Genomic DNA, 124,772 nt, shown 5'->3' with positions numbered 1-124,772 from the left:
CGGAAAGACGAACAATCCCCGGGGGGAAACGTGCGGGGAAAAAAATTGTACTTTTCGCGCACCGAACCCGAATGTTTGCCGGACGGTTTCCCCAGTCCGCCGCGCTCTCGGCCCGACTCATCAAGCGCTTTTCGGTACGTCCGCGCGCGCCCGTTCGGATCCGTTTCCGGAAATACCGTGTATCACCCCGACCCGGTGACGGAAAACACGTGTGTCGCACTCGACGGAGAAAACGAGCGCGCCGCGTTCCGCCGGTAATATCACATCCGCGAACGCGTTGCGGTCCGCGTGCTATTACGTGGGCGGTGGCCGCGTCGAGCGCAATACGTAGTAACACGTTACACCGTCGGCGTTTACACGCGAACGCGCGCGCGCGATAATTACTATTATAAACGCGAGACACGTTACACGCGCGCTGTACAACGTGTAATATAGCGTCCGGTATGTCCGGAGGGATTTAGAAAATACCTGGACGCACGTACCGTCCCCGTTCGGCTGTACGCAACCCTCCGCGGTTCTACGCGCGCCGCGTACGTACGACGTTTACCCGCCGCCGCCGCCGCCGCCGCCGCTGCTGCTGCTGCGGACCTCGTCCTAAGCCGCCGGCCGTACGATATAATTTACGATCCCGCCGAATGACGTTGATCGCCGCCGTAGCGCTCAATTAATGCGTCGGCTACCGAAAACGTACGTTATTACAGTATTCTTACTCTCGGGCAGTTCTCACGGTTATAGATTACTAGACTTGTGGTACCCGTCCACGCGTATGCGTTCGTCGGCTGTACAACCGTGCGTACGATTTGAACTGCACGCGCACTCGCGATGATTTGAGCAAACGTACGCGCGCGCGTTTGAAGAACGATTTGATTTCAACCGTTCAGGCGTTCAAGCGTTTAGGGACAGGGAGCGGGAGGAATAAACGCGGCTATTTCGTCCCAGGACCCGTCCTAGGACGATTTGAAATTGACGCTCTCAAAGCCCGGATTGATTAGAAGTACTCGGCGTTACACCCGCTAGAGATCATCTACATTTTCAGTTATTCTGATTTCTAAATAGTTATAACTGTAATTCGTTATGGTCATAAACCGGAATGTGAAGTGTGACATAATTTTATCCAAGTTTACGGAGAAATTCCTCAACTCAAGTATCGACGTCACAACATTCAAGTTCTTATTTCCAATGGCTGTTTATGAATTATCTAGGAATAAATTTAATTTTTATTAAATTTGATAACTGCTAACACATCGTTGAGAACAAATTAAAAATGTAATTCAGTTTATCGATGAATTTAAATGACCTTGATTGGTTAAACTATATTCACCAACATTTTGTGAACTTGGTGTTTTTTTTTTTTTATCTTACTCATGTATTATTATGATGATTGAGGAGCCCGAAATTAATTTGCCCCAAGCTCTAAAAATCCTTAGAACGACTTTGCGTGTGTTATGATTTGAAAAATAAACGTCAAAAACAATCGAATCGACTACGAGTTTTTTAGTTTTATTAATATTAGGTATACGATGTATTCAAACGAGTAAAATAGTAATATACATATTTGTTGCATAAAATAATATGTATTTATTATTCTTAATTAACGTTAAATATATTGCTAAACCTAACCGGTACTTACATTTTATTATTTTCAAATTTAATTTCATATATATGGTCTACTGAAAAGTTAGTAAATCATAAATAAGCGTTTAACGATCATAAAATTCATAAATATAAGTAATGATCTTCCGTTCGAAGACGTTTAAGGCCAAAAAAATTTCGTAAAATATGTCTTAGTAATCATCATATTTAAATGCATACAGACATTATTATACGATATTAGTGTATTATATACATATTTTTATAGCGAAACTGTACTTAGAAAACCTGTATTTTCTTAGAAGTTTCATTTATGATACACATGACCACTACAAATATCGATCATTATCACTCTATTGTAGTCTATATTACAATTTATTGTTATAAACAATAGGAATATACCATATATGCAGAACACGCATAAGAGCGGAACAAGTCAAATGAACGGTTTATTCTCTTCACATAATACGTGTTCACTGTATAAAATTTAACAACTTCATGTGGTTTTTGTGTATGTGTTTGTCTATGTAATTTTATTTCGATGATGTATTATTTCTGGATAATACGAAACAGACTGTGTAAATAATGAAAAACACACCTCTATTCGTCCCTAATTCGATGGATAATATTATTAATGTATTGCATTGTTATTTTTTCACAGGGTTAGCTACGTTCAAATCGTGCTGTATTGTCGTATTAGAATTAAAACGAAAATTCACTGATTAAAAAAAATCTTATCGAATGACTTTTAAATATCTTGTTTTAAGATGAATTTATTGAATAGGATTTGTATTACAGTGTAGGGTAGCTATATTTATACAGTATTCTTAGAATTTATCGAACGAAACTCGATTTTAAATGTTTTACTTGTCTGTATTTCGTGCGTATAAAACGTAAAAAAAATTGTACGTTCGGTGTTAAAATCGAATTACCGGGTATTCCCTTTGTTTTTTAATTACGCGCCGAAGGAATGTAACGAATTAATTAAATATCAAGTATGACAATGTACCTATATCGTCTGATCAGGTGGCATATAAATTATTTTCCCCGGAGCGGTGTTATTTTTCCTTCCCGTCCATTTAACGTAACACAATTATAATAATAATTCGTTCGAGCGATAAGGCAATGTGCGCACACAAACAAGGGAACGTCCCGTTACAGGCAATCTACATATCCCCCCCCCCGAGCTTGGAACTTTCACCCGCGACAGGTCGACATCGAACAACCGCAGGTCCGTACTCGGAAAGAATTCCAAAACGGAAGAAAAATTACAACGTGAGCCTAGCAATTAAGCGCGTCCACGACGGACGTCGATATGGTGGTTAACGATCGATAGCAGCCGCTTGAACAACGAGACGAGCGGACGATTTGTTTACGTGTTTTCAATCCGCCGCCCCCTCTAAACCGGAAAATATATTGTGCGTATCAAACTCAATGAGTTCACGCGTATTTACATGTATAGTAGACACACACACACACACACACACACATGCACAAGAATAATGATAGTATACGAATTACACCTGTACGGTGGTTTTTCGACATCCGCATCTGCCCGGGAGTGCCAAATGGTGTGCGCACCTGCATCAAGCCGCACTAAAGGACTACGACGATGCAATTAGCGAGGGAACGAAGGTACACGGACGTGTGGACGCTCAGGAATAAAAACACCCCGACGTCTTGTAAACGATTTCCCGGGTTGATTAGACAACGCGCACGCGTATCAAAACGATCGGAAATAACACGGTAAACGAAATAAAATAAAAACCGATCTTCGCGCGACAACCCTCCGAATTGGATACCACGACGGTTGCTTGCAGCAACGCAAACGCGAAACACGTATACTCGCCACGCGTTTTTGGACGCGAAAACACGTCTTAAACACGTGTACAACGTAAATGCAACGCATCGCAATCGATAAGCCGACCGTACGCCGATTTCCACGGTTTACCGTTTTTCATTTGTTTTTTTATTTTTTCACCCGTGGCGGTCGGGGGCGGTGACGGATCATGCGGGCCATGAGGGTTTGTTCTACGCGTTCAAGGATGTCAACGATTACGGGAAGGATGTAGAAACTCGTGTAAGAGGAAATTCGGTACACGCATTCGTCCAGGTGTACGCACCTGAAGAGCGAAAAAAAAAAAAAAAAAAAAAAAAAAAAAAACCGAAAAAAAAGAAAATAGGGGAAACGAGGCACGTGTCGTCCCGGTGTTACGCACCTGGATAGTAAGTACATACATGTATACGCGTATGCGCGCGCGTACTCGACGTGTAAATGTCTGTTGCGCGTACGTAGTGATCACAATCAGCTGCGAGACGACACACATACAGCCTATATAATTTGTAACGTAATTTTACATTGTATCGGTGCACAAACGGCGCTTGCATACGGGTTAGCGTCGCTCGGGCCGGCACCGTGCACCGTGGCGGCACCCCCCCCCCCTCCCCCGATTAACCGTCCGGTTACAGAATGAACTCTCCCGAAGGACGAAACTGATACGACACCCGGTCCACCCCGGCGTTTAACATCGCGTAACGATCGGTAAGACCCATTGTAATATTATAATACGCGTACGTTACGCATGTATCGTCCGTACGTGCGACGGCCGCGGCGGTTACAAAACAATAACGATTATTGTGTTACGTAGTGCGTTGTCGTTGCGGTAACGTTTTCACGTTTGAAAACGGAAACGCGGTAACCGTCCCACCCAGGGACGCCCACAGAAATGTAGCTCGGGGGGGGGGGGGGCAAAAAAATTGTAAGTACCTAAATACTTATAGGAAGATTTACTGCTACATATTTCATCTACTCATATTTTGTATTACTATCATTGATAATTTTTTAAAAATCAAAACTCATTTAAGTTTATATAAAATTACATTATTAGTTATTAGTTTTAATATTTATAAGAAAAAATATAATAAAGTTTAAACAAAAAACAACTTTATTTGATTGAATTCGCATCATATTTTATTATTTTATTCAAAAAGTAATGACGATCTCCTTTTGTTTGAAGCAAATAAATTAATTGAATCATCATTTGTTGATTAAAAAAAATGTTAGATACTTGTTAGATACAAGGATTGTCGAATAGTCACTGAATACCCAAGATCAGCTTTATGTAAAATAACTTCCAATTTTATAAGTGACGCGAAAATCTCAGGGGGGGCAATGGCCCCCACTGGCCCCCCCGTCATGGCGTCCCTGGTCCCACCGATGTCTTGTAGTGCGCACAACGCGATAACAGATACTCGTACAGCGTACCCCGACGGTCGACGCGCGATTATATTCCTTTCGCGGTCAATTCGTCCACGCAAGTTCGTTGCACACACACACACACACACACACACACACACTTCTCTTTCGGGCGCGCACTCGCGTGTGTTCAGTCGTCCCGCATCCGCCCTGCTAACAGTGGTCACCTTCTCCCGTTCGTACAACCGTCGTAAGGACTTGAACGCGTCCAGGCATAGCTCCATCATGTGCAATGCGTGTTAGGGCCATGGGTTACAATGTTCACTCGTCGTGTAACATGATGATAGCAACGGCGGGCAGGGTGGGATAGAGGTGCCCACGCACCGGACACTATTCCCGGCAGGGCGCGAAAATGAAATATTTGCAATTTTATTGTTACTAATTATTAAGTTAGTTAAGTTGTTGTTAGTAAAAGCAGTATTATGTATTTATGTAATTACTTACATAGCTTATAAATATTATTATGTTATACCTATGTATCTGCTTATAATTATTATGTATATATTTTTTTTAATAAGTTATTGATTTCAATAAAATTATTTAACGCTTAAATAATTATAAGGAAAAATCATTATTTATATTACATCTATAAATATATTCAGTCTTTTGTGAGTTTTTTATTAATGAAAATACTTTAAGGTGTATTTTGAAGTTTCGCCCAGGTCGCAATATTTGGTTCCTACGGCTCTGACGTCGAGTACCGAGCACGGTACACGGATGCCAGAGTAGCAGCACCATTTTTTAAGAAGACCACGGGAAACATTTTCTCAAGACACCCTTCGTATACTTTGCCTTGTCGTTACGAACGAATTTGTACAAAAAATAATCTAACCTCAAGGAACGTCAAATGATGTTCTCTTACCAAATCCACATTGTAAATGCAATTTGTATATTTTATCAACTTTATTGCTAATTAATAGTTTTTGAAATCTATGCTTATACACGAGTATTATTAAAAAAATATAAATATCCATGGTATAAATGAAAATACTTTATACATTTTAAAACATACCCAGTACATATCGATAAAAGTTTAAAAGTCAAAAAATTCGATCTAAGATACTATTTTGCATGTATTAGTATTCCGTTTAAGTTTAATGGTAATTATCTATTTTTGGTCATTGGTGGTATAGACTGTATATGGATATATCAAACGAATAAAATACAGATGGATGTTAGCTCCAGAACCCGAAAGAGTACCGTTTTTTTTACACCAAATAAAAACGCTATGTAAGGAACACGGTGTTGACAGACACTTGCAACACACATACGTAAAGCCTTCACAAATTTTATTCCGAAAAACTTGGGTCTTAAGTAGGTGCGTAGCTATTTCAAAAGGGGGGTGTTATTCAAAATTATACACAACAAAATAAATACTTTACGTATACTTTATTGTACAAGAATACAAACATATTAGTACTAGTGGTCTCGTTTTTGTACGTGAGTATGAATGTACGTGTCCACGTATACCGTGATCACATGGATGAAACAAAATAAATCACGTATGGTTAATACACGTGAATTAACCAAAGCTTAATCACGTGAACACGTATCGGAATCATATTTACGAGAAAACGTGAATTAGTATATTCACGTGAACAGGCATTTATCGAAAACTTGATTGTAAAAGAAAATAGTCATTTATAGAACAAAAAGATTTTGTTAACTTTGTTAATAATGCCTACATGGTGGTCATATATTGCATTACAAAAACCGATTTTAGGTACTGTTTATTTAGTTGTATTTTATTTGAAAATGTATTTATAATTTTACTGATAAACTTCGCGCTTATTTATCTTTATTGAACTTATTGAACTCGTAGTGCCCGTTGCGTGTGTTTTATCTGGTAGTTGGATAAGTAGTATCTATATCGATATCTTGACGATAATATGATATTAAACACTTTAGTGTACGACGCTTTTAGTTTGCGTGCAATCATTAAGTGACCGTATTCATTAAAAAATTTAAGTTTTCTTGCAAAATGGTGAAAAGAAAAAGTTGGGTATGGGATTATGCCAAACGTGAAGGTGATCGCGCCTTTTGTGATTTATGTGACAGTGAAAATAATAATGAATATTCATGTGTAGACGGCACGACAGGTTCTTTAATAAGACATTTACAAAATTGTCATGGTATTAAAGCACCAGAAGAATCTATACGAAAGAGGTAATTAATAAATTATATTTTTAATTAGTTATTCAAATAAAATAGGTAATTGTTAATTTTCTTAAATACTCGATGTTCTAAATATTAATCTCGATTTATACAAATATAAAATAATCAAATTCTGTCGAGACATTGTATATACAATATAATAATATTATTTAGGCCTGATAAAATCACACCAAATCGCACTATTGCCGTATAACAATTTATTAATAAACGATTTTCACATTCAACGATCACAGCGCGCGCGCACACACACACACACACACACACACACACACTATGCTATGTATACAGGGTGATTCTTTTATCATAAAACACTCATTATTTCAAAAAGTATTCATGATTTTGAAAATATTTTTTTACATAGTTTCAAGTTGTTAAAAAATCAACGTCTTTATTAAAAAATTATATTTTTAAATATTTTTTATCCTTATACTTTTTTAAGTTTTTTACTTTTTTGAATGACAACAGAGTTTTAATTTCATATTCCAAAGCAGAATAGTTTTCTGAGTATTTTTTTAAATAAAATTCGAATTTAGGGCGAGTAGTTACGTAGTCACGTAAGTATAATAATTCACAGATTCACGTGAATATAATAATTCATAAATTCACGTGAATAAAATAATTCACGAATTCACGTGAATAAAATTATAAATACACGTGAAATTTTAAGCAACGGGTTATACAAATTGAATCTTTATTTCACGTGAACACGTGAAATAAGGAGCTCTAATTAGTACATTATATATGAATATCTATTCATGTGTAATGTACTATTGTATGGGAAAGTATTTAAATATTTTATTAAAATTTCAAATGTATATTTTTGTCATATGCACCTATTTTAAATCACGTATGATACGACATAAAACCAAGGCTTTGGTTTATTAGACAAACGATATAATGAAAAGCCGGATATCGGCTATACATTATTGTTATGTATATATTTCGTGATGATAAATATGTTTTCATCATGGTTATGATTAGTTTTTACCTTTATTAGACTTCAGTATACTGTTAACGTGGTTACCGGGGGGGGGGGGGTACTACACCTGTAATACCCCCCTGGCTACGCGCCTAGTCTCCTGAGCAGGGACAGCCCGAGAGGGTGGACAATAGGGGCAATTGCCCAGGGCCTCGTGCCTTAAATTATAATTAAGGCCCCGTGGTTCTGATATAACTGAACTTAAAATATTTTATTAATATAAACGCTAAGACCCAACATTTATTTTGCTCAGGGCCTCGCAAACTTTAGCACCGTCGCTGGTCCTGAGCGATCGTAATAGGAGGTAGTTGTGTTTGGAGAAAAATTAATGTCGCCAAATTTTAGCGTGTTAGTGCACGGTGTACTTAAAAAACATTTGATAACAAATTGCTCAGGATACGAAAGTTTCTCTCCGCTCGGTACACTATCGTTATAAAGGGTATTTAACACGCTTACATGTGCACCGGAAAAAGATTACTGTGTACACACGCCCATGTACAACGCGTAAGTATACACACGCGAGCGCGCGGATGCTCAGGCGCACGCGTTCGTTAAACACTGTAACGAACAAAGTGTAGGCACTTCGTTATTGTGTGTACGTATACACGTGTAAAAGTATGGGTGTGAATTTTATGTAATATGAATGCGTGTTATTAATACTCCGGGCGGCCGTGTTTGTGCAGTCCATTATAACGTACGTGACCCCGAAACCATCTGGGCCACCCCCGACCCACGTGCTCTTCGTTTCGGTATGGTCTTGAAAAACAAAATAAAAAAAAAAAAAATAATAAAAACCACCAAGATAATAAATATCCACGTCCTTAATTAGAGTCCGTTTGTCAAATGTCCGGTGACCCGTGTGTGTGTGTGTGTGTGTGTGTGCAAAGAGCAAACACGTTTAAACGTTTTTCTTTTTTTTTTTGCAATGCCTTATTGGTCGCGATGCCGCCAGCAGGAGATGACCCGCTGTCGCGAAACCGGAAACGACCCTCTCACGTCTTTTCTCTCTTTCACCCTACAAATTATGAAAGACATGTGCATATACACACACACACACACACACTTATATATATAAATATATATATATATATATGTATACAAGATATACGTGTTGTGTAAGTCAATATTTTTTCACAAAAAATTCAAGTCCGTTTGATCAGTGCCTAATTAATACTAACTGCAGTCCAAATGACTATTTGTGTTATAATTACGATTAATAATATAATAGCAAATAAGTAGTAACTATGATTCATATAATTTGTTTTTAATTGCGGCATCGTAAACAGTGGTGTAGGAAGACTGGATAGCGTCCCTGGCAAACTTAGAAAAAGTTAAAATTCTAACCAATTAAAATTTGATTAGTCATGATAATTTTTTTAACTTTGATTTTGCTAATATTTTTAAGTATACAATTTATATTTATAAGTTATTACTACAGTATTAATTTTAAACTTTGAAAATCTACATTTCTCGCTTTATGACTGGCAAATTCATCGATCATTTTTTCATATGAAATGTTTTATTTAAATACCCTATTTTCATAATTATATCTCTAAATTCACATGTAGTGTGTACAAATAAACAACGTCTACGTATTTCAAAAACTATAATGGAAAAATGTCGATTTAATTGTAGAATAAAAATACGACTCGTACAATTTTGCATCCCTTTGCAATATTCGCCCCTGGCGTAGGCGTAGTTCGTCATACCCTTGCTACGCCACTGATTGTATACGGTGAAATTTAACGAAAATAATATTTACAATTCTATAGTATAACTTATCAATAATATTTTTAATTAATATCCTGCAATAAGGTATATGATTGTAATTTATATAACTATTACAATGCGATGTTGTAGTTCAATTTTATTAAAAAAATAAATAATTAATAATCACTAAACTATAGGTTATATGGTAAATTATTACTTATTTTTCAACTAAAGTTTAATTATATTTTTATAAATAGATAACATTTTATTTACTTTTTATGATTTCAATAAGTTTCCCCAGATATCAACTGTGATATGGGTGTAATACTATTGTAGTATTACAATTACTCAAATCATTGTTAATTAAATTTACCTTAGCAATATTTTCATTGATTATACTGATATTACAATGGTGTTTTTTACCAGGAAACTTTTTTAGTAGTAAAAAAATCCACTCAGCTCGCACCATGCAAAATTACTTGTCTATAACATGTGGGCATATAACTAACTAATAAAATAACTAACCCTAACTATAAAATAATTATTTTAAAATAGTATCAAATGGCAAGTAATAGTATTAATTTTATATTCCATAAGTGATTATTTTTCTGAAAATGTTGATGTAAGTTCATAAATCTAATACTCATCTAATGATTTATTACTTATAAATATTTAAAGTTTGATCGGAAAAAATAGAGAAAACTATGTAATATTTTTTATAACTGATAATTTAGCTTTCTTTATATTATCATGAAAAAACTTAACCTGTATGTTATATTCAACTTAATATCGTGAAAATACTTATGGACTCAAATGGCTATTAAAAATGTGTACCGACATTTATATATGTAACATATAGAAAACTAATTATTGTATAATTATGGTCATAACTCATAATACCCATAACACATAGATATTAAAATTTATGATTCTATAATTCAATATTTTGTGTTAAATTTAGAAATAAATATGGACTCTTTACTCTATAAATTTACAATATTAAATGAAAATTTCGCAACTTTTAAAACTGAAAGGACTATTTGCGTTTTCTTATTTACATTTTTGTAAAATAATTCCATTATTGTAAAAACAATGCTACAGTATGCCAACTGACAAAATGTATTTTAGACTTATATTGTTTTTACAACTAAAATTCATATTTTGACAATGTGTTAAGACAAAAATAGCTTAAGATTTACAAGTTAGACCCTGTCATTTTTATAAATATGTCACTATATTTTGTTTTTTATATGTAATATGAAAAATGAATAACATTTTGTTTAAAATAATTTTCATAGCGCATTATAGGACATTTTTAAATGTAGAAACTGATGGTATTAACTTGAAGAACACTTCATAAAATAAAATATCTAAAAAAATGGTTATTGGTTTTGATAAAATTTAGTTAAGATAAAGCTGAATTTTTTTTTGAAATTACATGTTTTCTCGAATAAAAATTTAGCAGACTAATGTATCACACAAGCACTTTGTGCTCTTAGTGAAAAAATGTAATCGTTTTACACAAAACATTTAGTTGAGAACTCAAGTTTTCGATATAAATGAAAGATAATCATCACGACACTGTGCAGAAATCAGCATCAAACTTATAATTACATGTCTTACAAATCGTACGGCGAAATATAAGTAATTTTAGTTACTTCTTTAAAGAACAATTTTCGATGAATAATTACATGAATTAATTACCTGCAATGTTAACGTATCTTATATTATAATTATAATCAAATATTATCCATATAATGATAATAGTAATAATAATTTGTACTCGTATATTAATTGTTCGTATTGATTTTCCACGTTTTAGAATATTAAAACCACTATGAACTAATAGAGATATTATAGTTAATACCACTGAGATATTTTTCAAGACACATTTTCATTACTCATCAACAGAGTTAGGGACTTATAGCACTTAAAAACATAATAATAAGCGCTAAAATATGCACTTAAAAGCCCTAGAATATGCATAACAATTTTAAAAATATGCATTTAATATATTTATTAATTTATTATTATTTAATATTTTATTAATAACTATTAATTGTCAGTTAATGTAAAAAAAAAAAAATCAACTGATTCTTAAATTGTTTTATGAATTTCCGAATTTTTTGAATTTTATTCGTCAACTATATAATAATGGGAAAAATTTTAAATTACATTTTTCATTTAAATAATATAAATAAATAATTTTACATTTACATTTCTTACCTTCATTGTTACATTGAATAATTAAATGTTTCCGCAAGTTTTCAAATGTAAATTTTCTTCGATTGCCAGATAACAGAGTTTTGTACGATGAAAATGACCTCTAACCACTGCAGTGGTCGGTGTATATTTGAAGTACACAAAGTCGTTGCATGAATAATCTTCAGGAAATTGACTCATATCCGAAATTTTATCTTCTCCTTTTAAAATGTTTGATATTTTTTCCAGAATTTTAAGGCCTTCATTCTTTTCTAAAACTTTTTATAGTTTTAAAAGTACTTAAAGTACTACTTTTCCTTGAGTTCCTTTTAATGATTGAAATTTCGACTTTATTTCTTGAATTATAATAATTCAATTAGCCAATGAAAGGTTTTGCATTTGCAATTTTACAATGGCCTTTGGAAGAACTTAACAATTTTTTTACATAAAAGCCAAGTTGTTTTCTAATCCTGATTTCAGTAAGCATAATTTGATTTTTTTAATACTATGTACATCATTTCCGTTTTAGGTATTTATTACGCTACATATTATTTGGAAACGTACACAATAATAAAATGCAACTTCAAGACATGTCCCCCAATACGTTAAGATAGGTTCTGGTGGTAATCTAATTGCTGGAGACATGGTATGGGGCTTCGCGAACATTTTTTTCATGTTTGATATCAACTCGTTAATAGTATTGAACTGTTCACGAATTTCTTCAGCTATCGACGAAGTTCGTGTATACTGCGTATACTGCAAGTGGTGTATATCATTTTGGTATATATTTTTGAGAACTGAATCGGCTTTAACCGTGTAAGAAGCTGCGTCGGAAAAGAATAGTAAGACGTTGTTGTACATAATATCTCCGGGCCATAAAATGGTCATGGTTTTATTAAAGATTTTACAAATAGTATTATGATTTATTTTTTCTAATTCTTCTGAGTGCAGTAAAAATGAATGACCAACACAATCTGACTTAAGAATGCCAACAATAACATTTACCACACATCGTACTTGTACATCCTATGTTTCATCAACTGACACCCAAATTAGAGTGATTTCAATTTCAATTCTCATTTTATCCATTACTTGGTTGTAAATGTCGTCAATATATCCTTAGATTCGAATCACCAGCACGGCTACTTTTGAATAATAGTACCAAACCTTGACAGTATTTTATACTTTTTTTTGTTCAATTTTTTACAACCAAAATAAAATTTTGTACACTCAACCAAACCCGAGAAAACCCGATTTTTATATGGCCGTGCTGGAGATGTGTATTCCTAGCACGGCCATTAACCAATTATTATAAAAATGAAATTAAACTTATACAGTATTATTACTTTTTTTTGTACAACTTTGTACAACAAAAACAAAATTGTGTATATCCCTCCAAATCCGAGAAAAATCGATTTTTCTATGGTCATCACATTTTATACTATGTCTATTACCTATAATAGCCACATGCTGTACAGTTATACCGTATTACTAAAATAATGTGACAAGTCAATAATAAATTAACAGGTTTACCGCCATGAGACTCTTTTTGGGTGCTCACTAGCTTACTCCCTGACGCCATGGTATTTTTAATGTGATTACTCAAATTTGATTTGAAAAAAAAAATGATTGGATTTTGCTGGAAATTTAAATATAGGTTCAATATAAATTATATGACTGATATACAGTTATTTTGGACAAATTCTAGCTGAGACCCTTAATAGATTCTCATGGCAGTGGTGAGTAACATGTAAAAAATTGTTGATTGTTCCTAACAAACTGAGATACCAAATAGGTTCTCAAAATAGTAATATTGTAATAATATTTTCATTCCATTAAATTTAGGATATTCGATTGTATAATATAATTGTTTAGGAACTTGAGGTTAGAGGTTTACATGAAAAATAATAAAAATTTAAAAAGAAACATTTTCCTTAGGTGCACTACCTTTTAATAATAATAAGTAATATTATAACAATAAGATAAAACAAATTTAAGTACTTTAGTACCCAATAGTTTAACAGTCAAACAAACCAATACAATTTTTTTAAAAAAAAAACGTTATCGATTCATTTTTTTATCAAGATGAATATTATCAGTAGTTATAATATACAAATTGGAATAGTAAGATAATATCACAACCTAAAACTGAAACCACAAACATGACCAGATGACTTCATTGGTATCATCATTCATATTGTTATCGATAAATTTAATTTAAAAATTAACAAATAAAGATAAACGTTCGCTAAAAACATCAAATTATAGTGGTCAACTGTAGAATCCGTTTCTGCAATAAAAACTACGACAACTGAGACTCTATTCGGAATATCGGCGTATAAACCTATGTAGTCATTGAGATTACAAAAAGAGTCTCAATAACGGTTTTGAGTAACTTAGCTGAGACCCCAAATAGAGTCTCATGGCGGCTATGAGTAACCCGAAAGAAAACACATGGCGGTCAACCTGTTAATAATAGGTATCAATAAACCGAATTTTACTTTTCCTCCACACTATACCTGTCTATAGTATATGGTGGACTAAATGTAAATGAATAAAAATATTTAAAAATAGAAAAACCCCAATTTCTGATTTGTGCATGTAGCTTGTATTATTTGACTAGATGTTTATTTTATACATGGTCATTTCTAAAAATGTAAAGTAGTCAAACGGAGCCAGTATCAATAAAGTCAGGTTTGAGACAGAGCGACTCCATGTCACCCGTGTTATTTAATGTAGTACTAGAGAAAGTTATTAGAGCAATAAACATTGGACCCAGCGAAGGAGTGAAACTGCAGGACTCTTCATTAGGCTTATTGGTGTATGCAAATGATTTAGTACTTATGGAAGAATCACCGAATACATTGAAATTACTGTTCAACCGTCTACAAAGTATGGTGTCAAAAGTGGGACTACAGATAAACGAATCTAAAACAGAGTACTTGGTTGTTAGTAGATGAGAAACTGCGGGTATGTATTTATCCTTTAATGTAGGAAACTATGTTTTCAACAGAGTCAAGCAGTTTAAATACTTAGGGTCTGTTATATCTGAAAAGAATGAAATAGCCAAGGAAATTTCAGCAAGGATATTTTTAGGTAATAGGGCTTTCTATGGACTGGTAAAACTACTACGATCTAGAGCTTTATCAAGAGAGCTTAAGATACAGCTATATAGTACATTACTGCGTCCAGTTGCTATTTATGGAGCGGAAACGTGGCCACTACGAAAATAAGATGAAAGAAAGCTGGCAGTATGGGAGAAAAAAATTCTAAGGAAGATCTATGGACCGGTGATAGATTGAAATAGCAATGAGTGAAGAGTAAGAACAAATAATGAGCTAGAATTATTCTTCCAGAAGCCGAATATATTGGAGATAATAAGGAGTAAAAGATTAAAGTGGGCCGGACATGCTTGGCGAAGCCAGAATCCCTTACTACGTATAATATTAGAAAAAGATCCTATAGGGAAGAAGCCGCTGGGAAGACCTCGCATGAGATGGGAAGATCTGGTTAAAAAAGATGTAATCGCCTTAGGTGGAAGGTCAGATTGGAAGGAACGAGCATCCGACAGAGATGGTTGAAGAAAAGGGTGTTTGACGGGATGGTCCTAGTGGCCGGCTACCCGAAGAAGAAGAAGAAGAATTACGAAATATCATTTATTTTTTACCAAATATTTTGGAATAAATTACATTTAATTTGAGAAATCTCAGTTGGACTGCTTACTCTATTCCTTAAATTGTAGGGCCTCATTTACAAAATTCTGGATGTGCACGAACAACCCCCGCAAGCACATCTATGTCATACACTGCTATACTGTTTACCCATACGTGTTTGCGTATACGTATACGAGTACACGTACAATCTTGTTATTAGTTCGGGTATAACTGACAACACGACCCGGACAAAAATCAAAAAAAATTGATTTTGTTCATTCAAATTTTATTTTATCGGTTTCAACTATACATGATCCGTTTTACTCAAACGGGTAAACACATATGGTTAAAATTGTCATTCAAACCGGTAGTATATGGCCCGCAACACGGTCACGCAGGTTACATAATAAATATTTATAAACATTTTCTATCGAATACTATGTATATCTTTGTATAGGTTCAGTCAGCATGTTTCACGATGATACACCAATGGTGTTATGTATAATAAAATAAAATAAAAGTGATAATATAATTTTCGTCCCTCGCCCTCCCTATAAAAACAAGCTTCAGATCCGCCCTCGCTCGTGCGGCAAACACGTCGACGGTCGCGCTGCAGCCGAGCAGACTTGTGTACCGAACATGCGGCGGCAGTGCTGTCCCGATGGATATTAGGGCCCGGTGCAGAATTCTACGGGGCCCCATATATATTTATTTCAATTATTTTTATTCTCATACAGTTCTATAAACTTTAAGGTCTAGGATATAATTTTGATTTTCTTCGATAATAATAATAAACGATTCCGGCGACAATTATGAGATTATTTATAGAAGAAGCGATGATCGTGATTTATAGCAAGCGAGGCTCGGTGCTGCCGCACGGATCGATCCCCTAATCCTCCTCCTCCGATAGGGCCGGCACTGTATACCGGGGCCCCTGCATACGACGGCCGGGCTCCGCCGGAAAACGCTCGTTGCACACGGCGTTCGTCACGGACATTGTACGGTGTTGATGAACGATATCAAAATATTATTGTGTACACACATGTTTTCGTGCAACGTACGGGTTAATGTGTGTGTGTGAGCGCCATGCGCGCGTGTGCGTGTGTGTTTGAACGAGCGCGGGATGGGATGGGACGGGACCACATGTTCAAACCGAACAATGCGGCGGAGACCTGAAGACTACCGCGCGCTGCTGACCAGTCACCAGTAGTGGTCTAGAAGTCGACGCGAACGCTCGTGGTCCGCCCAGATTTTCAGTTCAATACGTATTTTTATTTTTTTGTTTTTCTTTCCTTAACAACATTAACGATTGATTTTCACTTCGAGTGCGAACGTGCGCAAATATTACGAGATCGATATTCGGTCGTGTTTCGTTGATGTTATCTCCCACCGTCTCCTCCCGTATAATGGTGACTTCTCGCATCGCTTTAGATGGGCTTTTGCAAAACAGACTGACCCCGAACATCTGCAAGGATACGCTGCACAGGATACACGGAGGCGAGACGGACTTGTTTCATTTATGTAAGTTTTGTACGATTAATATTGTATACGAAGCGTACTGTGCACACCACATATGTTAATGATTTTATAAAGATGTTTTTATTTGTATTCTGTTTCCTTTGATCAATTCAGTTCTCAGTCATTTTTCAATAATTGTTTCCTAAAGCGTTTTATTGTCATTCAATAATAGATTTGACGTTATAATTTCTTACATTTTACCTTTTCGAAATTATTATTTTATTGCGCTTAAATAGCCAAGTGCTGTGAAGTTTAATCGAAATATAATTCTAAACACGTCAAATATTATCGTAAACGATTTTAAATTTTTACTTCCATGGCATTGTTAGATCGTCTATTTCGATTTTAAATCATAATTTTGGTATTTTTTCTGAATGATGGTTTTGCACCGATAGTAAACTTTTGAAACATTTTCGAATTTAATTAGTTGTTATCAATAGTATTGTTACGATACGGCATATAATATAGCTACGTCATTAAATAATTTTAAAATTACTTATCCTTTAAACATTTGTTCTTACAAGATATTTGATTTCGATCACACCTAGCTTTAGAAAAATTCTTATTGCCCACGCAGGGATTTATAGCCCTATATAATATAACGCCTACAATACAATCCTTATGAATGAATCTTGATTCAAAATACTAAAAATTCTATTGTTATAAAAAAAAAAATAGACCAGTAATACCGACATTGTTAGACAGTAGTATTTAAAGAAATATCAATTTGCATAGTTCTTAGAATACGGGGTGACAAAATGCGTAGGTTTAATCTAAGATACAATAAGTCTAAATGATGACAAGCATTAGTTGTGTAGAATAATATAATTTTATATTTTGGTAACATGCACAGAACGTAATCCAATAATTAATTAGGCGTAGATAGATATAATACAGTCAATACTTAAATAAAATATAATAAATAGTGAAACAAAATATTTAATACACAAGCTACCTTATGAAATTTTCTCATTTAAACATATTGTTAATATTAATATTCAAATTAATTTATAAGATAATATAAAATAGCCTTTATTTTCTAATATTATACAATATTATATTATTACAACTACTTGTTTGTTCATAATATTAAAATCATTTTTATACTGTATTAATTTATAATTAAAGACCTACTCCGTGAAATAGTTTAAAAAATGGAAAACGATCCACGGAATTGTTTTAAAATTATTAAGATTAATATGAAAAAAAAATGTAAATTCTATCTTATTAAACCTGAAAATCTCTATTTTTATTGTAAATTGTATGTGTTTGAAGTGAAAATGTATAAATACAATGTTAATAAATACGTTTAGCATTTCAATCCCAACATAATATTCAACACTATCCGGACTCTTTCATATTGAAAATTTTTACTTATTTTGATTGACGGTACGAATTAAAGTTCTCATTTCTCTTAGAGAATTCTAAGTCTTAACTAAACAATAGTAATTGAACACCATGTTTAAGTTTACGTATGTATTCAGTTCAGGGAAATATAACATAAGTACTCGTTATCACTCAAAAAATGTATATATTTATCATAAAATAGTTGTTTCGACGTGTATAACAATGACATAAAAAAAAAAAATTGTATGGAAATTGTGTGTTGAAAAGCTCATAATGTCGCGATATTGAGCGGAACGCGTTGAAGGATTAAAACAAAAAAAAAAAAATTGAAACTCGGGCGTGCATGCGTCCATATTATGCTTTACGTAGGTATACAATATTTCAATAATAATCGCAATGACATGCAGAAAATCACAATGCAAAAAAAAAAAAATAAACACGTCCGAAATTTAAGTTGCGATCGACTACTAGATTCATTAACCTAATCCGGAAATGGAAATTAAATTCTACTCAGTCATACGTAAGATCAATATGGTCGAAAATCTATCAAGTATAAATTTGGTACTAACTGAAAATCGAAAAACGACTGTTTCATACTAATATGTTTAAAAAAAATTAGGGTCGAATAACCTAGTGGCTATTACACAAATCTGTTTATATTTAGGTAATAACACGCAAAAGATTCCAAACGCTTTTTGATCGAATCAATTGAATAAGAATCTAATTGTTGAAAAATCCGTATTACAATGGACGATTACCAGAAATTAAGCGTAAACTCAGTTCAATTGCTAATAAAATTAAATACGATAATCATGGTGATCAAATTTTGATAATTGAATGTTTTTTTTTTTTTATTCGTTTTTTGTGATTTCCGAATAGAAATACGTTTTTACGGAACACTACGCGAAGTATCGATCGGTAATATTAGTCGTGGACCGGTGGATTTTTTAAACTTTCAAACGTTTGAGCGTATTTTTTTAAATCTGAATGCTTGGGACGAGTTCGTGCGGTACTGGCAATAACGACGAACAGTTGATAGATACGTCCTTGTAACGCACTGTAATGTAAGAACGCGTCGTATTTCGTGCACGACTCATCAACCACTTGTTTCCGTTAAAACGATATCCCCTCCCCCATTTCCCCTCACCGAGACGTTTAAATATGTTTGCGTTAGCACGGCAATATTTGAACGGCACGCGACTTGGAACACTGTGCTTAATAACGTGTGCTTTTCGAACGTTTTGCAGACGCTGGAAAACATAACACGGACGACACGTCTTCGTCGTCGTGCGGCGCGGACACGATGACCGCAGCCGCGATCAAACGGGAAACGCACACGCCGACCACGGATCAGAGCGAGGATTCGGGCGTGGACGTTTCGGTGGCCGGCGGCGGTGGCGGTGGTGGCAACAACGGCGAACACCACGGGAGGCCGTACAAGCGGAGACGGTCGGGCGACGAATCGGACGACGGGGATGACGGGTGTCCGGCCAAGTCGAGCAGGACCAAAGCGGCGGTCGCGGCCACCACCACCACGGCCACCGAGACCGTGCTGTCGGTGAACATGGCCGCTTGTCCGCCGTTCAGGCCATGGAGCAGTGACGAGTCGTCGTCGGACGTGGGCCTGCGGCTGTTCCAAGACATACGAAACGTGGACAGGATATTGACGCTGACGCAGCGGCGCAGAGAACCACCGGCCGAACCACAACCGCTGGACCTGACCAAGGGGCGAGCGAACGTGGCGCTGCCTGTCCGGCCGGTGGACCTGGCGACCACAGCCGAGCGACAACCCGTCGAGCTGCGTGGCCGCACGGCCATTGCGAACGAGTGTTGCAGCGCAACGGGCACCACCGGTACCACCGCAATCGGCACCACCGCCGGGAATGACGCCTGCACCGCGACGACCACGGCGACCACCAGGTACAGCAAGAACATGTCCCGGGCCCGGAGGATCGAGGCCAACGCCCGCGAGCGGTCCCGGGTGCACACGATCAGCGCGGCTTTCGACACGCTCCGCGCCACCATCCCTTCATACTCCAGGAATCAGAAGTTGTCGAAACTGTCGACGATACGCATAGCGAGCGCGTACATACTCACGCTGTCCCGGTTGCTGGACATGGACTACAGCGCGGAGCAGGACCGGCCGTCCGTGGCCGAGTGCGTGGACAACGTCACCGGGATCATACACATGGAGGGCAAGGCGAGGAAGAGGAAGGACGAGCAGCAGTGAACGGGGATGGGCGAAAGACACCGGAAACGTTCACATCCGGTAGTGTAAGACCGAAGTTACGAGATTCCAATTCGCGAAATCGTGAATCGGCGAACCGACGGGAGGTTTCGAGTGTCGCAAATTGATCGCTGTCCGCCTTAAACGCCGAGTACGCTTGGAACGCGTCGTCACGCTGTGGAGTCCGATCAGCATTGAACATTCAAAAACCCCGAACGGGGATGCCCGTGGGATACGCGTTTCGACCGACCGCAATATTCAGGACGAAATCCGGGAACAGGCAGCAGCAACAGCAGTAAACGCTATCGCTGTCGGTCCCCGACACTGCAGTCGGAGCATCGAGTCACCCGTTGTTCGTACGCACCTTTTTTTTACCCCCGAGGATCACACGCAAGACTCTCGAGCTCCCGCACATGTTAAAACACATGGCCAGCACTTGTCGCTCGTCGTAAGGTCGTGTGTATGTGTGTGTGTGTGTGTGTGTGTGTGTATACGTGTGTTGACCTATAAAAATAACTATGTATACACACATAAACGCACACCTAAACATATGTAACCGTTGAGCTTGTGCGCCTGCAGTATAGGGTTAACTGCAGTTACGATAGCGACAATATTTTATACGTAGCATACATTCCAAAAATATTTTGTTAATATACGCCATAATTATTGTTATAAAATTATCGTCATACCACAGTTCGTATAATACATATGTTTTCGTTACTCTATTTTTTGTAAATTCCACGTGCGCGTAATTTATCGTCACTGTTGATACTGCCCTCCCCGTCTCTCATTACTTATCCTATTATTATTTTTATTTTTAAATTTTTTTTTCGTTCTGTTATTTACATTTAAATACGTATACTAGTCAATTATTATTTATATGTAAATTGTATACAAACGTATACGCAATTACAATATATATATTTATATATAACATATCTTATTAAGCCCATATATATCGGCTATATTTATGTATTTTTTTTTCCTTTGACGTGTTGTATCAAATAATAAAATTTTATTTAAATGACTACCTACCATCTGAGCAGAGTCTAAATATGTACAAACTTGATTTGACCTTTGCACCAATCACTGGATTTCACATCTATTGTTACGCGCGTACAGTTGTGGTTAGGACCGTAAATTACGTTACAATCGAATGGCGAATCATCGACCATAATTCATGACTATTGTTGTGATTGTGAGGAGCGGTGCTGAAGATGATAGACCGAAATTAATACCAACACACCGCTCGACGGATCATAACAACGTCGGTTCCCACAAGCTATGATATCGTATACCTTTAACACATCGCGTGGTATAAAAACCGTTTTACGTTCTTGTTAATAAAATTGACGATTTTTTTACAAATATTACTTATACCACATAAGCTATGAAACGAACCGTTCAATGTTTTGAACAGCATTAAAGTCCGATCCGATTTGATCACGAAATTATTTAATGAACACTCGTTGGGTATACAATGTACGTATATAAAGTTTTCGTCCAGAACTGAATTTATGAAAGGCCTTACCTAATCTTCGGACTAACCACTGTAGGGAATGAAGTCGAGATACTGATACTGCTCTTCAATGTCCACGAAAATTATGGGCAGAGTTTAGTGCAGTACTGTTGCAGTAGGTATTGCAGTTAACAATCGTACGTCGAAAAGTTTGACACGACCCATTCGTCATGAGAGTTGAGTGCCAAGCTGACAGGTAACTTCAATCGAAAATAATTTTTTGCGCTGAGTGCGAGTTAATATGTGGCGCACATGGTACACCACTATAGTATACTGCAATAGTAAATTATTGTATTAGTATTTATTGTATATATTATTATATTATTTATTATATTATTATAATAATATATATTATAGTATATATTATTTATTGTATATTTATTATATATACCAACATTAACCGTCAATCACGGGCAGCAGTGATTAAAGGTGCGGGAAATATTGTGCAAAACCAAAAAAGTAAATCCAACTGGTTTGACTGGGATTCACTGATCGAAACAACGTCGTGTCTTACGACCATCGGTCATAGTTCTCGTTTATGCTTTTAATAGTACACTTTAGAATTATGATTTCTTACACTGTAGCTAAATTTCTTATAATTAAAAAAAAAATTACTCGAAGGTTTTAAGGTTTTAAAATCGAATAGCTCATTCTTTCGAACCTTATGTTAACCGCAGATATTGTAAGAGGGTTGATCATAATTTGTATTCACCGAGAGAAATTAATAAGTTGTCATTGTTTTGGGAGAAACGCCGTACAGTTGTTAAATATTGAATGACAATAAAAATAGCATAACAATAGGTTTATATTTTCACTGTCTTACGATTAGATATATAAATGCCAACATTTCAATCAAATTACGTTATACCTATGCTATATAAATAGAGGACATAATACAATAACTTTAAAATTAGATTTTTTAAAAAGGTGTGCAATAAAATATAAAAATCATTCTCATTAAAGCAATTTTTTAACACATAATTGTATTCATCTGATTTTCCTCGATTATGCATTAACGTGGAATACGTTGATTACTGAATAACACAATTTATGGATCATCTTTCAATTTTATTGATCAACGATCAGTTTGAGGAAGTGGCAATCGCCAAAACATGTCCGTCTTTTTAAAATCTACATTCACCGCTATAGTATTTAAGTACAATTTGATCTTTTTAAAGTTAAGCTTTTAACCCAGGAATATATCTAGTTTTACATATGCTGGCTGTTGGTATTTACTGAATTAATAAACATATAATAATAACTAAAATTTAAAACATTTAAAATTATTTAAAATAAAAGGTTAAACATTTTAAGGTTCTTACGGTCATTTGGATGTACAACCGTTGCACAATGATCAATGTACATTATTGGTAATATTATGTAAATGAGGATTAATTGGATTTGAGCGTATATAAACACGCAAACGCACGAGTGACCAAATTACATGTAAAATAAATATTAACTCGTAATTTTACGTACCAATTTAAGTTAATTATGCGATTATAGTTTTTATACTTTTTATAATAAATATATTTAAAATTATCATGATTGTTTTATTTGAAATCATTTTTTCTCTCAATTTTTTCAGTTTTGTTTCCTTGACTACAAACGTATACAGTGTAACTAAAAATGCCAGTATTAAAAACAATGTAAGAAGCCTATGAGTCCGATTTACCATAAGAGGTCGTTTGATTTAGCCACGCTTTTTAAAAACTGTTATCTGGTATATGTGTTATTTAATATTATCACATTGCAACGCATATTTACTATTTTTTTTTTATAAAGTGTGAATATAAATAATCTTTAAAAGGGTTTTTACTTTTTGTAGGTAGCTTTTTAAGTAAAATATTATAAGTCGAAAAGTTTCTTAAAATGTTTAAATTAGTAGAATTTGATAATTAATTTCGTTCTAATATGATTTCACACACCAGCTTGTATTAATATTTTACTATGAACACTAATCCAGTTACAAATATCTTGTTCGGAAAACATATTAGAACGAAATGAATTATTATCAAATTCCATTAATTTAAACATTTTAAGATACTTTTTGATTTATAATATTTTATTTGAAAAACTAACAACTAAAAGTCAAAAGTCAGAAATCAAATTAGAAGATTATTATAATATTATATTATATTATATTCAACAAAAAGTCAAAAAATCATTTTAAGATACTTTTTGACTTAAAAAATTTTACTTAAAAAGCTACCTACAAAAAGTAAAAACCCTTTTAAAGATTGTTTATATTCATACTTTATAATAGTATCATAAATAATAAATAGGCTTTGCAATTCGATAATATTAAATAACACATAATACTAGATAACAAGGTTATAGGTAACAGTTTTTAAAAAGCGCGGCAAAACCAAACGACCAATCAGAAAGCTAAAATGATAACCGGTGCCGAGACCGACCCCAGAATGCTAATATGCTACCGGGATATTACCAATCGCCGGTGATGCATCACAGCAACGCGGCCGCGATCATCCCGTACCTGATCGACACCAACACGTTGCTCAAAAGAGGCAGGATGGCGTTCAGTACGCGGTGGAGCACGTGGTAGACGGGTGCGTATACCACGAACACCACGAGCGTGTTGATAATCAGCACGACGGCCGCGTGGACGGCGAACTCTAGCCACGCGTAGCGGACGACGGACAGATGGCCGCGACTGGGGTCGTAGGACGGATGGCAGCGCAGGGCCGCGTGCACACGTCGCACGTCGCCCAGCCGGTGCACCAGGAATGCGGTGGACCGGACGGGTATGACCAGCGCGCCGATCACGAACGCGGCCATCAGCGCAACGTGCACCAGCACCAGCCGGGCGCGTTGGGCCACGTACACTAGGACGTCCGCGAAACTGCCGCTCCGGCCGACAGACTCCTGTTCCTGTTCCTGTTCCGTGGCAGAAAATAACTCGGCCAGCAACCCGTCCGTTGGGACGTCGTACGGTGTCCACGCGCGCACCGCACTGCGGTCGCTCCAGCTGCGCACCTCGCGGCACGCGTCCCTGACCCGGCACAGAAGCGACGCGTTTTCATTTTCCTGTGGCTCGCACTCGTAGGCTTCATGGTTGCACTGGTCCATGTTCGGGTTTTCGCACAGACGTAGATGTGGTGAACACATGAATGTCGCGCAGACAAGGACTGTCGAACTACTGAATTTGTCACGTTTCGATTGCCCTTACGTTAATTTCAACTTCCCTGTGAATGTTTAACATAGCCAATTCTGCAAATATGCAAGAATTTTTGTTAATTTTTTATTTTTTGGAGAGTTTCTGGGGGGGCCCAGTACCCCTGGACCCCCCGTAAATACACCACTGCTAAAACGAATGGCTGACACACCGCGGCCGTAATCTTACATGGTCCGGTCGGCAATAATCACGTACCGCGTGCGACCGTGTTTATGAAATTAAACGCGTCGTACACGTGGTAACTGTAACGTAAACTCATTTTGGTGCACACGCGTGGGTGCCAGATGGTGGTGCTTAACGCCCTCGAACCAAAAATTAGCGCCGCCCCTAAATCGTTTTGAGCGAAAAATGATAGGTATATTTATTTGACAATATTTGCGTTCGTGGAAATGATTTGGTCCCAGATTGTATTAATAATACAACGTAATACATTCATAACTACTACCTGTGTATGTCAAAATGATACACAGGCAGTGACGTTTCCAAGGGGGGGGGAAGTTAACAGGTTATAACACCCCTCCGGCCCCGAAATATCTCTCTTATTTTGAAAAATTTACAACCAAAACCATTGGTACCATGTTATGTCATCATCATAAATAGTAACATATTTCACATTTTAACTTGTGTTCAATCAACTTATTAAAATTGAAAATTTGGTAATTATGTACGAAAAAATTTAAAACTGCCCCAAAATATTTTTCTGACCACCGTACACAGGCATGAGATAAATTTGCTAAACGATTTCAACGAAGATAGCGACCGGTTGGTTTCACACCTTCAACACTGAGTATACATATCCCTGTATTAGGTTTGTCACCTTTATGCAACACAATATCGATTTTCTTCGATATTGTCATTTATAAGTTTATTCTACAATTGAATAATTATTTTGAAGTTTTTCTTTTTTGTCGTCCAGTAATGTGTGAAGTTCGCCACGGTTGAAACCTAGACGAATCATTTTGGCACTCGAAAGTTTTGAACTGAACATGTTCAATTGCATGCATGCACGCATGCATGCGCCGGAGCGTATACTAGATATTATGCTGCAAGGTAAACGGAAAACAATGGGTGCCTCGATAGAGGTGCAAAGGGGTGCACTTTCACCCCCCAAGATTTAAAAAAATTATAATAGTATTTAAAAACATAGGATAGTGGCTACTTTTATCATTATCGGATTTTCTAGCATTGCTTTTTAGCCACCGAAAAAAATTTAAATAATTTTGTATCATCATACAATTCGAAAGCGTATTGATCGGCATATATACTATGCATGATGCACCCCCCCTCCCCTCGTCAAATGAAAATCCTGGCAACACATATGCGGACGATAATGAACAAGTAAAATACGAATTACGTTGGGCCAGTACGATGTGTAAAACTACATATAGCTACTGTAGCATGTAGATACCACTACATCGGAATACTCGTAACGCATATAACACCGAGAATACGGCTGTACGCCAACAATTGCACAAATAAAAAGTATTTTTTTTTTTTTTTTTAGTCCAACGTGTTTTACGGACGCATAAACATATCGCATCCAATAATGCGTGGTAACGATTTTTAGAGCGTGGCAAGAGACGTAATAATATTATCATCGTAGTCGGGCGAGGGCAATTTTGACGGAAACAACGGTAACGACGGCACAGCAATTAGAAAGTTTGATACTGCTTTTGTGCACGGGCAATCACGGGATTCAATCAACAACGAATCCGTTTTGATTAGTACAATGACTAATTAGCACGGTCGTAGGATTATAAATACAATATTTTTGCCCAATGATAATACTCAAATCAGGGGCGGATTTATGAGGCTGGCGATGTGGTGACCGCCTCCCCCCTAACATTAGGCTTCTTCATTCTCTTATGGTAAATGTATTTAATTTTTTTTTTTTTTGATACAGTCATAAACAGTGCCGCAACTTGGTACATATTGGTGAGTGTTCAAGCAAATATAGTGGAACCCAAGTACCATTATACCCTAAAAAAATACTGACCATTTCTCTTTTTACTAGTATAAATTAACAAACAGGGCTAGAATTTGTATGCAACAGCATGTTTCTTTTGCGACTTCTAATTATTGATTTTGTCAGTAATATCCACGAATCACCTCATGATAAGATAAATGGTGGTGTTTTTATTTTGCATGTTTTTGCATATTTTAGATAAAATGCATATTATAGCATATATTGAGTAAAATGAATATTATTGCATATTTCGATTATAAGAATGCGAAAAAATAATGTTTTATAGTATATTTTGTAATTAATATTTATAATTTAATTTTAATATTTTGTATTTAACTCTAGCCCTGCTGATTAAAGTATAAAACTTGATTATTTTTTATCAAACATACATTTTATTTTAAATTATTTTATTTTATTTCACAATTATATTATATTAAGAAGACAAACAAGAATCATTTTTGTGTTTATCTTATAAAAATTTTAATGCATATTTTTGCATATTTTGGTAAATAAAATGCATATTTTAAATTTTTTATTGCATACAAATCCTAGCCCTGTTAATAAATAATACCTACTATATAGTCAATACTATATCAACATATAATATAACACAATATAAGCGAAGGGGAAAATGGATTGCAGCCTCTTGGCATTAATTCGTTATCGGCACACTAATAATGCATAAACATCAGCCGATACAAGGAATCAAAAAATATTAATCGTCCACAAGAAAATCAGCGCCTACTATGTATATTAATCTATAATTAAAATAAAAATTAATATTTAATTTTCTATTTTTAATATTTTAGCAAAATTATATTTTAATCAAACCGTTCGCAATAGTCCATTTGTTATGATTTAACAGGGGCTCGGGCAGTGCTGCAGCCAGTGATGTTTTGGGGCTGAAGCTCCCCCGACAAAATATTTTTTACATTAAATTATACATTATTGGAATTCGTTACATGTATAGATAGTATTACAATCATATGAAAAATGATATTTATTTTCAAAGTTTTATTATTATGTTAGTTACATTTTAATATTTCAATTAGTACGTAATAAGAGTTAGGCTAACGTATTCAAAAATTGAAGATGATGCTTTTTGTAAAGTTTGCGTATTACTTTCGCTTTCTAAGAATGGTTATAGTTCCAAACAATCACTTCATGCATTTGTTAAAAAAGAACAAAAAGGTTGTTAAACCTAGCACTCCCAGAACCTACAAACGATAATTGCGGCATTGGTCATACAGTCATATTAGGCCAGAGGGGGTGTTACAGGTGTAGTAACACCCCCTTGAGTATGTTATAAGTTAGTGTTATAAATGTAAACATTCCTCGTGAACCGTGATGAACACATATTTATCACAACGAAATATATACATAATACGATAACAGTAATGTAATGCTGATACCCGGCTTCTCATTACACTGTTTTATCTAATAAACTAAGGCCGTGATTTTGTATCGTTTTATACACGATTTAAAATATATATAAGAGGCAAAATGTCCATTTGAAATTTTAATAAAATATTTAAACACTTTCTCGCACATTAATAGAATACACATGACCAGATATTCATGTATAATATACTATTGTACAATAAAGTATAAGTGAAGTCATTATTTTGTTGTATATAATTTTGTCGTTTAATTTTAAATAACATCCTCTTTTAAAATACCTAGCTACGCACCAAAGTCATAAAATTAGTCATACATTTATACACAAGGCCGGATTAAGCACCTATTGGGCCCTTTTGACAAAACATGCTTTACAAAGCTGCTCTCTATGCTCGCAGTGCGATACATTTTTTTTAACTATTTCACAAGTTGTCAATCGCATTATACAATTATAAAATTAATAGGTATATACAATTTATGTCTATAAAACTACTAATTTTAGTATGATAAAAAATGTGTATCGGCTTAAAATTGTTTGGGCCCCTTTCACTTGGGTACTCGAGAGGGCACCGGGGCTGTCACCTAGGTTAGGTTAGGTTATATCGCCCGTCTAGACCCCCCCCCTTAATCCGGACTTGATTATACATGATAAATATCTACTATTGAATATTACGTAAACCTTTGTTTAGGTAGCGTATTTTACCAGCTTCGTGTCGTATTCCTTTTTTTTTTTTTTTTTTGAGCCGATAATTAATTAGTTTTGTTACTTCGTTCTAGATCGAATTAAATTGTTTTCGAGCTCAACGATCTTTCGTTTTACGCGCTTTCGGCCGTTACGAAGTGGCGTTTCGGTCGCGTTCGTGTACCAAATTTAACTCGATCTACAATAATAGAACGTGTAATCGTAATAATAATAATAACGTCGATTCAACATCTGTAACAGTCTCACCAACGAATGCATGTGTGTGTGTGTGTTTTTGTCTGGATGACATGTGACCAGTGTTTCGGTTTGTTTTCGCCGCGCTGCGATTTATATACATATGTATATATGCACGTGTATTTATGTACCCTTTTAACCGCGCGTAATATGAAAAATATCTTCATGCTCGCGCGAAGAAACGGTCCAAACATCAACAAGCCTCGGTGTCTGGGAATGAATGTGACTTTCTCGTGCAGCGATTATAAATATACGTGTACCTTCTCAATAGGTATTTAGTACGATCTATATATACTCATTTTTGGGCTTGTGCCATTCAATATTTTTTTTTGATCTTCAGACGCTAAACACATGCTGTTTACTAGCACTTATTCGAATGAGCGTTAAATTCGCTCCCTTCGCCAACGTTCGTCCACTATACAACCGCCAGTGATCGCTGAACGCGTACGCTTAGACGTGATCTCGTGGGCTCCAATCCCTTCACCTTTCCGCATTGAAAACTGTTTAATTCAACCACAATACTTGTTGAAGTATTGTATAAGCGTTATACAACACTTACAATCCTATAGGTATAATAGATGTTATGTTTTTTTTTTTTTAATAAACCATTACTTTATACCATTTATTTTGTGTAACGAGTAAATAAATTGTTATGGACTTGTGAAAAAATTGCAGACGCAATGCTGATTTTAAAAACGCGCTTATTGTTTTATTATATAGTGTAAATTATTCCCTTCTTTGTGTACAAAATAATCTTTCAAATAGAATAAGTGCTTCGCTAGTGGGGAGAATTTCGTATCAAAAAACACTATGCAGAGACGGACTGTTATAACCAAGGGTGTATTTGAGTTGGGGCCTTGGGGGGGGGGGGGTTGAAACTAATTTTTCTTCAATTCAAACTTAAAAATAAATGTACAGTTCATTACAGGGGCATACCCAAGGGGGGTTTTTGAGTCTGGACCCCGCATTGAAATTTCTACATACTCAATTGTTTAATAGTAAATAGTATATCGGTAGTGCAATACATATAATTTAATTTACCATTATTTTCAATATACAAAGTTCATAGGTTGTATAATATACCAATAATGTATAAATCATATTTAATTTATACTGCTTTTGTAATATTATTTATTATTGTTAGTTAAATAATGTATTTTTTTATAACATTTTACTACCAAATAAAAATTGATTTCAAATTAAAGTACATACGTCATATAGTAAAATTTTGTGCAGAATATGTGTGATGTGTGTATAACTATTGTGACTATTACTATAGTTATTAACAGTAATTTGTTGGTTTTGAATTAAATTATAATTATAATTAGAGACCAGATGAAATAAAAATGTTGGACCCCCCCTAAAAAATTCCTGGGTACGGCCCTGGTTCATTATCTACAGCTCGTGTTCCTGTTGCTCATTCGAGTGAATAAATAAAAATTCAAGTACCTACCAAATTGAATTTAATATTTATTTAATAAATATATTTAAACAGTGCCGGATTAAACATTTATGGGCCCCTAGGCAATTAAAATGATGGGTCCTACAAAATTATTTTTACATACATCTTTAACATTACAATCCAATAATTAAAATAAATAGCTTTAATAATAACCAACTATTATTAATAAATAAAATCATGTTTTATTAATTTTTTTTATTTGCAAGAAAAATGAATTATTTTTAAATGAATATTATTTCTATTTTTTTCAAAATAATTTTGTTATTATTACTGCATATAATACCTACAACTTAATATATATTATATTTTATAATGACTTTTGTCCTGTAAATTCATAAATAAAATACAGGTATTATTAAATAAAAAAAAAAATATAGTTTTCCGTTTTCAGGGAGCCCCTTAAACGAGTGAGGTCCTAAGGCGGGCGCCTACTCTGCCTAATGGGTAATCCGGTACTGTATTTAAAACCAACTACATATAAAATAAGTATTAATAATAACAACACAAATAGTTCTTATATTAAAATTGTACCTTCAGTCTGAATCCTTTATAAAAAAACAACAAATAATCATAGTAGTAATAGTATCTATTATTTTTTAAAAACTTTAATAAACAATTAAGATAGGTAACTTAATTTAACAAATATCTAACTAGAAAACATAAGGTTGGTAAGTAGTCAAATGACAAACTCCAAATTTCTTTTTTTCATTTTGGCAAATTTGTTGATTGTTTCATCAATGGATAAATAATAATTTATTCAACTCAACTTAGGTAGAATACATAAATACAAATTAAGTTAAATGATCCAATAAACTGAGTTGATTGCCCCTCTCTTTAAGTAAGCTTGTGATGAGAGGGGGAGACTTCAGATATTAGTTATATAGAAAAAAAGAAAAGAATTTATTAACAAATATTAAAATTTATAGTGAAAATGAAAACAATAGTATGTACCAAATGTACCAAAACAAAATTAATAATAATAAAAAAAAAAAATACTTAGATGATAATGAATATGAAAGAAAAAAATAAAAAATATAATAACATTTACCAAAATTAATTACTGCTTCTTTCGAGCATATATTTTTTTAAACTTTTTTTAAACAAGATCTTATCATTTACTGTCTTTACATAATTTCTTAATTTATTAAATATTATTATAACTTTGTATTGATAAAAGTTTTGATAGGCCGTTGAATTACATTTGGGAATACAAAGATAATTTTGCCTTACAACTTACTTACTTTTGGATACAATGATATTTTTATACACATGCAGCAAAGCCAAACCTGTTAGTCTATGTTGGCCTATTCTTGATCTTAACCATGTTTTTAATTTACAAAAATATATTTTTGGCCAATATTTGCAAGTTAAAGAATATGGAAACAAATATTGTCAGTTATTATGATTATTATTTGGGTTAGGGACTTCTAGTTCTATAAAATACACAAATGTGCATGCATTTGTGCACAAAAAAATTACTAAATATCTATGCACAACAAAAATTACCGGATATTATGTTGTAAAAAAAAAAAAATAGGCGAGTAAAATTATTAAAGACTTACATAGCTCTAAAAAATACAAAAATATACAATATGCATAAATACACCAAAAAAACGACTAACTAATAAATATAGTAAATATGTGGTAAAAAAAAAAGTGTTATTTTAAATTACTTTATATTATCTGATAAATACCTCGGTTATGGTTGTAAATGTCTATAACCGTAGTAATATCTGTGGAAGATAATTTTACTATTCGTTCCACAACCAAAAATGTTATGATACATGAAAATAAACAAAAATTGATACCCGTGATCAAATTGACATATTATTGAATTTATTATCATACTGTAATGATAGTCTAGTAATTTATATTCTTAATTATTTATACATTACATTTTTAAATAAATCAACGTATTATATTCAAAAAAAAAATACGAGCCATGGGGGGGACAAATGCCCCCTTCGCCCCCCTCAAATATGCCCTTGGTTATAACTTTGTTAAAGACGTTTTTATAGCAAGGAAAAAAATAACTTTGAAATATTCGGCAACGATCTGTTAAAAATATATTAATTCTTAATTCATAAAAAAAAATAATTCGATCAGATTAATTTGTATCTAAATGTTAATTTTATAGGCGATAAAATAGACATTTAGTGAAATTTCCCTGAACCATCCGTCCATGCACTCCTGCGTGGTGCAACTTTTACATGCCATTGATGGATTCCAGGCAATACCTATATTTAAACACCGAATTCGAATTGTCCAATTTATGAAAATCGTTTCGCCAATCAACTATGGGCCTAAAGTCAATATTGATCGAATAACATTAATTTAAAATTTTTTTTCCCTTGTCGGAATTCAATATCTATCGAACAACATAAAACAATTATCGCTTCTTAATACGAACTGCTGCACGCAACATAATAGGCCATACATACATACTCGTATATATATTAATATTAGGGTTCTGAACTTGTTGCATTTCCATATTATTTAATAATGATTGCAGAATAGTCTATGATAAGTCTAAAATCCCGAACCTTAATTATTATAGGATAGTGTTCATACGCAGACGTAATATGAATGACTATAACACAGATAATGCATAGTTAAGATAATATAAAACATAAGTAAAAAAAAAAATTCCTTTTGTTAGGATTAATCATTGCTGTTGTCAGAGATGGACTAGTCATAGAAGCTGGGGACATTTACATCCCCGGGCCGGTGACAGTTACCAGATTACGTGTCAGCCCAGAAGTATTAGAATAATAATATCAATAATATTATATTGTATAAATGTTTCTATTTAATACATTTTAATATAATACTAGAAATAAGTACTGATGATCATGTTTATTTGCTCGGTAATACTATGATAGGCAGTGCTTGACTTGTAGGGGTACGCAGGAGGACGGAGTACCTCAACTAATTTTCAAAAATTTTAGCATACCTCTACTAATATTACGTTATAATTATAACACTTATAAATAACAATTTTATAAACATAAAAACAGAAATTTCAATGAGATTATAATCAGCTAATAAATGTTTCTATGGACTTAGTAAAATTTTTAGATCAAGAGCAATCTCTAAGAACTTAAAAGTTAGAATATACTTAACTTTGTTAAGGCCAATTGTCTTGTATGAAGCAGAAACATAGCCCCTGAGAAAAACTGAAGAACGAGGGATGGCAGTGTTTGAGAGAAAAATACTCAGGAAAATTTATGGGGCATACTTTGATGTTCTCATAAATGAATGGAGAAAATTACACAATGATGAACTACAATCCCTTTTTCAAAGACCGGATATAGTGAAAGAGATAAAAAAAAGGAGGCTAGTTTGAGCAGGACATGTCTGGAGGAAGCATGACTCATTAATAAGAAGAGTAATAGAGGAAAACCCAGTAGGGAGGAGACCTCTTGGAAAACCACGTTTAAGATGGGAGGATTGCGTTAAGAGAGACGCTGAAACAGTGGAGCCGGAGAGTCATTGGCAGGAAGTAGCAGACGATAGAGATAGGTGGCAATATGTTTATCTATAGGTATGGTCTTGAATGGCTGAAACCAAGGAAAAAGAAGAATTATAACGCTTAACAAGTCTTGGGGACGATATTTTTCTTTAAAGTAAATAGAGTCCCTCTTCTTTAATTTTGCCAAGTCAAGCATTGGTGATAGATGATAGTTAAATATACGATCAGTATTGTATAATGTTGTCCAGGACCGGATTGGTTCTACCAGCGGTTAATAAGGTATACCTAAGTAAAAATTGTTTTCAGTGTTCAAATATCGCGTCGAATCAAGGTCGCTTTATAAATAATATGTTGTTGCAAGTTCGTCTATTAAAAATTATAAAACGGATATCATATATCCCCGTTGTGTTTCTAGTCCGCCTCCGATTGTTGTAATTAACGTACGTCTTAAAGACGGTGATCTTCCTTCTTCGAATAGCGACACTTTAATTCGTGGTCTATTAGCATTCCTAATCCAGATCCACCAGATACATACATTTACAGACAGGAACACGACAATATCGACTGAAATTACGCAGCAATAGGTACCTCCTCTGCGTTAGTACTAATTTACAGCAGTACACCTACTCGCATGCAACGGCTTTGAAATGTTGGTTTTAGGCATAGTACGTCGTTCGCCACGTATGATAATTGAGGACCAGGATCTAGGATTTTCTTTTTTGGGAGGGGAGGTTTGAAAAATGTTTTCCCTTGGCATATTTTTTATAACATTGCAGTCGGTGATAATGAAACAAAATAATAGTAAGTAATATAATACATTCATTCAAATCTAAGATTACTAATTTCTTGTATGAATAAAAATATAAATTACATACTTTCCCTCATATATTAAAAAAATAAATATTTTTCTTAATTCATGAAATTATTAATTTTTAATATATATTTTTCCTGATTTTAGGGGAGTGACCCCTCTACCGTGGATCCACCACTGATTGAGGTACATTTACATAATACAATTTATTTATATATTGACTTTATCCCAATTTACTTTGCCCAATTCATATCAAAAATACCTACTTTCAACCACGATATCATTTTGTATGGTAATTATCCAATTTATAGGAAGATACGCATAGTTCACAAGGACCCGTGATTTTTTATTTGATTAATATTGTTCATATTATAACATATACTTACTTTAGGGCAGGGATGAGCAACTGGCGATCCGCTTCCTTTTTATTCTGGCCCGTGCTACATTTTCAAATCACTTCATAACTTTTTAGAATTTATCAGTATTTTAATTTTATCACGTTGATCGTAAAATGTAGATATTATATTTTTCTCTGGCATTGAACTCCAGCTAAATCATAATAATATAATATACATGTATTGGTATAGTTAACATAGCTACTTATTTTATTATACTGGTTCAGTCGTAAAATTAAATTGTATACCTAAAATAAATGCTTATGGTCAATTTCAATGACCTTTTTTCATTTTTCATTTTTTTTTCTATTGCCTTCCAGATTTTAAAGTTGATTCTAAAAATTGGCCATCTTGTTACTTTGAGTTACCCATCCCTACTCTAAGGTATAAACTTATAAATTTATATTGTACATTTAAATCAATATACGAGTATAACTATATATACTATAATGTAAATTATTTTTACTTTGAGTCGCTGTTGGTTTTTCTATCAATATATATATACATATATTATATGTGCACGGTCATGAATATACTCTAGGTATACTCAGCAGGGTCAGATCTTAATACTTAGGTATCTAACTTTAGTTTTAGTTAGCAAAGCAAATGTTTAAGTGTATATCAGTGTAAGAAGTAATATTTCAATAATAACTTTCTTTTTAAGAATTTATAATATGCATTTGCTACCTCTAGGTGTTCAAATTAAGTCAAAAACAAGTTGGTTGGTGCTAAATACGTTTTTTTGACCAATTATTAGTTATTATAATGATAATGGCTACCTATTAACTACATAATGACTGTAATAACCGTAAATTTGTCTTATTATACATATGTGAAGGATATTTCACTAATATACACAAATAATATGAAAAATATAATGCTGGAGTAATTGTAAAATACCAAATATTTTAAAATCAAGTAAACTATATAGTTTATAATGTTTTATATAAGTAATACCGATCAGCTATATTTATTGATATTTACCTTTCCGTAAAAGTTATTATTTGTTCTTGGATCATTTCCAGTACAATTTTAAAAGTTTTTTCATTGAGGCGAAATTTTGTAAAAAAAAAAAAAACATCACTATCGTACTTTTATTTTATGTGATCTATGTATCTATATATTCGCGTTGTAAATAAATATGACCTTCTTGTTTATTTAATTCAGAAACTCAATCTCTTCATCAATACTGCTACAACTTATATGCACGTCAGTCATCTAGATTTAATTATGTAACATGGTTACAATTGAAAACAATAAATAAATTAAGTGAATAGATAGGTATTTAATTTGATATTTTCACTTCAAGAATAATAAATAAAATTAAAAAGTTCAATGGTAACATTGTTTGGTTTTAAACAAAAATGTGGTATTATGTACGACAGTATAAACTTATACTAAGTTTAAACACGTGACCAAAATATCCCGGTTAACTTAATCTGTGGTTAAGGTCCAGTTAAAATTTAACCAATTGATAATGAAACCACTTATTAGTTTAATCACAGAATAGATTAAGCTGTTCTGCGGTTTAACTTTAAATCGAGTTTAAATTGTTTTAACTGACGATGATCAATAAAATGACCGTGCAAGTGACAAGGGAAATGGTTATAAGATTATTTTTAAAATATTTAACCATGTATTGTTTTAAATTATAATAATTTTATCTCTTTCCTTTATTTTAAAGATCATTTATAGCATTTTATTTTTAAATGATAAAAAAAATCTAATATCAGTCTAAAATTTCAAAAATAAATATATAACATAATAATCACATGCAGTTATTATCAATTTACTTTAAATATGAGGGGAATGGGGTAGATGTTGATTTTACAATAATATAGGTAATTCTTTTTTCAGATCAATACACTTTTTAAAGTTTCCGTTTCTCAACCCTCTTCCTACAGAAGAAAAAAAATTTTAAATAGTCATAAATGACTTGCTACTAAGGCACAAAAAAAGAGAACATTAATTTATACCATGTTGTAATGTTTCTACACAAATATTTGTACAATAATATAATTAATAATTCATCCTATATGTATTTTTGGCAGTAATATAAAATCATTTAATTTTAAGTAAAATTTTAACTCCCCTTTCCAAATAAAACATTTTAAAATACTTCACTGCATCAGTAAACATTTTGCAAATTTATGTAAAGGATATTCAAGGGCCTATTGGAAATCATTGAGCTGGATACATATAATTTTAAGCCACATCAACACTTATTTGGGAACTTATCTCTGAAGTTACCAAACTATTTCTTTCTGCCGCATTGATTTTTAATAAATTCAAATAAAGTTAAGATAAAAATTATGAAAAATATAGGTACAAAAATTGTAAAAAAAATACTGTTGTCAAAATATTTAAAAGTAAACAAAATAATAACTATAAACATTCTTCAAGAAAATTTAAATTTAAAATTGATTTAAAAATAAAATATATAAATGTTATTAGTTTTTTTTAAAATTTTTGAACTTAAAGTTAAAAAAAAAAAGAATAATATGGTAAATATGAATAAAAATATAATTATAAAGATCAATTTTACATAAACAAAATCAAAATAATAACAATAACATATATTATGTACATTATAGAAATGACAAGAAATAATTTTAATAATAGGTTTAAACCGGTAATGAATTAGACACTTTACTTTTCACTACAGATGAACATAAACGTCCAAAAAATGATAGACCTTTTTGGCCAAATGGTATGGAATTTAATAAAAACCACAAAATAAGAATTAAATGTAAAGTTAAGAACAGTAATGTGAATGGTGTATTCTTCATCCACAGTGAAAAGTACAGTGTACCCAAAAGAGTTGTAATATAGCCAAACATGAAGGGCAGCTTTTCTCTGGATGTCACATACTTATAGTGATTCAATGGACCAGTCAAAAACGATACACTAAATTAAAAATGTAAAATGATTGTTATTCAAATATTATCAATGAATATACTTAGAAAATAAAATAATAAACAGAGTATTGACATATTATCATATATGATGTAAAAATATTCACTTTTATAGCATATGAACGAAACATTTTAATTTTGAATCAAAAAAGAATAAAGTTAATAGATGTTTAAATATTTATATTGATTAATATATTTTTAAAGAGTTCTTTTTTACATTAAATTTTTGTACTCTACTTTACAATCAATCCTTATACTCCTCATAGTACAAAGAAAAAAAAGTTAAGACTTTAATCTGGATTATATTCCAAAAGTAGATTAGTTAAAATAATGAATTTACAAATATGTCATTACTCCAGTTACATAACACAATAAAAGTAGTGATTTTCATATTTAACCTAGCAAATGCAAATATGCTTCCAGTAGCGTATAGAATGGCAAATTTTCTAGCTTTGAGCAGAAGTACGGGCACGTATAATGCCGATAATGAGAACATCAGACAACTGATTGATAAGCAAACCATAAAACCCATTATTCTTTGCGTTTTACTCTGTAAAATCAAACAACAAGATGAGCACAATGAAACCAGGGTACAGAGGCTAAACCTTACCAGGGACGGGAGATCAAAGTACGTCTTCTGGGAGGAATTCAGCAAATTTTCCGTTTGTTCCCCCGACTCATTGTTCAGAAGCTTCTTGAACACCTTGGGAATGTGTACGTGTCCATTGCTGGACTTGTTTTTCTGGGCCTTGTTGAGATATTCGTCCAGCTCTAATTTCAAATTGGCCATAGTAAAATAATTTTCTTACCAATTACATAGTTCAGATTCACTCGAGACGAGACAAACGAGCGAATAAGCTATTGAAAATGAATTGCGCGAGATGTAAAACAGTTGCAAACAATACAAACCGGTGGCTTCAAAAATCAAAATTCACAACAAAATCCATTAAGTAATACTCATAATTTTTAGGCATTAGAGTATTCGTCACTTGTTTTACTCAAAAACATTATTATCATTTACCGTCCGTTGATAAGTTTGTTATCACAATAAGCAATCATATTATCTTCGAAACCACAGATTAGATTAAAATTAATCTTTTTCGTTCCCAGAAAAAATATATTATTAGTATTATTATTATTATTATTATATTTATATTACGTATATGGTTCGGTAATCAGGGGCGTAATTTCAACTTGTTAAAGGGTGGGGCAACTGATTAAATTTGTGGACTTTTTAATATTTAAGAAATTACCTTTATATTTAAAAATGTAATATTTATGGATGATGGACAATCATTAAAATATTTTTTCGGAACAAAACATGTAAGAATTAGTAATGAATAATGATGTCACGATGATAAACAAAGAACATGAAACATTTCAATTTACCCAATTAAATAATAACATTGAAGATAGTAAAACATTAATTTATTTACTTACCATCTTATAAGTAGGCTATGAGTTATTTCTTTTTTTTCATTTGCTATAATTAGGGACATTACAACAATACAATTATGTGGTGAAAAGACACGAATTTATAAAAAAAACATACAAATAAAATTAAGAAACCAACGGAAACGATAAAATTAATGATGGAGTTGATGACATGGGTAGAGGGTGAGTTAAGGATAAGATTTGAATCGGGAGTGAGATAACCCAAAGTGGATAGGAATGAAAAAAGGAGTTGTCTATTAGAAGAGAGAGAGAGGGGCTATAAGTTACCTATCAATAGGTTTAATGGAATAATAATATAAATCTAATTAAATAAATACTTATAATTTTATTATTTGTATATTTAATACTTTACAGAACTTATTTATAAAAACAAAATTTTATCTCAAATACAATGTAGGTACCGTAGTTAGGGGTGAATAGGAACGATTTTAACAGTTTTTTTTTTTTAGATTATAAGCTCATTTTTATGGTATCGATATCACGAAAACTGTTTTATACAGATCACGTATTACATGTATAGAAATATATAATATACCAAAAGTAAAGTTTATAAGGTTTGTGTAATAACGATTGTCATAAACTGCGGAGAAACCATTGTTTCTCAACTTTTAATAAACCGTGAATGTGTAGGTATTTAAAAGAGAATATTATCTGATTTCTGAGTAGGTACAAAATAGTAAATAAAAATTTACTATTTACCGATTTTTAGTATTTGATCATCGGACAAAGAATTGTCAACTTTATAAAATGTCTTAAATCGGGGCATCTGCCATAGTCTACTCCGCCCCCCCCCCCAAATGACGACCATGACTGTAATTTAACTTCAAGTTATCTGTACGAGTTTAGACACGATCAGGGGTTATATTGATATTAAAATTAAATTTATCATTTTCAATGTTCATAGCAAATGTAATTTAATTAACAATGACAGGGTTCCTCCAGTTCCTTATAAAATTTCCATACATCTGTAGCTTTTAGAATAACAGCAAAATAATTAATATCATTTGTTCGAAATTCCTTGAAACACACTTATTTGAATTTCTAACGTTTATGTAATTATTTTCTATTGACTGCAAATAACAAGAGTAGGTCGTTAAATTAATTAAAAAAGTGTTTGATGTAATAGGCATTTAATGGTTCGTAAACGTAAATTTATTAGGGGATGAAAATTTATTTTTGATTTGTACTTTAATTTTTTATTATAACACTAACCTAACCCCTTAGTCTTTTTGAATAATTCCAATACAAAAAAAAGGTATTTTATATTTGTAACATTATTGTATATTGGTTTACATTCAAATTGCCCATACAGCAAAATAACAATTTTAATTAATATTGTAATTGTTTACTAATCAAAGTTGGTAAAAAATGAAAATCACTTACCTTTATAAATTAATAACATCGTGGCTGTAAGCAATAAAATATATGTAGTAGGATGTTCTGATTCAATTCAACATAGGTCATTTATAGTTAAGCAATTACAATTTTTTTAATTGATTATTACCAAATACATTGAACAGCAATATAGATAATGAATTATACAAAGTAGAAACTTTATAAGTTATTTATTAAAATTTTTAAGTAAAATTTGATTTATATTAGGTACATCTATACAGTGGCGCCGATCTCTATATTCAACTATGGCGACTGCCATAGTGAATTATGTGGTGGTTAGGTACTGGGTATTCAATTTATAATAATTGCATAAATACATAATAATGCCTATTACATTGCCTACAACTGATCAGTATAAACGTGATATATTTTAATATTAATATAAATAATAGTAGTGGACATAGCACTTATTGGTGAAGAGGAAGACTTGAAAATAAATATTATGTAATATATAAAGTTAACACCTATATCGGCTATATCATAAATTATTGATGTCACAATGTGAAAATAGATATAATGTATATTATGTATCAATACCAAATTTAAATACATTATGGTAGGGTTTCAGCCCCCCCTCACCGTTTACACCAATTGGTAGGTGGGTAGGTACTATTAAAATTTGATATTCACCATACAGCATTTTTTTTTTTTTTTTTTTTTGTTTGGCGCCAGTGCATCTATAGTATTATGTAATACAAACATTTATTGAATTAACTACTAATAATTAAATTTTAAATCTTAAATTGAGTTATAGATATAGAAAATAAAATTTTTTTAATTACTCTTCATAGTTAACAGACACAAAGAAAAAATATTTTATAAGTATATTATTTAACATAGTGTAGGCAGAAGTGCTACACAGTTTGATAAAGTAATATGACACATTTTATTGAAAACACATAATGATAAAAATGAATACCTTCTATAATGTATTTTGAAGAACACTTAGCGATAGAAAATCTGGTTAAATTAAGAACTTTTAAAATGAATTTATCTTCTTGGTAATGTTATTTAATATTGAACCTAATTTTATAGAATAGGTACTTGCGAAAAACGTATTGTATTTACTTTTCCATACCCTTTGTGATGCATTGTTTAGTTAATTTAAATAATAAATAATATATTAGTTATTTATTATGTGTCAACAACTAAACCAACAGAAGTACAAGAAAAAAGTTATTTGGTACCAAGATGTATGTAATGTACTTTAGTATAGTATAAAATATACAATTAATTTTTCACATACTGAGTTTTTAAGAAGTACTTTTATTTAAAAAAATACTCTTTCAAATTAAGATGGAAATTCAACTGATATATTTTGATTGAATATAAAAAATTGTAAAGTTTTCAAATACAATTTAATTACATATAATAAATTGATTACCAACAGTTATAAAACTATCTATTCAAAATAAGTTCAGAAGGTTTAATAAAAATAATATTACATTTTTAAGATTTTCAAAATAAATTGAATTTGGAAAAAAAGTAAGGTTATTCTAATATTTAAAACTTCATTACAATAATATTTAATAATATAATTTACCATTTGAAAAATAAAATAATCATGAGATCAACTATTTTATACAATGAATACAAATAGGGTTTTGATGACTGAAAATATTTTTCAATATTATAATAATTTGCTACTTAACACCAGTTAATAATTTTCTACACTAAAAGAAAAAATAAATATAGTTATGTTTGTTTATACAAATAAAAATAAATTTCGTTTTAAATATTATAATTTAAATTCAAACTATAAATTAAAAGCAATTACTTATTGTACGGGTTCAATGATATTTTGTTATTAACATGTATAAAATAAATATATTTAAATATGTAAAACTATTGAACACATTTTTAATACATCATTTGTATGCTGTTTATAAAAAAAAAGCACAGCTAAGATCAGTACTAATAGGTGACATAGACAAAAAATGTCGTCGTAGTTTATGGCAGTGATTAATTGTCTTACTAAAATGTGGCTTAAATTAAATTGGACTAAAAACATGTTTGACTAAATTTGGAAAAATTATATTAATTAACACAATAGTTCAATTAACTCAAAAGCGAAATTAATGTCCACATTTTTTTTAACGAAAAAAAAAAAATTAAATAAGGAACCCAAAATTTGACCAGATGAAAATTATACAAATAAAATTAAAAAAAACATATATATACATACACACACACACACACACACATATATATATATATATGTATATATGTATATATAAAGAGAAAATGGAACATTTGTTTTACTTAAATTATAATATAATTTTGAATTTTAATTTGGTTGATTATTTAGATGACAAGCATAACTACACATTAAAATTGTTTAAAACCTTTACTTAAAAACAGTAGTTACACTCAAAATGAAAAAAAAAAATAGAATGCGATACAGATCTTTATCGGATCTCATGATTTTAATAAATCTTAGCTTTAAAATATAAAGCTCATTATTGTTGTACTACTGATTGAAAATTAAAAGTATAGACAATAAAATACAAATCAGGTATCATTGAAATCTCATGACTGCCAATATTAAACATAAGATATTAATCCCAAAAATTTGTACTTTTGAAAAATAGTTATAGAAAAAGGCACAGGAAAAAATATTCAGCTAAAAATAAAATAATAATTTGATTTTTCAGTACAAAAATATCATGTTAATAGAACGTTTCAGTTAAAAAAAAACATTGAGATCGGAAAAATTCTAGAAAAATGTGTAGATTATTTAATTAAATTTTAGTTTACATATATATACAATAATTTACTACTTATTTTTATTTATTACACATTTACTTTAAATGGCATTAGCAGTCCTTTCAATTTTGTACATTTTACGTGAACACATGTGTGTAATGAGCTGCCATAAACTATAATACAAATTTACTACACTAGAACATTACACAAATTGAAGTTTACACATAAATTTCCTATAATACTCCAGAACTGTTTAATATAATTGATCAAATATTTATCTGTGTTAATAATAATAATACAAATGAGCTGTAACTCAGTTGTTCTTAAGTATTAATGTTTTTAAAATCTGCAATTTAAAAATATATATAGATTAAATTTGTTTATAAAATGTATACAAATACCAAATTAAAAAAAAATATTTAAAGAAATATAGCTAATAAAATACAATTACCTGAATTAAGAACTTGTTGCAAACATTTTTTAACTGTATCACAATAAAATTAATTATAAAATTAAACTAAATTTTGTACATTTATGTGCAGTTAAATTTAATAAATTCTGTATAGATACATTTTTAGTAATATGTTTGAATAAAATATGTATATATATATATATATATATATATATAGACAAACACACACACATATATATTTGATGTACAATAAACAGTTCAGGAATATATTTAATAACAATGAAAAAATAAATAATTTTTAATAAAATTAAAAATTTTTAATGTTCTTAATTAAAATTTAAAAATGTACGCATAATTGTACAACTCTAATGTAACTTGGTTCAAAATTAAAGTTTATAGAAATTATTGCTTAAAATATTAGGTAAATACTTAAACACTTATATCTTCTAAGTACTTTAATATGCATATATAATATATAGATATATATATTTTTTATTGCAGTAACTTACGTCAATTGTGTTACAGTATTATTACTAGGTGGCAGTACAGGTTTAGTTTTATGACAATGGAGTATAAAGTTATTGTAGATTTCTATTAATTCAGCCATTTTATACTCTTCTAGACAAACAAATCCTTCTAAATTAGGAGATTGCTTTTTTGCACAGATAACACAATAAACGCAGTGTTTTTTCTCTTGTTCGCGGATTAAAAGAATATTGAATACTTCCACCTAAAACCAATAAAAATTAAATTAAGTTTGGAAAAAAATGATAAAAAACTGTTAAATAAACAAATTGCATTACATTTTAAATTATGCTAGGTATACAAATTTATGGACAAGAGAAATACATTTTTTTTTGTAATTTCTGTTAAGTGACATTAATTAATTTATCAGTAGTTTTCTGGTAGTTTTTATTTAATGTAGATAATATAGATTTTACAACACAAGCTACACAATGCAATTTAAGTTAAATGGTAAATATTGATTTATTTATGAAATACTCATTAAAATTTTTGCTAACAAGAAAAATCGTTTTATAAATATTGAGTAATAGGTATATAATAATAGTTATAATAATTAATTTACCATTTAGGTATTATTTAAAGAAATAATTAATATATTTTTTTATATTTTTTAGTGTCATACTGATATTAAGGAGTTATAACTTATTTTTCATTACTATCAACCATCTAACAATCAAACTAAAAGGAATTGTTTCTTTTTGTGTTCAAACAAATAATGGTATTTCAGACCTCCAAGACATCATAAAAAATTAAAATTTTCATTTAAATTAAAAATATTAAAAATTTAATTTTGATAATGCTTTGTTAGTAACAAAATTGCAGAGCACACTTAAGCTACGGACATACATAGATGTAGGTCCTTACAAGTATCATTGTATGGGGGGGACCACATATCATATAATTAATATTACTATATCTTATAAATAAAATGGCTAAAGAATTATGGGCGCTTTCTAAAATAACTATGTGTAAATGCAAAACACGTAATTGAACATGACAGACATATGTAAAAGATGGTTCTGCGAAATACAGAATTCACAAGGCCAACCAAACGCAATAAATAGAGCTAGGATTTCTATGCGCTTTGCTTTTTTTATTGAAGCTTTCTGTACGATACTCGTTTTGTTAAAAATATGTTTTAGATATTTTTAAATTAGAATAAGAAATTTTATTGTATTTTTTGCATTTTATGGCAATTTTTGATTTTAAGGTAATTTTTCTCATTTTTTAGGGCATTTTAGGAGTTTTTAGTCATTTTTGGTGTTTTTGAATTTAAAATTATAGATTATAGATTTTTCTACCAACGGATTAGTGTTGTTGTGTAAGGTATGCAATGTAAAAGTTGCTGTTGAAAAATGTTTTACCATACAACAACATATATCAAGAGACAAACATATTAATGGAGTACAACAAAGAGAACAAATTGAAGAATGAGAAAAAAATATGTATATTTACAAAAACTTATTGGGGAACAATAGGAGACACGCTCTTATACTGTAACAATATAGAATAATTTTTTATTTTTTAATATATGAAGTAAAATGAAATATTCATGTATATATATTAATGCATTAATGTAATTTTTGTAAAATTTTAAAGGCATTTTTTAATGCATTTTTTGAGTTTTTTCAGTCATTTTTGCATTTTTATTGGGTAATTTTTCGCGATTTTTAAGGACATTAAAATCCTACCCCTAGTAATAAATAATCCAGGGTTGGGCGCATAGTAATAATTAAAGTATAAATCATAATTATATAATTGATATTTGGTAGATACGAAACAACAATCTAATGTTAGAACTAATACAAAGAATTCTGGTATTAAATATTTTGCATTAACATAATTGAACAATGTCCAAGTCAAGTATGTTAATCTTTTGGAAAAGTCACAATCTCTTACATAGGAACGGGGTATATAAGGTAATCCCGAACAGACCAATAGTGATATGTGTTACAGTCTGATCTTAGCATGCACCATCACACCAGTCTATTTGTCTGATTAATTAAATATTTTTTACTTTGAAATATTCGCAATAAATAACAATTTAATTTAAATTGAGTATTTATTTGGAATATCCTAACACATATCCTTTGTCTGAACTGTTGTATTGACGGCACTCAACACTTATAATAATATAGTATTAAACATTATTTTACATAGTTGAAATATTATAATGAATTAATATTAAATAAATAAAAATAACAGTACTTACATCACAATCATGACAATAATGTGAAGCTTCATTCTTGCCTCTCCCATGAAAACGGGTTTGTATTTTCTTAACTTTGATAAACTCCAATGTAATACCACATTGACGCAGAGAACACATTAAACACATTCTATACAAATTTCAAAAACAATAATCATAAATAATAATAAATAAAAAATAATCATAAAAATAACATATAATCGGTGAAAATAATTCATGGTAATTTACTTAATAAGTTCATAGAGTCTTGGATCTGAAACTTTAATATTTCGAGCTAAATTCCAACTTAAATGTATCATAGGTACAATGCTTTTATAACTTTGAAGCTTATTCCATTCATAACGTTCTATAGCAAGGCTGTATTGTCTAGCCGTTAAAGGACCAACATTCCATGCAATATTATTGCACCAACCAACTGCTTGAACCCAATGAACACAACCTATTGATGTAATTTTAAAAATGCATATAATTAATTTAACTACATCTATTTTTTTTTTATATATATATAAATATAAGCTTTTTACCTGAATTTACCCAAACCATATCACCAGGTCTTTGTAAAAATCTATATAAAGGAACATTAGATGCGAGTAAATCTTCAATCAAAGGCCACCAAGACCCGTGTAAATAATTCAATCCATACCTAGATTAAAATTTAAAAAATTAATATTTTATTTGCTGATTATTTATTTAATATGATTTTATAAGTTTAATTTTATTGAATTAAATATATAAATATATATTTTACTTTTCACAAAGGTTATTAATGACACCCCAGTAAGCATCTGGCACAGCGAACCACTCACAATCACCAGGACCAATATTAATATTGATCGAACAGAAATTATTATTCTCTTGGTGTCCAGGTGTTCGACTACCAGGAACCTAATGCAAAATTAAAGTACTTAATTAAGCTTCTATTCTGTACAAAAACTTAAAATAACCTTACTTTCATATATAATTGAACTGTATTCATGCCTAAAATAGAATGCCCAACATGTGAAAGCATATTAGCAGCAGAAACAACTCTGGCAAATGCTGGTAGCTTAGTAAGCTCTTGAAGTTGAGGTCGCCATTTTTTCTCATCGGACAAATCTACATTTGTACCAAACTTAAGCATCTTACTACCAGCAGGAGGTTTAACACCAGGCAAATTCTGAAACATTTAAATTAATTCAACACATACTAAAAGTAAAAATCAGTTAGTAAAACATACTATATTCTTTTTTCGTTTTTTTTCCATTGTCATTGAATCTTTAGAATCAGAGTCTGACAAATTTGAATTAGGAACTGAATGGATATTTGTTATACCATCTTTTTCATCCTATAATTTTTTTTTTTTTTAGAATAAATAAAGAACAAAAATTACAAAATATATTTATATAGGTCTCTTAACTAATGTAAATGTCATTGAACATAGTTTACAATAAGATTAAAGTTTATGACAAATAAAATATGTAAAGGATTCAGAAATTTTAAATACTAACTCTTATTGATTCATGAAAACTAGAAGCTTGGTATTGAGCATATTTAGCAATAGTTGTATGTGATCGATGGCTTATACAAGCCCATCCTCTTCGATTCTGTTTAACATCCCAGTTATCATCACTGCTTTGCATAACTTGTGTTCTGACTTCAACAGAATGATCTGGATTTGTTTCAACCAATGATCTAGTAGAAAATAATCCCAAATCTAGATAACAATTAAAAATATTAATAACCATTTTATAAATTAAAACAATATATTGAGTAATTTATATACCTAATTTTAAGGCACCAGCTAAGCAACGAACAACAGCAATAGGATTTTTTAAGCAAAACTCTTGTAGTCTTGGACTAAATGCATCTTTTTTATTTTCTAGCATAACTGATGGGGTAGATGGAAGTAATTGTTCTCGTGTCAACTGTTGGGGTGGAGGATCTGGAGGAGTAGGAGGAGGCCCATTTGGACTCAGTACATTTCTATTCCACATACCTGGTCCCGTTTCTTTCCTGTAATTTTTAAATACAAATTAGAAATTAAAATATATTTAGATTCAAATATTAAATCTATACTTATATAGTAAAAAAAAAAAAAAAATCAAAAACTTATAATAATGTTATTTCATAATAAAACTTATACGGGATATATTCAATTCTAATACAGTACGCATTTAAAAAAAATATAGAAAACTCAAATAAAATCAAAGAACACTCAGATAAAAAAAATTTAATTAAATATAATTAAAATGACTACATACTTATCCTAACATTTATCTACAATGGATTTCCATATATTTAAGTTATAATTTTTAATCAATATTTAAAGCCACAAAGTTAATTCAATGAATAAAATAAGTTATTAGTTGCATTATATTGATTAAGACCTAAATAAATATTTATTATAATAAAAATAAAAATCTAATAAATTACTATTAAAATATTTAATTTCTACAAATTTTTAAATCTTGAAAAAAGGATAAAAAAATTAAATATGATAACATTTAACATTATTAAGTGAATAATTATTATATTATGTAAAATGAGACTTAAATAAAAATGTTTAACTTGACTGGAAAAAAAACTAATAATAGTTGGGACATTTATACAAAAAAATAAAAATACAAATATCCAATATAAAATGTGCTAATCATGCATTAGATAATATGCATTAAAAAAAAAAAATAACTAACCATTTTGTTTGTTGGAATAATAATTAAGAAAATATACTTAAGATAATAAATATTAATATAAAGAATTCAAACAATCTGCTTGTGTATAATTTGACAATTTTATCTAAAAGAAATTATAACATTTAAGTTCTGTAAAAACAGATATTGATATTACTATTATATCATAAAAGTGTCATAAATTAAAATCATGAAAAATAAATTGACTTTATAATAAGAAAATTAATTAACAGTTATAGTTCACATTATAAAGAAATATATCCCTTTTAATTCAGTCAACATTAAGAAATATTTTCAAGTGATAATAATAGAAAAAAAAAATTAACTTAATAAGTCCATTAAAACCATTATAAATAAAGATTTATAAAAAAAATTAAGTAATCCACTAGTCAGGTGGCTCAAACAAAATGAAACAAACAGGTGGTATGGTTTGAACACAAAGAACAAAAAATCACCTGTTTACCCATTAATTTTCATCTGTTCTAAACGATACTTTATTCATATTTTACTTTCATTAATGATTTAACACAAATTTCAAATTATTTTAAATTTAATCTTAAATTTGTTTAACTTTTTAAGATTTTATCATTATATTTGTAATAAATTTTAGTTATTTCAATAATGATTACTTTTATAAGCTTATACTTAACATTTTCATAAATATAATACCCCAATAAATAATTTTCAATATTTATATTAAATTAATTAATTATATTAAAATGTGTTACTTTAATATTATATAATTTTTAAGGTTATAATTTTTTTTATTTTTTATTATTTGTCTACTCAATCTATGAATTTCCATAGTAAAATTACACGATATATATATATATATATATGATAGTGTTTGTTAATTTGCTTACTGAGCTATTGCCAAAACATCTTCAGCAGTTAAATTCAATGAATAATCACAATCTGACGAACTTGAATCTTGATATCGAACAACATTTTCAGTAGTTGACTGAACACTAGGCATAGTTTTAACTTCTAAAATAAAAAAAATTAAAAGCTATCATATCATTTAATATATATATATATACTTAAGATTTCATCAATTACTTTTCAATAATTATTCAAAAGGATAGATTAACCAATAGATTCAAATTTAAACTAAATAGATATGTGACTTAAGAAATACCATAACAGATCAATGTTATTAACAGTAGTGTATTTAGGCCAAAGCTGCTAAAACTTAGGCCCCAGAGCTCACAAGTGTGCTCAAGTTAGGGAGGGAGCACAAATACATACACAGATATTATCACTAAATTAAAAAAATGTACTCAACATTTATTTTATATTTTAATATTATTTATGTTTAAGATAATTTAATTTAAAATATAAAAAATAAATATATTAACTTAGATTCCTCTTTCGTATATTTTATTATGATTATTTTTATTTTTTATTAGTTAAAGGAATTACAAATAATAATATTTTTATTATAATTTAATTTGTATAAGAGAACTCCATTTTTTATAGAGATTTAGAATTACCAAGTTCCACACTATACCATTGATTACAATCAATATTTAGAAAATCTTTAATTGAATGTTAGATACATGTTGAACACACATAACAATTATTATAAAATTATTATTATTATATAACTGTTTAATACCTTGGGATGGTGTTGTGTTATCAGTTTCATTTTTAATATCTAATTCATCTGATGAACCAAACTGTTTGAGCAAATCTTCAGCTAATGAAGTAGTTAATTCTTTTTGCGATAAAAGAGCCTGCAATTCTCTATCTAATTCCTGATTTTCATTTGTACTATCAATTAAATCTGACGATTTTGTATCTGCTCGATTTTGATTAGGATACTGTTTAATAACTGATGAATTTTGATATTGTCCTTGTTGACCAGGACCATTCTGTTGTTGTTTAATTCTCATTTGTTGTTGATGTTGTTGCATCAAACGATAATTATTCTGCAACTGTTGCAACAAAACCTAAATTCAAACCAAATAAAATAAAATATAGAATTTCCACAACTATACGTTCCTAAATTTCATACTTGTTGCTGATGTGACAAACTATGAGAGCTTTGTTGAAGAACATTCATAGTTTGAATTTGTTGATTATTTAAATAAAATGCAGGTTGTTGATTACTATTACCAACAGCTTGAGGCTCAACCTAAAAATAAAATAAGAAATATAATTTTAAATTAGAAATACTAATCAAACAATAAAAACTGTACTTTAATTCGTTTAGTGTTATTTTCCAAAACATTTTCTGGTTTAGATGAGTTATACGGAGGAGGCTGCCCATGAGGTGTAGCTATCATTTCTTGAGATTTTTGATAAGGAGTTTGTACAATTTTTTGTTGTTGTTGTTGCTGCTGCTGCTGCTGCTGTTGTTGTCTTGAAGACATTTCTGCAGAAATTGGTAAATTCCAAGCTTCTTCAATAGAAGGTAATTGACGACGTCTAAAATTTATAAAAATGAATATACAAGCAATTAAAATAAATTCTTACACTTAAAAGTATAAAAATAACTTACTTGCTTGTAATACTAGGCATTGGAGCATTGCATAAATGAGTTTGTAAAAACTTAATACGTTGCCCGAGGTTAGGGTTTATACTAGACATAGCAGATGCTGGAACATTTAAAGTTGTTTTCATCAATGATTCACTTACAGCGCTACCTTTTGTTGCATTTACATAACAAGCGAGTGCATCTTTAGGCTGGTTACAACTTTCATATAATATACCTATAAACAAATGCCTTTAATATTTTTAAACTTACACCTTAATTATTGAAATTGACATTACCAAGATTTGTCCAAGCTGCACTATGACCTTTATCTAATTGCACTGCACATATATAGGCTTGCAATGCATCCATAGGCTGATTTTGTTGTTGATAGAGTACTCTATAATAAAATTAATACATTTAAAAAGAAATTTATTTTATTTTGTTTGTGTTTCAACTGAAAATATATATTAAAGAATTCTCATTCATTTTAAATAATTAAAAAATTATGAAACTATAAACCAACCCAATAGAGCACCATGTATCTGCATTTCCCTCAGATTTTTCAACAGAATTACGGTAAGCTATAAATGCATCATGAACTTTTCCAACACTTGCGTAACAGCGACCAAGTAAATAAAGAGACTGGCCTGATTTGTTATCAGCTTCAATAGACTTTTGCAAAAATTGAATAGCAATTGTTTCTCGATGATTTTTATCTCCTAGACATTCACAACTGTGGTACATCCATCCTATCAAAAAAATACAAAAATATATTAGTAATAAGTTATTACATTAAATCATTCATCATGTTTAAAATATATTACTTACCCAACTGTCTACAAATATCAGCACGCAAATTAACAGTAATTTTTGAATCATTTAAGAGTTGTTCATAATGATCTTTAGCTAATTTATATTTACCTTGAACTTCATATAAATGCGCTATATGAAAGCTTACTAAAAATAAACTTAAAAGTTAGAATACATTTATTGAAAATCAAAAAAATTAAAAACATACTTTCAAGTTTGGAAAATGTACTTAAACTGACATCTGAATATGCATGTTTTAAATGTTTTAATGCAGTTTCCCATTCATTAAACACTTTGTACATCAAACCCAATCTAAGATGTACTTCATTGGCCCGCTGATAATTCGGGTCAATGTATAACAATTTTTGAAAAAATTTAATAGACCTGAAAATAAATAAATATAATTAAAGTAATTAAATTATAATACAATAACTAAATTAAAAATATATAATTTCAATACAAATTCAATGCCTTAATATGCCAGATGAAAATAACTTTACAAAAAAATAAAAAGGAGTTATATGATTTTGGCAAAATGCCAAATTGGCAAGAGTTCCATGATTAAATGTAATATACTGGTAGATATCTTAAAATCACTGATTAATATTATTTTAAAAATTGAATTTCATTTTTAATATTCTCAAATCATCAAACATTTACAGAAATTAGTTTTATTTTGTATTTCCAACAAGTAAATACATTTATACGATTGAGTTAGAGTAATTTATTGTTTTGCATTTAGGAGTGTATTTTACTTTATTATTACTCAGACCTTATGGATGTAGGATTATTTAAAATTTTTCATTATTCATTATTATATAACATACCTAATCAAATATTATGGCACTATAGTAAGATAGAATTAATAGAAGAATTTATTAAATACTCGTCTAAATAAAAAAGAAAGCTTGTTTAGGTGAAATAAATAATTAAATAACTATTAAAATAAAATATTCTTAAGGAATTTTTTCATTAAATTAAATGAAATGCACAAGTAAGTACAGAACACATAAACGAAATAAACTTTAAAAATACATTAGATAGGTAAAGGCATTTATAATTTGTAGTCTATACTTAATGGCTAATATTATAAAAACATTAGGTATTGTAATTAGCCCATGTAAATTATAAAATATATATATATATATTAATTTACACACCAAAGAGAACATTTATTTTCAAATCTTGTCAACAAATATTAAATTTAATTAATTGAAAAAATTTAACAGGATTTTTTTGTAAATTATAACTATTTAAAACTATGTAATTATGTTGTTACATAATTATAAATATATTCAATAAATTGATTCAAATTTTAGTATAAGTAGATATGTATTTTATGATAAAACAAATATTTAAAATAGAAAAATACTGATACTAAATTATTCATAATTTATTTTGCAATAATTGTTAGCTAAGAATAACCAATGACATTAAGACCAACAATTTAAAAAAAAATAAAATGTTGCTATTGTTCTCAAATGTAGGTAGGACTACTGCATATGCAATAATTGTAACTTTAGTCACAACCCATAGTAATAAATAATAGGTATTCAAAGCTCAGTGTCCTCGAAATAGAAATAGTAGAAATTCTAATTTTAAATTCATATCGGTTGGCTCGTAAAATATTACAATTATTGTACATTGATAATAAAACCTAATAAATTTTTAACAAAAACACAAAGTATGCAAATATTATTAAACTATGACATAACTTTCTGAGGTAATTAAATTAATCCAAGATAACGTTTCAGTTATGATTATAAAACAATTAGTTCTTTTCGTTACCCACGAATGAACGAAAAGAAAAAAATATTTAGTGTATAATAATATTCTAGTGTCGAAAAAATGTTTTATTTCATACTTATATTATATTTTTAATATATTTTCAGAAAAATTATTTAAATAAATAGAATATTATGTTGTTTGAAAAGAAAAACAAGAACCATGGCTAGGTGAAACACCTCTAATCGGTGAAACAGCAAGCACTACGATTTTCGAACGCGTGGACAATGCACAATATCTAATGGTAAAAAACAAATAGAATCAGCAATATTGCATTACTCGGGGTGTTCTCATCGATGGTGATTGAAATAAAAATGTAAAAACAAGTTGACAGCGAAAACAATCAACGACCAAAGTTGCATATTATTAAAAAACACATTTATGTTTTACGCAGGGGTGTAAAACCGTGGTGCACGTATTTGTTTATACACACGTATATAGGTACACTCCAATTGGAATCGGCGACGGGAAGGCAAAAGGCCAACAACCAAGTGCCTACGTGAGACACCGGTTTAGCGCGTTGGCGTTTTGTTTACGCGACGCGCGCGTCACGGCGGATATTATACAACACGCGCTGCACAGGAGACGACGGTGCACCCGCGACAGGATGCACGCGCGCGCGGGAGAGCGAGATAGAAAAACCAGCGTACACACGTACTACCGCGTACAAGCGTCAAAGTTTACCTGAGATAAGAGGAGACCGTGCGCGTATACGAAATATGAATGTACGAGTGCGTGTGCGCGTGTAAACGACGAACACTGCAGTCCGCACGGCAGTGGCGGCGGCGACGGTGATGACTTACGAACTAATGAACACTGAACGGCGTGAACGGTACGTGCGAGATTAACAATCGGTAAAAATACGAGACGAGTGAACACATCTGAAGGAATCGAACTAGTAGGGATATTAACTAAAAATGGACTGCGACTGCTGCCGTCGGACACAATATTATCGTGTTACCGACGCAGAGGCGGAAAAAAAAAAAAAAAAAAAAAAAACATAGAAAAAAAAATAATAAATAAATAAATATAATGTACAGTTGCAGCCTGCAGGTTGTGCGGCACAGAGGACATTGTCGTCGTGAAAAGAGGGTCTTTCGACGGCGTATACGTGCGGTGCGCGCGTCCCGAACGCGCGCGGTAGTGGGGCGACGAGTGAGAGAGAGAGAGAGAGAGTGAGAGAGAGTGAAAGAGAGAGAGCGCGACTGAGCGACCGTGGGAGTGGGCGGGAGAAGGGTTGCGACGGCGAAGGGAACGCGCGGCGTGCGAGTGAGAAGGGATGCGAGGCAAAATAGTAGTGGGAAAATCGAAAACGGAGATAGAGCGAGAGAGAGAAAACGACTGCGCGAGCGACGTACGGTGAATGGGAGCGCGCTGCGCGAACACGACGAAGAGGAGCGGGGTACGGAGGCGGCTGCGCATCCCTACTACACGCGCGCGCCGTACGACACGATAATACTACTACAACGCTGCTGCCGCCGCTACTGCACAACACACTGTAGTACGGTCGCGTCTGTACGGGTCCGATGCGCGCGTACACAAAACGCTAAACATTGACCTGTGGGACGCTAACCTCGGCGAGTGAGACACTTCAGTGGTTGCCAAATTTGCGCGTATTGTTTCCGCCGCCGTGCCCCGGTCGAAGAATGGCGCTGGGCCGCCGCACACGCGGCCGCCGTTCGGCCGGAGGGACCGAAAGACCTGCACCGCACCACCACGCCGCGGCCGGTACACACAACCGATCGGTCGACCGTACCGCGAGGGATTGTTGTCGACGCGCGGCGGTTATCTCGGGGACGGGCGACGGTGCGAGAGATCGCGTTCCGTTCGTCCGAGTTCGGAAACTGGTTTATAATAACATTTTCGTCCGCGCCGCGTGTATTATTACGCCGATAAATGTTTGTATTTTTTTTTTCACTCTCTCGTCCTCTCTCGCTCTATTTTATCGCCATTCCGCCTTTGCCGCCCGTGTTGTTGCACAATTTACGCACGTATTCCGGTATTCGTCTCCGCGCGTTCCTCGTTATTTACCTAATAATTTTTATTTCAGACCTTGGCATCTATAGGGTCATTGACATAAACATGTAATACGTATTTTTAATGCTACCTCGTAGATAAAACTTTATTATTAGTAACTTATTATTTATAATTTAGTACAGTGACTAATGAACGGTACATAATATACAACAAATATAACACGTGTATGTACATATATATATATATGTGTGTGTGTGTGCGTGTAATATAATGGCTCAACTATAAAATAACTAATATAAATAATTGATACGAATAACACAAATTTTTATCTTGAAAACGATGAGTTTAAAAGAATTGAAATACACCAAAAGAACTATTAAAACAATTATCACATTCGATTTTAATGAGTTAAAATTAAAAATAATCTTACCATTGATAAGAGTTGAAGTGGAAATATACAAGACCAAGACCATACAAAAAATTTGCATCTTTCCAATGATTAGTTTCCGCGTCATTATAATATTTATGGTATGCAGACATTGCTAAAACAAAATTAATATCAACCTTTAGTATTTTAAAAAAAATAATCAGATATTGATTGAGCTTATAAAAATGTATTTTAATTTACTCCTCAGATTTATGATTGTTGACACAATGATGTCAAAAAAGGACGAATATACATCATTTAAGTGTAATAAGTGCTTATAAACAACACAAATTTCATTCAAATATTTAAAAATTATGAAATGTTAGTAAAATACAAATAGAAGTACTGAGATTTCATCAAAATTTAACTTTCTAACTTTTTTGGGATATTCGTTGAAGTTTTCAACGAAAAGAAGTCTTGTATTTAATTTTCAAACCAGATTATAACTGTTATAACCAGGGTTCGGATTTTAAAGCATTTGATACTTATTATAGGATATAGATAAAGTTAGCAGAGTGGGCTATAAATTTGTGTTATGAACCAGGGACTCCGAATATGAAATTTATTTTGCTATTTTTTTTTTGCATATTTTTGAAGTTTTAGTGCTATTTTTTGCTTATATGCATGATTTTATGCTTGATTTTGTATTTTTCATAAATCTCGTTTATATTGAATGAAATCCAAAAATTCACACATTTTCGATTCATATTGATAAATGATAAATAATATGGTATTTACTATTTAACAAGTTACTAGAATCTATTTTTAAGTAGCCTGGTGATATCAAATATATTTATACATTTATGACCCCTAATCTGTTTTATTTATTTTAATTTTATTATTGTTCTACAATATAATGTCGTCTACTATACGTATTTCATGCTTTCAACGTCAGTTCTCCGTATTGTTTGATATCGTTTCATATTTGTTTATTACTCGATTGTGTAATATTAGTTTTTTTGTTTTGATATTTAACGTAAAATGCCGAAAGTTCAAAAATATCGAACTATTCGAGACTTAGATATTATGTGATTGAGTTTGGCGGCGATGAGGTTTTTACGATTGACGCAAGTATTCTATTTTGCAAATTGTGTGAATGTAAAATTAATAGTGATAAAAAGTTTAACGTTACTCAACAGTTAAGAATGGAGAAACAGTTACGTACAAACGATGTCATCATTCAAGGTAAAACAGGTATACATAAAACCAGATGTACATATGTTTTTTGAAATTGTTAACAGAAGATGATAATTTTAGTTTTTTTTATTAATGTATTACTTCATAAAATTATTTAATAAATTTAATAAAATTTTGACTTACATTTATTTTGGATGTGTTTAGGGCATATTTATAGAGCATATTTTAAGGTTTTTTTGGTTATATTTTAACGCATATTTTAGTATTTTTGGTGCTATTAAATCCGAACCCTGATTATAACTGACAATTTTATAAATATTGTTAATTTTCGTAATTTTTATGAAGTTTTGCTAAAATCTAATAATAAAATGTTTAAAAAATTTATTTTTGAAATTAAACATAATTTTATCATTAACCATTAACAGACGGATATGTATGAAAAACTGTATACTACATTTTCAAAATTCTCTCAATCCAATATTGTTTAATCAATATTTTAGCGAAAAAAGCTAAATAATATAAAATTTAAAATCTATAAATAGCTCCAAAAAAATTTAAGATCTTTCGAAAATTATAACATCCATAGCAGTATTTCTCAATGTTTGTATTCGACGACACACTATTAAAATATTTTAACTTCCTGACACACTAAAAAATAAAAATAAAGTAAAAGTCAAACAAAAAACATAATATTTAAGAATTAATACATTATTTTAATTAGAAATAGTTAAATCAGAATTCTAAAATTCATATGTTTTAAATAATATGCTTCAATAAATTATACATAAATTTACATTATGTATCATTTAATATACCTCGCTGACCATTTACCCTTATCCCATGACACAGTGGTAACACTGAGTTTTTTGTAATTATTATTAAGAAAACTATTGAAAATTTCATAAAAGAACCCCTGTGCTATCAAATACTGACTAGATAAAATTTGCTATCCCAAAATTGTGATGATTGAGGCATTCCCTCAAAAGACACCATAAAAAAAAAACCAATACATGGTTAACTAATACATACCATGTTTTATTCAAGATCTATAAAAATAATATTTAAAATTTAATTATTATGTTTATTTTTAATAAACTGCTTAACTAATGATTGTGTTTTATATTTTTTATAATTGTTATAAATGAAAAGCTATCAAACTAACAATTTATACATTAAATATAGCACTAAAATATGAAAGGGAATTATTTTATTCATAATGATGATATTTAAATATATTATGTACAAATTTTTTAAAATGTTTATATTATAATTCTATAATACTGAGTATGATTTTTCCTTTGTTATAGTTTAAATGTAATAAAACAGTAAATATAGCTTATAAAATAACATCAGTGTAGATTTATCAGTCCTTGAAAGTACTGAGAAATCTAAATTATAGGGTACAACAAGATTTTTGATTGAATATGACTCAGAGCCAATTCTTAAATATTTATTGAACATAAACTATGAAATACCTTTAGAATAATTTTCTAACAATAAATGAAAATGTCCTAATTTGCAATACGTTTTGGAATCAATGTTGATTGCTTTTGAAGATTCACCTTCTGATTTTTCTTTCTGCATTTGCATTAACATTCTTTCAAGGTACTTTATTGCCTAAACAATAGATACACAATATTAACATATAATTTAAAATAAGTTAGTAGAATATATATATATATAACAATTTAGTTAATAATAAAGAAAAATCAATAATAATAATAAATTAATACTAATCTATAGTTAATTATATAAGTTTTACAACTTCAATGTCGGTTAATTTATTAACTTCCGTTACCCGTGTAAAGTAAAATGTACTGTTTTAAAATGTATCATTAAATAGATAAAAATAATCTAAAAAATTTAATAAAAAATAAATTTTTCTAGCTTCCTAAAACTAGATTATTTAACAAAGATTATTATTATTATTTTTTGCATATCAGTTTCAAGTTTGTTATTTTATAATGTTCATAATGGCCATTTAAATATTTCATAAGATAATAAATTTCCACGTCTATCAAATTTTTATTAATCCTAAGCTCATAAGAGCAAATAAAGGAGGACTGAATGGTTGCAAATTACGCTCTTCTCATTTTAAATAAGAAAGGACTTTGAAGAACTAGGGTTATAGTCTTCCCTTAAAAATAAAGATTAGACTATATAGTATAAATAATATATATATATATATGAAATATATTATCAATTCTATTTGTGCGTTTTTACTAAAGTATATAGATACTAATGGAGCGAATGTAATTTGTAGTGAACATAAAGTTAAAATCCACCCAAATTTTTATTATTTGTCTTAATTGGTAAGTTTTAATAAATAATTTTGATATAAAAATATAATTATGGCATTTCTTATGATAATTATTTTGTTCAAAAATAGGTTTTTATAAGGTTTAATTAAATTTTAATTTTTTTAAAAATAGGTAGTATGAAATATACGGTTTTAAATTATTTTTACTTATCAAATGTTTTTTGATTTTATAATTATTTTTCAAAATTAATATACTTCAGTAATAAATATGGGTGTTTGCCCTTTGTGAGACAAACACTAATGTTTGATGGAATACATTTTATAAAAAAAATTCATTAGGAAGCATTTTATTTTATACTATATTAATTAGGTACCTAGAGTAAATAAACTATTATTATTGCATTTTCCCCTTACTATTAATTCATAAGATATAATAAAAATATTGGAACAGAATACAACTAAAGATACCAATACAATAAACCCTAAAAATAAACTACCATACAATAAGTTAACACATAAGAGCAAAGTTTTGATTTAAAATTATTTGGATGAATTGTGGATAGAACTGAAAAAATATACATAAAGCTTAAATTATTTAAATTTTAATGATTGTTGGTTATTCAAAGAACAATATGGAAAATATAATGAATTATAATAAATATTAAATGTAAGTTTTAAAAGCTCTTGGTAATTTTATATTAATTGATTTTATTGTAGTTTTTTTTTTAATTGTCAAATAAGTATAATTACAAAAGTTATAAGTATTTAAAATAGATATAAGAAACAAATGTAAAAAAATATTCTGTTACAATTTAAATATCTAATATTCTATTTTAGTGTATTACTATTATTGGTTGTATGGTGTGAATATAATCAAACTTTTATATTATACTTATTAATCAAATTTTTAATTTCTTTTTTTCAAAAATGTAATTTTTTTGATTAAACATCTTAATATAAATAAATTTAAATTTAAAAAAAAACCTATTTACATAATGGTTACATTATAATTTTATACAACTTGAACTATATTAATTTTTTCACAAAGGTTCAAAAGACTTGAAACTATTTACAGCAACTTTATTGTATCTATCAAACATTGTTTTTTTCTGAAAGTAAGGGTTACAAGATGATATCCAAGATGTTATCATAAATAAATAAATTAATAAAAGAAGATTTAATATCTTATCCTAAAGAATATAGGATTCTACATTATACCAGTAAATACTTGGTTTCTAAGTAAAAAAAATTATTATAATAATTAAACTATAATATCCATTATTTTAATTCATTATCTTACGTTAATTTTAAAATTATATTAGGTTAATATACATACTTTTAAAACTAGTGTTTTTTTCTTTTCTTCTTTTGGATCATTCAACTTCAAAAAGCCATACATACGACTAAAATTAAAAAATATATACATAAAAATCATCACGAAATATACCTAGTTATGTTCAATATTTTGTATGTTTTAAAGATAATAATTAAAATATAAAATTTTAAGGACATTTATACTCAATATTCGAGTTAATAATTTAAAATACACTAAAAATAAATAATGTCAATGATAATTACTAATATGTCTATTAAAATGAGAAATGGATAGTACATAGCAAAATCCTTTCATTTTTAAATTTTTCATTAAAAATAATAACCCCATCAAATATTATTGTATACTTAATTTTCACAATACCAACCTTGGATTATATCATATCCCATTCAATCGAAGATTTAATTGAATGTAATTTAAATGTTCATTGTACAATTTTTACATACTAAAGCCAAAACTTACTTTATTTTCAACAATTACTTTTGGAGAATTGTTAATCCATGGATTACTGTTGACTCACAGGCTCATTATTATAACAATATATTACTTATAAATTGATTAAGTATTGGAACTTGCTAAGAATACATTTTACAAAAGTTTTTAGTTGATTTTAATTTCACAATAATATATATTAAAATTTAAAACTTAATTCAATACCTACTAGTAAATCAATAAGAATATTTATATCTTATATGTAAAAATAAAATATAAATTAGGATTATAGTGAAAAATTATGGCTTTAAAAATTATATAACAAATATGGGTAGCTACTTATCGACAATATAAATAATAAATCATCATACATATGATGAAAATTGGCTAAGTATAAAGACATTTAAGAATCATAATAATGTAGAGAAAATCAAAATCAATCATTCAGGCCTAAATTGTGATCACAGACATAAAAAAAAAAAAATAATAAATACACATCATGGTAAAACCAATACATTTATCTTTATATTCAGAATTTTAAATATGAAAGCCAGTGATGTTAAACTTTTATACTTGATATAAAAGATAATCAAAAAATATAGATAGGCAAGATAAATGAAAGATAAAAAGAGACGTAGATAGATAAGTTGTGTACAAATATTAAAAAAATATATGACTGTAAAAAATAAATTCTAATATTTTATTTCAATTTCTAACAAAAACTCAGTAAATGTATACCGTATTTATTAATTATATTTTGATATATTTCTAAAAACTGATAGAAATAACCATAAAATATCAATTTTATTCAACTACTAAATTTATAATAGGACCATTAAAACTAATTAATCATAAATAATTATATAATTACAGTATAGAATTAGTACTATATAAAATATTTAAAAAATTCAAAAAATTTGTTATTGTTATTCTTCATAATGATATATATTTACAACAATAACTGTTTGACTAAAAACATGTAGCTTATGAGATACTTACATTATTTGTTGATTTTTATAAGTATACATAGAAACAATATTAATATATAATTAGTTTTTATATAAAAATAAATAAATTATACTCTAAAGCAGAGGTTCCCAACCAGGGTGCCGCAGCACCCTAGGGTACCACGAACTTAAATTTAGGGTGCCTCAAAAATATTTGAAATATATATTTATTTTTAAACGCCTTCATGAAAAATATAACACTGTGAGTAATAAAATAGACTATACTCTATGACATAGTCTTTGTCTATAGTATAAAACCTATTGTGTATAATTAATTAGGTATATACAATACAATTTAATATATTAATTATATAACACATAATATTTACATAGTAATACTGAGATATTCAATCTATTTTCATTTTCATACTGGTTCGATTGCTATGGATTTGATGTGAACTGTTTTAAAGTTATTTACAGTGAAACATTTGTGACTTTATCTTATCTTTATTGTTTATTAATGCTAAATAAAACCGAAGTTACAAAATATAAATTTAATAATAAGATATATTACTATTGCATATTCAGTATAAACTATAGAGTATAGGGCATAGGCTATAAGGTGCCTCTAAATTTTTAGAAAATAATAAAGGATGTCGCGAGTCAAAAAAGGTTGGGAACCTCTGGCCTAAAGTATTATGTGTGTCATGTATAATTGATTATGAATTAAAAATTCATCATAAAAAAGGTTATTGTGACTATAAAAATTAGGCTATGCATTCATTTATTTATATATTAATTTATGAGAATTAACTATTTACTAATTTTTATTTTATTTCATTATTTTAAATAATATTATTCTTCTTTGTTCTAAATGGATAACTGAATCAATTAAAATACAATATTCATCAAAACCTACAGATGGTACTACACTAACAAAATTTATCTTTATATCAAAATAATATCATATACCAAAATATTAAAAAACCAAAGATTTTGTTTATGAGTTTTAATGAAAAACTGAATTTTTATTAAATTCACCTCTATCATACTACATTTATTATATTATCTAATATTTAGAATTATTGCCTATTTATAAGTATGTTGTTTAATATATATATTAAATCAATCATATCATAAAAACTAGTAAAAAAATTACCAAATTAAGCAATGATTTAAATCTATCATTAAGAATAAACTTAATTAAAAAGAAGATTTAATTTTCTTAATTTGTATTAAAGAATGAATTAATATTTAATTAAATCTTTAAGGACTTGAATAAGATAGATTATTAAAGTTTAATTATTTAAAAGTTGAAATACAAAGGGAATATCACATGAGTTTACAAACTAACTGTATTATTACTACCTAAATTTATAATTATGATTCAATTATTTTATTCAATTTAAATTAGTATCATAAGTGAACTGAATATTATTACTCATTACTGTATATTAACTTTCATATAATTATCATAGTTTGCATTCTTTAACAATTTATTAGTTGATCAGCATTATTATAAAATGGTAAAATGAAATTATGGAAGGGTCAAAAAATGTTAAAAATTATTTTCAATATTAGTCAGTATTTCATTAGTCATCATATTAAACCCAAAAATCCAATTAAGTAGAATTAAATAAAATGCTCTAGCTGTAATAGTTAATAGTACTCAAGTGTATATAATATAGTGTATATATAATTATAGGATATATTTTTTACCTGTCCAAGTCCGACAACATTTGCAATTCTTGATTGGTTAAATTAATTTCCCCGTAATCTTCCATAATAATTAACAATAAAAATACAAAACGGTCAAAAATAAAATAATTAAAGATATTTTAACAATTAAATATATAGATATAATATTTGATGTATATTATAAGAAAAAAAAAACGAAATAAATTATCTAAATAGATATATTTTAAATGAAAACTTCAGAATAATTGCACAAAGTTATGAACAAACGGTAATAACAACACATAATGAAAATATACAAAACATTTTAATAGGTCAGCGACCCATTAAAAACAATGTAAACATTATGAAATCTTTTAAATAAAAACACAGCGGAATGTAAAAAAGCAATAAGTGGAACACGGTAACACGTATAATCACACGAATCGAAAAATAAAAATCCGTCGCGTATTATCCGGTTGAGGAATAGACGGAAGTTGATAACAGTCCCCGCCGCCGCAAACGTAGGTATTTGAGGTTATGGGTTGGTATAACGTGGCCCGCGCAAACGGACGTTATGCGGTTACCAAGGTTAACAGTGGATCTTTTGCCGAGATCACGAACTGACGTGCCGACGCGCAGTCAGGCGATGACACATACCCGTTCAGGGTCATTCAACTTTTTCCGGCCGTAAGGTTAACGCACCTATTTGTTATTAACATTCAATTATGATAATCTACGCGATGGCGTTGTTCGGAATCGAAAAGTGATGAACTTTTGTCGCGAAATGTATCGATACATTCGTGTACGCCTCCCACAGACCATACGGCCGCACGTGAATGCGATACATAAACGAACCAGAGCATATTTTAACGTACAAAGTACGTGACACTAGTGACCCCCCCCCCCCCCCCCCCCCCCCCCCCGGTGATAATCGAATGGTACCCTGTGGGTGAGTGATCGTGCCACTAACCAACACATTGTCATAACAACCACAACGACAGGAGTTGATTTTCCCTGTATGTTCTGCATAACATGCAGAAAACCTGAGACACTTCTACACGACTACGATGGTAGACAATTTTATTGAAGTGCCACCTAGTGAAAATTACTTAAAATATGTTCCGACACAAACGCAGACAACTGTTCGTTCCATCATCGACCCTCGCGGCGTGCTTACGTTATTTCACGTACGCGCAACGCTCAACGAACTCGCCTCCAACGAGTTGCTATGGATATGAGTATTTATGCGGATACCACAACAATACGAAAATCCATAGAGTGGTGTACCATTGCATTCGGGTTAAGTCGACGCGAACAATACGCGTGTTTATCTGTCGGATTGAAACACTCGTAGAAATAATTACCCGTGAACTAATTATAAGTCGTAGGTTGAACACATTAAAAATATGGTAAGACATGATGACGATGAAAATTAAACGTATTTATCGCTTTAGAAACGCAGAGAAAATGTATTTTAGTTCCTCACATAAATCGTATCTTACGCGTTATCGGTGGATTTGTTTAAAGAGTTAACATTGTTTTTTATAGATACTATCACGTGTAAAACCTGCGGTAGAACCGCAACCAGAGAAAGCTCAACCGACGAGCCATAAGGTAAATGCCAAGGATTTCATCGAAAAAAGGGACTACACTGGAGCTTTGACAGTTTTAAAAGTATATTTTTTTAATAATTTCAAATAATCGTATTTTATTGTGCAGTTGCAATCTACATAATAAAAAGTAAAATGTGTAGTAGAAACATGCAATATAAACTAAAATTATAAGTTATATTAGTTACACGGAATATAGGACATAACTATGGTCAGCAATGGCGTAGTCAGGAACTTTTTATGGCGGGGGTTCAGTAAATTTATAGTAGTAGTAAAGTATCTAAATATGATCATAATATTATGACGCGCGCGCGCGCGCGCGTGTGTGTGTGTATGTGTGTGTGTGCAGCGTGTTTATAATACGTTTATAGTGTTTATTCAAATTATTAATATGATTTCCAAGTCAAAATTCTATAATATAAAAATATTAAAGAAAAAACCGTGTTTCATGTAAAAGTTAATTTACCATCTCAGGTTAGTGGGGGGGGGGTTCTGACCCCAACCCCCCATGAATACGCCACTGATGGTCAGTATCAGTGGTGTAGTGGACCCGTATCCACGGGTATACGGCATAAAACGACTTCTCTATTTTTTTGTTGTTGAGTATACTCATAATATAATTTTTGATACGGTGGTATACGGGTTTACTAGTTATACTATACATATATACTTTATAGTTATAAATAATATTAGCTAATTTTGTAATTATTTTTTACAAAAATCAAAAATAACAAATATATTTCGTTGTTATCACGTTTATTAAGAAAAATTATTATTATTACATTTTACACGTCTATTTTTAGTTTTATTGCACGAAAATATAGTTAAAAAGGACCAAAAAAATGGGTGTGGGGTAAGGGATTCATCCCACTCACACTTTTTTCTTACAATTGGCGCATACTTAAGACTTTTTAGGACTACATCACTTGTCAGTATGGATACAGAATGTAGATGGAATCGTAGAGAAACACGATCTCATAACAGTTTAATTTGATTTAAACATTTTAAAGTACATTATCATGTTAATATGTTATGTAACTACTATATAAAAATAAATTATGATTAAGTAATAGATATATTTTGTAAAGCAAGTTAAGAAATATTCAATATACATTTCACATATTTTTCTGACTGAGATTTCTTTTGTGATGTTAGAGCGTTGAAAAACGTTCTGGAGTTCTTAGTTGTGTCATTTCCTCCATTCCCCGGTTTGCTCATCTTCTTATATAGTCCAAAAATCCATCTCATAATTTTGTTTTCGAAAAGTTCCAACTTCATTGTTCCGCTTTCCTAGAGGCTAAATTTCCGAGCCGTATAGTACTATTAGTACTATTAGGCGTATCAACGTCATATATGACGTGATATATTTATGTACATTAATATTTCAAAATATAATTGATTTTATATCATGATTGATTATTTTTAAACTCGTAAACTCGTTTAGTTTTTTTTGCTTTCTGTAGTAAAAATGTTTCCTCGGTACTTGAAATATTTCATATTTAATGTCTACGTAAATCGCACTCATCTTAATTTATGTATCTCTATGAATGAGTATTGATTTATGACATACATAGTAGTGTCTTCGTAAAGACACACCATTTAAAAATTGTATTTATTACTAAAATAATTAATAATATAAAATATAATTTTACAATATGATAGAACCTAATTCATTTTTCGTTTATCTTTTAGTTTGAATTAGAAAAATTGAAAGAAGACGTGGATTTAGAACAATGGCTTGCGTATTGCTATTTTCATTTAGGCGATTACAATAACGCAATGTTAATTTACAAAAACCTTAGCGAATTTTCAAAACCAAAACATGTATATGTTAATTTAGCATGTTGCTATTTCTACTTGGGCATGTACCCGGAAGCTGTTGAAGTATTTTACAGATAATAACTTTACGAATTTGATTAATATTGTTGGTGTACTTATTAAAATAGGCATTAGAAAAGTCCGAAATATCGGACGTAAAAACTCGATTACAATTTCATTTGGCACATAAACAAGGCGATGAAAAAAAGCTTATGGAGTATCATGAAATTTTAGCGGATGTGGTTGAAGACCAACTGTCGCTAGCGGCTATACATTATCTCAGATCACATTATCAAGAGGCAATTGATATTTATAAAAAGTTGATAATTAATAATCGGTACACATAAATTATAAATTAAATTATACTTCTATTTACTATAGTTTATTATACATATTACTCACAAAATATTTAGTAATGATATCGATTAGATATTTACATACACATATATGTAAAAACAATATGCAGATATAAAACTCATAATGAATTTACCATATTCTTTATATTATACAGGAATTTTTTAGCATTGAATGTTTACATGGCTCTTTGTTATTACAAATTAGACTTTTATGATGTCTCTCAAGAAATTTTAGATGTATATATTAAAAAATATCCAGATTCCATGATTTTAACTAATTTGAAAGCTTGTAATTTATACAAATTATATGATGGAAAAGCAGCTGAGGCAGAGTTAAAAAACCTTATAGTAAGTTATAGAATCATCTATTAACTTAATCTTAATGATTCAACATAGATATTAATATACAATGTAATATTGTGCAAGGCAAGAAGATCGTTGACATTTAAATTTTGTGAAGATTTAATCAGACACAATATGGTTGTGTTTCGTGAAGGAGAAGGTGCATTACAAATCTTACCGGGTCTTATTGATATTCTTCCAGAAGCTCGTCTTAATTTAGTCATATATTATTTGAGACAAGGTGTAAATGAAGAAGCATATGAGTTAATTAAAGATTTAGAACCTGCCATTCCGCAGGAATATGTTTTGAAAGCTATTGTTAATGTGGTCGTTGGTCAAGAAAAAGGAGATGTAAATGAAAAAAATAAGTAATCAGGAACAGATTTTTAATTCAGTATTAAACTTAACATTTTTAAATCATACTATATGACGTCACAAAACTATAAATTGCAGATATCTCTTTACATCATAATCTTAAATAATCCACTCGGTATATAATTACTAACTTTAATTAAAAATACTTTTAATTTATTATTTTTTTGTTAAAAAATATATTTAATACCGTTTAGGGAATTTGTATTTAATTATGTTATACTAATAAAAAAATTTACCCTAATAATTAGGTACTCATAATTTATTTAAAATTAACATACATTAAATCAGATACATTTTTTTATATATAGCATTTAGACATTATTAAATTTACAATTAATTAATTAATGAATAGTGACTCATAACTGAAAAAAATTTGCATTTCACATCTAGTAAATAATAATTGGTACATGTAGATTAAATATTCATTAGGTATTCATTTTTGAAACTACATATAGATAAACTTAACTTTTAGATATTTGTAGAGATTAAGTTTAAAAGACTTATGTATAGTTTTTTTTCATTTCATGTCATAGTTTATTACTTTCTATAAAAATGTTAAAATATTAAATAGTTGACTTCATACTTTTCACTAATGGTTTTTTGGTTCTAGTTAAAGAATACATTTTATAACATTTTCAGCCATAGGCACATAAACAATATAAGACATACACTTACACATACATACACATATTATGTATACATCTATCTATATATATGTTGCCGGCAATATTGATAATCCGGTATTTTATAAAATACCTAGGCATTATATTAAATGTCAAAAATCACTCGGTAATATATATAATACGAGCTTTGCCTGTGTAGGTATTATGTATAATGCTAATCGTGGAGTAGTCAATATGAAGAAAACAAACGAAATTGGGCATCGCCTATTACTAACTGTACTTATTGCTCATCATAAATGTGCGTTCACAATTTAACTCAATAAAGATTAATATTCTTTTACTACTATAATAATAATTCTGAGATACAATATTGAACGTACTAATAATTTTATAATTTTATTATAATATCGTATTTTTTCTCGTCATTTTCGTGTCTCGTTTTGGTGTTGGAACTATGTATACGATTTATATGAAATTTTATAACACGCTACAACATTTTTTTTAAAAAATTGGCCACTAATACTAGTTTGTTATCTGATATATAATACAAAGAGTCAATAAAAATTCAATCCACAAGAATTGGCCAAGGATTTTTAAAATGTGTTTGTAAGCCCAAGTGTCAAAATAAAAAGTGTATTTGCTTTAAAAATAACATTTTGTGCACTTCAAAATGTCACTTTTCCACAACATGTTATAATAAGCAAACAGTAGTTTAAGTAAAATATTTATATAATAGTAATAATATAATAATAGATAAAAATTAAATTTTGTCTGTAATATGAGTAATAATGTATAATAATTATAAGAATCTTAATGTAATATAACATATAATAAAATGTTTTGTATTTTGTCTAAAAAAAAAATTGGCATTTTGCATAATGCCTAGGTATTTTATAAAATATCTGAATCATCCATACTGCCGGTAACATATATATACATATCGTTTAGTAACAAATATTAAAAATAAATTATATATCAATTCAAGAAGTTTAGAAATTTAACATAGGTAGTACTTATATTGGCTATACTCTTATAATATCTTTATTATAATTATTATATATAACTTATTAACTATTAAAAACATACAATATTCATTAAATTTAAAAATCTATTCCTTTATTTTATTTTTACAAAATTCATTATACAGTTATTCTTATGTGTATCTAATATTTTTAGGCAAAGCAAATTGAGAATGGACAGAGTTTATTCAATATGGTAGGAAGTAGTTCTAGTGAATGTGATACAATACCAGGTCGACAATGTATGGCTTCATCCCTATTTTTAGAAGGACGTTATGATGAAGTTAGCTTATATTTGAGTTCAATAAAAAGTTATTTTTCAAATGATGATAGTTTTAATTTTAATTTTGCTCAGGTATTTTCATTATCTGTTGTTTTTTTTTTAATAACATAATAAACATTTATTTAACTTTTCAAATAGGTTAAATTAGCTTTAGGTGAGTATAAGGAAGCTGAAGAAATGTATTTGCAAGTTAAAAATACAAAAATACAAGAGAGTTTTATTTTTATTAATCATTTAACACATTGCTGTAAGTTTTTTTCTAACAAATAATAAATTAATTATATCTAAAATATCGATGATTCATGATTATGAATGGACTTATGATGTATGAACAGTGACGGTGCTAGAGTTTGCGAGACCCTGGGCAAAATAAATATTGGGTCTTACAATTTATATTAATAAAATATTTTTAAGTTCAGTTAAATCAGAACCGCGGGGCCTTAATTATAATTTAAGGCGTGGGGCCCTGGGAAACTGTCACTATTGTCCTCCTTCTCGTGCCGTCCCTGTGTATGAACAACATACATTGTGTAGACCTATCAGTGGCGTATATAGAAAATATTTTCGGGAAGGGCTACTACAGAGTTAAATTACCACTTGTATCTAAGAATTATTAATAAGACACAGTAGGTACTTATCTACATTTCATTTACAGAATGTTCCAAAACGATTTGATGTTGGACGCAAATTCTAAGTAAGCATAAAGTACCATTAAAATATAACATACGTTTAAAATAATTTGTAAGTTCTTTAAAAAATTTCGGGGGGAAGGGGGCTGTAGCCCACTAGTCCCCCCCCCCCTATATACGTCACTGAGACCTATACGAATGTGACTATCTACCACTAAATAATATTTAGTAATATACAAAATAGCATTTTAAACTTCAGAATTTTTAATAAAGCAATAGTTTAAAGTTAATTGAATGCCATTAAAATATGTGCGAAATTGATTAATAATGTATTTTTTAGTTATTATGAATAAAAAACCACAATCAGCATGGGATTTATATTTGAAAATGGAAAATTCACAAGATTCATTAATAATTTTACAATCTATTGCAAATGACTGTTATAAAACTAATCAATTTTGGCAATCAGCTAAAGCTTTTGATATGCTTGAAAGGTTGGATTTGTTGCCTGAGTATTGGGAAGGAAAACGTGGTGCTTGTGCGGGTATATTTCAACAAATTGTTCTTGGCAATCAACCAAAGTGTGTATAATAATCAAGTTTTTTTAATTACGTTTTTGATCTTAAGAATTTAAATAATACATAAGACATACAACCTATAAAAAATATATATGTTTGGTATATACCTATATACAGAGGTGGAACTAGGAATTTTTACAGCTGGGGTAAAAAATTACACCCTACCATAGATCAATAATTAAATATTCTTCTCGAGAATTTTTTTCTAATAATTAATATAAAATCATATTTATTGAGTTTAACCTGATAACAGTATTTAACAAAGTTAAAAATATCAAATTAGTTGTTAATAATTACAAAAATTATACCCTCTAAAGTTGTACGCCCGGGGATGAATCCCTGTCTTCCAACCCTAGTTCCACTTATGTGTATACATATGTATATTTGAATAATATTATTATATATCAATCAAGAATTATTATAACTCCATAAGAATAAGATTATTATGATACGAAATAAAATATAAACTTAAAAATATTAAGATTATATGATATTAAGTACAAAATAAATTAAAAAACATATTTACTTATGTATATGTGGAACACCAATTATTCGGATTTATGTAAAGGTGATCCAGATAATTCACATATGACACATCAAAAGTCTTATAATTGCATGAACATATTTTATATATTTATTATTTAAATGTAATATAATTTGAAATTTATAACAATAAACAAATAATTTTATTATAGTATTTAACTATAAAGGAATAAACTAAATAAACCAAGTAAAAGGATAATTGTAAGGAATCATTTTTATTTATACATATACATATGTTTATGTACATTATTTATACATGTATTTTTATTTATATATATAATATACATTATATATTATATACTTCCATAATTAAATGGTGGATATCTAATTATCAATGTTAAAATACTATTTACGAGTTATTAAAAGACCAATGTTTTTTTCGTCCGATTCTCGTCTGAATAATTGGATGTCTGATTGATTGAGGTTCGAATAATCAGCATTTCACTGTATATAAATCAATAACTTCCATATTTAATATGTTTAAATTACTTAAAATAATCATTTTGCTAATAACAAACTTTTCATTCAATGAATTGAAAAAATTATTTTAAGTTTACAAAAATAAATTATATATATAAAAATGCTCCAGATTATCTGAAAGCATATTACCATAAATAATTTCCAAAATAAGTCACTATGTAAATTTTACAGAATAATAACCACGAACTTTCAAAATACAGTTTTATATAGTTTTAAAAGTTTATAATTACTTTAAAATAATCTAACCAAAGATATTTAATTTTTATAATTAAATACAATAAATATATGAATAAAAATACTTTTAATTATACTAGTTTACTTTTTTTGACACAAGAATTCACTTGTATAATATCCTACTTTTTAAATTAAATAGATACCAACCTATTATAAAATATAATTAATTTTATGACCACTTTAAAAGTATTGATGAATTATATTTGTGTATTTTAGGGATCTAATAGCCGATGTTATTCAATTATTAAGAAATTCTGCAAATTCTCAAGTCGAACAAATTATTAAAATGATGAAGAAATGGGCAAAAAATAACAAAGTAGTTGTTTAGGTGTATCAATTGGTATGTATAATATATGTATCCGTCATAGATACAAGACTTTGATTTACAGTTGAATAGTCGAACCTCTATTCCCCTTATTATATATATATATAATAAGTATTGTATATTCAATATTGTATTTTAGTGACCAACATAGCCTTGCACAGACTTCAACTTCCGGTCAAGCATGGATACAATTAGTGCCCCCATACTTAGACAGTGCTCTTAATTTTTCTCTAACACTTCAACGTAGTAGATCTGTTGTAAATTAAAAACAATATAGTATTTATATCTATACATAGAATCAAGTATTATATTGCTAATTTTTAGACATGTATTTTTGAAGTTAAAAGTAAAACTTTAAATTTTTTAAAATCAAATTATATAAATACAACAAATTGATTTCCACGAACATATTAAAATATATGTAGACATTTTACTACGGTTAGTTTGAATTTTACTATGCCCCCAAAAAAATTCCGGTCAAGCCGGAGTTCGCCCGGCTCGCCCCGTGCGCACGCCTATGGTGACCAATGCCATTAAGCGTCCACCCGGACTTTTGGTGACTTAAATTAAAGAGGACACATAATCTTACCTTAAATAAGAAAGGGGACTCTGTCCCCCTCCGTTCCCCCATTTTAACCACTGTATATACTATATATACATTCCTAAAAATAACTAATTAATATTTAATTAAATAAATATTTAATTTTCAGAATTTTTGTATAGAAGCTAATTTTTTTAGTAACTATGTTATAACTGGATTTGAATTATTTTGAGTTATTATTCCTTAGTAACCAGTTCCTGGAGATTTCACAGCAAGTTAAAACTTCTAAAATGTATGGGCTCGTACACACAACTATAAACGTAAACCTAATAAAATAACAACTATGTTATGTAATTATGTAGATTAAATAATACTAACTTGATAATTATTTTTGTAATAAATGTTGACTAATACCTATTTAATAGTCTTACTAGAATATTATTGTTGTATCAACTAATTTATAAATGTAATCAATTTTTATAATTTATTATAAGTGGTATGTAATAATTTTAACTACGGATAAAAATACAATATTTTTCAAAAATGAACGGTTTTTTAAACGCAATAATTGACATTACTGGTTGAATATTATAGATACCTACCAATCCTTAACTATTTGTTGTATCTTTTAAACCTACTTAGTTCAATTCTTATACATTTATCTATAAGCATTGTACTAACTTATAATTTATAATACTAAGTATAAAATTAAAATCACCAAAAAAAAAAATATTATTAAGTAACAAATAACTCAATTACTCATTATAACTGTATAGTTAACAATATTTCATATAATATATATTATGTATTATAAATAATTATTGTCATTATAGTTTTTTATACGCGTAAATGAACAGATAAATTTGTATCCAGATTTTATATAAAATATCGTATCTATATCCTGATTTATTTTCGGAAGTAGACACACTGAACAATTGTTTTTTACCTGTTGATAATGAAGATATTATTACTATTATCTATAATCAACTAATACTTACAAATTAAATTACTTAAAATTATTTAATTTTTAAATTTTAATTATACTTACCTTTATGATGACTAGAAATGTACTCATATAAATATTTAAGTATTTTGACTTTTAAGTTTAGTATTAATTGTTTATTTTATTTTAATTCAACATGGATTTATTAATTGCTGAGATGGAAAAATTGTTAAATTTAGATAAAGAAAAATGTGACATTCAAGGCATTACAGGTAAAAATATATTTTATTTTACTCCTAAAAAGTTTTATTATTTACTTATAATAATTAATTATTTTCAGGTAGTTTATAATTAAATTAACAATCAATATTAAAATATTATTATTTAGCCAAAGTCTTATCATATTATTTTTATTTATCTATGTAATAAATAATGTATTTTGTAGACATTTTGTATACTTATGATTTCAGATGAATATGCTGGAAAAAATATTGATGATTTGTTAATTGAAGCTGATAAAATAATCAGTGAAACACTCCCATACTTTCAAACGTCTTCCAGTTTAAATAAAGTTAAATCATCTAAAGATTTTAATGATATAAAAATGAGTCCTATAAACAAAACAATAGCAAATAAAAACAATCAAAATGATACAAAAAAAGTTGTTTTTAATTTAAAAAACAATTTTCATAAAGTGCAAGAACAAACATCAGAAATATCTGGTTTGTATAAAATATATAATTTTAGTGCTTTAAAAACATTAAATTAATAAATATTTTTTATATTTTTAGGAAAAATAACTATAAATAAATATGTTATAGACAAAGAAAAAAAGAAAAGTATAGGTTCTTCATCTTTAAAAAATTGTGCCTCATTAGAGTTTGAGGTATTTCTATAATATCATTCACTATTATTTTTAGTATCATTGTGAACTTATTTCACTAGCTAATGTTGAGACAGCTACAAAAGCTTCTTTTCCAGTACTTAAAATTTCAGATGGTGGTAAAATGAATCCATATTTTCCTGTATCTCTCAATTCTATTGTGTATGCATATTTTATTTTTGCTACTCCTTTAGCCCAATCATCAGATGCTCCTAAAAATGTATGAAAATGTTATATATATATAAATTAAGTTGTTTTAAAAATAAAAATTTGTATTTACCGGCTGCAGGATATAATAGTGTTGCACTATTACCAACAGTATACTCTACTGATGTAGTTTTTTTGATTGCTGTGGCTATAACTTGACCTACTCTTTGTACTTCTGTATGATCAGATGGTACTCGTTTGGCATATCCCCATGGATATAAAATATACTGTCCATAACTATGGAATGTCACAAATCCCTAAAAGTATTAGAGTTTAGTGTAATACCACAGTATTATATATTATATATAGTATTCTATTGTAATATTTAATGATTATTAAAATGTATAATGATATTTTTTGAAGTTAACTAACTTTAAATATTTTAGGATTTTTCATAATATATTTGACAACTGCTTGGGTTTCTGGTTCAGATCCAGCTTTAACTCCTCGGTAGATTTCTGCACATGAATATTTGCTCGCTCCACTCTCACCCCAATGATAATCCCAGTTACGATTTAGATCTGTTCCTATACATGAGTTAGCTGTGGGCTTATTTCGATTTTTACGCCATAAACGTTCCTTTTCATGGGAATGTTTGTATCTATATATAATAATACATTTTATTTCAGCTATTTTCATGCAGATATATTTAGGAAAAATACTAACCCATCAGGATTTACAATTGGTAATATATGAAATTCAATGTTTTTCATATGTGGTTCTAAGGAGTCTCTATTGAATACTAATTCATTAATTATGTATAAAACTGAAGACACGGCAATCCATTCCCTTGCATGTATTCCTCCGTCAACCCATATGGATTTAATGTCAGTTGTGTTTTGATCCGGCTTAATTTTTATTACTCTTAACGGAACACCTTGATATGAGTTACCTATATTTTGGACTTCTACAAAATCTGGATATTCTTGAGTTATATAATCAATGTATTTATATATATCACTTATTTTATGGTAATTTTGAAATGTGACATTGTGTCCTGATAAAATGAACATGTTGTTATACATTTTATTTATTGATTTTGGTCTTAAAATTATTAAGTCAAGTAATTTGTGAAGTATAATTATTATATAAAAATTTTTTTTACCTTGTCGTCCAGAGAGTTCATCTTCATTCATTGGTGGATTTTCTTCATTAATAGCTCGTTGTATATCATCAATAAATACATCAAATGATAGTGATCCATTATTCAATGCATTTTTTACAATTATTGAATTTGCTTTTTTTACCATTATATCTACTGATGTAGAATTTGTAAACCATTTTTGAATTACTAAAAATAAATATTAATTTTATTACCTATACTAATTATTAAAAATTGTGAATGTTTACTTACATCCTTGATTTTCAAGTTCCTTAATTGTTTTCCTTTGCTTTGAATTTACAGTTTCTACTCTTAATACTTGATCTCCATCATAAGATATTTTTTCTTCAATATTTCCTTGTTGACTGTCATTTTGTGAACATATAGTATATTTTGATAGAGCTACAAGTGTAAATACACAGTAAATCACTTTGGAACAACCATCCATTTCGAACAACTAAATGAGGATAAACTAAACTAATTCTTGACCACAGGGAACTCTTTAATGTTAACAGAAACCGGTACTGTGCTATGATTTCAATCCAAGCCACACCTATTTGATGTTTTATTTATACAACTGAAGTAGTTATTGACCAAAATTTCTACCTACTGACCGAAACATGAATTGAATATCTTTTTGTTATAATCTTTACTTTCTTATTGAATTTAATTACTAAAAAAATATAAAACCTAATTTCTAATATCTACAATAGATCTTTTCATACTAATAGCCATTTAATAGTAATTGTATTTATTATCTTTAGTTTATTTATTAAAACGATGAATAGCCTGTATTAATTTAAAACAAAAACAAAAGGTGAAATTTATTTAATTTAACATTTCTAATTTCTTAATAACTAGAAGGTGTCTAAATAAATAATGATAATTATAAATGTATGATATTATAAGGTTTAAAAAAAAGATTATGTATTAGTAAAAAAATTATTTTAGTCAAAATGTAATTGTTGATATTTGTAATAATTTTGATTTATAATTACATTGTTTACAAGAAAATCAATTTTTTATAAATTATTCTAATGTATTGAAAAAGAGGTGATAAACGTATTATGTTGACAGTTGAATATGTCATTAACCTCATACAACCAGTTAATAAACCACATTCCAAGAAACCAGCTGACCACTAGACATACTAATGTTTGTAATTTATTAATTTTATATAGGTACCATGTGTATAGACTAATACTTTATTTTATTTTATATTCATTTCTTGTTTGTAGGTCATAAAAAGTCAAGGTTAAATTTTATGTGTAATAACTATTGGATCCTACTATTTTATAATCCAGTACATGTTCCTATTTTTAGAGTGTTATATAGAAAAATTTATGATACATCTCTATAAAAAGAATATAATTATTCTTTAGGTTTTTGTTTCTATATCTTCTTCTTCTCCTTTGCCTTTTTCCCAACTATTTAGAGTTGTTTTCTTTTAGGTTTATGTTTTTATATATAAAATAAAATATCTGACTCCAAATAAATGAAATTATTGTTTGACATACATTTAATTAAGTACTTTAAAATAAATATCATGTATTTTTTAATAATAAAATTAATAATAAAATAAGATTATTTTGATAACTTTCAATTTCTATTCATTTTTTTTGTTTGTTTAACAATTGTTATTGTATATAACAGGAATGGGTAACTGGCAGCATATTTTCAAATTACATCATACAATTTTAAAGTTTATCATCTATACTCTATCTTATTGATATAGTAATTGTTATTTGGTAAGGAATATCGATAAATGTCTTAATGTCATATGTATGTATACGTATAGCTTTCAACCATAGCTGTTTGTATCAAACTATTTAGCTATAACAGTTTCTTCATATCATTCGTGTTGTGCTGTTGTGTGTGTTAAATTTATTATTTTGGTATATATAAATGCTAATTAAAATTCATATTTTGAATAACCTTTTTTTATTTTCCTATGGTCTGGCCCGGTGGATTATAATTTTCTAAAAATTGGCACTCTAGTAATTTGGAGTTGCCTATCCCTGGTTTATAATATATTATGTTAATGTCTTGTAATTGTTATTAATAAATGCCAAATTGATATTATGATTTTGTGTATTACTAAAATGATAAATACATGTATTTATATATACATACATATATTAGTGTTACTAAAAAAGAAGTTTTGATTCTAATTGTTTTACATATAATTTGGTTTTAGAATATGTGTTATCATTTGATAAATAGGTAATTGTAATAATCAAACCTTTAAAAAAAAAGTAAAAAATTTCTAATTTTGGTATTCAGTTTTTATTTAAATGCACTAAAAATTATTTTTCTACTTACACAATATATGTTAAACATTTGTATTGAGTTGATAGATAAAATTCTCTGGTTAAAAATAACTATGTGTCTGTGTGTTATCATTATTAAATATTTATTACTTATGATAGGTTCCAAAAGTGAATTTTATAAAAACTCAATGCCAAACGAGTTCTACTATATTAGAAAATCATAATAGACTTCAAACTATGTGTAATAGACATGATAATCTAGCAAATAATTCAAAAACACAGGACCAAATTAATAAATTAAAATTGGAAGAAGAATTAAATTATTATAAAGTAAATACAATTTTTCAAAATAATTATTTTTGAATTAATATTTTTTCATTTTTAGTTGAAAAATAAAGAACTTGAGAAAAATCTCAAGCTTAAAGAGGAAGAAATTCGTAATTGGGAAATTCGATATCAACAGTTGAATCAATATTGTGAAATGTTTTTAAAAAGAAATGTATGTATATGAATATTTAATGTATTATAAGTTCAAAAACGAGTTTACTGTTACTTGAAAAATATATAAATATACTTGTTAGTATTTAGTTTCACTTAATTGTTTTTAAGAATTACAATTTCTTAACGCTCAATTTCTTCTCAGTAAAGGTATAAATTTAAATTTGTTAAAAGTAGGTAAATTGTTCTTTAAATATTCTTTTTACATATGGCTATACATAATAGGCAATAAAATAATTGCTTATGTTTTATCTCAAGATTTCAACTTGTATTTAGAGAATTTTTTTTTCCTATGCATTTTTGAATCAATAACTTGTTTTATTTGATGTAGATTTTATAGAATTGCTGCAGTGTCACACACTGAATAATGGTGGACGGGGTGGGGGGTAATGGAAAGCCAAGTTAGTTTTTTCGTGAAAATGATTTAAACATTTTAATGAATGAAAAAGTATGTGGATTATAATATCAAATATATTATTAACTATCTTTTGACAAATATATCAATTATTTAAGTTTTAACCATTAGTATTTCTGAATAGAGTTGTACAAAATACCGCTATCTAAAAAAATATTATCTTATTTTCCCTTAAGGAAGTCCAGCATGAGCTATTGAACAGGGATAGCTATCTTTGACTTGTATGATACATTTATGTATTCTTTTGTTTTTTTCAAAATTCAACATTTATATAAATAATTAAAACAAATGTTTATTAATTTTTTATTTTTTTTATTCATATTTTAAAATAATGACCAATTAAAGTACAATGGTTAAATTAGAACTATTGTTATTTAAAAGATAATAAAAAAGGGTTATTGAAATTATAATACTTGGATAAGATAAATTTTCAAATATAATGCTTCAATCAGAAATTAATTGAGAATAATTTTTTGGATACTAAACATTTTACATTTTTTTGGTTACAGTTTTAGGTCTTTACTGACTTCTAGTTGGTTAGCCACTCCTGATATAGAATATTACTATAGTATCATTCTACATTGTTTAATACTATGTGATATTAAATATTTTGTATTTTTTTTTCTTTTAAATAAAATAGTTCTAGTAAAGTTAAATAAAGTCAATAAAATGCTTAAATTGTTGATTTATTTTATACTTACTATTACTATTTTGGTTATATTTTTTATTTCATAAATTATTATTAATAAAAAAAAATTTTTTGTATGATTTAGATTGAAGATACCTTAAATAGTTATGGCTATCAATTAAATGAATTAATTGATCGTAATATGACTAGAGAATCAGAATTGCGTAATATTATAAGTAATCTCCTAGAAGAAATTGAGCAGTCACATTTACATTACAGATTAAAACTGTCAGAAAAAAATGAACAGATACGCAAATATCTTGATTACATACAAAGAATACTTAATAGTGTTTATGAATTTAGAAATAAAAATATAAAAAGATAATATAAATAACATAATTAAAGTGTACTGGCTATACAATCGTTTCATTAAATTCGACTGTTTATACAAAACTATAAATAGTATACACTCAAAAATATAATTATAACAAAAATTAAATTGTTATTAAATTATGATTATATATTGGACATAGATATATGAAATGCTTAATTTTAAATTCGTGTATTATCATATTTTTATCAAAGTCCAATAAATAATTTTTATTAGTTTTCAAATTTTAACCATTTTATAATAAAAAGTAAACATAATAAATATACCTCTTAAATTTGATTCCACATTCTTAGTATGTATTTTAGAGTTATACTGAGAAAAAGTAATAATTTACTTTCAGATATTATTGTTCTTAAAACCAGTAAAACACTGTTACAAATAAAAAAAACATTTATTTAAAAAAGAACAAACTACATTTGTTTATTTGAAATCCCATATAATATCAGTGGATATAAAGCTATATTAAGTTGAGTTAATTACAATAAACAATAAATTACTGATGATTGTCATCTTAAAAATCTAATTTGAAAATGTTTCAAAATAACTGATGATCAGTAAGTATAATAAACCAGCTATATTGATGTATAACAAATGTAAACATTTTTTTTTTTTGTTTTATAGCATATGTTTGAACACAGTTGATGAAGATTGTACATGGATTAATACTACAATGAAATTAATATTTATGTATATATTATTTTTAATATAATATTATTACATTGTTATGTATGTTTGTATATTTATATTTTTTGTAAAATATATTTATTTTACTATCCTTAAATTCTTATGATATCAATATTTAACTGATTTTCATCTTATAAACTTATATATTACTACATTTTTTATAAAATTCTTGTTTAAGATTTTAGTGCATACTCTGTATTTGTATAGCATTTTAGTGTACATAACATTATACGTTAAACCAGAGGTTCTCAACATTTTTTTCTTTGAGTCATGGTACTTACGTAAGGGGATTTTTTAAATAGTGTAAATAATAAATAAATAATTAGAGTGAATATTTTTAATTATATTTCCTAACTTAGATTGTCTATTGATATGTATAACCAAACATATTACATTCAAAATTAGTTTTCAATGATATTAGTTTTATTACCATTTATTAGTTAATATAAATCATAGACCTTATAAGCTCTATGATATAAATATAAGTATATAAATAGTGCATTGCAGTTTAACTCAAAACAAACATTCTGTATGAAAAATATTTATGATTATTTTATATTTTATAAAATTTCATAAATCACTCAATTCAAAAACACTATACTCTGGTTGAGAATCTCGCGTTAAACAATTATTTTTCTAGTACAAATGAGAAATTAAATCTATAATAATTTAACATTCTGTGTTCTAAAAAATAAAAAAATCTTATGTTCTTATAGGTACTTAAGTTTTTTTTTCTAAATTTTATTTTATTATGTTCTTATAGGTACTTAATAAAATAAAATTTAGAAAAATGAAGTAAGATGGAAACTAAAATAAATAAGAACTAAATTATATTAATGATGAATATATCTTAATAAAATATTGCAAATATTATCTAATATGTAAAACAATCAAAATCGATAAATATTTATTTTCTACAGAAATTACATGTAATATGAATAAATCTTTTTTTTTTTTTACAATTATACTATACTGTATATTGTGTGCTAAAACTGCTAAAATTATATGAACATGATTTATCATGTGCAAAACTCATAGCTGAATCTGATATCTCTGAATAAATAATCAACCAACGTGGATAGATGTTATACATTTTTTACTAATATTAGTTATTTAAAATTGATTAAGTTCTAAAACATAAATATTATCAATGGAGTATTTTAAAAAATTTTGTTTTATACTTGAAAAAAATGAATTTCGGAAAGTGTTTGGTGGTGAGAATGGGGTAAGGTTAAGTTAACTACATATTTCAGAAGGTTTCACGAGCCCCAAACCTTTTCTCTAATTGAGCCACTGATTGAAGCAATTTGTAAACATAGGTACAATTTTAAATTTATTAACTGGGGAGGAGGCTTGAAAAACGTATACCAAACATACCCATGGTATTTTCCCCCACACCCCCTCAAATAATATTACTTGCATCATCATACAATATATTTATGTTATAAAATATAACATTTTGAAATGTAATGTCTTAGATTTTTGAGGGGGCTACGACTAAATATGAGGGGGCTAAGCCCTCCTAAATTTTGCCTATGTATTTGAATTAAAATTGATTGTGTCTCGTAAATAATACATGGACACAAATATACTCCGTATTTACTTAATTCATAGCTAGGTAGGTATACCATATTATAATTTTCTATAAAATTAATATTATGGCAAATTAAACTATTTATTTTTCATGAAAAACAATAAAAACACAATGTTCAGTGGAGAAAAATGTTATCATATATTATTATATTTCTTTAATATAGTTGTATATTTATTATGATACTTGTATCAACTAACATGTTTTTATGATGTGATCATTTAGTAGTGCTCTTATTGTGCATTCCAAAATAGTAAAGTCCAAGCACCCCGATAGTCGACTGGACAAAACTGGAGAATGGCCTGAAAACGAAAATATTTTCCATATTTTATAAATTATATAAATACAACAATATTATGCAAAATCAGATAAAATTTACCAAGAAGTCGATGCATATTTGTCTTTAACATCAACCATATTACTCTGCAGAAAAACAATTTAATACTTTATAAATTAATAACATAAGTAAGTAAACGTTATTTAATGTTATGTAATTAAAAATACTTGTCTGATATCCATTGCTCTTCTTCCCGTGTCCATAACGTCCCTGCCAACTTGCCGTTCGTGTCTACTGTCCCTCACTTCGTGTCTAAAAGTTCTTTGATCGTAGCGATTTTCCAAAAACCGTCTGTCGCTTCGTTCTAAAACCCTTCGGTCAGCGTCTCTCACGTCACCCACGTCTCTTTCCCTTACACCTCGAAAGCGTTCGCGACTTATGTCGGGCAGCGATTCCGATCTTGTCAACCTTACCCTTCTGGCTTCGTCAGCTCTGAACAGGAATCTACGTTCTTCTTCTTTTCCATCCACTCTTAGTACCCTCATGTTCTGGGATCTGTGTTCTTCTTTCTCATTTAACCTTATTACCCTTCTCTTTTCGAATCTACGTTCTTCTTCTTTCCCGCCCACCCTTAATACACTCCTGCTCTCGAATCTCGTTTTCAAATTGTTGGTCTGATATGCGTCTCTAGTATAGTAGTTGTTGTTGTTACTATTCGTAGGGCTGAACTTGCATTGGTCCGAATCGTTTGAAATTGTCACCAGTCCTTCCGACGTTTTTCGATAACTATTTCTGTAAAAGCAATACGATTTCAACATCATTTTATATTTGAACAATTTATTTCTATAAAACTACTTGAATAATTTTTTAATTATGTAATTTTGTTTTAAATAGATAACATTCCTATAATTTTATAATAATTTTTTTAAACATGTTAACTAATAAAATATTATTTTATATTTTAATCGTTTAAACCAACGATTCTTAACCTGTGGTGCGCGATACTCATGTCGGGGGTCCGCGACAGCCTTAACACATAACATATGTCAATAATGACATGAGTGCATTATTACAATATTTTTGGATTATTATATTTTTTGTATAATATAGTTCAGGGAATGGCAACTAGAGGGCCAATTTTTAGAAAATTTAAATGTAACGGGTCAGAGCATAGAAAAAAAAAGAACATCCAAAATATGAATTTAATTAGTATTTATTTATACGGAAATAATAAATTCAACACACACGATAGCATAATCCGAATGGTACGAAGAAACTGATATAGTTAAATAGTAGCCCCGCGGGCCGCCAGTTGCTCACCCCTGATATATTTTATTGTTTAAGATAGACCTATTTTACCTTTATTAATCGGATGACGAGTTATAATGGATACAATAAAATATTTACGGTGTTAAATACTATAATAATTTATTATTAATATTTTTTTATCAGTTTTTCTTATTCATATGATATGCCCAGACCTACAGCACTTTAGTTGGCAGTTGTAGATTTACTACCACTAAGAGTAGTTAATCGACCATTCTCATTTATAGTTTTATACCTACTTAATTTAGATACGCTTAATAGGTGATATTTTTCCGAATCATCTTAAAGATATTTAAATTAAAATGGACCATTAGCTACTTTTAAAAAGGAAGAATTCTGGCATTGATGATGAAAACATTCCGTGTATGAAAAAATAAAAGTTAACAAAACTTCGTTAATATGAAAAATAAATACTTATTTATCAATGGATTTCACGTGCGATGGATCTGAAGAAGAACCAAAACTTCAATGTACCTATTATAAAACATGTCAAGGTATTAGCAAACGATGCTTTAAAATGATCAAAACTAAAAAGACACCTTGAAAATATCTAAGTATAAAAAACATATCACGAAATATATTAATTTTTTTAAAAATAAAGTGTAAGAATTAAGAAAAAATATGAAATTTATCAAAAAAAACTGCAACTGATTGTACAAATGAAAATAATAATGAAGTTTAAATTAAATGAAAAATTAATTCTAATAAGAATAAATATAAATGTATATGTTTCGTTATTTCTATATGTAATTTTCAATATAAAATAATTCTTATAATTATGGTTATGATAGTATAAGATGTTTAGTAAAAAAAGTACTCGAAAAAATTAGTAAAGGGATCCACGATTTCTAAGAATCTTTTATCAGGGGATCTACAAAGGGTTAAGAACCGTTAGTTTAAACGATACATTCTTAAAAACTTTTTCCTTGAAATTACTTGAATATTTTCATTTCGAATGGGTCGCTTAAATCATATGTATTTGTACTTCATTATTACAGAATATATATTATAACCAAACAACGATGCGGACCAAAATCATAAATTTTTCTTATGTTTAATACCTACTTACTAAATCGAAGGTATATCAAATCCCGTGGAATTATTTGTTGGTCTATTTTCTAAATATTGTCTGGCTGAAATTTATCTATTAAAAAAACAGCAACCCGGTTTAATATTAATTTCTATACGAATTGGTAATTATAAATTATTTATCTATAAGTAATAAAGAAGCGTACTAAAATTTGTAATATGGTATTTTATTTAATAGCTATTGTTTTGTGGTTATAATGTTATAAGCAGTATATGTACAATGGTAAGCCACTCTCGATTTGTTAAGTCGGAGGCGTTATTTCGGGTGGGGAGGCAGATTACGTTGAAATCCCTACTCCAATAAAATTTAAATACTAAGTCGAAAACTCTTGGTTTAAGTCCGTTGTCGACGTTACAGAAAAAAAAGTATCATTTTGAAAAATACTGGTTCGAAACCTGTTTTGCGTACACAATAATGCCACTGCTTTTGCAACTGCATATGGCTACAGAAACTATTTCATGTCGTTATAATTTTATCTCAGATCACTATATAAAATAAGAAAATCTATTTTCTAGTTCACTCCTATTTAGGGGAGATAATAGACAAGGTTTTACTAGAAAATTTTTATAAGAATTATGAGCATAATATTTTGGTGAAAAATCAAAGTATTTAATATTTAGTTATTTAATGGACTGCACAATTAGTAATTAAGGTACACATTATTTTAGGTTATGAATATGGGTTACGAGTATGAAATGTATTTACGTACAATAGGTACGTATTACCTATTACGAGATTGACTTGAAAATTATATTGGTCTTTAAAAACACACATTTTAAGAATCAATGTAATTTTAAAGTCCATCGTGTAATATATGTTCAACAAATAATATCAGGAAAATACCCTACCTCATCCTATATCCTATTGTGATTATGAGAACATTTACTTCAATTATAATCAGCTAGATACTTGTAAAAATAAAAAAAATTATTAAAGAATATACTGTGTATTTTTAATGTGAACTTTAACCACCATAACCAGACAACCAGAAACCCGTGATGTCGAATGACCCAGTCATAAAAATGTTTCTTATCCAACATTACACTTAAAGGATAAGACAAATTTGCAACCTACTCATATATAATATAACGTTAACGCTAAGGGCGTTAAATACTATAATGTACTCTTGAAGTAATTTTTTTGTTCAGTTACGTAATATTTATGATCGGAAATTTAACCGTCTGCAATTTTATCGCATTAATAAAATTATCGGCTTTGTGCACATTTTTAGTAGTTGAAATATTTAACGAATTCAAAAAGATTTTAAATATTATATTTATTCAGATATATCATGTAGCAGAGCCGTACCGAGCCATTTTTTATCCCGAGGCCGAATTGAAGCAATGTGCCCCCCAGGTTGTAGGGTTTTCACACTCACAGCTTTTAATATGTACAATAAGATTCGGAAAAATCTGAAAAATTGTAATTAGGTTTCTAGCAAAACATTTCTTAAAATAAGTTAATTGTTTAATATTTTTGCGCCCCCAAGCTTCAGGCTCTCAAGGCAAGTGCCTCGCTCGCCTCACCCTAGTTACGGCTCTGTCATGTAGTATACATGTATTCAGTAATTTGTTTTTTAAATTATTTGTAATCCGAGGAAGATATAAAAATATTAACCTGCAGCTCTTGCAAGGATCTATGCAAAGATAAATTATAATAAATTAAAATACTTCTAAATTAATTTTAGTTTTTTGTTCTAATTCCAAAAAAGCTAAAATTAACCGTATAGTATTTACGTCAAAGTGGCGCGGAGAACTTAAAATTACAGAGCATTAACGCAAACATTTTCTGGCGGAATGATGAGCTTATGTGTACCAAATTATCAACGATCATGGGTGTGGTAAATATTTAATAAACTGTTATTATCACGAATGTTGTTTTCTGAACCAGAAAGATGTACTACAACGAAAGCGGAAGGGAAGCCAGAGTGCTACGTAGAGACATGTGTGTCTGAGAAAACCAATCGCAAAGTAACCAGGTGAAGTTGCGTTACTTGAACGACGACCAGAAAACATAAACCGTTAACGAAAATGTATTTTCTATTAGAGACACAAGAAAAAAAACCCGTATGCACAAGAGCGTACAGTGCACAATGCGACAATAATATACGACCGCTATTGTACGGGTATTCTACCTTACTCGGATACTAATCTTTTAACGTTTTGTTACAGTTTTATCTACTAGAAGCGTTAGCTTGCAAACAGTGCAGAATTACCAATACATTAATCGAGAACTCGACGCGGTCTGCAGCGGAAGGATAATCCGACGGGTGCCCACCACTGTCCGCAAGACGGATACCCGCATACGTTTATGTAACAACGTAACGATTGTGATACTTACAAATTGTTGACCGCCGGAATCGCGGTGCGCACGTTTGCATCGGAGTGCGTGGGGGCCAAGAACAACACAACGCCGACCGCGATCGATAAAATCCTGAAAAAAAATAAATATATTACAACAATGTACATACGAATATCGTATTATACTTCTGACACGGGTTGCAAGTGTTTAAGTACGTTGCGTGTAGAAAACCGACACCCGAGCACGAAAACGGTGAGAGTCAACTACGACGCAGCGAACTGGTCTAGTACTTGTAATAATCGGAGGAGGTTATCCGACGATCGAAGGGACCGGTAGCGTTATTCTTTCGAGGTGGGCAACCGCTCTCGCGTTACGTTGACAACAAGTGCCGCGCGTAGCGGCGTGGTCGGTTATGTCCGGTTGTACGAGGATTCGATGACCAGCGTTCGAACCGGAAAAATAAGACCAAGTGACGTTGTTGGAAAAAACTTATCCGGCACGTTCGTGTTGTCCCGAAAAAGAGAACGAAAAAAAACGTAGGACCAACGGGAACGTGAACAATCGGTTTTGAAAAAGAAAAACGCAATCCTTTCGGCCGGCAGTCCTAGGAGATTCATCCCGATGGTCGAGGGATCGTCAAAAGGGGACACTATTTTCCCGGGGGGGGGGGGGGGGGGGGGGGGGGCTGAAAACGCTCACGGTCGTGTAACGTCACCGCGGCCTAACCCGTTCGGGTGCCGGTCCCGGGCCAACACTTACGTGCTGTTCATCTTGCGATGGTCTCCTGCAGGTGTGCGCCCGTGTGCGCGAGTGGTCCGGAAATGTCGGCTCGCGTGGCCCGGCCCGAACGTTTTATAGGCGCGCGGCCGAGAAGATCGTCCGGTCCGATGAACGGGGGGCGCCCTTCCGGCCCGGTGGTCCGTCTCTAATGACGCGGCCCGAACGCGACGGACGCGCGTGCACCACTCTCGTCCCACCACCCACACACCGGTGCCGACCGTTATCTGAACGGAACACGCCTGAGCACGGACCGTTTACCGTTTTTCCGCGTCGTTGCGCGCCCGCGTAAACTGGTGGTATCGTTCGCGCGCGCGTCTATTACGTTTCGAGTGCGCTCGAACGGAGACGCGATTGATCGTTTTTTTCGCGCGCTCACGACGACGCTAACGACGATAACGGCGGGATTGGATGCGACGAGAAAAATGAATCGGATGGAAAAATTAAAAAAATAAAACGATCAACGAGTACGCCCGATCGAACCGCCTACAAAATTGGAGGGTTACGAAAAAACATAAGATAATAATCAAAAAAAAAATGATCGTCGACAGAACCGAACTAATCGTTTCGCATATTACCTGGCAAATGTTTTCTTTAGGACGGTTGGGCGTCGATTTAATTTTTTGAACAGGCAGTTTCCATCTCATTCGACTCTGTGTTATTGCGATGAGTGCAACAGTGCGATAGTGATGCTATGGGCGTAATGCGTATGCGTGTACAGAATGTCGGAGCGAAAACGACCGTATTTGAGATAAATATAGCTTTGAGAGACGATATGCCTGAGTATGTTTTAAGCAATTTTCACTGGGTGGCACTTTAATACAAATATTGTCTACCACAGGAACGTAGAGTAAAAGTCAACATAATTAGTGTATATAAATTGCATTAGATTCATTTTTTTATTAGAAGAGTCGGGTAAACGTAAGAAAATTAAAAAAAATATATGTATAATGTTAATACGAGTATGTTAACTAATTAGTTTCAATAATAATACGATTCAGATGGTCTAAGTTAATGAAGGGGGGAAGGGAGGAGAAAATTAAATACATTTAGTTTCTCGTCCCTCAATTTTTTTTAATTTCTATAAAAAAGTTATTAATGTTGAATTTGGTGAAGATTTATCACCCTTTTTCCATGCCACATATGGGTTGAATATTGTCAAATAATGTAGTTCTAGGTTTTTTTTTATTTAATTCAAAATATATTACATAAAATATATAAAATTGCATATAAAATAAATTTTAGATCAAAATACTATCTATAAAAATCATATTATAACATTTCTGATTAATATAAAACAAAAATTATCTAAAAAATCGATAATTTCAAGGTTTTTATTTATCTTAAAAACGTAAATTACATCTTTAAGATCTTTATACTCGTATGTTAGGGTTACCAGATTATATTTTTCCGAACCCGGGACTTTTTGAATGGATAAATATTATACATATATATTATATATATATATCGCCATATGAAAAAAAAATATATATACATATATATATTTTAAATTAATTATGTATAGAAGCAATATAATAATAATAATCATAATAATTCATATTCTTAGTTTTCGGATCTTTTGGGGTGCAGTGTTTCTTCTGTTGATTTTACTACATATTTGACTGATCCATAAACTTGTTTTAATAAAGACTTGTTTCCCAAACTTTGGTCGTGGAATTTTTCATAAAATGTATTATTGAAGCACGTTTTTATAATATACCGTTTATATATCTAGTTATTATCTTGAATTTGTCCATGTACTGTTCATCAGTGCATTTGAACCCGACAAAACAAAATAAAACAAAACAAAACAACTTTTAATAGCTCAGAAAATGCATAGTTGTTATCAGTGAATATTTTGAAAATATATACCCATTTATTTTCTATTTTTTAACAATACCACTCATTTTGTTGATAAATTTTTTCAAAAATTTTGAATTGTTCGAAAAACATTTATTTATCAAAATTAAGATTGTTTGACATTATAGCTTTTATAAAGATTACTGATTTTTGACATTTTCCCAATTTACTATTGTCTTTGGGGCTAATGTTGTCCATAACATTGATTTTAAATTAGTTACATGTTAATTTGAATTGTTCCATTTTTTTTAAATAGTTATAACAAAGTACATAAAATTCATCACATTAACTTTCAAAATTAGCTCTATTGATAATTCCCTCGTCCTCAAGTTTTGTTATGAGATATTCAATTTCCTCCGTGAGAAACAGATCATTTCTTTTGTTTTCAATTTTCTTGATATTTTATCGAGTAAAATGTTGAAACAGAGACAAATCGCTGTGTCCTGAAACACTTTCTTGGGGCACCGGGACACTTGGTTAAAAACCGGTAATGTCCCGGTAAAACCGGGACGTATGGCAACCCTATCGTATGTTTAATTTTGTTTTGGATATTTTTTCACCATTTTGAGATATATGTATTTTAATAGTTAAATTTTACGTTGAAGCATGATTTACATGTCCTGTGCAATTGAAGCACCTTATAATGTCTTTATATTTTAAAAAAATTAATCGAACACCCATATAAAGCTACTTTTAAAACAGCTATAAATAAATGTTGTGGTAATTTATGGCATTTTGCGTTCAGAAATATTGCATTATCATTTTTTGATTTTCGTGTGGCAAACGAAATTAAAATTATATTGGTTGAAGCACATAAATCATCAAAGAACATCGATGATATAATTCATAAAAAATTGTTTTGAGTATAGAAGATATAAAAACATTTCTAAAAAGAAAATTACATGAATTTATATTACTAGAAACAGTAAAATTTTTTCGAGATTTTAAATTTCAACCCAAATAGTTGGAAAGAAAGAGAAGACTATCAAAATGGAATTAATATTTTAACAATGTTGTCAATTATAAATGAGATTGCAGAAAGAGAGGTTAAGTTAATACAAAAGTATAATAGCATACTGACGAACAAGGCCGTAACTGGGGGGTCCAGGAATCCGGACCCCCCGAAATTTTTAAAAGTAGAAACATTTTAGCGGTGAATATAGTTTATTAACTATAAATTGTATTAAATAATAATGTTGGTCCCTCCGAAATTTTTTTCTAGTTACGGCCTTGCTGACGAAAGACCAAAACCAAAAACATAATTTATAGAACTTTTATTATAATGTAATATGAATCTATTTTTTATATTTAATTATTCCATAGAAACATTGTTTTTTTTCAATCATATTAATATTCAATATAAATGAATTGATATTTTTTAATATTAAATTAATATTTTATATACTTAAATATTTATAGATTTCTTTATGTAAAACACTTGTAATACCAGCTTTAGGGTATAAGTTATAGACAATTTTATTTTATTTAAGAAAACATTCCTTCTGATCCAGGATCGCTTCACTTTGCCGCGGTATGACGTTTGCTCGTGACTTGGTTAAGAACATTCCTGTTAAGTGTCAAGTCAGCACCGAAGATATTGCGTTGCGATTTTTCCATTATGCTTGTCGATATCCAAGAACGGATTATAGTCAAAATGTGAGTGGGACTATAACTTCTAGTGAGGCTCTTTTACAAAAAACAGGTCGCCGATAAGTGAGACACGAAATGTAATTACCCTGACTTACGGTTGTGTATACGGGTTCAGCACGATACTTACTGAACGGATACAGGGAAATTACGTACAAACGGAAACTTAGTGGAACGCAAAACATGTTCGCGAAATGATCATCTTTTCGTGAAACGGTCATTGCAAATTTGACGATGAGTAATTTTTGCATTTCGTGTATCATAAAATAACTACATTTTATAGTAATTAATTTTTTTTTTTTTTTGGTCAACTTGTCTTTCGAGTTTTATCAACGTCCATTAAATAACGCTAATATGAAACGTCTAAAGAATTATGAATTTTGAAGATTTTTTGTCTTCGATGCAACGTCTTATCAGTACTTTTGTGACACCTTGATATTAGGTACTCAGATATTCATAGCTGCTGTATGGATCACATCCCGTTGTACAATCGCACGTTTTAATTCACTTTAAACATACATGAATTCATAGGCGTGCGCACGATGGTGGCCGGGTGGGCCGCGGCCCCCCCTGCGGACTCTGGCTTTTTCTTTAATAAATTTATATCTATACTATACAAGACAGCGAACATTTTTACATTTTACATGAATAAAGTAAAGCCAGTTTTAATCTTATAGTATAGAATTGATATCTGTGAATAAATGTAATAAAGTTATTAGTTATTAATCAGACTAATCAGAACTTGCGTATAATATAAAAATTTAAGATGTAATTGATACATTCAAAAACCTTACTCTCGTGGATAGAAGGATGGAGTTGTAAATAGTATAATAATATGCAGGGCTCGGAAGTTGTAGCACTAAAAATATTACTTTTTAGCTCTTAAATATGCACTTAAAAACGCTAAAATATGCGCTATAAATAACACAAAAAATCAAAAAAATATGCATTTAATATGAAAAAAATTTAATTTTACAAATTGTTAGGCTCATAAGACACAGTCTGGACTGATTAAATTATAGAATGTTACCAAAAATGTTAAATTACTTAAATATATTTGTAAAAATGTACTTATTATCAAATTTATATATTTATCTTGATAATTATCCTAGATTATTAAAATGTTTGATAATCTAATGCAATGATATAATAAGGGAATAACAATGACGTCACTAACTATTGATACAGCAAATTATCAATAATAAACATAAAATAATATTTGATGAAGTTATTTATTTCCTATAATTAAAATATTTTAAAAAACATAACCAAGTAAATACAATTATGATCAACAAAATTTGATTATTTCCTACATTATGTGAAAATATACCAGAAAATAGCAATATAAACCCTAAATTAGCAAAATAGCAATAAAACCCGTAAATATGCAAAAAATAGCAAAATTAAATTTTGTGTATGATATCCGAGCAGTGAGAAACATATTTGTTTCTTACTTTGGATGTTCTAGGATGAACCAAGAAAAATATGCATTTGCTAGGTAATTGTATAGACGAATGACATTACCTATTTGATAGTCGTTGAGTTAAAAGCCGACAGATAAGTTGACTAGATATTAAAAATAGTTCAATTTCCGGCATGGTATACAAAGTAAAAAAATATACCATGTCGAATCGAAGTGACCGTTTATGAAAAAGAGAGCATTTCGTGAAACATTTTCGCACTTGCACGAAAAAGGAAATCAAGATACCTATAATTAGGAGAACAAATTCAGTGATAATGGAATCACCTGATAAATTTCAAAAGAACATAATATACAGTTTAAAATTGCAATTGAAATTAACTAAAATAGATCATTCACTGAAATAATTTATAACGGCCGCGATCAAACGCTGCGGGAAGGTTAACACAATAACAAAAACAGTAACGGAATGATAAAAATAAAGAAAATTTTTTTAAAATATTTGTAAAATTATGGAACGATAGGTATAGAAATTCGTAAACGAATTATAAAAAGGAAATGTGTACAGTTTACAATATAAAACGTTTGGCACTGACATCCAACTGCACTCTAAAAAATAAATATATTTTATTATAATACTGAATTAATAAAATTCTTGTTCAATAATTAGACCGTTGTCGAGTTCATAATGAATAATATTATCATAATTTATAGTTGAAATATTCTATCAGGTAGAAAACTCGACTGAAAAGCAGTTTTCGTAGAGCGCTCAGAAGAAATTACAAATTGTTCACTTACCCATCATCTGTTATTTCAAAATCAGGAGATTCGAGATCGAGACCAAATACTCCTCTTCGAAGCCGATCTAGTTCGATATATATTTGTTTTTGTGTTTAAATTTTAAATGGTTCCATAGATTGGTTGTATTTGAACCAGAGTTGACATAATGCTTAAAACAAATTTTACAAATAACTTTATTGCCATTTTCGTGTTTAGTGAAAACTTGACACACTTCACTAATTTTGATTCTTGACACAAATGTTTAAATTAAAATTAGAAAAAAATAACAATTAGATTTCTAAACTATTGCTGTAAGTACTTATCTTTTTTAACTATAAAATAATGTCGTCACTCGTTAATTGTCTTTTACTCATTAACCAGTCGATTGATGTATTATTAAATATGTTTGCAGGACGCAGATCACAAATCAAATGTGTGTCCCAGTGTTCGTTTACTCCGTTAAATTTAAAATTTGTGAAAAGTATAACAACATATTTATAAATATGATGTTGTACCTATCAATAATAATTCTATCAAATTTTAAAAATAGAACTCTAAATAGAACTAAAAATAAACTCGTTTAAGTTTATATTATTTTAGTAATGGTAAAAGGGATTTTAAGTTATAAATATAAATATTTGAATAACAAAACCATGACCACTACAATGAAAACATTTTATATTTATGTTATATTCCTAAAATATTTTTCAATTAAATTATGTATAAAATATAATCTCAAATATAATTAATTTTCGATTATTTTGTTTTTCAATTATTATTTATGTCAATTAATAATTGTTTTCATCAATCGAAAATAATCATATCATCTCGATTATATAATCGATTAATCGAGAATTATCGAATTGCGGTTATATCAATTATTTATAAAATATGGAAAATAATAGATTAATCGATTAAAATTATCGATTAAATAAAATAACCGAGCAGCCCTACATTGGGAGTGAGATTTCACACATGTTCTACTTTGTATAATAACACTCACAAGTATTCATGTACACTCTTTAAATGTATTGTTAAAGACCTTTGATCGTTAATAATAAAAGCTTCCGAACAATTAAAAAAAAAAAAATTCAAAACACAATCCCTAGAAACATTTAATGTATTTAATTATTTTAAATTCTTAATTACTTAAAATGTTATACCTTTTTAGAGTCGAAAAACTGCGTTCAGCTGATGCTACAATGATGGGCAATGAACATATAATGGCAAAAATAATTTTAATAGGAAATACAATTTTTTCACATTCACATAGATTTCAAAACATTTTTATGTATATTTTTACCTTAAAGCACTTTACATAAAATTATCGCTAAAATGATTTTTAGTAAGCTATTTGCTCATTCATATTTTTAGTTTTTACACGGCCCAAAAGGGGGGCGATCCATCTACTTTATTTGGACATAGGTAAGAAAAATAAAATAAAGATCTTCGTGTAGGTATACATTAGACATTACTAATATTTTTTCTTTGATTTAGTTTATTACCTTCCATTGTGTGGTATTTTTGAAAATTTACTTACGTACTATTTATGTAAAAAAAAAAGTTCAATGGTGAACATTAAAACTCCTCATGTGTTGTAATTAGGTTGAACTCTTACTCCATGCCTCATCCGTTACTACTGTAATATAATGTGACGCGTTAAGTGTGCGTTTAATTTCAGTCCAATACTATGTGGTAACTGGTACATTGTTTTTCAAAGATGAAATATATTATTCTGTACCTGATTTACAAAAAATATCTATTTTTTTTATGTCTGCAAACTAGGTATATTAAACATTACCTCTTGAGGTGTTTCTAAACTCAAGCAAGTTAATATACCAAACTAAGTATGGGTTACTGAATAAAAATTTGTATACCAGCATGAATCGAATAATAGGTAACTAATGAATAAATCAAAAGTGATGGCACAACAAAAAATATACATGGTAATATATTTATCGCAAAAAAAAAAATCTATGAAAATTACATACATTTTGATGATAAAAATAAGCACATAATATATATACTATACAAGTTGGGAAAAAAATCGTAACATAACAAATTTAATGGCAAGAGCAAAAAAGAATACATGAAAATAATGTATAATTTTTAAGGTTTAGCAAAAAACAATGGTATAGTAAAATGTATTAGCTTAACATTTAGTTTTAATATAAAAGAAATCATACACATACATTTAAGGTGAGAAAAAAATATTGGAATAATATTAAATTGGAAAATGCCATAAAAGTAAAATTTCATAATTTTCTCAATCGCTAAGGAACTAGACACAATTATTTATCTATATAAATATAAAATAATTGTGTAAACAAAACATGTTTACTATAATAATGAAATTAATATAATTGTTTTTTTCCATTTATCTACACACTACAAATATAAAAGTCTCAAATTTGAATAAAACTATCAATAAGTCAAACAAAAGACACCATTTAATATATATTTTATAAATTGTATCACAATCAATTAATTGTAATCCATAAGTATAAGTGTGACAGTGTTTTAAATTTCATACGGATTTTTATAAGCCCAGTAAATACTAAAAATAAAACAAATCAACATGAATATGTAATTTTTGCATTATTTCAATACACAAATATTAACACAAAACATAATACATGTAACACGATAAACAAACATTTATTACACTAAAATTAATTATAAAATCAATTCATGAATGTTAAGCTAATAATTACCTCATAAAAAATTATATAAACAATTAATAGTAAAGCCGCGAGGATCTTTTATTTTATTTACTTTCAGAAAGGCAATTTGTTGAAAATACAACTCTAGCACTTGAAAATCAAATTCCTTTTTTAGTTTATTTAAAGATAATTTGATTAATGTGACATCATTTTAAAAACTAAACAACATTTATTTAAATATATGAATGCATTCCTCGTCTCAAATAACTATGAAGTTGTAAGTATGTTAATAAATAGTAAACACAGAATATAATAATTTAATTGCATGTGTATGTATTACATATTAAAATACATGTAATATATTAATAAGTTTAATAGACATATTTGTCTTGGAATGGTTAAAAGATATATCACTAGAAGTATAAAATCTACAAACATTAGACAATTTTTTTACGTATAGACAAATAAAAAGTACGGCATTAGTAACTATTATACACGTGTCTGTGCGTACGTACATTTTAACAATAATTGTTTTATATCACTATTAAAAATGGTTTGTTTTCTATATAATTATTTACAAATATTGTTAAAAATTTGTTTATATAAGAACAAATGTTCATAATCTCTGAATAATACATAAAACACACAATTAAATACAATTTATAATACATAAGAATAAAATAAATAAATAATAACACATTTAAATAAATTATAGTTTTGTACGATTTCCGTTTTTTTTTTTGCTTATACATATTTAAATGTACTGAAATTAAAAAACTTATATTGTTTTTTGGTTTAAAAATCATAAATATACAGAATTTATATATATATGATCACTGATTATTAATATTTATATTATAATCAATAATGCACTATATATTTTTTCCTGATAAGATTTATGCTAAAAATCTTTAATAATTACATTAAAAACACTTATAAAAACATTTAACAGTAGCAATGGAATTTGTGCAATGCTTTTAAAATAATTTTCTTTTATTAACTTATATGTTTCGCAAACTTATATTTCTATGAAGGATTATGATGGACAATTTCTATTTCATTCAATTTTATTTCATACAAATAATTTTGAAAATTCCTAGGATTCTAATTCAAAAGCCACCCTTAAAACATATATATTTTTTTAATGTTTATGTTTGTGTGTATAAAAAGATATGCCCTCTGTTTCCATAGTAAAAATTCACAAAAATAAAAAAAATTTAAATTTTATGAATAATAATGGCTTGTGTGCTTACAAAAATTAGGTTGCAATAAGAATAACTTAAATAGTAAAAACTTAAAAACTATTGGTGTATTTTAACATGAGCATCATAGTTATATTTGCGCATAAATATTTTCCCACATATGTCACAGCTATATGATGCTTTTTTAACATAATTATGTACTAACATGTGTAGGTCTAGGTTACTTTTACTTAAAAATGACTTGTTGCACAGTGAACACACAAATGGTTTATCTCCTGTATAAGATACATTCATCTCATGTGTTCTTTTGTGTACAATAAGATATGAATTTAATTTAAATGTTCGACCACAAACATCACACGAATGTAATGTTCCATTTTCATGTCCAGATACATGTTCCTTTAGCTTTGACTTGTTTGAAAACTTTTTAGTGCAAATATGACAAGTATAAGATATACGACGTCCAGCATTTTGTTTTTTATGAGCTGCTATGTGACTAACTATTTGAGTACGAAGTTTATACACTTTTCCACAAATTGCACACTCAAATTGTGAATCTGTACCACAATGTATAGCTATATGTTTTTCTAGCCGAGTAGCCTGTTCAAATGATTTATTACAAATTGCACAGCGATGTATTTTATGTTCAGTGTGCATGCGCATGTGTTGTTTCAATTGTAAATGTGTTTTAACCTTGTGAAGGCAAAGTTGACAAACAATCCAATCTGATTGGCCATTTGATTGAGGAATATCTTCATCACAATCAGGCAAGCTGGAATTAGTGCATTGGACTTTTGGATTCTCAGAACATGAAGAAGAACTAGAACTAGAACAAGAACTACTTGATTCACCATCAGAATCAGATGATGATGAAGAAGAACCGGAATTATTTAATTCATCAGCAGGAGGACTTTCTGCAGTCACATCGCCCATCATAACACTGAAAAAAATGTTTAAATTGTTACTATATATGCTATATACATGTACAAAAAATAAAATATAAATCAAATTATTAAATATGTTTCAGTTAACTCCAAACTACATAGAAATATATATTTATTACTTTATATTTAAGAGCAAAAATATAGAAACTAACTATTAAGTTATTTTTTACAGTAAAACTTAGCTACAGAAATATACAAATTTAATTATATGTATCTAAAAAAAATAGTAAGGAATATTTATATTACTATATTGTAATAATATCTATACATGGCGCTCAGTTTCTTATAAAATATATCTTAATAACAAATTAAAACATTGTGTGTTTGTATTTTGTATACGGAAGTACAACATTTTAACATTTAAAAATTCTTGTTAATAAACACTGTTGTTTAGTAAAATAAATAAATTAGTATACATACCTATTTGATCTAAAAGATCCAAAACTACCATTTAACGAAGACTTCAAATTTTTAGCAGCCGTTTTGGATTTAATTTTGTATTTGTCAGATTTTTGATCAATTTTTAAATAGTTTCATCATAAATAGCTGATTAAGTTCATGTACATCATTGTCATGATATACTATATTATTTAATTAATCTGAAATCAGGAAAAAAACAATTTCATACAAATATAAATAAAAATAAGTACTTAAAACCATAATTAAATGTAAATGAGAATTCATAATTAAATTATTTATTTAGCTTCTATCAAATAAAAGATAATGTTGATACTAAATAGTTAAATTTATAAAAATAAACAGTTTATATTATTGAAAAAAAAATGAAGCTTTCATTAAAGATCAGTGATTTCTAATTGTAACTAATACTAATAATTCATATAAATAATGAACTTAGTTGCCAGTGTTTTTGACCAATAAGGAAAACAAATTATTATTAATATTATTATTGTATCTATTCGAAATCATTTAAATTATAAGTAATATTTTATGAATTCGAAATAGTAAAATTAACTTATAACCATACATCGAATACTGTATTCGAAATCGTTCAAATTTTATTAGAACCAGAATTTGAAGAACAAGTACAACTTAAAGTTTTGCAAACAGTATAAAAATGATAAGAGATAAATGGGTATGGCTTTCAACTGGACGCAACATTCGTACAAGAATAGCAATAGATGTATATCCAACTACGGATTCACTTACCTGTACCAATCGAAAGTGTACGGTAACCGAATCGAGTTTAGGACTTGTAAAAATCATAAACCATCTATAGAATAAATAGAAAAAATATACAATACATCGTGGCAAGGGGGTAAACACATCACGACCGACGGTCAAACGAACAACAACAACAACAACAACAACAACAACAATAATAATAATAATAATAAAATACAACGGTAACTCGACGTAAAGTAGTCACCGAGCAAAACGTTACATACAATATACAATGTGTATACAATGCATGTACGGTTCAAGTGGAATATTTTTAATATTGTTGTCGCGATATGGACGAGCAGTCAAAGTTGGGAACGTACCTCATCCGTGCATCGCATGTTTTTCGATATTTATTTTATTTTTTTTCCCGTCCGTTCGGTTGATGGTCACGAGATAAACGTATTCATATCGATGCCCTTAACCGACGTGCGGAGGGACTGTTCGAACAGTGGTCGACGACGTCGCGGCCGGATACCCGCCGGGGACATTGGTCATGACGATCGGGTGCGAGTCGAACTTGCACAAACGACGATGATCGCGGCGACGAGGACACCAATAACGAGAACGATTACAATATTCTTAACAGGTAGCGACGTGAAACGAGACTACAACAAGAATATATTGTGTTATTGTTGTGTACAACACGAGCGGCTCGGGCTCGCGCGCGCACGTATGTGTGTGTTCGTGTACGTGCAGTGCGCGTGCGCGTAAGTCTTCGACCGGAACTCGTTACCAACTTCAGTGCCGTGTTGCCCACGCAGAGCCGAGTGCCGCCGCCTATCTCAGAACGGCTCCAGTCCGACGGAGGTTGAACGTCGTTCTTTCACTCCTCTCGCTCTTTCCCCGCGTACTCTCACCGACTGCCTGTTGACAACGTGCCCGTGATAAGTGCTCGTTCCGACCGTTTTCCGTTCGTTTGCATATGGACACGCAACAGCAGAGTGCAGCCAGTTTTTTGAGAGAACGATTCCTCGCTGTCATCGCAAAACTCGAAGGCAAGTACTATTCGGCCACCCGTCTTGAGGCAAAGCGAATTATTCTCAAACAATAAAATGTAAAATAAAAATTTAAAATCATTTAAATGGTCAACGCTCGTGAATTAATATATTTATAAATAAACGAACAAATAGTATAGAAAAATGTTAAAACAAATGTACCTATTCAAATAAATAAGTACCGCCACCGATTCAAATTTTGTTAACGTATTTTAAAAAATAACTATGATGTAGGCACTACATTTTTATGTATCGGTACAGACATTAGAAATATCTAAAATAACATTAATTCATTTTAGAAGAGTTCGTACATGTATGTAATGAAATAAAGTTATTTTAATAATATTTTTTATAAATAATATCTTAGATCAATTTACATTTTAGATAATAATAAATAATAATGACCAAGGTACTTAATATTTAATAAAAATATTATTAATGTCTAATAAGAACTAATTTTAAACGATCTTTCTTATTTAATTAATTATTACCAGAGTTCAGGACTTATAGCACTTAAAATCATTAAAATAAGCATTTAAAAATATTATAAACACTAAAATAAGCATTTAAAAAATTTAAAATCAAGCAAAAATATTTATTAAAAAAAAAAACTAAAATTCTAACTAAAATATCAAACAAAATAAAAATAAATCTTCACTTTCAAGACTAAGGGTTTTATGGATTTTCTAAGAGATTTTCTGAAAAATAAAATGTAAACTGTTCTCTCTGTTCTTGATCATTCTGACGTTTGACACTCAGTTCTATTTTCAGCGTTGGAATATCTTTGTTAACCCTACAACGATGTCTTGGACGTCAACAAACTACATGACAACGTAGATAAGAATTAATTTTAATTTTAATTCTATCAAAAAACGACTTTTCAGTTGAAAACTATAAAAATGTACAAAAACTGATTTAATAAGCAAATATAATCAGAAAAATTGGAAATAAGCATTTTTTTGAAAAATTGCTGAAATACCTAAGCAAAAAAAAAGCACTTTCAAATTTCATAATTGTATGTGTTATAACTTGAAATACACTTCTATAGAACTTTGTTACATTTTAAGTCAATCCATAAAAATAAGCAAATGCTTAGCTCCTGAGCCCTGATTATTACTATGTAAAATTACCAATTTTTTTCTGTTAATTCCTTCCTGTTTTTTTCATATTCAGTTGTAATTTTATTTACCTTGTTTATAGGTACCTGATGAAGAATTTTTAATTCGAAACTAGTCGTAATTTACAAATTTAATAATACTCCAGACTAATTATTTATTTTAGTTTTTTTACAATATCTACTGTGTTTCTGATAATTGACAGTGAGCATTAATCGATTAATCATGTTTACCACTCTAGATACCCGATTTTCATATCGGTTTAGAGTCATATTTTCATGCAATTTTATAAGTTTTCTAATAGCCAATCAGAATAAGGTCGTAGTCGGAAACAAACATGTGCATGATTAAATGATAAATTTATAATTCCACTTCTTTTGTAATAAATTAAATTTTTATGGTAGAATTAATAGAAATTATAACAAATTTCAATAATATATAGCTATTACTTTTCTAAGCAAGTTTATATATAAAAATAATATATTATAATTTAAATTAAAAAATTTAATATATATATATATATATATAAAAATTAAAAAATCTGATGATTTTTTCTACGATTAATTCTAAAACGTTGGTGTATAGACAATTTAGAAATTTGTTATTCAACTGTACTTTTATTAATTAATAATATAATAGCTACTTACATAGGGTTGTTTTTTAGATTTTGAACCAAAGTATAATAATAGTGTAAGGTATCTGATAAAAATTAGTTAAATTTTTTTTGAAAATTGTAATTTATTTCGTGTAATATTTTAATAAATTGTGTAACTTTGTAGGTAAACCGTTTACTGCAATATTATATGATAATTCCAAAGTGAAAGCTACATTTTTGTCAACAACTGGAGCATATAACCATATTGCTGTTGAAGATCTACACACTCCAATAGGAATTGTTTCTAGTGCTTTGATTAGAACTAAAGATATTCAAAGTCTTCAAGTAGAAATTGGTAATAAATATTATTATATTTTCAAAATCAGTTAAAATATATTTTTTTTTTTTTTTCAGAAATAGAAGATGTCTGATTTGGAATTGTTTGTATCTATAGGACTTTCTGAAGCTAAAGCTAAGGAAACATTAAAAAACAAAAATTTAACTACCAATTTGAAAAATGTCATTAGTGAATTTTTAATAACTAATCAACCATTGGCTAACTATGGAACCTTATTGTACCACTTAGCTTCCAAATTAAAAACCCAGGATTTTAAACATTTGGAATTAATTATTAAATATATATCAGAAAACAAATTAGATACTACTCAAAGAATCGATTGTAGTTTAGAGTTTTTACGTTCATCAATATCTGAAAGTATAGATTTATTAGCGTTGGAAAAATCATGTGGTGTTGGCATTATTGTTACTCCAGAAGAAATAAAAGAAGTTGTTCAATCCATTATAAATGAAAACAAAAATGAACTCTTGGAAAAAAGGTATAAATTTAATATTGGAAATCTTATGCAAGAAGTTAGAAAACAACTGACATGGGCTGATGGTAAAGCAATAAAAAATGAAGTTGACAAACAAATTTTGGGAATTTTAGGTGCTAAAACTGAAGGTGATTTAGCTCCTGTTCAAAAACAGAAAAAAGTAAAAGAAATCAAAGCAGTTGAAAAAAAAGTTCTTGTTTATACACCAATGTCCATTGAAGAAGTAATGACTAAAGTAGATTTCCATAAGCCAGGGGAAAATTTTAAAACTGATGGTTACGTTGTTACAAAAAATACAGAGATGTTATTAGCAAAGCATATTAAAGAAACTGGTGGTAAAATTATTACTAGATTCCCTCCAGAACCCAATGGAATTTTACACGTAGGTCATGCAAAGGCTATCAACATTAATTTTGGGTTCGCTAAAGCTTTTAATGGTGAATGTATTCTTAGGTATGGTTATATTGCTGATACAATTATCTTATTTTTTATCTTATACTCATTTTGTAATTATTTTTAGGTATGACGATACAAATCCTGAGAAAGAAGAAGAAAAGTTTTTTTCTGGCATCAAAGATATGGTAGAATGGTTAGGATATAAACCCTGTAGAATTACGCATTCATCAGATTACTTTGATCAGTTGTACATTTGGGCTATTTCCTTAACAAAAAAAGGTTTAGCCTATGTGTGTCATCAAAAACAGCAAGACATGCAAGGATTCAATCCACCACCATCTCCGTGGCGTAATCGTCCAATAGAAGAAAACTTATCATTACTGAATGATATGAAAAATGGAATATTTGATGAGGGCGAAGCTACATTAAGAATGAAAGTCACACTTGAAGAAGGAAAACAAGATCCAGTTGCTTATCGCATAAAATTTTTGCCTCACCATCGTACCAAAGACAAATGGTGTATATATCCTACCTATGATTATACACATTGCCTTTGTGATTCTATTGAAAATATCACTCATTCTCTATGCACTAAAGAGTTTCAGAATCGCAGATCTACATATTATTGGCTCTGCAATTCCCTAGATCTTTATTGTCCTGTACAATGGGAGTATGGTAGACTCAATATGAACTACACAGTGGTATCTAAACGAAAAATTGGCAAATTAATTGAAAACAAAATTGTTAGTGATTGGGATGATCCAAGACTATTTACTTTAACTGCACTGCGACGTAGAGGTTTTCCTGCAAAGTCTATTAATTCATTTTGTGCTCGTATGGGTGTAACTGGTGCTCAAGCTATAGTTGATCCTCAAATGTTGGAATCAGAAGTTCAAGATTATTTGAATCTTACAGCTTCCAGAACCATGGTAGCATTAGAGCCTTTAAAAATTATAATTACTAATTTTGAAAGCTTGAATAAGGAAAACTCGTTAAGTGTTCCTGATTTTCCTAGTGATCCAGATAGAGGCTGGCACGATATTGCGTTTTCATCAGTGTTGTACATTGAATCCAGTGATTTTAGCCTGAATGCAGATAAAGATTATCGTCGCCTAACAGTTGATCAACCAGTTGGTTTACGATATGCAGGAATTGTAATCAAAGTAGTTAAAGTAAAAACTGTTGGGACAACAATAGAAGAAATTCATGTTGAGGCAGCAGATGTCAAAACAGCACCAAAACCAAAAGCATTTATTCATTGGGTTTCAAATCCAATTGAGATAGAAGTAAGATTATATGACCGTTTATTTATGCATAAAAATCCAGAAGATGTCAATCAAGTGCCAGATGGTTATCTTAGTGATATCAATCCAAATTCATTAAGAATAGTCAATGCTTATGCTGATAAAATGATATTGAAATCACCTGTGCTAACAAATTATCAATTTGAAAGGTTAGGATATTTTTGTGTCGATTTTGATTCTAATGATACTAAATTAGTGTTTAATAGAACAATTTCATTGAAAGATGGTTCTTCTAAATGATTTTGTTGTTAATTCAGTTTGAAATAAATCTATATTTGGTCAATTATTTTTTAATGTTTATGTTTGATCAAATTGTACTTATAAAAAAATTATATTTATATACAAAATATATTTTAATGAGCTTATAACTTCATTGTTTGGCAGTTAAATAATTTTATCTATTATTTTAACATCATATCAATAAAAGTCCATACTTATTAATAAAAACTATATGCGTAATTTAACACCTCTACCAAATTTACTTTATGTTTAAATTAAGGATTTTCTTGAAATATAAAAAAAAGTAAAATAAAAATACTGTTGATAATATATATTATTTTGAGTAACTATTCTTGTGTTATGGTGAATGAGAATATGCATATTATTTTCTCTGTGAAATAAAAAAAAATTAAATTAATAATAACTGATAATAATATAATAATAATTTAATTACATTTCGTTTTAAAAGTAACAGAAATCATAAACTTCATATATGTATGAAATATGTTGAGAGATTTACTCAAATACATTTAAAAAAGATTTTGATAAGAATTAGAATTAATCAAATTATTATATAGTTTTGATATGCTGTAATGTTGAGTTAAATGTCAAAGTCAATGTAGCCCTTATTTTTAGATTAAATTATTCATCTTTATTGAGCATTTTTTAATTTTCAATACTTTTTATGTTAAACATGATGATTCGTTTGTGTATAATATGTGGTAAAATGGAATAATAATAATTTTATTAGACTTTAATGTGTATACTAATATATTATGAATTGCATATTATAATTAGTTATATATAAATATGTGTTGAAGAAACATTAAAAGTGATGTCGATTACGTTGTCTAAGACTTAGGTATAATTATAACATATTATCATAGGTATGGAAATAGTAAATTTATTAACATAACTATGTCAATAAATAAATACCTATGTAACTCATTGCGAGTTAAATTCACTGATTGAAACTTGCGATTACAATTAATTGAATATAATAGTAGCTAGTGAACTTAGTAGTTAGTAATTAGTAGTCGCAATAATTACCACGAGGAAATAAAAACGAGAATTAAAGCTGGAAACAAGTGTTATTTCGCGCTACAGAAAACCTTTAAGTACAAATTATTATCAAAGAAATCAAAAATGTGATTATACAAGGTTTTAGTAAGACCACTAATTCTATACGCATGCGAAACGTGGCCAACGTCAAAAGAGGACGAAAGAAAACTGGCAGTCCTTGAAAGGAAATTCCTACGACGCATTTTTGGTCCTAAAAAAAATGACCAAACAGGTGAATATGAAATAAAATCCAATAAGGAAATTAAAGACCTGTGGGGAGAAGAAGACATAATACAAACACTTAAAGGAAGGAAATTGAGCTGGCTTGGACACGTATGGAGGGCCAATGGCATAATGAAGGATGCGCTTAACTGGAAACCAGAAGGCAAAAGACCGCTGGCAGACCGAAGAAAAGGTGGATAGACGAGCCCAACCAGAATTTCCAAATACTAGGGGTTGAAAACCCGGAGGAGTAGGCGAGTGATACAGAGAAATGGAGGAGGCTGTGTAGAGCAGTGATGAGTCTTAACGGCCTTTAAAAGCTGAAGAAGAAGTGTAGTATAAAACTATTTGATTTAGTCAAGACAAATTAGTTTCTCAGTTTTAGATTCTTGCAATTTTGCTCCAAGTAAAATATTTCTAAACAGTAAACTTTCTAAAGGTACCACTAATAACAAAAAAATTATAATAAATCTTATAAACAAACTCAATTTAATTAGATGTACCCATTGGTAATAGTTTATGTTGTAACTTACTATATTGCAATAATACGCATACTTTGATGCAGAACCAGTCCAATTCTATATGACATTGGCGCACGAGGGGGGAGGGGGGGTTAAGGAGTTGTAAACCCCCCCCCCCCCGAAATTTTCTCCGATGTCTAGGTTAAAATTTACAAATTTTACAAGTTTGAAATATGAAGAGCTAGTATTGAATACCTAGTATCATTGATTATAGAATAGTCTATTCTATTATCAATGCTATTATTTAAGTAAAAATATATTAAGGATTTGCATAATTTTGTTAATTGTAAAATGTGTTATATTTTTAACTTAAACCCCCTCCACCGAAAAAAAATCCTGTGTGCGTCACTACTATATGGTGAATGACTTCGATGACGAATAAAACAAATTTTTGTTAATGGTAAAAATGCATTTTAACAATATTTCAAGAAATAAAGGGAAGTTGGATATGGTGATTTGATGTCCTTCGTAGTCTCTGGTACGGAAGAATACAGAACAATATAGGTATACTTTAACACTATACCGACAGTGAAATAATAATTAGATTATGATGTACTTAAATACCGTAAAATGGGGTGAATAGGAATGGTTTTAACAGTTTTTTTAAGATAGTACACGCAATTTTCATAGAATCCATATTCTGAAAACTGTTAAAGAAAATCCACATAGACATGATTATATTTAGAATCAATTATACAATTTAAGTTCAATAGTTATTTTTATATATTTTTGCAAAAACGTATTCCTATTCACCCGGCAATGGGGTGAATAGGAACACAGTTAAGAAATTATTGATAATCCTTTTATAAAGTAAGACGGGTGAATAGGAACTTAATTTATATTTAAAAAAAAACGTATTAACATTATATAAAATATTAGGTGTTATAATAAAATATAAAACAATTAATTGTAATAGATATAGTAAAAAAAGAAAATAAAAAAAAGTCATTCCTTTGTGAAATCAGTCTTGTTTATAATTTGAGCTTAAAATAAAATTAAAATTACGAGTATAAAATAGTTAATAGGTACTTTTAACCATTTATTGTAGTTCACTTTAAACTTCATGTCCCCCCGTTTTTGACGTTTAGGATGCTTTACTATGCCTATTATGTTTTGAATGTATAACCAACATAGGTCTTCTTTTTCAGGAAAAATAAAAATCTTTCCAAAATCTAATTTTGTAGAGCGATATTTTAAAAAAGACCCATAGACTTTTTTTTCTTTTAGCTTTAAAATATTTCCAATAAATTTAATATTCTTTAATGAACATTGTTTTAATTCTGAAAAATGTTTAAAGTCACCAACAAGCCATTCATTAACATTAAGTTTACTAAATGAATAACACCTATTAGGTTTGTAGCATTGCTTAATAACTCAGTCGTTTGTGATTCGTTGTCTTCATCTGATCTATTCCAATCTGATTCTATGTGCATTACATCATATTCATCGTTTAAACAATTATTTTCGTCATTACTTAAAACAATTTCGTCTTCGTCCGTTTCATTATCACCTCTAGTACTTTCATCACTGTTCTCTTTTAATTTAATACTCTGGCCAGATTGAATATCAAGTCGCTAACGTTTTTTTCTTGTCTTTTGTTGATTAGAGGAAGAGTATCGCATTTCTTTAAGAACTGATACCAATGAATCATTAATTATTTCGCCATCAGAATTAGTTCAATTAGGTCCATCTTCAGGTACCCAACATATTTAAAACCGAATCCCTATTCATGGATATAATTCCGCATTTGTTAAACCTAAATTGTATATTTACAATCTGTTTTTCTCTAATTGCACCCATTAAATTGTTCAAAAGTTTCTTTTGGGACTCATGACTCCTTACCAGGCGCGTACTAAGTCCATTTTCCCTACCGTGAAACTGGATATAATTACGGCACACTTAATATAAATACCAATAGAAATGAGTTTCATGTATACCTATCTATATCAATAGCCAGGTTGTCTACCCATTTCTTACACAAAACTATAAAATAACTATAAATATATATATATAATAATAATACAATACCTTTTCTTCGTTTATAGACTATGTATAAGGTAAAGAGAGGTATTTTCGTGGAATAGGCATTTTCGTGAAATTATTTGTTAAACGCATAACATAATTCCCTATTATTTAAAATGACTATTTTTAAGGATCGATGTAATTTTCTAGTCGATCGTGTAATAGGGTATCACATTATACGTTCAACAAATAATATCGTAAAATTGCCTATGTCACGGAAATACTTTACTTCACCCTATTTAAAATTTAAACATACGGTACAAACGGTAATACTAAGTGTTGATTATTCCTCGTTTCATTTCTCACACAAAAAAATGATTTTTTCAAAACACTCTAGATAATTTATCTTAGATAACCATTTTATTTAAAAAGACGGATAAAAAGATACTTCAAATTATTATTATCTAGATAAGATAAAAAGATTAATGTTTTTATCTAGATAAATCATCTAGATAATGTACAACACTGGTTATTTATTTTTTCTTATCAAATAAAACATGTTAATTTAACCATTTTATACAGTATATTATATTACGTTTCAAAAAAAAAAATTAATTGAAATTCTTTGTGTTAAATGTTGACGACCATTGGAATGTAAATTTTTGCATATGAAAAAGCACTAATAATAAACTTAAAAGCCTTAATTTTAACAAAAATTATAATACTCAAAATAACTTAGGTATATCAATAACGATGATTCAAGATCAATTTTTTCTTTTTGTGAATGTGCGTTATTATGGTGACGGTACATAATTGTTATTTTAAGAGAGAACGGAAATGTTTGACGAGATCGGAAGAATCTTTCAAGACTATTATTTCAATATATATCATTATCTTACTATTTTTTGTGTATTATTATAGGCTTCGAAAACGTTTGCAGAGCATTCAATTTTCCACGATAATCTTGAAAAATTCCAAAACCAGCTCCCTTACTTATAGGATCGTCCGCTGTTGAATTACTTTCATCCCAAAAAATAATTTCATCAGCCATTCAAAGTTCTCGTTACACTCGTAAGTACTATACAAACGTAGAAATCGAAATGATAAACACAAAGGTAATCGAAATTAAAACATGACTCTCTAGGAATAACATATTTGTCACACCTGTACTGAAAGTTTGGTTATCGACCATAGAAAAGTATACTAACAAAGTATACTAACAACTATACCACGGTCGAAGCGTTGGAATGTCACGTTTACCCGTCCAGCGGACGGTAAGATGGGAATCCCATAGAGGCGGGCGGTAAAATGGAAATCCCTATAACACCGTGTAGTAAAGTGGAAATTTCCAAGAGCGCTGGCCCCGTATTTCCAGCGCAACCAGAAACCTAAGTGTATACCACGGTCCGTACAAAACATAAACTTTCGGTTAAACCTTAAATACATATCACGACCTCCTTGCACGACGCATAAACATTTAAACATATTTAGTTTTCACTGTTCCCACACAAGTGCGTTGGACGTTACGGGTAAATTTGTTTTGAGCGGTTTATATAATAATTCGAATTTGAAAATGAGATCGTTCGTGAAGTGTCACGTCGCCGTTCAAATGATAGCATTTCGTGTTAACTGGAGCACTCGATGTGATGTTCGAGAATTTTCGATCGGCGCGTCATCGGCCCGTGGACGCCATTACTGACGGGACTTTTTTCCGCCGACACTTCCTCTGCGAACGTCCGACTCGTCGTTTTTCCTGTGCCACCGGCCGTGTGTTTTTATGGTTGCGGCATAGCACGGCGGAGTCGCCATCTCCGGGGACAACTTCGTGTGTGACGACTGTTCGAACCGTAGCGCTGTGACCCGTGTTCGAGAAATTTTCCTTCGGTTATCGGTCGTGCGCGGAGAAGCCAGGTTATTATAAATCGACACCGACGCAGCTGATCAACCGATTCTTCTGCCGGTTGTGGCGTTCGTCGCACGTGTGAACACGGTCGCGTGGGCACAACCACTCGAACGCCAGATCGTCCAAGGTACCTTCCGTTGTATTTGTTAAAAATATTATATTTATTTTTATACGATTTGTCTTGTTATATTATTACAAAGTGTTTGGAACAAATGTGATTTTATTTTTATTCTTAGATTTATCATATTTATTATTACTTTTTTTGTTAATATTACTGTGACGCTTTTGGCCCGTTTATTCTGGCATTTGTTATAGTTTCATTAATTATCCTAGTTAAGTGTTCTTTTTTATTGCAAACGACGCGAGTACGTCACACAATCGAACCAGTGATGATTTGACTGCGAAGTGCGCAAATAAGCATAAAATACGAAAGATTACAGTCAGTACAGGAGTTGTAGTGAACCATTAAATTCACCATATATGGTTAAAGCGGCAAATACTGTTGCACTAAATCTATTGCCTGAAAAATCAAAAGAAAGATATACAACGTCTTATGAAAAACTTTTAAAATTCAGAAAAATAAATAAAACCAAATCGTTGTCGGAAAATGTGTTTCTTACACATTTTAACAAATTATCTATAAAAATTAAACCGTCAACTCTGTGGTCTATTTATTCAATGCTTAAAATCATGAAAAATATGAAACATAATATTAACGTTGGTACTTATTTAAAATTATAAGTTTTTTCAAAAAGAAAATCGTGTGGATTAAAAGTAAAAATTTTAAAGTTTTGACTTCAACCGATATAAAAAATTCATTGACGAAGCTCCTGATATTCATTATCTAGTAAAAAGGTAGGTGAGATAAAATTGTTTTGTATATATTAGCTACTGGATAAAGATCCGTTTATTTAATACGATATATGTAATATTCATTAGTAAAATATATATTTCACATTAAAATTCTCTACTCAAAAACAAATTGTTCACGATCATTTACTATTTACGGGAGTTATATGATATTTGTAAGAAATACATGGATTTATGGCCCACAAATGTAACGTCAAATAGATTTTTTTTTAATTATAAAAACGGTAATGCATCAAGCAGGTTATTGGAAAAAACAAAATTGAAAATATGCCTAAAGAGATTGCAATATATTTAAATTTACTGTATTCCCGAGCTGATGCAGGTCATTTTTTCCGCCGAACTTCAGCTACATTACTTACCGATTCTGCTGGTGATGTTACAACTAGTGATGGGAATAATCAAATAGAATAATGGAATTAATGGTAACGGACATATTTACCAAAAGCAAATCAATTAAATTATTCCAAAAATTGCGCGTTTTACTCATTTCCCATTGGGTACTAAATTAAGAAGTCGACTGTCCATCAGCATTGTATTGTAATTGTTAAAAATAATAAAATTACTGAATTTAACTGAAACTGCAGGTACCTATTTGGTAAGGGGCCCAGGTCTTATGATTTTTGAGAGGGCCTACCGGGATTTTCCCGGAATCGCAGTGGGCCAGTACGCACCTGCTCCTTACTACCAATTCCATACTTCCATGTTGTTAAAATTTTACGCCAAGCTATTTTTAACGGACGAAAAAAAGCGACGTCCAGTGTTTGTGTAATATGAGTTGAATTAGGTGGTAGAAACACAATCTCTACATTATATTTTCAACCCATTCTTATTCCTTCTATTATTTAATGAGTAGATAGTTGTCGCCTATTAAGACTTTTTTCCCCGGCTTATTTTTAACAAATGGTATCGCAATTTTAATAAGCCTATCTTCAAATCACGTTGAATCAAACCACCCCGATTTACTACGGTAATATCGTGATTTTGGAGGATCGTCAATAATCCACGAGTCGTACAAATGCAATGCTTTATACACTCTATATGGTGGGATGAGTTCCCCGTCTTCAGTACAAGCAAATTTTATAGAAGTGGATGCTTTGCTCGAGTTCATAACTCTTTCCGGATACTTACAGCCTCTTTTAGTAATAACTTTTGCTCTTCCAGGATTATCGCTAAGATTTGTTTCATAATAGTTTATGATGTTTTCGGCACGTCACTCAATGATTTTTCAAGATTATCAAAATACAAATTTATAAATTTTCTCGAAACTTGTGCTCGGGCCCGTTTAATATTCTTACATAACCTTTGACTTAACATTTGTCTGTTACGCTTGAGAAATGACATTGCAAATTCGGGTCCGGGCATATTATTTTTAAATTTTTGAACAATTTTCCCTTTCCTATCTAAATAAAATGTTACTATATAACTTAAGTAACGTTTAGAGCAGGGGTCGGCAACCCGCGGCCAGCGAAGCTATTATTTATGGCCCGCAGAAAGGTGGTTAATTTTTGTGTTTTATTTTAGTTAAATAAAATTTTTCATACAATTTTCAATACTATTCAATTATTTTTTCTTTATAAATAAAATCTAATCTAATCTAATCTAATCTAATCGTTAATAGTTTATGTTTATTCTATATAGTTATAAAGTCAGTTTAATCTATAAAGTTGTTATTGTTATCTAATCGGAGCTGAAGATAATGATGGCTGCACTACTCAGTCATAGGATAATTAAATATACTTATATATATTCAAAAATTAAAATTTTAAATATTTTTAATCTATGTATTTAATACATAAGTATCTAATATATTTAATCTATGATCATAGGTACTTTGCATTTGTATCAATTAGTATTACACCGTGATTACGCCCGTACATGTGACTGTTTGCGTTTGTAATAGTTTCATTTTACAAGTAAATCCAAACATTATGGCGACTAAAAAAAGAAAAGTTTGTGATGAACATCGTTTTTTTAATAATTCTTGGGTTGATTTATACTTTTTCGTCAAAAAAAAAGGTAAGCCATTATGTTTAATTTGTCAAAAAATTAAATTTTTTCTTATAAGCAATTTTTTCTAGTAACATTAGTATTTTTACACTCATATTTATATGTAAAATAATCAAATTTAATAGCAATACAATTATTAGTATATATCATATGCAATTTTTTTTTTTTAATGTGGCCCTTGATAAACGTTTGAAAAAAAATATGGTCCGCGTGGTTCAAAAGGATGCCGACCTCTGGTTTAGAGGATATCCCCACGAAGAGCAAGTTATTAATTGTTCGACTATTAATTTTCTACTATTAATTTTTCTATAGTGCATTTACTACCTTGTTTTTTTTAAATATTTAACTGGATTAGCTTTTCTAAATGTATTATGTTTATGTAACACAGTAGTTAGAATATTATGTTTATTAGAACACTTAAAAAAACAAAAAAAACACTTAAAACACTTAACTCAATACGTTAGTCCTGCATCAATCTGTTCTTTAGTATACTTTGTAAACGGCTTTTGACGTGCAGTTACAGTATATGTTCGAGACATATTGTAAAATTGTAAGAAATATAGAATTATATTATGGTCTCCGATTGGGCACTTACATTCACATTCAGCGCATGCCGCACTTATGCTAACGTCACCTGTGTTAATATTTGTACAATTTATAGTATTTATACATTTTATCTTATATATTTAATATTTAAATTAATTTTAAAATGGCATCTCTCAGTGGATGTGCCAAAAGAAAACTAAAATTACAAAGAGAAGAGCAAAATTATAAAATATGGTATGATTAGGTTATATACTATATTAAGAATTAAGACCTTTAATTCCATTCTTGTAAAAAAATAACTATATTTTTTTAGTAATTAATATGTAATAAAGTAATTATATTTAATAACTCCAGTCTCCATTACAACTATTTATTTGCTCTACTACCTACCTACCATATACATTAGGACATAATATAATTTATACTCAAATGTAAAGAATTTATAAAACTATGATAATAATAAATACCATAAAAATATTTTAATTTGTTATGAACTTTTTGGATCTTTATTTATGTATCGTTTCTTTAAAAAAAATGTATTACGATATACTTACGTTGAATAGTCTATGAGAATCTGATAAAGTTTTTTTGAAATACAAAAATGATAAAATTTGTCACATGGCATAAGGCATAATAATTGGAAGTAAAATAAATTTTATCAATAACGAGTACTATCAAAGTGGTCCAAACGACATTAGTGACAAACTAAAATTTTTACAATCACAATAAGTTGAAAACTCAAGTTATTGCGGTACTTGATAACATTTTTTTCTAAGTTTGTTCCTATTCACCTCTATGTTCATATTCACACCATTTTACGATACATATAATACCTATAGGGAGTATGTATAGGCCTAACCTATACTACCTATAAGACATAGAAATTATAGTATTTATAGTGTTGAATTCATCTTAAAGTGCATATTTTATTTGGTATATTGTGAACCAAACTTTAAATAATTTAAATGAAATTATAGTACCTATTGTGTTTTTCTTTGAAGCTTATTAAAAAAAAAAAAACAATGACTAAACGCAGGTATTAATATTTTCTGCTAACCTCCCTACTGAATAATTTTCTATAACTATCCATCATCCGTCAAATTTATTATCACTGAAATAACATATTTGTACAAATAAGTTGTTGAGGGTGAAATTTTTTTGTCAAATCGTTTCGCAGTTCGAATACTGGAGTCGAGGAGTACTTAGAAAGTAGTGGGACCAATATTTTGTATAGGTCACTGAACAGAAGTATAGTAGTCGTATTATACGTATGAATTGAAATGAATAATAGCATTCGAAAACGTTAGCGAAGCGAAAGTTATATATTATCCTTATAGAATTTCGAATATAGAAACAATATACATTGTTTATATTAATGGTGTAAAATGATGCATTTCAAATAAGTTCAAATATATGTGATTTAAGAGATATTTTGTATTCATTATTAAAACAATGAAAATGAAATTTTTTCAGTTTCAATGTGAACCATGTTTAAATTTATATAGGTACGCGATATTCGTAATTTAATATTTTAAAACCATTAGAGTCACAAGCGCATCAACGCGTTAAGAAATGTAACGTTTCGAGGCAATCACGAAACGCCCACCCCCTTGGGGCAGGGACGAACACGGATGTAATAATCTAATATCTAACGTAACCAGGTAGATCGTAGGATCTTGATTTTATTTAACATAAATTATAAATAACAATATTCAGTGGCCCAGTCGAGCCGTTCGTCGTGTAACAGTGGTCAGTTTATAATGTAAACATCAATACACATATGAACCGTAAACATTGCCGTTATCAAATACAAATGACATTAAACAAATGTGGGTATTTGTTTTCAAATTTATTTCCGCGGAATTTGGCAATCGTAAATGTCGTCGCTTAAAAAATACTTTCCATTCCGTCTGAGTTACCTGTTGTTCGTTTTTCTCGTCTAAAAACAAGTCTTTGTTCTTGTTTAGATCTTTATACGCGCGTACGATGATACATATTAGCAGTAGCAGTGCGTGAATAAAATTTACGAAGAAATTTAATTTTTGTATAACTATTGGTTATTATTAAATTTTTGATATCAAATTATTTTGCTTCATTCTAAGTTTTTAATTTAAATTAGATACTGAAAATTTGATTGATCATAGTTTCTTGTATACAATATTGTAATAGGTTTATATATTAGGTATATATTAGGTATATAAATTTTAAATTCAAACTTTAATTTAATTTAATTTTCAAACTTTAACTTTAATTAATATTTATTTTATTGGTATAGATTTCATAGATATAAATTAAAACTGATAAAATAACAAACAGATGAATATAAATATTAATATGATTAATATTAATATTAATCTGAAATGGCATGTTTAATACGAATTTTTCCCAAAAGATGAAATTGTTCTTGATTTTTCAAATATGTTTTCGAAATAGCATGTTTTTCTGCTTTTATTATTATATTTTTTGTAGTTGATATTCCATGAAAACTCCATTCTTTTTCAACTCGAAAAAATACACAAGTGAAACAAAAAAAGTTTGTTGTGTTTATTACAACCACTAAGCCACGTACATATATCATACCAACTACTTTGAAATGTACGGGTAAATTTTCCGTCTTTATATTCAATCAATAAATATGGAGTAGGCTTTTTTTTTTAATTTACATTTTTCATTATACGTAAATGAATGAAAATCTTTGTTTACATTGTTTAATAATTCATCTAATGTACAATGTTTTAATTCCATTATTTTAATAATCAAAAACGCTACAAGATCTAATGTACAAGATAACCCATTACACAAATATACACAACGAATAATGTGTCAGAAACTAGCTCCCGGACTCCGTACAGTCCATTATACTATAGATAGTTAAATATAATATATTACCTACTTAAGTATATTTAATCTATGATTATACTAACCATTATCGATAATGATTCCCCCGAATTTTTATTTACCTCCTAACTATTAGAATTGAGACTGTCGTTCCACCGTCTCATTCGTTTTACGATGCTGTCGTCCGTCGTTATCGCTAAATTCGAAAATAGCTCAGAACGTATTTTCATTGAATCATACGTATCCACACCACGATGGACATTATAGGTTTGTTCGTTTAGGAAAAAAAAGTGTACACTAATTAGTGTAGTGTCTGGGTGAAGTGTAAGGGGTGTGATCAGATAACCGTCTTCAAAACAAACGGTTTTGGTTTAGATTAATTAGCTGATATTTTTTATCGATTTTAATAATTGATAATAATTTATTTCTATTGGTAGTAGAATTGAACAATTGTTAAGTAAATTTTTTGTATAATATTTAATATTAATAATTAACAATTCAATTATTAAAAGAAATAGAAATACAAAAATTACACGTGATGGAGTTTTGTGACTCTTCCGATGACGAAATATTGTTAAAGCTGTGGAATTCTATCAAAATCCTAGCAGCTGTAAATGTAAACGATGACGACGATGATGGTTGTTTAAATTATTTTTATATATTATTTATAATTAAATATATATAAATATAATAAAATATAATAATATAATATAAAAATATCATATATTATATATATTTTATTATTTTTATAACTCAACCACAGTATTCGTGAGTCCAAATACTATAAACGATTATTATGGTCGGTATTTGGTACTTAGTATTTGGTGAGTCGTGTTTCAACATTTATTTGAAATTGCAGATTAAACTATTAGCTGATAAGGCTTAATTTGATAACGATCAATGCTACATTATAAACGCTGTGCCTACACTTACATTTGGGTCTGTGTGAAAAAAGTGTACACTAATGTTACACTTTTTTAAAACAAATAGCGTTTAAGACTACACTTTTTCAAAACAAACGCTTTGGTGTACAATTGTTGTGAAGAAGTATACACTTTTTGACAAAACGAACAAACCTTATACAATACACACATACATAAATAGTAAATATAGTTGCAACAGTATATTATTTATACATAGATTATACATATACTTGAAAATAATTTAAAAAAATTAAAACAAATTTTTTTTTTTCAATGTTATAATTATTGGGGTACGCCGTCTGAAAGATTCCCCTGACTGCATATTAGTAACTGTATCGGTACAACGACCATACATATCCAATGAATATCATGGAAAACAAATTACAAAAACCATATTTACGGTTTTGTTTGGTGCAAAAACCAATGGTGTAACGTAGTGGTGGCAGGGGGGCGGCACTTTTAAGGGGGTGGTAAAATTTCACAGTAAATAATAAAATATATTTTGTAAATATTTGAATCATTTCATATTTTTAACGCAACTATAAATTCAGACCGATTGAAAAGAGCACGGAATTTTTCATTACTTATTCTGTGACGAATTCGGGAAATCCCCTTTCTTTGAATGATATTTTGTAGCTAATGGCAACACAGTCTATACTGACTTGCGGGGATTCCCGAATTTTATTTTGTGTTTGGGTTGCTTATGACTTATAATCAGCGAGAATGACTTCTATTACACATATATATTAAGTTCAATATTGTTTATTACGTCCTTTAAGAACGTAAGTGATGCTTTGACAGTTCAAAGAAAGTTTCATTCATGGATCTTCAGTTGTTTAGTTCATACTGTTTCGTAACTGTGATTTTTGTGCAAATAAGAACGTGTAGTGGTTATGAAATTATTGAATAACTGTGAAAATTTCAATTTTCCACTACGTTTACCTACATTCAACTGTGTGAGTATTAAATATTTTATTTATATAATTGTATGTTGGACTGTCTGATATGTTGTTCAAGCTTTAATTTATTAAAATCCGGCCATGTACGAGTTGTTCATTCGCATACCTAGGGTTCTGAACAAATATTTCCGAATTTTGCCTATAGATAGGTGTGGTGTAAAATATACCTAATTTTTGAAATGTTCGATAGTTTCTTTTGTAATTCTAACTTTTATCATTACAATTTTTTTTAACCCCCTCATATCTCTCTTTACTACTGTCCTCTCAAGTCTTATAAAAACAAATAATGTCAACTAATAACATAACATTAAACTCACTCCTTATACTAACTTAGAACTCAAATGGTCTAATGAAACATAAAAATGAGCTATTAGCTACCCTCCAAAACAATAGGGTTGTCATTGCACTCATTTCCGAAACGCATTTCACTCACTCTTCACATTTTAGCTTACCTGGTTTTCAAACTTTCAAAATCAATCACCCAGATGGCACAGCACACGCTGGAGTCATTGTAAGATTATCATTATTATTCTATCCTCTACCACCTTATCAAACGGATCATGTACAGTCTTATGGTATATCCCTAACATTAAACAATATTCCTATCCATATTTATGCAGTTTATTGTCCACCACGCCACATCATCTCTATAAACCAATTAAATGACTTCTTCGACACTCTTGGAAATAAATTTATAATAGAAGGTGATATAAATACCAAAAATATTCAGTGGGGCTGTCGTGTGAATAACCCTTAAAACTATAGTGAACTCTCAAAACTTTAAAATACATGATCCCTCCTCACCGACTTACTGGCTCATTTCACCCAAGAAAAGATCAGACATTCTCGATATATTTATAACTAAAATCCCAAACAGTCTTCATAGTTTGATTACAAATCTAGATGATCTTTGTTCTGACCATTCATCCATTCTACTAACCATCGATAATGCTCCTTTATTCAAACCTAAAAAACCCAATCTCAACCAAGGTCATATGGATTGGGATAAATTTAAACTAACCCTTGAAAATATAACAAATCTTAAAATTAGTCTACTGATGATATAGATGAAGCAGTAAACCTTCTAACGAAATCAATCCAGGAGTCAGCATGGTCTAGCTCTACTCCTACTCCCTACATAAATTATAACAGAAATCTTCCCTCATATGTTAGGTTAATAATATTGCTAACCTATACACGGCACAAATTTAATTAAAATATTTAGGAAAAAATGAAACGTTTTTAAAATGCTAATATAAGTACTCAGTAAATATTTCGTGTTAGTGATACTAGGACTAATATTTAAATAATAACAACTAAATAATTACAATAATTTAGTTAAAATTCTTTGAAATACTCAGTGTTTAGTGCGCTACGCTCAAGATAAGCGATAATAACGGCCGGTCGACGACCCGAGTATATCACCGCGATCGGACACACGCACAATTATCTGTATTATGATTTATTTATTTATTTTAGTTATTAATTGTGTGTGAATTATTTAAATTAATTAAGTCCCAACGCGTTACCCGTTATCGGCGCGTTATCTGCGTCGCCGGCTCGTCGGTGCGCTTATTTTAACACTGCCGCCGCAACTTTTGTCGCTCTCTGTACGTCGTTCGTGAATTGTCCATTGCGCGTTTGCGAACATCTTTTCTTTTTTGTACAAAAATTTGTTATAGGCACGAATTGCCACTCTTATTTTTATTGTTTTTTTTATTATATTATTTTTATTGTAGGCGCTAATCGCTATATTATATTAGAGTGTATTTATTTATTATTTGTATAGGCGCGAATCGCCGTTAGATTTGTATTTATTTATTTTAGAATTTAGGTAGCGGCTGGCCAGTCTGCGCTCCACAAATTGTGATTTTTTATTATTATTATATATTATACATTTATTAATTGTTGGGCCAAAAGGGCTATCTTTACTAACTAAGAAATAATAATTATCGCTGTTTAGTCAGAAGGGTTTTTCTTTTATACTGTATACTAATTATACTAGGCAGCTACTGTTCTAATAGCAGTTTGCTATATTAATTCATATAATATTTCATATTTATTCTATATTAATATTATATTGAGCCAGAAGGGCCATAAATTTATTTTATTATACTTTACCTATTTATTTTCAACTATATTCATATTTAATTCTGTTTAGTTATAAGGGCTAAGCTGTTTATTTAGTTTATTTAGTTACCATTTATATTATATGTTAATGTGATTTCTTTATAAACTTGCAATTATTACTTAATTATTTTATAGATAATTGTTATATCTGGTTGTGCCGAACCGGCATTTTAGTTAGGCTTATTATTATATATTATACATTTTTTACTTGTTGGGCCAAAAGGGCCGTAGTAGAATTATCATATATTTTTTGTACTTTGATGTTTCTGTGATTCATTGTTTATTTATTATATTATTATTTTACAATACAGCAATATAGTTACCAGTTTTTAATCTTTCGATAATTGTAAGTACACACAACACACATACACACATACACACTCATAGCACCACATAGTCGGATAGTATTTGCGCGGCGAACCCAACCATTGCTATCCGATCTATTGACAAAAATACACACGTACACAAGGTGTGACCGACGAAGTCGGTTTAGGTAGTGCGTACGGAGTAGTGGTGTCCGGTGTGTGCGTATTATCGTTATACGCTACCGGCCCAAACACTCAGTTTCATAAAAATTTAACACTTCAAATTTTTTTTATGGAATAGAGCTAAATTTGTTTTCCATCGACCAGTATAGAATTTGAAGAACTTTGTAATATGTTTTCAAAGTATTTTTTCTAACCTAAATAATTTATTGACAGTTAACGAAAAAAACCAATAAAACATGACATTTTCAAGTTTTTTAAATGGTTTAAAAAAGTCAAAATAAATTGAAAACTAAACCATCGTAGCGCTATATAGAAATTTGATGTGTAATCATGTGTAATTATTTATTCTTAATATCAAAATCGGATTTTATATTATTGATGCTCGAAGTCAAAATGACAAATTTGACAAATTGACAAGTACGAAAGATGGAACAAATTAAACAGGGGTATGGTAGGAAGTTAGAATTATGAAATATAGTTATAGATTTCTACTTATGATGGTATTATTGATATGTGACGTTTATGATCGATATATTTATATAAATATATTAATAATAATATTTATATATATATATATATAAACCCATATGATTATAATTTGATAACTAAAGCACAGCTTTAGTAAAGGTGTAAGTACAGGTCTCTAGGATAGGTACATAGCATTTCATAAAAATAATTCAAAAC

At 29.5% G+C, this 124,772-nt stretch overlaps 9 protein-coding genes across 15 annotated transcripts; 4 read left to right on the top strand and 5 right to left on the bottom strand.

Annotated features, from left to right (window-relative positions):
- Positions 1–16,760: 16,760 nt before the first annotated feature.
- On the top strand, positions 16,761–21,524 carry LOC112687106 (protein atonal homolog 8). Its single transcript, XM_025559662.1, has 2 exons — positions 16,761–17,086; positions 19,678–21,524. Exons 1-2 carry the CDS (start codon positions 16,942–16,944, stop codon positions 20,658–20,660), a joined length of 1,128 nt encoding a protein of 375 aa, XP_025415447.1. The 5' UTR covers positions 16,761–16,941; the 3' UTR covers positions 20,661–21,524.
- Positions 21,525–38,374: 16,850 nt separating this feature from the next.
- On the bottom strand, positions 38,375–39,756 carry LOC112687101 (protein transport protein sft2). The gene is made up of 3 exons (XM_025559655.1): positions 39,339–39,756; positions 39,127–39,278; positions 38,375–38,720 (listed from the first exon to the last, which is right to left on the bottom strand). Exons 1-3 carry the CDS (start codon positions 39,516–39,518, stop codon positions 38,438–38,440), a joined length of 615 nt encoding a protein of 204 aa, XP_025415440.1. The 5' UTR covers positions 39,519–39,756; the 3' UTR covers positions 38,375–38,437.
- Positions 39,757–45,034: 5,278 nt separating this feature from the next.
- LOC112687099 (lysine-specific demethylase 6A) lies at positions 45,035–65,533 on the bottom strand. The gene is made up of 22 exons (XM_025559650.1): positions 65,406–65,533; positions 62,311–62,377; positions 60,190–60,331; positions 57,581–57,692; positions 53,597–53,772; positions 53,407–53,535; positions 53,102–53,327; positions 52,875–52,975; positions 52,603–52,813; positions 52,301–52,529; positions 52,117–52,236; positions 51,718–52,051; positions 50,963–51,086; positions 49,193–49,422; positions 48,918–49,123; positions 48,647–48,754; positions 48,380–48,586; positions 48,179–48,315; positions 47,955–48,073; positions 47,659–47,869; positions 47,434–47,560; positions 45,035–45,426 (listed from the first exon to the last, which is right to left on the bottom strand). The coding sequence occupies exons 1-22, from the start codon at positions 65,468–65,470 to the stop codon at positions 45,202–45,204; spliced, it is 3,606 nt and encodes a 1,201-aa protein (XP_025415435.1). The 5' UTR covers positions 65,471–65,533; the 3' UTR covers positions 45,035–45,201.
- An 885-nt stretch (positions 65,534–66,418) lies between these two features.
- LOC112687100 (intraflagellar transport protein 56) lies at positions 66,419–75,515 on the top strand. Of its 4 annotated transcripts, none has more exons than XM_025559653.1 (11): positions 66,419–66,772; positions 66,912–67,037; positions 68,666–68,857; positions 68,920–69,128; positions 69,303–69,495; positions 69,574–69,840; positions 71,664–71,861; positions 71,928–72,036; positions 72,759–72,999; positions 74,470–74,593; positions 75,367–75,515. In XM_025559653.1, the coding sequence occupies exons 1-10, from the start codon at positions 66,770–66,772 to the stop codon at positions 74,579–74,581; spliced, it is 1,650 nt and encodes a 549-aa protein (XP_025415438.1). In that variant the 5' UTR covers positions 66,419–66,769; the 3' UTR covers positions 74,582–74,593; positions 75,367–75,515. The 4 variants fall into 4 exon arrangements, with proteins under 4 accessions (XP_025415438.1, XP_025415437.1, XP_025415439.1 ...); XM_025559652.1 differs by having other exon boundaries at positions 75,289–75,515; XM_025559654.1 differs by lacking the exon at positions 75,367–75,515 and adding an exon at positions 74,718–74,895.
- Positions 75,516–76,112: 597 nt separating this feature from the next.
- LOC112687105 (reticulocyte-binding protein 3-like) lies at positions 76,113–82,588 on the top strand. 2 transcript variants are annotated; one of them, XM_025559660.1, is made up of 6 exons: positions 76,113–76,334; positions 76,533–76,784; positions 76,854–76,948; positions 80,684–80,854; positions 80,910–81,023; positions 82,211–82,588. In XM_025559660.1, the coding sequence occupies exons 1-6, from the start codon at positions 76,259–76,261 to the stop codon at positions 82,448–82,450; spliced, it is 948 nt and encodes a 315-aa protein (XP_025415445.1). In that variant the 5' UTR covers positions 76,113–76,258; the 3' UTR covers positions 82,451–82,588. The 2 variants fall into 2 exon arrangements, with proteins under 2 accessions (XP_025415445.1, XP_025415446.1); XM_025559661.1 differs by lacking the exon at positions 80,684–80,854.
- Positions 76,893–79,023, bottom strand: LOC112687104 (carboxypeptidase B-like). The gene is made up of 6 exons (XM_025559659.1): positions 78,507–79,023; positions 78,258–78,443; positions 77,819–78,149; positions 77,525–77,753; positions 77,226–77,409; positions 76,893–77,157 (listed from the first exon to the last, which is right to left on the bottom strand). The coding sequence occupies exons 1-6, from the start codon at positions 78,700–78,702 to the stop codon at positions 76,985–76,987; spliced, it is 1,299 nt and encodes a 432-aa protein (XP_025415444.1). The 5' UTR covers positions 78,703–79,023; the 3' UTR covers positions 76,893–76,984.
- A 2,260-nt stretch (positions 82,589–84,848) lies between the features above and the next one.
- Positions 84,849–90,607, bottom strand: LOC112687112. Its single transcript, XM_025559669.1, has 5 exons — positions 90,485–90,607; positions 89,765–89,857; positions 85,236–85,800; positions 85,111–85,154; positions 84,849–85,033 (listed from the first exon to the last, which is right to left on the bottom strand). Exons 1-5 carry the CDS (start codon positions 90,493–90,495, stop codon positions 84,949–84,951), a joined length of 798 nt encoding a protein of 265 aa, XP_025415454.1. The 5' UTR covers positions 90,496–90,607; the 3' UTR covers positions 84,849–84,948.
- Positions 90,608–99,746: 9,139 nt separating this feature from the next.
- LOC112687098 (zinc finger protein 271-like) lies at positions 99,747–103,126 on the bottom strand. Of its 2 annotated transcripts, XM_025559649.1 has the most exons (4): positions 102,521–103,126; positions 102,186–102,249; positions 101,439–101,617; positions 99,747–101,014 (listed from the first exon to the last, which is right to left on the bottom strand). In XM_025559649.1, the coding sequence occupies exon 4, from the start codon at positions 101,008–101,010 to the stop codon at positions 100,174–100,176; it is 837 nt and encodes a 278-aa protein (XP_025415434.1). In that variant the 5' UTR covers positions 101,011–101,014; positions 101,439–101,617; positions 102,186–102,249; positions 102,521–103,126; the 3' UTR covers positions 99,747–100,173. The 2 variants fall into 2 exon arrangements, with proteins under 2 accessions (XP_025415434.1, XP_025415433.1); XM_025559648.1 differs by lacking the exon at positions 102,186–102,249.
- Positions 103,127–105,169: 2,043 nt separating this feature from the next.
- On the top strand, positions 105,170–107,721 carry LOC112687097 (probable glutamine--tRNA ligase). 2 transcript variants are annotated; one of them, XM_025559647.1, is made up of 3 exons: positions 105,170–105,260; positions 105,320–106,191; positions 106,259–107,721. In XM_025559647.1, the coding sequence occupies exons 2-3, from the start codon at positions 105,329–105,331 to the stop codon at positions 107,676–107,678; spliced, it is 2,283 nt and encodes a 760-aa protein (XP_025415432.1). In that variant the 5' UTR covers positions 105,170–105,260; positions 105,320–105,328; the 3' UTR covers positions 107,679–107,721. The 2 variants fall into 2 exon arrangements, with proteins under 2 accessions (XP_025415432.1, XP_025415431.1); XM_025559646.1 differs by lacking the exon at positions 105,170–105,260 and having other exon boundaries at positions 105,308–106,191.
- Positions 107,722–124,772: the final 17,051 nt, after the last annotated feature.

This window comes from Sipha flava, unplaced genomic scaffold, assembly GCF_003268045.1.
Source record: "Sipha flava isolate LNK unplaced genomic scaffold, YSA_version1 331_pilon_pilon, whole genome shotgun sequence".
Lineage (NCBI taxonomy): Eukaryota > Metazoa > Arthropoda > Insecta > Hemiptera > Aphididae > Sipha > Sipha flava.
The sequence above is the reverse complement of the archived record's forward strand: the minus strand, read 5'-3'. Positions and strand labels throughout refer to the sequence as shown.

Coding starts and splice junctions, on each gene's coding strand:
- LOC112687104 (XM_025559659.1), bottom strand. CDS start 78,702: ATGGATGGTTGTTCCAAAGTGATTTACTGTGTATTTACACTTGTAGCT. Junction 78,150..78,257: donor TGAACTCTCTGGACGACAAG/GTAAAAAAAATT, acceptor TCATTTTATCAG/GACACAATGTCACATTTCAA. Junction 77,754..77,818: donor CCAATTGTAAATCCTGATGG/GTTAGTATTTTT, acceptor TATTATATATAG/ATACAAACATTCCCATGAAA.
- LOC112687112 (XM_025559669.1), bottom strand. Junction 85,801..89,764: donor ATTCCGGCGGTCAACAATTT/GTAAGTATCACA, acceptor TTGCTTTTACAG/AAATAGTTATCGAAAAACGT. Junction 85,155..85,235: donor GAGCAATGGATATCAGACAA/GTATTTTTAATT, acceptor GTTTTTCTGCAG/AGTAATATGGTTGATGTTAA.
- LOC112687100 (XM_025559653.1), top strand. Junction 68,858..68,919: donor TGTACCCGGAAGCTGTTGAA/GTATTTTACAGA, acceptor TTATTAAAATAG/GCATTAGAAAAGTCCGAAAT. Junction 71,862..71,927: donor TTAATTTTAATTTTGCTCAG/GTATTTTCATTA, acceptor CTTTTCAAATAG/GTTAAATTAGCTTTAGGTGA.
- LOC112687101 (XM_025559655.1), bottom strand. CDS start 39,518: ATGGCCAATTTGAAATTAGAGCTGGACGAATATCTCAACAAGGCCCAG. Junction 39,279..39,338: donor ACTTTGATCTCCCGTCCCTG/GTAAGGTTTAGC, acceptor TTGATTTTACAG/AGTAAAACGCAAAGAATAAT. Junction 38,721..39,126: donor AGCATATTTGCATTTGCTAG/GTTAAATATGAA, acceptor TTTTTAATTTAG/TGTATCGTTTTTGACTGGTC.
- LOC112687097 (XM_025559647.1), top strand. CDS start 105,329: ATGTCTGATTTGGAATTGTTTGTATCTATAGGACTTTCTGAAGCTAAA. Junction 106,192..106,258: donor AATGGTGAATGTATTCTTAG/GTATGGTTATAT, acceptor AATTATTTTTAG/GTATGACGATACAAATCCTG.
- LOC112687098 (XM_025559649.1), bottom strand. CDS start 101,010: ATGATGGGCGATGTGACTGCAGAAAGTCCTCCTGCTGATGAATTAAAT.
- LOC112687105 (XM_025559660.1), top strand. CDS start 76,259: ATGGATTTATTAATTGCTGAGATGGAAAAATTGTTAAATTTAGATAAA. Junction 76,949..80,683: donor GTGCCTCATTAGAGTTTGAG/GTATTTCTATAA, acceptor TACTTATGATAG/GTTCCAAAAGTGAATTTTAT. Junction 81,024..82,210: donor AAATGTTTTTAAAAAGAAAT/GTATGTATATGA, acceptor TGTATGATTTAG/ATTGAAGATACCTTAAATAG.
- LOC112687099 (XM_025559650.1), bottom strand. CDS start 65,470: ATGGAAGATTACGGGGAAATTAATTTAACCAATCAAGAATTGCAAATG. Junction 62,378..65,405: donor ATGTTGTCGGACTTGGACAG/GTAAAAAATATA, acceptor TTTTAATTTTAG/TCGTATGTATGGCTTTTTGA. Junction 51,087..51,717: donor TAACACAACACCATCCCAAG/GTATTAAACAGT, acceptor TTTTTATTTTAG/AAGTTAAAACTATGCCTAGT.
- LOC112687106 (XM_025559662.1), top strand. CDS start 16,942: ATGTTATCTCCCACCGTCTCCTCCCGTATAATGGTGACTTCTCGCATC. Junction 17,087..19,677: donor GACGGACTTGTTTCATTTAT/GTAAGTTTTGTA, acceptor AACGTTTTGCAG/ACGCTGGAAAACATAACACG.